This window comes from Terrapene carolina, unplaced genomic scaffold, assembly GCF_002925995.2.
Source record: "Terrapene carolina triunguis isolate 2854851 unplaced genomic scaffold, T_m_triunguis-2.0 Scaffold131, whole genome shotgun sequence".
Classification (NCBI taxonomy): Eukaryota; Metazoa; Chordata; order Testudines; family Emydidae; genus Terrapene; species Terrapene triunguis.
In genome coordinates, this window is record NW_020664482.1 from 12,445,187 (window position 1) to 12,588,958 (window position 143,772).

A 143,772-nucleotide genomic window follows, 5' to 3' on the forward strand; every position below is an offset into this window, starting at 1 on the left:
CAGGAAGGATTAAAAACAGTAACCAAACAAAACTTGTACTAGGTTAGATAAATTACTAAATAATAATTTGCTCTATATATTATGGCCATGTATAAATTAATCAATCTAAGAGCAATCTGACACAATTGCTGGATAGCCTGTTCTTAAATGGCCTTGTTTCCAATGGACAAGTTTTACCAGATTTGACTGAAATATGTTAGCAAGCACCTCAGCTAGGATTTTGCAATCTTTATTAGGGAAGTCCGGTGATTGTTCATCCATCATTCAGCATCCTTTTCAAACATCGGAATCAGTGAGATAAGATGAGTTCTTACACTCTGTGCTAATAAATTATCCTTCACTGCTGATTCATAAATGTATAATAACTGGTTGTTAACTGTTCTTGTAACCTTTGTGGAATTCCACTGAGATGCCATCAAGGCCGGGGTTCTGACATGTTTGTACGGACTAGTTTGTCTTCAGTTCTTTCCTTATCTAACTGGATCTTCTTCTCAAAAAGGGGAAAAAAATAGGTTAATTTACTGCTGGTTAAACCAACCGCTAAATCAGCCTAAAACTTTTTTTTAATCTATAATTTATCTTAAAAATAAAACTGGAAATGCTAATTATCTCTTTACAACTATATAAACATCCTGAAGCAAGAAGTGAAGAAAAGATATTGTTTGCCTAATGACTTATATCACAATGCTTGTACTAACACACAAACCTTATATTGGCTAAGAAATAATACCAGTGAAATGTGTGACTGGTTAAGGACTGAGAAGAAATGTCTAAAACCTGTACCATTAGAGGTAGCTCTCAGCTCAATACACTGTAATACAATCTATTCACACAGGGAAAATCGATCTCATATTGTCTAAATGCTTGCAATTTAGCTTGTATGAATATATAAAATCATCCATGTGGATGAATCCAGAAATCAATATTAACAGCACAAAATATGTTATCCTAATTGAATTCATGAGAGTATTCCGGAGACCGGACATTTATATACAGATGGATTTTTATAGAATATTCCTAAATTAGGAAATGTAATATTGATAGAACCTATCTATGACAAGAAAGAAATGCTGTTAGTCAAGCTCTAGATCTTAACCCAACCAAATTTACCAGATAAAGCACACAATCTTAGCCAGTTGGGAAGATTAGGCTTGAAGCAATGCAAAAGTACCCTTTAACAACAAAACACTGCCTGGAGTGAAGAGATTGGTGTAGAAATCATTAATACAGTGGGCTCAAGACTGGGGCCACTGTTGATAACCTCATTCTGAGATCCAAGGTTAATTTTTTAATACAAACAGGAAAGGTTGGATTGGACTCTGAGGAACGATATCTTAAGACGTCCATAAATGTAGCAAATGTGAAGAAATCATGCATCAATACCAAGGGACGTACTGGCCGCCGCTTCCAGCAGCTCCCATTGGCCTGGAGCAGTGAACCGCAGCCAGTGGGAGCCACAATCAGCCGGACCTGCGGATGGCAGGTAAACAAACCGGCCCGGCCCGCAAGGGGGCTTTTCCTACACAAGCGGCGTCCCAAGTTTGGGAAACACTGCCTTACAACAAATGCCAGCACCTGATCCCTGGATATACAGGTCCATAGGTCTTGCTGCAATTGGAAAACATTTTTTTTTTCTCAGCTATTATCTTATCAGAGATACAGCTCAAACCAAGAGAAAGATATACACACAGAGGGGCTCAAGAGACTGTACAGTTTAAACAATATTCAAAACACTCGAAAGAGAGCAGAGCACTTCCATACAGCCATTATTCTTGGAATGCCTCTTTGCCTCCAGTCAGTGTGTGTGTATTTTGAAGATGATGTGGACTTCAGTGCAAGAAACGGCCTAGTGAATCAGAGTACCAACAAGAAACAGGTCTTGCGTGCTCTCTTAGAGAAGACGTTAGCATGAGGGCCTGATCTTGCAGGTAAAAAGATCAGTATTCTCATGGAGCAGCAGCTAGAACAGAGGCTGGCGCACTGCATTGCTGCTATTGAGGAACTGCACCAGATCAGAACTGACCAAAGCTTTGTCAGGCAAAGCTGACTGTATTGGAATTCATCTCTGAAATTAAAAATGTATATAGTTTTGGTACATTATACGAGTAAGGGTGAATCCCATTCTTGTTAGAAGAGCCAAGGTATTTATTGCGTAAACCACAACTACCGCAAAAAGCAAACACTGCTGATGCTGTTCACAGCTATATTGGTCCAATGTTCTTTGAGATAAACTACTATTTTCTGTCGTTTTGCTACATCTCACCTTGGCACAAAATGTAAATTTCCACAAGACTGAGGTGTGGAGTGCAGCTGGCCATCTAATCTAGAACAGTCCAGTGCATAACCATGAGCTGTTTTCCCACAAATTGCAACAATATGGTCAATAAAACCTTAGAAAAGTAAGGCCATGTCTACACTAGAATCTTCTGACAGCATTTCAATGTCAATTAGAGGTGTTCCATGACATTTCTATACCGGCATAAAAGTGCTTTTGCAAGTACACCTTATTTTGTTCACTGAATTGCTATGAGCCAGGGGTGGCCAACCTGTGGCTCCGGAGCTGCATGTGGCTCTTCAGAGGTTAATATGCGGCTCCTTACCTAGGCACTGATTCCGGGGGCTGTAGCTATAGATGCTAACTTTCCAATGTGGTGGGGGGGTGTTCACTGCTCAACCCCCTTCTCTGCCCCAAGCCCTGCCCCCATTCCACCCCTTCCCCCAAGCCTTGCATGCCCTCACTCCCTCCCCCGCCCCCAGCCTCCTGCGCAAGTGAAACAGCTAATTGCGGTGGGTGGGGGGAGTAGGCGCTGATTGGTGAGAGCTGCCAGCAGATGGGAGGCGCTGGGGGTGAGGGCTGCTGACATATTACTGTGGCTCTTTGGCAAAGTACATTGGTAAATTCTGGCTCCTTCTCAGCCTCAGGTTGGCCACCCCTGCTATAAGCCGTACTATCAAAAGAACTTTTTTGATGGTATAAACTGCATTTTCACTAGAAGGGTATACTGATATAACTATACAAGCAAAACTTTTAAGTTTAGAATAGGCCTAATTGGCCTATTTTACTGGAAGTTGAGTTCTCAGTACCTCTGTAAATCAGGTCTAATACTATTTCTTTTAGGTAGTATAGAAAAACTATATCGCTTTTGGATAATCATCCAAATATACCGATGGACAAACAAGCCTGGCTCTTCCATCAGGGTCCTAGCCTGCACCAATACCAACTATAAAATACTGCTGCAGGAAGATAGTGTGGGCCAGAGGCTAGAGCACTACACTGAACCTCAGTTGACCTGGGTTCTACTCCTAGTTTTGCTGCAGGGTAAGTTGCTTCATCCATGGGGGAGGGGGGGAATAATGATACTTACTCACCTTTGTAAGGTACTTTGATGAAAAGTGCTAAGCAAGACCTAAGTGGTGTTATGTTGCCCTTTCTGACACTACACAAAATAAAGTTTTTATATATCTGGCTCCCACCTCTGAGTGGTCTAACCACTGAGCTATGAGATATTCTGATGCTTATTTGACTTAAACAGTCATTCGGACAGAGTGAAAATGAACTTGCAGTTTGGTGGTTAGGGCATCCATCTCGGAGGTGGGAGACGCAAGATCCATTTCCCCTGGCCTAGCCATGATTTCATTATTTAACCACAGTGGAATAGCTTCAACAGGAGAACGCCCACATCAGAATATCCCATAGACCAGTGGATCAAGCATTCTTCTGAGAGGTGGGAGACGCTGTTCAAGTTCTTTCTCCCTCTCCGGTAGAGAGGAGGGAATTGAACCTCAGTCTCCCACATCCCCAGTGAGTGCTCTAACCACTAGGCTCAAAGTAATAAGGTGGGTAGCAGCAGCACCACCTCCACTGAAGAGGATCTGGTTCAGTAGGAGGCCTCCGAGTACACCAACTGGATCAGGCCCTGCATGTGATTTAAGCATTTGGTCACCTATCTTCCCCTGGTTTGTGAATCACTGTGGGGTTTAGGCAGAAGACAGGAGTCTGGCTGCCTAGAGGGAGGCAGCAGAGTGGATCCCCAGAAGCAGAAACTTGGTGCCTAGGGAACTTTGTCCTTGACAATTTCAGCGCTGAGTGAGTTTAGGCGCCTACAGGGTTTGGCAGGAATTTTGTGGGTCACGCTGGAGCCAAAACAGGGATTTAGGTGCCTATACCTGATACTTAAACACCTAAGTATCTTCGTGGATCTTAAAGGACAAGAGGAAGAAGGCAGCCCTTGAGAGGGGGAGAAGCTGCCTCACCCACAGGCTGCCCTTGCAATAAGGAGAGGAAGGATGCACAGCCTAGAAATAGAAGTTCTTACATATTTCACTGTAGCAGCACAAATTGTACCTAGTGAGCTTAATTCTTGCTTTGTACAGGGCTAGATGTGTTACATGTGCTGTCTCCTTGGTTTTAGTTTGATTTATCTCTGAATTCTTAATGAGACTGTTTGAATTTCAGATTGTTGTGAAGCAAGGTCATTGTGGTGTGTCCATTCAGGAAAGAGCCTTCTGACCTCTTTTGAGAGATGATTGGGGAGAAATCAATACCTAGTCTGGAGCACGCCATTGAGAAAGCTGCTAAAAAGTGCAATCCTGAAGAGGAATGGGGAAAGCCAGTCGACCACAAGGAGTGGCAAAAATAGGGTCTCAAAGATTATGACTTCAACTTTCAATGTGTTTTTTTAGTATATACCTAAAGTGTTCCAGGTTGTTGCTAGTGCATATAGACTCCCAGCTGATGGGGTTGTTTTTAATAGTAAGTCATGTTTTTAGATATGGTTTAGATACTATGGAGATGGGTACTACAAGAAAACTACATTTAGTAAGTGGCAGTCATGGCACAAGTCAAAATAATTCCCTCCTCCAACAGCACAAGGAGTTCATCTAGGGCACTGGAGTTGCCAGGAGCATTCATTTGATGAACTGTTTTAGACAAGAGGTCTCAATGATGACAGAGTTTCAAGAAACAGGGACAGTCCATACAAGTTGCTCTAAGAAAAGTTAGATAACTGTAAACGGTACCAGTGGCTAAAATTACTTCTGTCCACATGACTGATGAGTATTCCACTAAAGGCACTTAATGGTGGACATTATTGGATAGGAAAAAAAGGAGGACTGTCGATTAATCACAGTTATCTCACACGATTAACTCAAAAATTAATTCCAATTAAAAAATTAATTGTGACTAATTGCAGTTTTAATTGCACTGTTAAACAATAGAATATCAATTGAAACTAAATATTTTTGATGTGTTTCTACATTTTCATATACACCTCTACCCCGATATAATGCGACCCGATATAACACAAATTCGGATATAACACGGTAAAGCAGCGCTCCGGGGGGGCGGGGCTGCACGCTCCGGCGGATGAAAGCAAGTTCGATATAACACGGTTTCACCTATAACGCGGTAAGATATTTTGGCTCCCGAGGACAGCATTATATCGGGGTAGAGATGTATGTTATATTCTGTGTTGTAATTGAAATCAAATATTACAAATATTTGCAGTGTAAAAATGATAAACAAAAGAAATAGTATTTTTCAATTCACCTCATACAACTACTGTGGTGCAATTTGTCTTTGTCGTGAAAGTGCAACTTAAAAAGCTACATTTGTTGTTGTTACATAACTACACTCAAAAAAAAATGTAAAACTTCAGAGGCTACAAGTCCAATCACTAAGACAAACAAGTGTGTTTACATTTACAGGAGATAATGCCGCCCTCTTCTTATTTACAATGTCACCAGAAAGTGAGAAGAGGCATTTACATGGCACTTTTGTAGCCGGCATTGCAAGGTATCTACATGCCAGATATGTTAAACATTTGTATGCCACTTCATGCTTCAGCCACCATTCCAGAGGACATGGCTCCATGCTGATGACACTCGTTAATAAATAATGCGTTAATTAAATTTGTGACTGAACTCCTTGAGGGAGAATTTTATGTCCCCTGCTCTGTTTTATCCACATTCTATCATATATTTCATGTTTAGCAGCCTCAGATGACGACCCAGCACATGTTGTTCATTTTAAGAACACTTTCACTGCAGATTTGACAAAACACAAAGAAGGTACCAATGTGAGATTTCTAAAGATAGCTACAGCACTCGGCCCAAGGTTTAAGAATCTGAAGTGCCTTCCAAAATCTGAGAGGGACAAGGTGTGGAGCATGCGTTCAGAAGTCTTAAAAGAGCAGCACACTGATGCAGAAACTACAGAACCCAAACCACCAAAAAAGAAAAATCAACCTTCTGCTGGTGGCATGTGACTCAGATAATGAAAATGAACATGCATCAGTCTGAACTGCTTTGGATTCTTATTGAGCAGAACCCGTCATCAGCATGGACGCATGTCCTCTGGAATGGTGGTTGAAGCATGAAGAGACATACGAATCTGTAGCGCATCTGGCATATAAATATCTTGTGACGCTGGCTACAACAGTGCCATGAGAACGCCTGTTCTCACTTTCAGGTGACACAGTAAGCAAGAAGCAGGCAGCATTATCTCCTGCAAAGGTAAACAAACTTGTTTGTCTGAGCAATTGGCTGAACAAGAAGTAGGACTGAGTAGACTTGCAGGCTCTAAAGTTTTACATTGTTTTATTTTTGAATGCAGTTTTTTTGTGTATAATTCTACATTTATAAGTTCAACTTTCGTGATAAAGAGATTGCACTGCAGTACTTGTATTAGGTGAATTGAAAAATACTATTTTTTTTTTTTACATTGCAAATACTTGTAATCAAAAATAAATATGAAGTGAGCACTGTACATTTTGTATTCTGTGTTGTAATTGAAATCAATATATTTGAAAGTGTAGAACAAAATTTTAAAAAATTAAAATAAATGGTATTCTATTATTGTTTAACAGAGCAATTAATTGCGATTAATTTTTTTTAATCACTTGACAGCCCTAGAAAAAATAGATCCCATTAACTGGAATTGTCACAAGATAACAACAATACTTTGATCCAACAGGACACTTGTTCAAATCCAGCTCGGGTTAGCAGGGAATAGAAGTCAGACTCCTGACCATTGGTAATATATGAAATTAATTAAATCGTCACAGTTACGAGCTGTTAGACAAGTGTCACAACAAATACCATAAACGGCACCCTAGAGGCAAGCTCAGCAGAGACATCAGGGATAGAATGGGTCATGGAGACTTAAGTCCCTTCTTGTCCCATAGGTGGTCCCCTCCTGGACAGGGAGATTGATAAGCAGCTTGCTCTACGTGGCCTGTGAGTAATTGTGGATTTCACAATCCAGTGCCATCAAACCAGAACATTTCACAAGCACTAAAATTCAATTCAATAAAAAAAAAAAAAGATACTAGGGCAAACAAGAATAAAAGGTTACTCATAAGGATAGCTCACAGACTATAGGGACTACCTCTGCTTTCACCACTAGACACCTACCCTCATTTTTCAGTTTATGAAGGCAAATGCATATCAAGAGATCATCACCAGAGCAGACACTGAGCTAGTGGCCAAAGGGCAGAGGAGGGAGATTAGCTGCTAGACTCAAACTACCATTGAAAGTTAAGTAGCATAGGGGATCATTTTCCAGCCATTTATGGGTCTATTATTACTCCACCTGAAGTCATGGGCAGGATTCTCACTGAGTCAGTGGGAGCAGGATCCAGCCCTATATTCCTTGGAGTTTTTACCTTAAATCTTGTCTAAACAAGGGACATTGTTGGCCTATTTCCCACCACTGCTAGCTCTGTTTTGAATGAACTGGTGCTAGCAGCACTGGAAGTGTTAGTAGCTATGGGCTGCTTGCGACAGAGATGGATTTCAGCACCACGTCCTCAAATGCTGCTGATCTAACCAAGCATGCCTGCACCACATGGAGTTGAAAACGGTGTCTGCAGCCAGGGGCCTGTCCACAGGAAGGCTCCCCAGCCAGTTCACTTAACCAGGCTGGGAAATGTGTCCTGCTCCAGACAGCTCAAAGCACACCTTTGACTCAGCAATTTCTGTCCTTAACCCTCCCAGAGTTAGTCCCTTTTCTCCATTAACGCCTGATGGGTGCGCCCCACACCCCCCCCCCCTCCTCCTACCACCCCCGGCCCCCCCCCCCAGCCAGCTCCCTGCCCCCTTCAACCCCCCCCGCCCCCAGCCAGCTCCCGGCCCCCCTTTCACTCTCAGCCCGCCCCCAGCCCCAGCCAGCTCCCTGCCCCCCTTCACCCCCAGCCCCCTTCACCCCAACCCGCCCCCAGCCAGCTCCCTGACCCCCTTTCACCCCCAGCCCGCCTTCACTCCCAGCCAGCCCACTGCCCCCCAGCCAGCTCCTTGACCCCCTTTTGCCCCCAACCCGCCCCCAGCCCCCAGTAGCTCCCAGCCCAGCGCTTGCCACAGTTGGCGGCCCCGCCCCACCGGGCCCAACCGCGCCGCGCCGCGCTCAGGTCGGGCGGGAAGCGGCGGTCCGGTGCCCCCGGAGCGGTCGCTCTTACCCCTCAGGCCGCCGCTCCGCCTGCCCCCATCGGCCACATGCACTTCCGGGTTCGCCCCCCGCTCGGGGCGGAGCGCGGCGCACGCCGGAGCCAGCCGCCGAGAGGGGCCGCGGGCCGGAGCGGGGAGCTCGCTCCTGCCCCCCCCCCCCCGTCCACCACTAACCTGGGGGCTCCGGTGTCCCCAGGGAAGGCGGCCCGCGCCGGGCCGGGCCGCCGCCAGTGAAACAAGGGGCCCAGGGTGGCCAGGCGCGAGAAGCAGCGGGAACCATGGAGACCCGCCGGGATCGGGCTTTGCCCAGCCCCCGTAGTGAGATGAAGCCACGGGGTTCTGCCCCGGGCGAGCTGGAACAAATTCCCTGGCCTGGGCTAATGGCCTTTCTGGCCTAGTCTGTGACTGTGCCCTAGGTTTCGTGGGGGGCCTTGGGCAAGTGAGGGAAGGCCCGATCCATCTCTCCAGTGATCTCAGTTATTGCCCATGGGTCACATTCTGGCCTGGTTTGTGTAGCCCAGAGGGATGCAAGTTAGGGTAAAAGTTGGAGCTGTGTGCCTTGATTTCCTCATCTCTAAAAGATCATCATTTCCTACCTCGCCGAGGCAGTGGGAGGCTAATTTCCTTTATGTTTTTTCAAATGTGTTGAGCTCTTCAACCAGAAGGTGCTGTAGAAGTGGAAAGGAGCAGTATAATCGTTCTTACCATTGTTACATTGTTCACAGGCTTACCCTGTTGTAAAAATAAAAGGAAATAATTGATTTTTCAGGTCTGATCACATCTACCCATTCTTCGTTTGTTGCTCTTCTCCTGCAATGTACTTCGCAGCTAAACAGTACCCGCCACCTCCTCTGTTCCTGTCCCATTCCTGCTCAGGTGATCTTCTTTCATTTGTTCTTCACTCTATGAATATCAAGTACATTTCTTATAAAGGACAAAAAAAAAATGTTCTTTGTGAATGCTCAGTTACAGGATTACAGGGTTTCACTGTGAAATCAATAATCTTTTTCCTTGTGACAAAGACATTTAATCACATCCCTCTCCTAAGAATACAGTGGTTTAGTCTAAACAATGTATATGCAAGGATTAATATATGCTTTCTTTATCTTATTTTTTAGGCACTAGTGAATGCAAGTTACAGATATACTCAGGTAAAACATGCTACCTATATGTACTCATACAGAAAGTACTATACAGTGAAACCTGCACAAAGGACCACCTCCAACAGATGCCTCCTTCTCTTAAATGAACAGTTTAAAATATTCCCCAAATATTCCAGTACTGTTTTGTTTATCTTTTAAAAGTCAATGAGGCAAGTAAGTTTAGTAGAGCTTTTGAATGGATGCTGAAGACTGTTTTCACTATATTTCTTCTGCTCTTCAAAACCCAATCACTAAAATATATGATATGGATAGTTAATAGTTGCAAACATTCTTGTTTTCCTCCCACCCCTAATGGGAGATACTATTTCTCTGTAGTCACAGGTCTCGCTATTATATGCAAGACTTCTTAGGGGAATGTATTGTGCAATGAAAAGTGCAAAAAAAGAATTATTTACATTTTGATGTTAAAACAGGTTAAATTTCAAGGCCAGAATTTCCAAGCTTCATGTTCAGAATTTTTCCTTCATATTTTATAGTATTCCAAAAACATTGGAAGGCTGGAACTTGATAATACGTTGCAGATGTATGGGCTTTTTTTCATTTAAATAAATTGGTTCAGAACCTGCTGCTTCTCTGGACACAGTGCAATAATCCAAGAAGTTCTGATGTTTTGACCAATGGAGAAAGAAAATGGTTTTTGCCACTCTGCAAAAATATTTCTTACAAACCCAGAGACTACAGTGTGAGAAGGAGATAAAGAGATAAGAAAATGATGCTAATATTAGCCTTTCAGACTCTGGGGGTTTCGTGTAGGGTGTAACAATTTTACTTTTTCTCTCACTACTACAGCAGTGATTCTGTAATAATTAATCAACCAATAGTAAATAGAGGTTTAAATCCCGATTATTTTGCCTTTAACACAACTGAACTCTTTGCCACTAATACCTGTACTTTTCTTATCTACGGATCAATGGGGTCCACCATTATAGGAGCATACTGTGGCTGAGAATATATTTTTCTAGAGTAGTGCTTGACATAAAAGTTCAGACTTGTTTAGCACAAAGAAATCCATGCCAAAAAAAAAGTGATATTAAAGATCACCTCTACCAGAGCTTGACAGGGCTGGGCACGTTCACACAGAGCCCCATGCAAACATCAGAACAGGCTCTCACACATGTAATTTCATGAAAACTACATCAATTTTAAGCCACATGTTCCACTGAGTAGGCTACTGGGAATTGCAGTCTCCTTGCAGTTGCAGGATGTACTTCCTCCCAGGGCCAGTCATATTGCAGAAGCAGGATGGCAAAGTTATTCTGATGATGGTGAATGAACTACCATAATTGGAAGACATAGCTACTCTGGCAAAGGTAGACATGGACCTACTGGAATGGCAGAGGGAGGTACTCTGGCAGCAGTCTCATGAGAACAAGGGGCCAATCAATGAAATTTAAAAGTGGCAAATTCAACACTGATAAAAGAAAATACTTTTTCACACAATGCATAATAGTGCAAAACTCTATGCCACAGGAAATTGTTGAGGTCGAGAATTTAGTAGGATTCAGAAAGGGATTGAACATATAACTCGATATTCTTGTTATCCCCATATAATCATTATTGCCAATCATTTTGAAAGGGATATTTAACTTCAGGGTTTAATCCATGTAGTCAATGGGTGGCCTGTGGGCCAAATCTCAACCGCCCTACGCTTTTGAACGGACCCTGACATCTTTTTATTTACTTATTATTTTATTATTTTCTCTGGAGTCTGGACCTTGATCAAGAAATTTGGACCTTGACAAAAAATAATTGACTACCTCTGGTTTAAGCCAATATCTGACTACTAGAGATCAGGATGAGACCTAATATGGGGGTCAGATTATTTTATATCTGCCTATTTCAGGGTTCTTACACTTTCCTCTTAAGTGTATAATATTGGGCACTGTTAGAGACAGGGCACTAGACTAGATGGACCTCAGAGCTGATCCAGTTTGATAATTCCTATGCTCCTAAAAATGTAAAAGATGAGATTCTACATGAGAAAATCACATCAGTTTAATTTAAGGTGTGATTTTAAATCAATTTAGTTAAGCTAGTGCAGAAGCCCATGTAGACACCCCTACTTCAGTTTAGGTCCAGTCTTCTTTTAGTTTAGCTTAAATCAATTAGGAACAGTTTAAAACCCAATAAACCACTGTTAAATGAAAATAAGAGTGTCTACACAGGGGTTTGCACCAGTTTAACTAAATTGGTTTAAAATCAATGTAAGTTGAAGAGATGCAACTTGTGCATGTACACAAGGCCTACGCCTTCTGTAGAAGGTTAGGGGAAAGGCAGCAGAGAAAGATGAAGAAGCAGAGGGACCAGATTTTTAAAAGCATTTAGGTGCCTAAAGATGTAGATAGGCAACTAGTAGAATTTTCAAAAGCACCTGAGCCCATAACTCCTCTTGATTTCAGTGAGTTCAGCCCCTGGGAGCTTTTGAAAATCCCATGAGGTACCTATCTGCATCCTTAGGTGCCTAAATGCCTTTAAAAATCTGGGCTGAAGCCTATGGTAGGAGCTTGGAGGAAGGACAAGGTTGTGGGTGAGAAAGGCTTCAATTCTGAGAGGCCGTGAATCTGGGACACGGATCTACATGCTCTGAAGTTGTAATGCGCTGTATATATGCTAAGAATTACTATCATTAAATTAAAAATGATCATTCTGAATTATGGGACTATCCTCCCATCTTGATGTTGTGCACACTACACAAAGCACTCAAGCTCCACCCTCCTGGTTTTTGATGTCAGAATGCCTCTTTCTTCTGTATTTCCTAACAATTTTGTTTAATTTTGAAAGCACAGTGAAACTTGTACTACCTGGCCACTCAGCAAAAATCCGTGGCCTAGTTAATGAAGGCCTATAAATAATGGCATTGGAGACCTTGCTTATTTGAGGTGATCCTGACTGTAAATTTGACTCTAGCGCTTTACATTCTACTGACTTCTGGATTGGCTTAAACTTCCTTGCCAAATAGATATTGATTTTAGTGATTATGAGTGGGAAGCAGGACACCTATAACAAATAGTTTTATTTCCAGAAGCAATTGAATGTTGAAATGAATACTGCCACCCTCTGGTTAGATGCACTGATAGATTTTCAGACAAACTATGAGTGCAATTAAAAATACTCCGTGTGGGAATCAGGAATCAGATACTGAATTTTAGTGATTAAAATATCCACTTGGGTGGGCTTTCTATGCTGATTGTACCACAAAGGATTCAGGTTGAATCTACAACAAGATCACCCTCAGAATTATTTTGGTATAAAGGTAGGTGAGTTTTGCTATGGGAAAATCCTTCTCTCTTGATCCAGCTCTATATTAAACATAGAAAGTAGAAAGGAAGTGGCTGTAGAAAGATTAGCCTTTACAAATCAAATCTGTCTAACACAGAGAAACATGATTATTTGCCCTTAAACTCCAGAATGCTACAATCATTCTTATTCTTCTTGATAACAACATAATTCCTGAGCTAAACAGAATTTGTATCGGTAATGTAAATTCTAGCATTAGTTGTTGTTATTAGAGACACCTGTCTAAGTAGATTCTTGTTTTTTTAAAAGTCTCTTTTGCAAATGACAGTGCCAGCAGGCTCTGTTAATAGCTCTTACTGAGGAAAGGTAGCTTGGTAAATAAGGCACAGAAGGCGGCGTTGGGAGACTGGGGTTCTGTTTCCTGCCCAGTGATAGATCCCTTGCATGAGCATAGGAAAGTCATTAAACTTTTCTATACCTCAGTAGGAATAATAATAGTGAGCCAAGATGCCAGAGGAGTGGGAATATTCAGGAGCATGTGGGTACCCTGAGCCAGCTGTGATGCCTCCCACTTCACAGCCTCTGATGCAGAGGTAGGAAGCATGATGCATTCCAGCTATCCTCAGCTAATGTATGGCTCCGAGGGGATCACAGCCCACTGAAAAGTTTAGGGCTGCTGTAAGTTTAGAGCTGTTCTATTCTGCACCTGGGGATGGGGCCAGACAGAGATTTGGGTTTCCTGTCGGCCCTGCCTCTACCCACTCACAGGCATCTTGTGAAACTTCACATGTAGGTCTCTTGAGCACCTCCTGTGGAAGGCAGCACCTAAATAGAAAGTATTTTTGTTTTCAAAGATTGCGTCTGATTTCACTGTCACCTAATGAAATCACAACATCACAGACTCCAGATTTAGGGCCTGATTCTGTCCTTAGCTACTATAACCCAGGAGTAAATCCACTGATTTTAATTCAGTTACTCCCAGACAAAATCTGTGTGATGTCAGAACTAAGCCTTTCACTTTTCCCTGAAGAGTAACATGTTGCAGATTTGTATAGTATTTACATACACTGATTGATTTAAACGGTGCTTATATAATGATGATGAGAGATTCTATGGGGTGCATCAAAAGCTATTCCAGAGATGTGATCCAGGAACCCGATAGACCAGCTGGCAAAGGTACAGATGGAGTGCATAAGAGTTACAGTGAACTTCTGGGTCTGGTATGTACATTCTAGTTCACCAAAGAGTGTCATGTCATGTGAAGTCTCAAATGAAAGCCAGCATCATGCTGGTCATCAATATCATTGCAAAATGCATGCCCAGATGTTGTGGAAGGAGTTATGCATATATATTGAAAATTATGTTTTAAAGTCTGCGTCTAGGGACTGAACACCAGAAATGGTGAAAAACAGGTTTTCTGTCAGGCAAGAAACATTTATCTGTCTGTCTGTTTACATGTACATTAAGTATTGTGTGGTTCAGAGTACGTCTCTACTAACAGTCTAAACCAAATGCTAATGAAGGATTGTAAAAACTTCAAAAGGAGAAAAGTAACAGGAAGAAGAAAACAGGAAATAGAGGGAGGCCCCTATCTTGAGGTGCATATCAAAGGTTTGCTGTAGTATATTTGGGGGACAAAGAAGACAACCTGGCTTCCTTCACCCAGGAAGAAAATGGACAGCAAGATTGCTCCATGAAAAAAGGTCTGAATCAGGCAAGCTGAAAACACTGGAAAGAACTTTGGGTGAGCTAATCTCCTGTCTAAAGAAGCTTAACTTGTTAGTTATGTTTAGTCTCTAGAAAGAGCGTTATGATTTTGTATTGGATGTAACCATTTGTTTCCAATATTCTTACTCACTATCTCTCTGTTCTTTGATGATGATGATGATGTGTGTGTGTGCGCACGTGCACTGTGTTAAGTACAGTGGTCGTTCTGAGTTGAATCTTACAAGCTGGTGTGTATTGTTCTTTTGGGAACAGCAGGCCTGGTTAATCTATGAGAGTTCAGTGGATAAAGGTCTGAATGGTACAGAGAACACTCGGATTGTGCCATTGGTGTGTGCCTGTGGCTAATCTGTACAAAAGGAGCAAGGCCTGCAGAGGCCTCAGAGATAGTGTTTGTGGTGCCAGAGGCTGGTGGTTTCAAGGAGCTGACCCACAGTAGGTACAGATAAGACTTCCTTATGCTAAGGGCAGGTGGTGATGTGCCTCACAACCCTGCATACCCTTAGAAGCGTCACAAGAGATACATTTAATAAATAACACACATGGTTCTATATAATACAAAACAAAGTAAAAAGAGAAATACAGGCTTTGGCTACGACATGGAAAAGCTATTGTCAATATAGTTTTTACTCAATGCTCAATTGAGTATTTCTAAAGTTTTTTTTGAAGATAACGTTATCAAGTAGTTTAGGCCCCCAAAATTATTTTTTTAGAGTTCTGATATGAATACTGATACTTCATAATGTTAGGAAATAGAAAGAAACCAGTCCTTTCTGATTGTAAAGATCACTGTAGTGTTGAAACCACAATCATCACGGTACTATGCTAGCCTGTGAAAGACAGAACGTCAAAATGGATATGAACTGAACATGAAATGGATGAGTGTCACTTCATTGTTCAAGCTGAAACTGCAGAATGGTGGAAATTCAATTCAATTTTTAAAATTCGCTCAGGTTCAATAACCTCAGATATTGTTAGTGACACACAGGTAAGTCCATTTTAAAAATATTACTTTTATTTCTACAGTCCCTTTATATGCATACAAGAGAAAAAAGACCAGCCAAATTCTCTTTAATCATATCTTCCCTACAAGGGTAGACTGAGCTGATTTGTGGCTCCTTTTTTCTCTTGGTGAGAGATCCCACTGGGTTGCATGAATAACTGCTCACCCACTGTTGTCACACCTGGGGCCACGCAAAGCTCTGATCAGTAGTTCTCTATATCAATGTGTATGTGCTAGTTCTAATGATACTCCACTCTACATTTTCCTCACTTCAGATCCAGATTTCATAGTTTCTCTAATTTCCCAGAGAATGGGTTAGATTCAGTTTTAGCTATTTGCTTTCAGACAATCTAGACAAGACTGAATTAATGCTAGTTGGGTTGGGATTACATTTGTATGGACGGATGGTGCTGCATCTCCCCTTTCCATATTCCCCTTTCCAACTACCTTCCTCTCTGATGTGGTCTTTGACAGTTATTCATACCTTTGCTGGATGCAGATCACATGTAACAGGTTGGCAGGTGCTAGCAAGCTGCATAAGAAGGCAGAGGTCTTCTGCTGACTCTCCCTTGCAGCCGGAACAGGTGTATAAAAGCCTCAAGACAAAAGGGTTTCAGTTCTCTCCCTGGCAGAAGGAACTTGGGATGGGGGACAGAATGGTTGGGGTTTTTTTGGTTGGTTGGTTGGGGTTTTTTTGTTTTTGTTTTTAATAGAAAGCCCCTAGGTTTTCAGGAAAAAACCCTATTTTCAGGAAAAATCTTAAACTGAAGTTTATGTTTCTTGGTGGACAAGTTAACAAGAAAGACAAAACCCAGGACAGGACATATTTGAACCAGATCCAACATGTGACTACATCACAGAAATGCCTCTTGGAAGTTCAGATTCCTACATAATGTTGCTGTTTGATTCTTACGCATTTGCAAGGAATGTACATCTGTGCTCAGAGCTCTGCATGGGGTAGCCATTCCCTTCTGAGTAACATCCAGGGTTCTGATTATGATATATAAAACATATTGTTGGAACCCAATTATTCAAGAAATAGCTTCTACTCCTATTTTTTTTTCTGTCAATTTCTGGATAATAGTCTCTAGGCCCAGCACCAAAGCTTTCTTAGAAGAGACCCTCCCATGTTGAGCTTGCATTTTCTCACAGTTCTCCCAGAGCCAGTGATTGGAAGGCTTCAGCATGCTCTGTAAGGTGTCTTTTCTTATGCAGGCTAATTGAACCTTTTAAAAGGTCTTTGAAGAGATATCATTTGGGCTAACAGTGTAGCCACTGGGTATTTGCCTACTGTATGTAGGAGGTATTGTTTAATTGTAGAGATATGTTTGAATAAGGTAAGATGTCCAGATGCCATGGAGATGAGTGCTAAACACAGCTATGAAAGTGAATAAACCAATTTAATAACAACTTGGAGACATTGTGAGGCTTAATTAACAAATCTTTGTAAAGTGTTATATAAATGCAAATACATTAACGTTACATAACATAACATTAAATACAAGCAATAGCAGACTATGGGCAGATTGAGTGGATAGGCTGATCCAGCCCAGTGTTCCAACCCCACTTCTGGAAGTACGTGGGTAAATTTGGGGCTGTGTTGTCTGGAGCAATCCAGTCCTCAGTTAGCCTGAATCTGTCCCTAAATACAATTTTCCACAGTTTATGCAAATGATTTTTATACAGTGGCAGATTTTCTAGATTCAGAATAATCTGATTTATATAACAAACTCCTGTGTCCCTGACTCATCAGATAAAGGACAAGGACATTTTGTTTTAAAAGGGACTAATCCAGGGATTAAATGGTGATGGAAACTCAGTTTCATCTGTGCTTCCTATCACAGTCACAGCAATGGCCATGCCTACTTCTATACTCCCTGCTATCCCATGCAAAATAAACCCAATGACAAGAAATAATCCTAAAGAGACAGAATGAAGCAACAGCAGGAAATCACTATGCTAAGGCGTAGGAGAGATCCAAAGCAGTGATCTATTGATCAGATAGAGGCAAACCTCATAAAGCTGCAGGATAAGGCAAACCCCAGAGCCAAAACCAGAGCAGGAGAGGGGACATCTCAACTGGGATGAGAAGTAATTGTATATTCATAGCGAAGATCATAGAAGTGGATCCCCCCTGGCTGTGCGCTACAGAGACCACTGAAGGAGGGATGTTTCTGCTAAAAGTAAAGGCTGTAGGGCAGAGCTAAGAATAGCTTTGCTAGAACTACCGTCTTCCTTCAGCAGTCCGGGTACCAGGGCATCCTCCCCCTCCATCCGGCCTGGACAGCATCACCTCCTATCCTGGCTGCAAACGAGATCCTTACCGGAGGGAGGCGGTATTTGACAGGCTGGATAAATACAGGCCCAGCATAAAGTGCCATTAATAATGGAGACGATAGGCTGGAGTTGAGCGAGTTCAGACACCAGCTAACTCTCCCCTAGGCCTGGCCTCAAACTCCAGATCTCCACGTGCTTGTCCCTTCCTAGCTCCTGCGTTACCAGGCCGGCCAGGGGCTTTCCAGCGGCAGTTCCAGCCCAGTGGGGACGGGGACTCCCTGCGTGGTGCGGGCAAGAGCCTCGGGGCCCCTCGGTAACACTAAAGGGCCCGGGGAAGGGCTCGGGGGCGGGACGATGCTGGCAGCTCCGGGGCCGGCCCAGCCCGGTGGAGGGACAGCCCCGCCCGGCAGTGGGGCGCCGCCTCCCGGGGCCCGCACAGAGGCCAGGCCGCCGCGCGCCGCTCTGGCTCCCAGTCCCCGGAGGAGGCGGAGGGAGCCGCAGCTGCCCGGCCTGGGCACCATGCAGCCGGGCAGGCGGTAGCGGCAGCCCGGGGCCATGGCCACCTGGAAGCGGGACGGCCGGGTGACCGGCTGCCAGCGGCTGGGCTGCGCCGGGCTGGCCGGGGCGCTGAGCCTCAGCCTGACCGCCCCGCTGGAGCTGCTCACCGTCCTGGCCCAGGTGGGCGCCTCCCCGCCCTGGCGGGGGCTCTGGCAGGCGGGCCGCAGCGTCTGCCAGGCCGAGGGCCTCGGGGCCCTGTGGAAGGGGAACCTCACCGCCTGCCTGCGCCTCTTCCCCTACAGCGCCCTGCAGCTCGCCTCCTACCGCAGGTAAGCGCGGGGCGCTGCCCGGCTCGGCCCGCCTGCTGCCCGGCTCGGCCCGCCTGCTGCCAAGGGGGTTCGGTCGGGGCAATTGGGATGGGCAGCCTGGTGCCCCAGCGGGGTGGGGGGCTGTGGGCGCTGCCAGGATCTGCTCTGCTCCTGCAAAGGGGTTTCCCAGCGCCCAGGGTACAGGCAGCAGAAGTTGCCCTGTTACGTCTCCGATTAACCATTTCGGAGGCTGAGGACGGGGACCTCCTGCCATGTTTACTCTGCTGACCGAGTTGAGATCCGGATTTAAATCATCTGGAGATTTACCCATCCAGACTGGCCCAGCCTTTACGATGAGTTTGATCATGGGTATTTGTCAAAGGAAACCTCACATCTCCCAAGTCAGCAAGTAGACTTTTTCCAGTTTGACTTAATATGAAACCTGTTTCCTTGCGTTTTTCTACAATTTAGCATGTGCTGACCTGGCAGATCTCATTTGGAAAGGAGATTTTTCTCGTTTTAGATTAACATCAGAGACCCCTCATATTAAAACTCCCACTTCTGCTTGAAAATATGTCCTCTCTCTTGGCTAAGTGCACTCAGTAACACCTACATTTCCTGTAATTGAAAGAGATTAGGAAAAAAGATGTGGCTCCACTTTATTTATTTTTTTTCAGTTTACTTGGCTGGACAGTGCTTGGTGTGTTGTCAGTTTCTCTGTTCCCTGTATACTCCCACTCTAGGCCTCAATGTTGTAGTCAGTTTCCCCTGTTTTGTGATTGTCTCTAGTACAGCAGCAGGGGAAGGATACACATTTTTTAAAAAGGGAAAACTATGACTGTAAAACTCAAACCAAACCATAGGCTGTTGTTTTTAACTTTTGTTTTTAATTGGCTAGATTGCAAAGTGACTGTATCCCTTTAAGGAAGTTCAAAGTTTCTCCTTCTTGTGATAATTTTGCTCTTTCAATTATTGCAGTAGCTTTTAGTGTTCCCATACAAACATGTACAAAGTCGTATATCTTTCAGATTATCACAGTTTGACACTCCTGTAAATGTTCCATTCACTATGTGATTTACTGGGACTTGTTTTTTAATTAAGGTCACAGTAGGTTGCAGTTAGCATCTGTTCCTTAAGCACTGTTAATTGTATTTTAGTTTTAGTTTTTCACAAATCTGTATTAAATGAGCCTATATACAAAAATGAATAAGAACATTTTTTAATTTTACCAGACTCATAACTAAGAGCCTTCATTTTTATAGTTGTAATGCTAGCCTAATGGTGATCATTAATCTTTATGCACAGAGTCTTTAAAACTACTGTACATTACATGTTAAAACTCCCTTTTTTAATAAGAAACAGCCACTAGAGGCAATAATGCTGCAGAGAGAGAGGAGTGTTTGCCAATATGAAGTAGTTCTGTCAACATTACTCAGCAGAAATGCATGATTTATTAGGATTTCCTTTTCTGTCAGGCAGTTTGCAGTCAGTTGTTTGTTGCAAAGCCTCCAGTTGTCTCTGAAGCAGTGGGCCTGTTTGTTTGAAGGTTGGGTGGATTTTTTTGCTTTTTGCCAGTTGGTTTATTGAGGTCAGCTGGGTGCAGGATGTATGCTTCTGCATGGTTGGGAGGATGGGGTTATTCCAGTTCATTGGCTTCCCAAACCCGATGGGAGGGGAAGGAAAAGGAGTGGGCTCACTTTCCTGCTGTCCAATCAGGCACGCTACAGGGGACTCGACCCACACTGACGCCATCCACTGTTTGTAATGGGCTTGTCCTGCACCTGGCAGTGAGTGAATCATCATTGCTCTGGATGTGCAGTTCATGATGAAGATGGGTTAGTGGAGCACCAAGATTTGGACTCAAGCAGCTTTATTTGGTCCTCCTGCTTTGTAACAATTCTGTGAATCTTAGATGGACTGACTGAATGTTACTTGAAACAATGCACCCACTATTTGCTGGGTCAGCAAGCTGCTCCGAGGAGAGGATGGACAGTTTTCTTTCTCTTCTCATTTGCCCAGCAGATCCCTGTCAATTCCTACAAGTGGAGAGGAGCTGCTAGGCAAAAACAAGTACAATTACTCACACACTCCCCCTCTAATGCATTAAGCTTGTGGTTTATTTGTGAGATTCCTAGGAGGGGAATACCATGCGCAGAGACAAAACAGCAGACAGAGATAAACACTAATAATATTTAGTCCAAAAAGGACATGGTCTGGCTAGAAAGTTATTGAATGTTTTGAGCCAGGGAATGGTAGCTTGATGGGAAAGGATGGAATTTAATTACACACACACACACACCCCTCCCTGCCCTTCTGAGCTGCTCCCTAGGCTCTGACTCCCCTCTGACTTCTCCTTTGCTCACTTCCTGCTGCTTGCATGATATCCATCATGCTCATTTCTAATTTGATTTGAGTAATGTGTGCACTGGAGTAAGTCCTTAGTCTGTCCTCTGAATCACAAATGCCAGAATCACAGACTACCCTTGAAGACTCCAGGACGCTATCAGTGAGTTGGGGAAAAATACAAAACATGCCAATGTTGATGTTTTAATAGCAAACTCAAACCTAGACTTAATCCTTGACACAATGTAGTGCCTGAGCGTGAGTCTTCCCCCTGAGCAAGAGAAGCCCTTCTAACCCTGAGACAATGAAACAAGGGATGTTCTGCTGCTCTCAGGATTGTAATGAAGATTTCTGCATATTTTTTCTATAACTTCTACTGGAGTAGCCCGTATATTGGAAACACTGGTAGAGAGAAGTAGTCACATCTCAGATCTCCTGTTGATAACTGAAACAGTGAGTCAACTCCTTTAGCATATTAAGTCTGTGCAGTAGTGTTTTGAGTTATAGTAACTTTCGTCTTGGTAGATGTAAATACAGAGTACTAGGATTTAAGGCCAGACGGGATCACCAGATTATCTGACCTCCAGGATATCACAGGCCACTAAACACCACCCTGCACCCGCATACTAAACCCAGCCACCAAAATTAAACCACAGTATTACAGCCCACAGGAGACCAGAGTATTATGTGCCACAGGCAGAGACTAGGAGGGACTGAGGTGCTGCTTCTCATTAGGGTTCTCATTTACTGACCTGTGTTTAAACCAGAATTCTTTTGAAAAGCAAACCAGCGGTCCTTTGAACTACTACAGTGTGACATCCCTTCACAGTTTTCATAGTTTTTCTTGAGCTGGTGCTTCCTAGCCAAGAAAATTGAAAGAGTATTGGTTAGTGGTTATATCTGGGGACTGAGAGTCAGTCACTGAATTGCTTTGTGACCATAGGGCAAGTCATTCTGACCTCTGTGCCCATGTTTACCCCCTGTTTACAATTGTTATTACCTGCTTCATGGAGGTTTTGAGGCTTGCTCAGGATTTGTAATGTGCTTTGAGACCCTTGGATGAAATACATCATTGAAATTCTAAGTATTATTTATTATCAAATAAGCTGATGGGCAGAAGAACAATTACATCAAGAACTATCTTCATTTTTATGCCTGATTTTTATTGAGTCATAATTAATAGTTCCTCTCTTATCTGTCTCTTCTAGGTTTGTCATGCTCTTTATGGATGACTTGGGCCACATTTCCCAGTGGAGTGCCATCATGGCCGGAAGCCTGGCTGGCACGGTTGCAACCATAGTGACTTACCCTACCGATGTGGTAAAAACGCGACTCATAGTGCAGAACCGGTTGGAGCCATCTTACAAAGGGATTCTTCATGCTTTTTACATCATTTATCATCAAGAAGGATTCCTTGCGCTTTATCGCGGTGTTTCGCTGACTGTATTAGGTAATCTAATAATGGGAAAGAGTCTTTTTTTTAGCTTTACTGTACATTATGTATTGAAACATCAATATGACGCACCTGTAAGTTTTCCCAGTTCATTTTAAATGTGCAAGCAGTAAAATGACTCTGTAGAGGACATTTAGATGTATAAAGCACTATAGCTCACAACTTGTTTCACAATTTTGTTATTTCTGCTGTAGCTGAGTTGTCTCTAAATTATGAGCAAGTGCTGCCATTATCTTTAATGGGTGTGGCTAAGAGAATTTGAGAAGATACACTTGCCTAGCTTTTCTGGATTACCTGGTTGCATTTAGAGGCAGCCTATTCCTCCTTTACTTTACTTAAGAAAAATGATGTGTACCCATAGTGCACTGTGGGTGTAATATGGTACTCCTGAAAGGTGAGTCAAAGCAGTGGCATTCCTCTTTACTTGAGGCAGATGTGGCATTTTTATTTATTTTGTAAAATATTTATTGACTCTCTACTCTGTAGCTTTGCAGAATACCACATTTTAATATACCGTAAATGTTTACATAAATTGATTCTGACAAAAAATAATGAGCACTAACAGCTTACAAGCAAAACTTAAAATTAGTGACAGCAGAAAACAGAAATTGTATGCCAGGCAAGAGAGAAGAATGTCACTCATCAATTTGGGCTAAAGTGCAACCCAGTTGTGTGAAGAGTGGAACAAAAGATTGACCTTTCTCGAGACCAGAACAGTAAGAGACACCAACACCATATACAAGCCCTGTTGTAAACGTAAATACCTAATGCCATATTTGGACCCTAAAACCTGAGCTTTAAATAAGCAAGAAGTCCCCTTGATAAATGAATATCTAACAAGTAAAGGTTTTCAGATATTTAAGTCTGATCTAAGTGAGGAAAGCAGGGTTTAAACTGGCTTACAGTCCCTGGCATTTAGACAAGGCTAGGAGGAAGCATGTAGTTCTCATTATACTGTGTTGTATGCTCACATGAATCTTTTCTGTCTGGTTTGCTTTATAGGCGCTATCCCATTTTCTGCTGGCTCGTTCTTTGTTTACATCAATCTGAATAAAATATGGCAAGAGCCCAGCTTTCGCTTCTCTCCTCTTCAGAACTTCATAAATGGCTGCCTAGCAGCTGGGGTAGCACAGACACTCTCCTTCCCCTTTGAGACCGTAAAGAGGAAAATGCAGGTACGGAGCATCGTTATTGTTACCATTTTGGTGGTGGTCATATTGTCAGTGTTAGTTTCAGGAGTTTGGGGCCAGACACTAGCCTGTTGATTGTGATTCTTTTTTACGAAGAGTGAATCCTTAGAGGGGTTTAATTATTCCTGGCAGTAATGGCCGAGAATTTTTTGGCTTAGGTTTTGTTAAGACCAGTTTAAGTGGTATCATGAGATCAACAATATTTCTTGATGTTACCTTATTTTCATTAAAACTTCATCACCATCATCAGAGTAGCAGACATGTCATCATCTGGTGGCTGCTTGGCCTATGTCAAATGAGCTGATATCCTGCTCTTGGTGTGCAGGTATCCACATCATAAATGCTCCCATCATAATTGGTAGCCTTATTGACAATCTCAGGATGGAAGCCAAACAAAAGGGATGGAGACTACCTGGGGAGGCCCCTTTGAGTCAGGGTTCAGGCCTATTGAAGTGGAAGTGTTCACTGCTTCTTTATTCAAAAAGTAAACATGGGGTTTCATTTCTAAGGCTCCCAGGGTACTTGTACATTGCAAAAAAGACCCACAGTGCCAAGTTTCGGAACCCACATCAGCTGACTCGGGTCCACGCTATGGAGCTAAAAATAGCACTGTAGACATTCCCTGGTCGGGCTGGAGCCCGGCTCTGAAACCCTATTTTTAGCCCCGTAGCGCAAGCCCCATAAGCCAAGTCAGTTAACCTGGGCTCTGAGACTCGCTGCTGCATGGTTTTTTTGCAGTGTAGATGCACCCTGTGTCTGATACCCTACATGAGCACAAACTTTGGGACTAGTATGATGAACATTCAGTAGTGGGAATAGCCCTTCCTTTTGGTTCTCTCCTCAGATCTACTAAACTCATGCTTCTGCCAAATAGTTTAATAAGGAAAACTAGTTCCCCCTCAGTTCAAACTGGGATTTAAATTCCCGTATTGTTTTTAGGACAGTTGTAACACAGTTCCCCAAAATAGTGTGAAATCTGATTTTTCCCTACCGTTCTGTCCTGAATCCAGACCTTTGCCTTCTTTTTTTTTTTCCCTCTCCATACTCATGTGAAATGGTTGGCTTGTTTCACCACTTGAGTTGCTTGTATTGTTCCCCGTGTTGGAGTTCCTACATACATTCCACATACGTTCATAGCTAGCACAGTCCATAGAGAATTAGGCAGGGACCAGGTCATATTCTCATGCTTTTCTCGTTAGCCATAACCACCTACATTTCAGTGCACCAGTAACTTGTGCATTAAGTTTTCATAGCTAGTGAGAAGGAAAATTCTCAGGCTTCTGGTCTTATGTTAAAAAGGTCCATTTATAGTTTGCTCCTCTGGAGCAGTATAGTTGGGGAAGCAAAAAAAGCATTTCTTTTCAGCCACTAGGTTGTGCTGTTTCACCAGTTTTTTTTATAGATAAATGCCAGCTGCTCTCTGTTGGGTACTTCTGTATAGAATGTTGAGAAACTCTGGGTTTATTGCCCTATCTAGGTGACCAGATGTCCCGATTTTATAAGGACAGTCCCGATTTTTGGGTCTTTTTCTTATTAGGCTCCTATTACCCCCCCACCCCCTGTCCCGATTTTTCACATTTGCTGTTTGGTCACCTAGCCCTATCTCTGTAGAGAACTGTCCTACACTTCCAGCAAATAAATGTATTAAAAAAAAAAAATGACCGGAAAGAAGAAATTGATCAAAAATATAAATATTTTCTCTGTTCTACAGTTATTTGTTTTCACTTTTGCTGCAATTTATATACTTGTCAAGTGCCTTACAGTTTTAAGGTGCGCTTTTTTTTTTTTTAAGCTTAAAGACCCCCAGCTCCCCATAACACTTTACTAACAAACTGGGGGGAAGGCAGGAGGATACATATAAATTCAACCAATCCTGATTTGTTATTTTAAGTAGGAGTGGTTGAACTTGCTCAAACTGCCAAGTAAAAAGCCTGGCTGACCCTGGGGGCTGGCTGAAGCTGGGTTGAAGCGGTCTACGAAGTTTTTTCTAAAAGTTAGCATAAGCATGTTGCCCAGCCTTGTGGGGGATCAGTTCCACTGATCTCGCCTGCTGAGGGCCTGAATCTCCTCTTGCTGAAGCAAATGGAAAGGCTCCCATTGCCTTCAATGGGACGTGGACTGGATCCTGGGAGCGCTCTGAAGGAGGAATGCTCTGTCCCCAATACAGAGGGGAGTCAGTGCATTAGGGAGTGCAGAGTAGCCACGATGATATCCGCATCAGAAGGGCAGTGACAAGGTGGGACCTAGAAAGGGGAGTGGGAAAATGGAACATCCCAGAGGTACTGTGGGGAAAACAATGGGGGGGCGGAGGGGAGGAGCTAATACCTTTCGTAACCATGATTCTGTCCCAACTGTCTCTTCTGATCTGTTTCCATCTGGTGAGCCTACTCACTGGGGAAAAGAAACATGTGATGTACTGAAATGTTTAGCTACCCCAGTAGGCTAGCATGCTCTGCAGCGGCACATAGGGAAACTCTGGTTCATTTCACAGACCTGGACTCTTGCTTGCTGGGTGAGGAGGAGCTGAGAGCTCTGGGGCGGACTTGGGGCCACAAGGAGTCCCTCTGATGGACTTAAGGAATGAAACTAGCAGGCTGCCAAAGGAGTCTCACCAGTCTTCCTGCCCAAGGGGAGATCCAGTGGCTCAATACTGGTGTTGGGCAGGGGAAATTGGGGAGTCTCAAGGCTCTCTCAGATCCCCCGAGAGAGATAACTGGACAACCATCAGGAAGATCCCCCACAAGGCCTAGACCCCACTAATACAGCAGTGGTCTGGAACTGCAGCACTGATCCAAGGAAGTGAGACTAGGACTGTGACCTAGGAACACTTGAGTTCTAATCCCAGCTCTGTAACTGTCTTACTAGACAGCCTTGGGCAAATCACTTGAACTCCATCTATTTCCATGTCTGAATAATACTTCCTCAGTTAGGAGTTGTATGCACAGTGCTTTGAAGAGACATACCACTATGTAAGGACTAAGTACTACTAACATTTATCAGTCATCTTTTGATCACAGTTGATCCATCCTTTCCAGTGTTACATATCTACAGCCAGATCCTGCTCCACTGATGTCAGTAGGAGTTTTGTCACTGACTTCAATGGAACAGGATCGGACTCTGCATTATTTTATATTTTGGTGGTGATTTACTCTGTCAAACTTGTTCCTGTAACCAGGGCTCTCCCCTTCCCCACTTCACCCTCAGTGTTATAGTTACCATGTTTAGCATTTTTTTTTTAAAGTTGCTATATTTGATCCTAAATATAGTCAAATGCTTTTTGATTTTTTTAATTAAAAACTAATTCTAATTAGTCATTTTGAATGTGTGAGCCCTCTCTCTCTCTATTGTGATTATCCTAATTTTATCCCTTTGTCTTCCTTTTTTTCATTTCGCTCCTGATTGGCATGTTAGAGAATTGAGAGGTACAGTATGCATGTTTTGGCATGGAACATATGGCTTATATTGTGAATCTAGAGGATGGGGTTAGTCAGAGGGGAATTTCTCAGTAACACTTTCTGTGCTATCAACTTTTAGAAGAAATAAGTAAATTATTGCTTAGGTGAAAGAGAACCTAAGACTAGATCCTTCCCTCCAGTATGAGATCGCCTTTATCATAGCCCATCATAGTGCACAAGGTATTGGAAGACAGGATACAAACCTAATGACTGAAAAAGGAAATAGCTGGATTACTTTTATTCGAAGTTTAGAAGAAAAACTTAGTGGGTGTTGAGTTGATATTTTTAACATGTACTGTGAAATCTTTGTTTGAATCCAAGTATTTGCTGAAAACCTCACTAAAATTTTCACATTAAAATGTAATGAAATTTTGCATAGCTGATTTGTGTTCCATTGGCATTATAGGGGTCACTTTAGGTTTAAAAATTGTATATATTAAATAAATTTGTGTTGCATATAACACCATAGATATTAAACCTCAAAATTATTTCTTACTTTTTCACTTACTTTTTGGATTTCGCTCAGTTTGAACAATGAAAATAGTCTAATCAGTTTCATTTTTATTTGTAGCCAATTTCTAATTAATGTCTTTATTAGGCTGTCATGCACTAGCACAATGATGCAATGTTTGTTTGCAAATATTAAAAGGAAATGTTAAAGGAGGAGAAGGGCTGTTGAGGTTTTTTTTTAATTGCTTCCTTAGGACTCTCTTAACATTTCTAAGCTAATTCAAATCCAAATAAAAATTGCCAATTACTGGTACTCTCATCTTCCATCAGTAGCATGAAAGATATTGAGGAGTTGTTTAAACCAAAATCCAATTTCCCAGATGAATATCTAATACTGCACCAGAGAACCTTGCACCTTTATTAAAATGAATTCAAGATGATCTCTTTCTGCTGTTACCTCCAGCCAGCTAGGAGGGTTTCCTGATTTAGCTAGACCAGCAAACCTTCTCTAGTGTAGAAGACTAAGCCTAACAGAGTCCATTCCTTACAGCTATTGTAGGATTCAGTTTTATATATATATATATATATATATATAACACATGGAATGGTGTGCAATCAATGCCATATATATATGTGTTATGAAGAAACCTCTCACAGGAATGTAGCATGTTGGAGTGCATCATGTGAAGATGCTTCCATACCATTTTAACACCAGGTTATGTATTCAGTGGACTGTAACTGTCCTTTTTGGAGCAATCAAAAACAAATGGATATGATGTTCTTCACTTCCTGTCCTAAACAGTTGTGCAGGGTTGCTATGGGCTGGAAGTGGCTGGTTTTCAGTGGGGAATTGCATTAATATTGGGTGTAGTTCTATGAGCTGGGAGGTGAAAACATTATATATATCAGTTCATAGGTGCTGGAACCAGGGGTAATGGGGGAGTGGCAGCACCCCCTGGTTTGAAGCAGTTTCCATCATATACAGGATTTACAGTTTGGATCAATGGCTCTCCGCACCCCCACTATACAAATTGTTCCAGCGCCCTGTATCAGTTTGTAAAGTGCTTTGGGATAAAAGGTGCTATGCAAATGTAATTTTTTTTTATTAATAGAAAGTGATTAACTACTGTGAATTTGCAGTAGCAGATTTTGAAACCTTTAGTAAGGGCCATACTGCATTATAGGATTGGCTGACCATTCATTAAACCCAGTTTAGAGCCCATGGAGCACAGTAATCTGAAGTCAATAAAGAACTTGCATATAATATTTTTGTTGTTTGTTAAAATAGCTCCCTAGTTAGGGCCTTGTGTGCTAAATGTCAGCCTAACACAACTCTTAGAGCTGGGTTATAAGCAAAGCCTGGACAAGGAAATGGGATCCAATAGTCTTTTATTATAAAAAGCATTCTCCGTGTGAGCCATTGAAATTAGGGTTTGTCAGATAGTTACATTCCAACACCGCCTAAGTGTGAGTAATTTTTGTACAGAGAGAGCTTAGGCAGTGGGATGTTTCCCAGTGCTTTAAGGCCAATCTCTGAGTCCTCTTGTACTATAGCATCCCTGCTATTTACAAGATTTGGTTTTCCTGCCAGCTGGGGATATGAAAGTTATTTGAATCATGAGCCAATTTATTTAAAAAACTTCTGGGTCATGTGATTCACATGACATCTAAAAAGCATACGTGCTTTAGGACCTTTTGCACAAAAGCTGTTTATTATTTAACTCCTTATGTGCCGGTGCCTTGGAACCTTTTAAAGATGAAACTATTTGAATGAGTAGAGTGGTATATTACACAGTGTAGATAATAAAGAGCAATACTGTTTTTTTTTTTTTTGTTTTGTTTTTTTTTAAATCATAAATACTGTACTTTGTATAATGGACATCCATTGTTAGTACACAATACATTTTAAATACTCTAGGTTTTATTGTGAAAGGGACCATGTCTCTATTTAATTCAACCCCAAAACTATTTATTTGTATAATCCACCCGAATCTGCATAGTTTAATCTGTTTACATATTTTTAATTGGCATCAAAGTGTGGTGTTCTGCTTCTGCATAGATGAAGAGAGAGATTCAAAAGTGCCCTGAGAACTTCCAGCATGCTCTGTCACTTCTGGACAAGCAGAAAGGATCTGTGCTTAAAAGGCCAAACTCATCCTGGGTGTAGATCAGATGATTTCAGTGCATCAGGAACATATTTGTTGTCTTATTTCATGAGAAGGACAATACCTCCATCAATGCAGCATTTCTCTTCTTCCCTACCTTGTATGTTTGCAAAGCAATGGGACTAATCAACTAATTTGTATTTTCTAACTTCTGATTCCTATCACCATCCCAAACTCCCTCTCTGGTACTGTAGTGTTAGTATTAGGTATGAGCCCAAGTGCTGGAGTGAGACCTGAACTCATGACTAGCCTGACTAGGAGGGGAGTGTTGCCAAATGGGTCACATCAGAGTCCATTTGTTTTCTATGGGCTTTTTCTTTGCAATCACTTCCAGCTACTGGCCATGTCAACTTTTTATTTATTTATTTGGCAATTAACATACTTAATACAGCTCAGTCTCTGAGGTTGTTAAAGAGCAAGATACATGAGCCCTATTGCCTTAGGAACTACAGTCCCTGGAACACTGTTGGCCAGTTGGGGCGCAATTCTTGCCTCAGTGAAATGTGAGACTTTCCTTCTGCCAAAGCTCTAGGCTTTTCTCTGGCCCAACCACTTAGAGGCATTTCTCTCAGAAACCCCAAAGCAGGGGAGAGACGCCTGGAGACGGACTATCCATATGGTTGTCATCATAAAACTGTGGTGTTAACATTTTGTAGTACAGTAGGTTTTGTTGTTGATTTGAGGGGTTTTTTTCCCCTTACATGAAAAGGCAATAAAAATAATTAGCAGCAGGACTGGTCATAGCTGACCCTTCCTCAGCCTTGTGAAGTCTCCCCTGGAACTGAACAGATTTAATAGTCCTGATCTGGTTGTTAATAACTACTACTACTTTACTCTTCTATAACCTCTTTTCTCCAAGGAGGCAGGATGCTAGGAGTAATAAATAAGGATCTCAAACTGCTTAGCGAATTAAGCTAAATAAACATCTCTCTGTGGAAGGTGAGGCATCTATAGGCCTCACTTACCCACCAGTGAAATGCAGCCACCTCTGAGGTGTACTGAGGCAGCTGTTTGTTTGTCATTCAGCAGCACTGCTCCATGTTTTTTTGGGAAAGGAAATTAAACTTATTGTATCTGATTGAAACTGCAGGAGGCAGACTGAATGGAATGTATTTACCCGTGCTGGAATTTAACCAAGAGAGGGACTGTTTGGAAACTGAAGTAATGAAATCAGTGCTGTGTGTGTGGACACTGTTAAATCAATTAAGAGAGCCTTATATCAATCATGGGTTTATGTATAGGCAGAGTTGCACTTCTTTAACCATGTGTAATTTTAAACTGATAACTGTGCTAAAGGCTGTGTGGACACTCTCTTCTATTGGTTTAAACCTTCTCTTTCACTTTAGCTTCAGTCTGTTGCTAATCACCATAAACTAAACTGCAATAGGCCCCTGCCCCGCTTAAACCAAAATAATGCCCCAGTCCTGCATACAGAGTGTAGCTCAACTGAAATCAATGGGACAAGTCACCATACATGAAGTTAACCATGCATGTTTGCAGGATTTGGGCCCAAGATTGTCTGCACAGGGGTTTGCACCAGTTTAAATAAACCAGTGCAACTTTGCATGCAAACAATGCTTTAGCTTGTGTCAATTTCTTACCCTTTGAGCTAAATCAATATAGGGCACTCCAAAACCAAAATGAGTGTGTATACAAGGGGATTGCACTGACTCTATAGGCAATGCCTCCATCCTCATTTCAAGGGTATCTTCATAATTATGAGCATAGAAGCAAAAGCAAACTTTTTCTTTTTAATGAAAACTTAGGCTCAGCAGCAAGGAATGCATTCCACTGCAAAGGCAGAAGCCACAGAATACAAAAGCCCTGATCCTAACCTATTTAATGCTGTGCTAGAGGCCAAATTCTGCTTGGTTTGCTCACTGGAGCTGTCCCGTTGATTTCAGCAAGAGAGGCAGAGTTTGACCCCCAAATCAGGGTTTTTTTTCCTCTACCTAAGGAGAAGAGGACAAAGTGTTTCTAGAGTGCAGGCAGCTGAAGGTCAGCTGTTCTCATCTATTGCTCTGGAGACAATTGACTGCTGTTACCTCACAGCAGATTACCTGTCCACATGTCTGAATGCCCTGTGTGGGCTTACTGTATGTTCTGGTCCACGGTTAATCTGTCCGCAATATTGTAGGTTGTAATTTGGTCCGTGCTGTGTAAAATTGCTCACACGTTCTTAATACTGGTTCTTTATTTGCATTTTGAAATGGTTTGCCATCTCTGGGTAACAAAATATTCTTTCAGGCCCAAATCCTTTAGTCCTCATTGAATGAAAATTTCCATTGACTTTGGTGGGAGTATTGCCTGAGTGGGGACTGCAGGATTTGGCCGTCCGTTTCCTTTCAACTATGATTACATCTTGCTGCTGCAAGTGTCCCTATTAACCCAGCCTTAAAAGACTTCACCGTTCTTATTTTAGATTCCAGATTAAGTGAAATGAACTGCTGAGCTTTATCATAAGTTGCTTTCCTTCACTGCTGAGTTGTTTTTTAGTTGTGATCTTTTGAATGTGTATACATTTGTATCAATAAGAGAGATTACTATATTTAGTGATCAAAATCCTAAATCCCCATTACTACAGGAGTATATTGTTAACTGATCTTTCACCCTCCCTGGGTCATTCATACCACACACCTAGAAGGTAAAGTACTGTATCTCCAAAACAGAGTTTCATACTAACATACATTTTATCCCATAGGAAAGTAAGAAGAGCCTGAATTTAGGGCCATATTTTCAAGCTGGCCTCCATTTTTGTGCCTGTAGTTGGTGGGTATAAAATTCATAGATGCAGTGTAGGTCACTTAAATATCTGATAACGCCAGCAAATCAGAGACATGGAAATCTACGTGTCCTAAATGGCTGGTGCAAAATTGTATGCAGTTGTGTGCCTGCAGGCACACAAACCAGAGGCCCTGCCACCTTGTCAGAAAATCTGGTCTAAAAGTTCTCATCTTTGTCCCTCGTGGGGTAACATGATTTACCCTTGAAAGGCTCAATTTGTTCATCCTTAAGCAGAATTCCCATTGAAATCAGTGTGTGAACCACAGGTCCTGGTCCCAGGGGATGAGAAATGCCAGGCTGGGGGAACAGAGAGAAGTAATTAAGCATTTTGTCCTGTAAGGTCTGCAAGATCACTCCCTAAAGTTGCCTTTTGACCTTAGCCTGGCATTACAGGCCATAGGTGGGATGGTGTTTGTAGGGTCTGCAAATTTACTGCACATTTACTGTACTCTGTTGGGGAAGAATTTTGCCATGATACTTCACCTTTTAAAAAATAAATCCTGCGGTCTCCTGGTCTTAGACTATCAAATTTAGGGTAGTCTGAGTTATATGAGTGACTCAAAGCCCACTGGAGACTAAAAGATAGGGAGTAGAACCAGTCTTGCATTTAATAGATTTAACACTGAAAGTACCCACTGCATCCATCACAAACCTAAGGAATGCAGATGAGCAACTTGAATTTCTTTCTTTATCATCAGCACAGCCCCTTCCATACAATACCTCTCTTCTTTCACAGAAACGTAAGGAACATACAAAGTAGAATAGACTTTAAAAAATGTATTAAAGCCAATGTTAAATAAATATAGTACAGATGTTAAGAAAAGAGTGTTTGTACGTCTGGGTATAGTGCTTAGGTTATCCACAAATATAGTTTGTTTTTAAACTCATAAGATACATATAGTGTATAAGCGGCAATAACCCAAATTTAGGTGAATAAGTTTAACAATACAGTTTAGAGATTTAGAATCCGAATACTCGGGTACATAACTCATGAAAAGTTGTACCGAGAGTTGGTTGTGGAAAGCAAAATATATCAATGAGTGAAGATTGTCCCTCAGTAATTGAGAATGTATGGTAGGTTGTCCATTTGGAAAATACAATCCATGAGGAAAGTGTGACAGGTTGGATCTCTTGCGAAGCCACCTGATCTGCTGAGATGCCACTGAGTCTACCTGTTCTGCCAGCATGGACCCCCTTTACCCTGTCTTGCTGAGCCAGGCTATTAAAACCACCTCTAATACACACACAGGCAGGGCCACACCCAGCTGCAGATCAGTTCGGGGAAGACTCAGCTTAAGGGACTTGCTCCAGCACTCAGATGTCCACCTCCCTTGGAGTGCAGACCAGAAGATATATTATGAAATTCGCCCCCTCCCTCAATGTGGAGAGAGGTGTTCACACTTCTTGCCCCTCTTCCCCCTCCCCATTAGAAATGACAGAAACTGGGTTTAATAATAAACAAAACAAATTTTATTAACTATAAAGGGCAGATTTTAAGTGGTAAAAGGGGTAAAAAACAGAACAAAGCTGATTACTAAGCAAATGAAATCAAACATGCAAGCTAAGCTAGTTTCACTAAAGAAATTGGTTACAAATAGTATTTCTCATCCTAGATATTGTTGCGGGCAGTTTGCAAAGCTTCTGTGGTTCAGAGTTCCAGTTGTATTCCTTTTCAAACTGGACCCCTGTCTCAGTCTGGACTCCCCCCTTGTCTTCCCTTTTTGCAGTCTTTCTTCTTGGACAAACAGGCCATGGAGAGGAGGAGTCCTGTTTGCCTTCTTCCCCACCCTTAAATAGGATTTACATAAGGCGGGATTCATTGTTTCCCAAACTTGACTCCCCATCCCCAGGGCCGGCTTTAGGAAGTGCGGGGCCCAATTCGAACATTTTCGTCGGGGCACCGGCAAGGATGACTAAAAAAACCCTTTCATTTCATTATTTACTTTCCATAACTATATAAATAATAACAAAATTATATATTACCTACACTGCTGGCTGGAGGCAGGGCAGGGGGTGCGGGACTGGCTGCAGGCAGAGCAGGGGGTGCAGGGCTGGCTGGAGACAGGCTGGTGCGGGCAGGGCGGGGGTGCAGGGCTGGAGGCAGGGCAGGGGGTGCAGCAGGGGCTGGCCGCGGGCAGGGGGTGCGGGGCTAGCTGGAGACGGGCTAGCTGCAGGCAGGGCAGAGGGTGTGGAACTGGCTGTGGGCAGGGGGTGCGGGGCTGGCTGTGGGCAGGGCAGGGGGTGTGGGGCTGGTGCGGGCAGGGGGTGCAGCAGGGGCTGGCTGCCGCTGCGGGCAGGGCACGGGGTGCGGGGCTGGTGCAGGCAGGGGGTGCAGCAGGGGCTGGCCGCGGGCAGGGCAGGGGCTCCCCTGCTTCGGCCCTTTAAATAGGTGCTGGAGCCCTGGGGAAGCAGCGGGGCTCCCGTGGCTATTTAAAAGACCGGGGCGGCAGAGGCAGCTGGAACCCTGGCCCTTTAAATAGCCCCCGCAGCCCTACCCCAGGGCTTCAGCAGTGGGGCTCTGGTGGCAATTTAAAGGACCTGGGGCTCCAGCCCCTGCTGGGAGCCCCAGGCCCTTTAAATTGCCCCCTGGGGAAGCCGGCAGCCCCGGTATGGTGTACCGCCGACGGCAAGGGCGCGGGGCCCGATTCAGGGGAATCGCCTGAATCGGTCTAAAGCCGGCCCTGCCCGTCCCACCCCCCTTCCCTTACAGTGGAAAGTTACAAGAAGTCCCAGGTAATGTTTTAGTATCAGTGTCCATGAGTCAGTGGCAGTATGAAGAGTTCACAGGAAGGCCAAGCTTTTCACAGTCCATTGTCCTCGCTGATGGGCTATCCACTCTGTCTGGCTTTTTCATTGTTGTACCTGAAGTGTTAGCAGTGGGCGTCACCCAAAGTAGCAGAGTTGAAATACAGATACATAAAAAGAACAGGAGTACTTGTGGCACCTTAGAGACTAACAAATTTATTAGAGCATAAGCTTTCGTGGGCTTGTAGTCTCTAAGGTGCCACAAGTACTCCTGTTCTTTTTGCGGATACAGACTAACACGGCTGCTACTCTGAAACAGATACATAGTCCATATTCCTAATTTCAGATACAGAAATGATACAGGCATACAAACTGGATAATCTCATTCAGTAAATCCTAACCTTTTCAATGATATATCACATGTATAAAGTATATCTCAGTTATGTCATATTCATATCATAAGCATATTTTCATAAAGAATATGGAATGACATGTCACAGAAAGTGTTTCAGTTACTTTCCCCACTGCGCTTCTCATCGGCTCACCAGTTCATCCCTCCTGGTATTGCTGATGTCTGGTGACGTGTTCTGTGTAGATGTCCCGCTGGCGTCCGACACCATGAGTTGCCGCATCAGCCGAGTGTAGCATTGACCGATTCCACATTCCCACAACATTCGCTCGTTACTGGGGTCCCATGCGCCCAGGGCTCTGATGATCAGCGCATCTATCTGTACCTGGTAACCCTTAGCTCTCAAGGTATCAGCCAGAGGGGCGTATTTCTCCACCGACACTTTGAGAGCTAAGGGTTACCAGGGGACAGGAAAGCCGGGGTCCTGTTCTTGAAGGGCACTGTGACATCCACCATGATGATCTTCTGGTCCTCATTGGTGATGCCGATGTCCGGTTGCAATTGGCTGTCGATTCAGCTAGTAGGAGAGTCTTGCCCCTTTGGTCTGTTCCAAATGGGTATCAGTTTAGCAACCTAAAGACCCAAGCTCTATCAAAAGAAAGGAGTAAAAGTTGCTTTGTGATGTGTTATGCTACCCATAAAAAGTATACTCTGTCGGTGTGTTCTTTTGAATAAGCAATTAACCACTTCTCCCCGTTACATAAACCAGGTTAGGTTTCTGCAGAGCTTGGCCAGTGAAACTAGTCTGAGCTGTTCAGTTAGTTTCATTTTTAGCTCTCCTGCTCTAGTGCAGTTGTAGGGATGTGTAAATCCTCCAGCATCACCTGATAACCAAACCAACGATTTCATTTAGGTTCATAGACTTTAAGGCCAGAGAGACTATCATGGTCATCTAGTCTGACCTCCTTCACATCGCAGTCCACAGAACCTCACCCACCCACTCCTGTAATAGACCCATAACCTCTGGCTGAGTTACTGAAGTCCTCAAACCCTGATTTAAAGACTTCAAGTTACAGAGAATCCACCATTTACACTAGTTCAAACCAGCAAGTGACCCGTGCCCCATGCTGCAGAGGAAGGCAAAAAAAAAAAAAAAACCCAGGGTCTCTGCCAATCTGATCTGGGAGAAAATTCCTTCTCGACCTCAAATATGCCGAACAATTAGACCCTAAGCATGTGGGAGAGACCCACCAGCCAGACATCTGGGAAAGAATTCTCTGTAGTAACTGAGAGCCCTCCCCATCTAGTGTCACGTCTCCAGCCATTGGAGATATCTGCTAATAGCAGTTGCTGATGGGCTATATGCCATTGTTGCCAATCTCACCATATCATCACCTCCATAAACTTGTCATGCTCAGGCTTGAACCAGGTTAGGTTTGTTTGCCCCCACTGCTCCCTTTGGAAGGCTGTTCCAGAACAACTCTCCTCTGATGGTTAGAAACCTTTGTCTAATTTCAAGCCTAACCTTACTGTTGGCCAGTTTATATCCATTTGTTCTTGTGCCACTATTGGCCCTTAACTTAAATAACTCCTCTCCCTCCCCATTGTTTATCCCTCTGATGTAGGGAGGGAGAGGAGTGATCATATCTCCCCTCATCCTTCATTTTATTAGGCTAAACAAGTCAAACTCCTTAAGTCTCCTCTTGTAAGGTAGGTTCTCCATTCCTGTGATTATCCTCCTAGCCCTTCTCTGCACCTGTTCCAGTTTGAATTCATCTTTTCTTAAACATGGGAGACCAGAATTGCACGCAATATTCCTGATGAGGTCTCACCAGTGCCTTGTATAATTGTAGTAACACTTCCCTATCTCTACTGGAAATACCTCGCCTGATGCATCCTAGGATTGCATTAGCCTTTTTCATGGCCACATCACACTGATGGCTCAGAGTCATCCTGTGATCAGCCAATACACCCAAATCTGTCTTCTCTTCCTGTTACTTCCAACTGATATGTCCCCAGCTTATAGCAAAAATTCTTGTTGTTAGTCCCTAAATGCATGACCTTGAACTTTGCACTATTAAATTTCATCCCATTTCTATTCCTCCAGTTTTCAACGTCATTCAAATCTTCTTGTATGATATTCCAGTCCTCCTGCGTATTGACAATACCTCCCAGCCTTTTGTCAGCTGCAGATTTTATTAGCATACCCCCACTTTTTGTGCCAAGGACATTAATGAAAATGTTAAATAAGATTGGTCCTAAGAGGGGTCACTGAGGAACTCTTTACCTCTGTCCTTAATTACTTTCTCTTTCAAAATTTGTTCTAAGACCTTGCATACAGTGAGGTCAAACTAACGGCCCAGTAGTTGCCCGGATCACTTTCTTTTCCTTTCTTAAAAACAGATACTATATTTGCAATTCTCCAGTCATAGGCTACAACCCCTGAGTTCACAGATTCATTTAAAATAGTGTTAAATAAAATGTGTTTTAATAATATTTTCTAGCTTTGTAAAATCCTTTTTCAAAACTTAATTTTTTAACTTGAACTACTGGATGAAATGACTTTGATTTAAGTTGTGCCATTGTTTTTAGTCTGATGCTTCCTTTGAGATTCTTTTGGTTCTCAAGTACTGTGTCTAAGGGCTTGAAAAACTGTTTTTATGGCTCCGATAAGCCAGAAAGGTGGGGGTATGAACCTTGCACCACAGTTAAAAATCTTTATAATGGTTTTTACAATGGTGAATGTTAATATAAATAATCTCTCAATAAATCATTTTAGAGATTAGAGGCTGTAGGAAAATTAGAAATCTGGTTCTTTGAGACATACCATTCTTTTTTAACATTCGCCAGAGTAGTTTTACTGCTTACCAAATCTTATTTAAATCTGAAGTACATCGTACCCTACATTTGTATTGTACACAAAAGTGCCACCCTTTGATATGTGCCTTTGCAGTGTACATAATGGCTAAAGCGATTAAGTTAAACTGATGCACTTAATTCTTGTAAGTCCTCCCCTGCATGTTGGGAAGGAAAGAAAGGAAAAGGATGCATATGTTTAGCAGCATTGTCATCTTCCTCAAGTATTTTAGCTAGTTGTCCCTTTTCCACTACTTGTCCACAGTTTCCTGGGCTTTTGGAATCTGTTTCAAAGTATCCCTGTCACTTTGGAAAGCAGAAGCATGTGTCAAATCTATCCTGGGTTTTTAGTGACTGGGGTGGGATTTTCAAAAGTGCCTGAATGACTTGTGTTCCTAACTCTCTTGGGTGCTTTCAAAAATCCCACCCAGTTACCATGCACTGATTGCACTTTGACCTAAGGAATCTGGGCCCAGAGCCACAAAGGGGTTTAGGCATTGCAATGCTGAGTGTCACAGTACCTAACTTTTTAGGTGCCCAGAAAATCACAGGATCACCACTGTGATTCCCCAAAGAGAAGTAGGTGCCTGTGCTCCTGTACAATGAATGGGGAGAGACTGGAGCCTTAGAATGTGACCCACAAAAGCCAGTGCACTAGGCAGGGAGCAACCGAAGCTAGCCAAGGAAGATCTCAACAACAAGGGGAGGGAGGTGCTAATCCCTGTCATGGAGCCAGGTGCCTCCCTGCACCCCAGACTTAGGCACCTAGCCACAAATGGGAATTAGCTGCCTGGAGTCACCTGGTTTAGGCACCTAAGGCATTTCTTGTGGGAATGAGTTAGGCACCTGCCTCGCTCCACACAAAACGTCCAGAGAGGAGCTGCTGCTGCCCCCGCCCACCGTATAACTTTTAGCCTAATGGTTAGATCACACGTGAGTTCTAGGAGACCAGAGTTTAATCCCCACCACCACCACCACCATCTGCTGGGAAGAGGGGGGCATATTAAGGATAAAAATATGCTAAGTATTTTTTGTGTCTTCTAAAACGTTAGGGTCAAATTCACCTATGGCATTAGGGGACACAACTCTGTTAAAACCAATTTAACCGCACCCACTTACACCAGGAATGATTTTAGTCTTCAGTATGTTTCCATTTTTTACCAGCTAGACCAGGGCTGCCAAACAATTGACATTCTAGAGCAGATGCATCTAGAAAACATCACCAGTTGTCAGTTTGATAGAAAAGGTTGTTACAGGCTTATCACCTTGAGGAAGCTGTGGGTTTTTCAGCCAAACTAAGAAGGAGTATTACACCACTTGCTGTTATAGATCACTGGGGAAATGTAAGAGAATTATATCAATATTCACCAATAAATTAACAGTTAAACTCCCCCTAATATAAGATCACTGCCACTAATATAAAATTACCGATCTTCAGTGATCAGACGGGCATGTGCAATCACATGCCTGAATCACTTGTCTGGAAAAGAGTCTGTCTTGTCATATGTATGAACAAATCCCTGATTTGCACATGCAAAGTAGACTTCCATCTGTGTCCATACAGATGGATGAGGATCAGATTACTGAAGATCAGGCCATCCTAACTGTTCTAACACAGTGAGAGATTAATGGTGAAAGGATTTTGCTGCTCAGAATGACCCATTGCACTTTTGTTCCATATGAACTAAGTGCACACTGGTCTGGTAGATTATGACATAATATCATGTTCTCATGTGACTTTGTATTTTGATGGTTTAAATCTTACTGTATTTGGAGGTGGCTTGGATGTGTTACTCAAGTGACACCATGTACAATGCAGCACAGAATTAATAGTAGACTTCTCCTACACTCTACATTTCAAATATTCCCCCCCCCCCCACTGGTTACCTTTCAATAAGACCTCAGGCAGAATTGTTAATTCTTTGAAATATAATTGACTAAAGCATGGTAAATAGACACAGGCCTCCTGCTTCAGCATTTAAGTGTTGAATACCTATAGAAGTGAAAGAATTAAACAAACAAATCAACTCAATTAAAAATAATTAACCTGTTGTGGTTTTTGTTTGAACAGGCTCAGAGTCCTTGCCTTCCCCATTATGGAGGGGTTGATGTCCATTTTACTGGCATGGTTGACTGTTTTAGGCAAACTGTAAAGACCAAGAGCGTGCTCGGACTCTGGTGTGGACTCACAGCCAATCTGCTCAAGGTGCGGATTTCCTCCATTCTGATCAGTCTGTATTTAAATACGATCTGAGACACATGACCAACAACTAATTGGTGGTTGGGACTGTAACACACATGATGTCCCTCTTCTCTCGCCTTATGAACAGCATGTTGATTAGACAGCTTGTGACAGCAACGGTAGAGGTTTGCCCGTACTTGGGTTACAATATACCGGTAGCTGTTTGAGCTATATTGGTTTGGTCTTAATGGCCATCTGCAAGTTGCTGACTTTCATATGACACCATCCTCATCAAAAGCATTCGAGGAAGTGGCAGAGCCTTTTGATGGAAGTTTATTCAAACACACTTGGGAAATAACAGAGAGAGAGAGAGAGAGAGAGCAGGGAAAATGGCTAAACATAAAGAGCCAGAATTTCAGCTATTGTAAGTCAGCATAGCTTCATTGACTCTGCTTGGGACAAAAGAAAGGACGCGTTTCTGCCACATACAAAATGCATCCCCAATTCACTGTTCAAACAAATCTTAACTGTTTTAAACATTGTGGTGTTTTAAAGTTCAGCACAAGCCCATTTCCTCACAATAATTTGCTATAATTGGGTTGTGCATATAATAAACCAAGTCTTAACTCAGTCTGGTACCTGTAGAATGACACAACTAATTTAGGGTCAAATTCTCAATTGGCCTGATGAGGCCAAATCAACAATGAAGTCCTATAAATCCTAGCTTTATAACTGAGTAGAGAATATTGATAGTGACTCTAAATTAATAACTGATTTCAATCTTTTTTTTGCCCCCCCCAGATTGTCCCATACTATGGTGTTATGTTTAGCACCTTTGAGTTCTGCAAGCGGGTCTGTCTCTACAGAAATGGTTATATTGAATCTCCCTTAAGCTACAAGCTAATTCCTGGAGTGGACCAGAGTTTACAACCACAAGAGTTGCAAGAATTAAAGTTTCTCCGAAGGGGAAATTTTGAGCCGCCGAAGCCAACTCTTGAAAATTGACATTGGAAAGTCCATTAAACAAATGTATGTTGCAGTCATTCTCAGCCAAGTCCACAACCTGAAGAAAGCGTAGCAAAAAGGAAGACGCATTGCACTAGAGGTAGCAACACCTCAGTTTACTGTACGGCCTTCCCTGGGATTGAAACCCCCATGTCAAACATGAATAAACCTTGTAACGCATGTAGTGAATTGATACAATCAATTCAAGCTTATCTGAAGGACACACACATTTTGAAACTACTACAATACTGGAACTTGAAATCTACTCATTTGGGGATTTTTCAATGCTGAATAGCTTTTTAATGCTAAAACCACTTGCAGAGAATAAGTGATGTGAGCCATGATCATGAATTATGATTTATTTAAAAATATTAGGGAAGTTTAAAAACTTTTTTTAACACTTGAGAGCACTGAACACAGAGAATTCAGAATAGATATATGGTTAAAAATAGAATAAAATATATACTATGTACGCATTTCTACTGAAATCTGTCTGTTACTGATACAGTATAGACTTGGCATTCCGGATATGCAATATTTGTCCCCACATAATTCACATTGTTGTCCTCCTAATTCTTGTTTTCAGCTTTTGTAAAACTTATTTGAGAACTGAATAATTTTCTGTGTCCCCAGTTGCAAAGAAAGATGAAAACACGCTGCAAAGATACTTTTGCCAAGAAAGAATAGTAATATGTGAAACAGCGCTGAAATGATGATCTCTTTGCCCACCCTAGTATATTTCTGCAAGTATCTGAATTATTTCCGCTTTGGGGAAAAAACAAGACTGTTTATATGCTGTGTTCATTTTGTTATGACTAACTCTACCTACTACTGTGTGAAAAATACAGATACCAAACGCGTTAGATATTTCAGTGTTAACACCCTTATATGTTTGTCAATATTTTTAAAGGTGTATTTTATATTAAATTAATTTTCAGAGATGACAGCTTTATGGTCAGAGCTTAGAACGCTACTTAACCTCACCATCTCTTTACAGACGCAAACGGGTGGTCCCCTTTACCTGCTGTGACCTATAAGTCAATGCATTGTCATGCTTTTCTGAGGAGGGGACCTCACAGATATAAAACACTATGGTATGCTACAGCATGAGGACTAGTTTATTCCCAGCTCCGATAAGTGTCATTCAGGTGCCAGCCCTCAGATCAGTAAGAAATGGTTGCTGGGATCCTGATTCTTCCAGGGAAAGTATAAAATTTCTCTGTGCAGCATTGTGACACCCAGTTGCATCTGCCACAGCATCCCTGATTCCAGGTGCCCTCATTGCAGTGTTTATCACTCAGGCTCTGTGAGGCAAAGGGTAGTCAGTGGCAATGAGCTATCCTCCCTGACAGAGAGAGAAACCTTTGCTCACCTGGGGAATTGTAAAGAAGCAATGGGTAGAAGGTGGTGGTTAAATTCAATCTTAGATGTAAGGAATAAAGCCCTTGAGAGCAGAACACTTTACAATGATGAGTAAAGTCTTACAGCAGCCCTGTATCAGCTAAGTATTAATGACCCCATTTAACAAATGGCTCTCCCTGTCTTCTTTGTCCAAGTTCAGCCCTGCTGTAAGCTAGTGTTTTCCACTGCAGTTGCTTCCAATTATACCAGAGCTGAATTTGATCCAGAAAGGTTCAGGGCTTTACTAAAGACCGCACACCAAGACACTGGAAGAGCTGGGATTGGAACTTGTCCTTTCTTGCTTCCCAATCCACTGATGAATCCAGCACACTGCATTCCCTTAGCTTAGAATGGTAATATTTTTAATAGATACTTTTATGCATGCAGTTGCTAATAAAGAGATGTATCAGAAGAAGCAGAGTAGACAGTCAGACTGTGTTAAGAAGAGCCGAGCCTAGAAAGGCTGCCCAAAGTTAACCGAGATAGCTTAGTCTATCTCATATTTTTGATGAAAAGCTGGTTGACCTGCTTGGCAGACTTGACTAGGCCCTAGGACTGTTCCATCCTAACTGTTGTTGATGGGTTCTGCTACCTTAGCACTTTCTACCAATTTCATTTTCCTAGAATAATCTTGATCTGATTCCTCCTACCTGAAGGGAAACACTTTCATAAATAATTATATTAATTTCAGCAAAACTCAAAGCTGTACACTGTGCAATACCTACAGGTTATTATTCACTTGTAGATGACAGGGGGAGCAACCAGATTCTTAATATCCTTATTTAGGTCACCAATAGGCTTGTCCTTTATTAATGTTCCATTTATAAACAAAATATAGAGGGTTAATAAATGATGAATTGTTTTCATAAATGATCAGTTGATAGTCTAGCAAGTCAATCAGTTACTTGTAACCATCTTTAACACCTTCTGATGTGCTTATAACCATCTATATTGTAACATAGTTATATTTGTTAATCATTTATAAAGTATGACCCCAAACACTAAGCCATACACCACCCCTAAAGACTATGCCAGGAGTATTTCACACAGCACTGAAATGAAGCACTGTTTGTATAGAATGCTAGACCTGTATAAGAGTGTCCAATAGCATATAAGAAGTGAAGAATATAATGAAAGTGGAGAGGAAACAGGTAGGCAGAATGTAACTGAGGTGAAATTTGGATAGAGGTCCAGGCTTAGCACCCTACACTAACAAAGATATTAGGGAACATCTAAAACTGAGATCTTGATCCCTTGTATTAACATCCCCGCTGATGACCATTCAGTTCCCCCATGCTGACTGCTCACTCCACTAACTGCATATTAGAATCACACACTCACACCCCACAGGCACAATTATCTTTGTTCTTCACCCCATCAGTTGTTCAGTTGAATTATAGTCCTAAGGCTGATACTTATTTTATTGTCTAGTCACTGGCAGGCTTTTGGGCATGGACCCCTTGTCTGAATAGTTAAACTGGCACTGTAACCTAAGCCTCTGTGACTCTGGGCAAAATCGGTTTTCCTAAGCTTTCTGTCAAGAAATTACGGTTTTATGAAAGACATGAAAGCTCACCTCATATATTCCCGTAATGCATATGTGTGGAATGAAGCCTTAAAGTTTCTCCTGATCAGCTGTGAGGGGAAGAACTGATGGTATTATTTGCTAGTCTTGTTCATTCATATCTTTGTATTATTTCCTGTTTATGAGGTGGGATTTTTTTTTTACAATTTTGTAGAAATTCTTAACCCTGGAGATTAAATTCATGTACCACGTTTGATGGCTTGAGTGTGATGTAACAAAAAGTGGACTGGACAAAGGCACTGAAAAAAATATGCAGGGAACAGACCTTCACTGGAAGGTCCCTGGATGAGATTAAGATTTAAAGTGGGCTGTTCTACCTCTGCCCTCCCCCCCCCAAAACTGGAGAACTCTGAGGTGGCCATGATTCTGGGAAGCATCCGCCACAACATGTGCACCTCGGGGCCCACCCATCTCTCTGCCCCCCAGGCGCCTGTGATCAGTGACTCAGGTCTGATGCTGGGTTTTGTGGGGGTGCTCCCAGGCCCAACCCTGTTTCCATGGTGATGGTGTCAGAGGCTGATCCAGCGTTGGCAGAGCTGTACTTCCCCGGGGGTTGCCTAGGAACAGTCTCTCGCTTGGCGTCACGCACTGAAACCCAGAGCCCAGCCTTGCCCTGCCAAGCCCCCCCCCACGCCCCGTGATGCTGGAGACCCCTCCGACCCACATAGCCATTGGCAGGCCCCACCGCGTCACGTGGGGGGAGGTGACACCCAAGGCCCCCCCACTCCCAGCCGGTCCCTCCCCGGCCCAGCCCTCCTGCTCCAAGCCAATCAGCGGGGTGGGAAGCTGCCGTGCGTCGCTCCGCCAGCCTCACCCCCGCTCGCTGGAGCCCGGGGGTTGTATATAAACCGGCCATTTCAGCAGCTCGGCCTCAGAGCCCGCGGGTCCCTCCAGCAGCTGCTTCTCGCTCCCTGGTTCTAATTTATTAACCTGCCCCCCCGTCGCCATGGCCGATGCCGCCCTGTCCTTCGCCAAGGATTTCCTGGCCGGGGGCGTGGCCGCTGCCATCTCCAAAACAGCCGTCGCCCCCATCGAGAGAGTGAAGCTGCTTCTGCAGGTGGGTTTGGGGGCGGCCCTGGGACGTGCCCCGGGGCGGCGGGCATGCGCGGGGCGCTGGGGGCTCGCCCCGGGGGGTGAATGGGCTCGTGCCCGGCGCCCGTGCAGGCGGGCGGGCCCCGAGTGCCCTGGGCTCGGGGAAATCCTGCGGCCGGGGTGTGTGTGGACGGGACGCCGCCGCGGCTTTGTCTGGAGCTGGGACGTGGCCGCGTGGTGCATCCGCGAGCCAAGGAGATGCCGGCGCGCTGATCCGCCGCCCAAGGTCGCTGCAAGGAGAGGGAGGGCCCGGGCATCCCGCCGCAGGGGCCGCCTCGGCTTGGGCGAGGGGGCCGGGCCGCTGCAGCCAGCACGACCCCCCCCCGCCACCCGGTCTGTGCCTGGGGCGAGGCTGCGCTGCCCCCCGGCCGGCCTCGTCCTGCCCAAGGAGACCGTCTCCTTGGCCCTGCGGGCGGCTGGGCCCCATCGGGCCCGGTGTGCGGGGCTCAGAGCGAGCTGGGGCCTCTCCCTCCCCAGCCCCTGTGGGGTCCCCAGGCGCAGAGAAGCCGGGCAGAGCCGGAAACCACCCGCCTGCCTCGATCGGCTGCTGGAGCCAGCTAGTTCCGCTTATGCAATCGGGGCCGGGGCCGGCTCCGCGCGGAGGGGGGGTTAGAGCAGCCTCCGCCCCGGCTCCTTCCCTCCGGGCTGGAGAAGGAGGCTGCATCGTCCTCGTGCTCTGGGCCCAGCCGTGGGGACTCGGACCCCCGAGTGAGCCTCCATTGACTCGCCGCTTCCAAGCATCATGCGGTAAAACCAGCGCGCAGAGCCAAGCCGGCACAATCCCCAGCCTCAGGACAGCATTGAAGCTGGTACATAGAGAAGCCCGGTGACCTTCCAGGCCACACGACCCCACTTCCCCAAAAAGATAAAGGCAGGCTACTAACTCCAAAGTAGACAGCCCATGCAACTCTGATCTGGGCTGGATCACGGTAGACTGCTGCCTTTTAGGTACTATGGAAGAATCCAACGTAGCAAAGCATATTTTGCTTTTGAAAAGAAATTCACGTGCAGTTCTGCTCTAAAGATGTTCTTTCTGACTGTCCCCCAGTAGGTAATCCTCCTTATTGTCACATCATTCTAATGAAAGTTTGACAAGTGTACGGAGGAGGGCTGCTCTAGAAAATCCTACCACTTCTAAATGGAGCCAGAAAGGTCATTATTACCACCCCACCCTAAGACAATAGCACTTCCTGTTTCTGGGTCAAGTGAATGGCAGGTGATAACCTTGGAATTCAGCTCTTACCATCTCCTCATTCCAGGAGTCTATTGCACTGACATCTGCTTAGAGGACAGTGACGTTTCTCACTGAAGCAGCCTGGGACTTTCATGACACTCTGGTGTAATTAGGCTTGGCAAACTTAATTTTTATTTGATTTTTGACCGATAATATTGATCGATCTTAAATTGATAAAAATGCTTTTTGCAGTTGTAGGGAAATTATGGGAGGTCAGACAATTATTTAATGACAGTAGCCAATGAGATTCAAAAAGTTAAAGCCTTATAACCATGAACACCAACTGTTAGGATATCCTTGAGTAAACATCCTTAACGCAAACTGAGGTCTCAAGCAGCATTTTTCTTATGTTGCCTTATTTGTAAGTTGTGATTGTTAGGGGTGGGTGGGTGTGTGTGTGTGCATGCAGTGAAATCATTGTTTACTGGTACAAATATAATCCTTCCACACCTAGTTATAACAAGCAAAGTTCAACAATAAACTCACTCTAGCTTGTCTCTTCACCAAATTTAAGAGAGCCACACTTAATCTTATCCTCATTCTAGTTTACTAGTAATTCATGTTTTCACTACCAAATCTGTCACACTTTCATTTATAATTCCTCTAGCTTCATAGGACCAGGCTTATTTCATTTCATAACAAGGTTTCAGCATTTTTAGTCTAAACGGATATCCTTCAAATTTACTTCCCCTCTGTAGGGGAAGACAGTCTATCCAGACCCTGGAATCAGATGCAAATTATTAAATGCAAATTAAAGCAAACATTTCTACCAAGTGAAAACCATGAAACGTCATAAATCCAGATATTCAGGCTTGTAAATTTTATCAGCACAATGATATTAATCCAGCTTGTTTTACTGTTTTACAGGTGCAGCATGCAAGCAAGCAGATTGCAGTAGACCAGCAATACAAGGGCATCATTGACTGTGTTGTCCGTATCCCCAAAGAGCAGGGTGCCCTGTCCTTCTGGCGTGGCAACCTGGCTAATGTGATCAGATACTTCCCTACTCAGGCCCTCAACTTCGCTTTCAAAGACAAATACAAGCAGATCTTTCTGGGTGGCGTTGATAAAAGAACCCAGTTCTGGCGTTACTTTGCTGGTAACCTGGCATCTGGTGGTGCTGCTGGTGCTACATCTCTGTGTTTTGTCTACCCTCTTGACTTTGCCCGTACCCGTCTGGCAGCTGATGTGGGTAAAGCTGGAGCCGACAGAGAATTCAAGGGTCTTGGTGACTGCCTGGTCAAGATCTTCAAGTCTGATGGTCTTAAGGGCCTGTACCAAGGCTTCAATGTATCCGTTCAGGGTATCATTATCTACAGAGCTGCCTATTTTGGCATCTATGACACTGCGAAGGGTAGGTCCTTTGAACTAACGTCTTAAAACGCATAAGAAGCTAGACAACAATATTATGGCTTTTAGAAGGAACTCTAGATTCTAATGCAAAAACAGATTTACTTTGGTGTTATAACATCTCCTCCCTCCCATAGGAATGCTTCCTGACCCAAAGAACACCCACATCTTTATCAGCTGGATGATTGCTCAGACAGTTACTGCTGTTGCTGGTTTGACCTCCTATCCATTTGATACTGTCCGTCGTCGTATGATGATGCAGTCAGGGCGTAAAGCAAGTATGTATCTAATTCCCATGTAGAACATAATGGGGGTGAGCATTCCCAAAGAAACATTTCTGTCCAGAGATGCAAGATGGGTGCAGAGAACTCTACAACTGTGTTCCAAGGCCCATGGGATCAGAAGGGTTTGGGCAGGCAGGACTTCATGGTTCAGAAGAGGGATCTTGTAAATGGATGTTGGTTTCCTTTGATGCCCTGGCTAGCCAGATTGTCTATTGCTTTAGCAGTTGTACCACTCAGAGTATAAGTCCTCTCAATGCTCTGGTGAGATGTATGCTCTCCATTTATAGGAGAAATAGTCCATCATTCCCAGAATGTGCTGCAAATCACTGGCTGGACCAGGATTAGAGCTAGAGTTCCTTGCTCCATGAGATCCTGCAGCCCTTTTGCTAGAATACATCCAGACACTCTATTTGTTGAATATAAACAAGCTGCAGAAGAACTCCTGGCAGATGGTGGTGCTTCTAGTATAAGCCATGAGGATGGGAGAGCAGCATATCTCCTGGGGTAATTTGCAGTGAAGACTTGCCTTTATGCAGCTGCTAAACCCAAGCACTTGAGATGTTAGTGCAGTTGTAATAGGCAAGAATTTGAGTTTTACTGTCTATAGCATCTCAGTATAGACCTGAGATGCTGTTGTAGTCATTCAAAGCTGGCAGCCTTTCTGAGCCACTACTGACCTGGACGAGGATCTTGGCCATGAGACTCCTCTCACTAACAATCTCTGTACTTTCCACAGCTGACATCATGTACTCTGGTACAATTGACTGCTGGCGAAAGATTGCCCGTGATGAAGGGTCCAAGGCGTTCTTCAAGGGTGCATGGTCCAATGTACTCAGAGGAATGGGTGGTGCTTTTGTCTTAGTATTGTACGATGAAATCAAGAAGTATACTTAAGTTACTTCCTCGTGTGAACTGGCATGTTGTATTATGTAACTTACTCTGACCATTCATGGACTGTCAAAACTGTATCAATTACAACTGGTATCCATACTGTTTGGCAAAGGACAGCTGTCATGCTCACCTGACCTCTGTCTTTATCAAGTCATTCCCCTGATGATGGGACTCAAATGTTTTTATTTCAGGCACTCCTGTTTAAATAACAAGTCTGAGGAAATAAAAAAAAAAAAAAAAATCCAGAACCAACTCTACTAGTGTTGTACTTGCTTTACCTCTTCTCAGTAAACTCTGTCTCAGCTGCACTGGGGGAAATGTTGGAAGAAGCATAGTAACTACCCAGTAGCACTTTGAGGGGGGTCTAAGGGGATGTCATCGTCCAGGTAAATCTAAATTTCTAATGCTTGTGCTACTAGGAAACAGGGCATATTTCTTGAAGTATCCTCTTGAGAGGGAGGGGAAGGGATGCTACCTAACTATGACTGTTTCCTTTAAAGCCACAATCTCCTTCGAAACCACAACTTTCTGAACAATCCCTAATGTGTACAGACCTTGTCTGCACTGGCATCTTAATTCAAATCTCTATGGAGCTCCAGTGCCGGTATAGATACGGTAGCTCTTAAGTGATAAGAGGCCAGCAGTACCTGCCTGTGCCCCCCTGCCCACTGGTGCTAGTGAAAGCTTGAGCTTTAAACTAGCCACTCTCTAGGCAGATAAGAGGAGCCAGAAATGGTTTAACCCATGTCTGATGTAGCCAGAACTCCCAGTGACAGGTATGCAATGGCATGAGGGAGTAACTCACTTGGAAAACTAGGCTCTCTGTAAAGAATTTCAAGGAAGTGGCTGAAAACTACTGACTCCATATTTAAGAAAAAAACAAAACAGTCAGGTGTGGGTATGTCCTCCCTGCAGAGTTAACTAGAGTGATTCACACCTGATTGTGAGCACCCAGGATGGTCGTCTTGCCCAGCTGTGAGCAGCCACTCAGCAAGGCTTTACCCAAGCGAGTCCACTGAAGTGTATCCAGGCTCAGGTGAGGCACTAGGACTTGTGGGGGGATGATCCTCTGCTTAGTGCTGCAGTAAACTGAGCCACTCTTATTCCCTGTGAATTGGGGGAGAACTTGGGCAACCAGGAGGAGTTATGGGAAGGCAATGGAGAGCTATGCCCACAGAAGGGAGTTGGTCTAGTGACCTCTTCCCCTCCCTCCCCCCCCCCCCAAAGTGTGAGCAGTGTGCTTAAGTAGAAAACACCACCCCACGTGAGGGAGAGGTTTTTGTGTGTGGAGGGGAGCTGGGTTAGGGGTCAGTCTAGATTAACTGCAATGAAGACCAGCCCTGTTAAACATGAGCTAGCTTTCTTTGGGTTACATAACCTACCTACAAATCAACAGCCATTGGACCTTGTTTGGTACTACATAACCTCTACCTCATCCTTTACAACCGCAAGGGAAATGCAGCTATGGTATTGCCCCACCTAGATGTGCAGGTGTAGCTTACATTAATATAGGGCAGTGGGATACTTGGTGCATCTATCCTGATCAAATGCAGGAAGGTGGTTCTCCCATCCCTAAATCTGACTTCAAGGAGGGAAGGTCACTCCAGGCCCGTTCCTAAACCACCCTTCTAAGCCTCTGTCTCTAACTCAATCAGTTGTTAGAGCCATTTGTCTCAATCATCAAACTGAAGTGGTGTGACTCAATCAAACAGCCCTACAGCTGCCTTGCAAAGTGCCAATAGTCATTTTTACTGTTGAAAATTAATTCTGGATTATAGAGGACACAGCCTCATTAATTATAGCTGTAATCAAAGGGCAGGCACTATTTGGCTATGCATGACTGGCACTCTGAATTCGCACTTGGCATATCGTCTCCTACCAGCCTGCTATTGCTTGCCAGGGCTTTCACCCTCAGGTAATGCTTCTGAGTGACCGTGCACAGCAGCCTTCCCGTGCTATGACGGTGCAGAGCATTTTGCTTCTTGTCCAGCAAGACCGGTTGAATGTCAAAGAAGTTGATGGAGAATGAACTTTGGGTAATTGATTATACAATGGCACCAGGGAACTAAATGAACCACCAGGGAGCAGGCACCTCTGCATTTCCCAGATTACCTACCCAAGAGCCTTTGCTGGGTTTTTTTTACGTAGCCTTTCCATTCTTTCACTGTGACCTCTCCCTCCCAACCTGTATATAATGGATGAAGGTCATTTACAAATCAATTCACCCACAGGAGCAGAGTCAGCAACTTGTGCTTATTGTGGCCTGGTATTTAAAAGTCAAGTGGCTGCTAGGGGTATGAGTTACACTGAGAGACAGCATTTCCCTTTCCCTCAACATACGGTAATGCTTCATCCCAATCAGGCAGCTCTAGGTCAGCTATTTGGGGAGAGAACCATTGTGCCACACATGGATTCAGTAATTACATAGTCCATGCCACTGGTACTTCTCTCCTCCCAATAGCCCCCTGTAGTGGGAGAGGTGGGAACGTGAGGCTGTGAAATCATAGCGGTGTAGGATGAGGGTGAGTACTGAATTTACTTTTGCAAGTGATGTTGCTGCAGGAGATTTGCTGATGGGCCTGTTTCTAGCAGGGCAGGATGGTGCCTAGACTGACTTGTGCTAGGCTCAAGAGCTGAGTCCTAAGAAATGCTGACTGTAAAAATGAGAATGTTGGTACATTTGCCCTGGAGTCCTCATCTAGTAGAGGTGAATGGGCCATCTGGTGGGGTTGAACCAGTGTAACGGAGAAGAGAATTTGATCCTTTTATATTTTTTTTTTGCAGTCACATTCCACTTTCACAAACCGCTCCAAGGTGGAGCAATCCATTCTATGCAATGAGTGTGGTCTGTGTGGTGGTGGGGGATTTAATCAAGCTAAGAAAACTCTGTCTCAAGAACACCAGTTAAAAGCATTGGGTACGTGATAGAAATCTTTGTGCATACTTCATGGCATTTCTGTAACATGCCTTTTTCAAGTGTTGGTGCCCAGTGGAACATGGCCCAGATTAGCAATGTAAATGTTCTCTTTACTCACCAACGGAAAGCATAAGCAGTAGTATCGCAAGTTTCCTTACATCATTCTCCCCATATACTTCAACCTGAACTGGGAGGGAGAATCCCTTCTGAGAGGGAATTCAGTCTCCAGTCATTGGCCTCTTTGCTGAAATTAATTAGGTATTAGTAATACTTAGCTCTAGGCAAGCACTTTCAGCACGAGATCTCAAGCATGCTACAGAGGAGGTCAGTGTCATTATGGGGAAAACAGACCCTTGGGAAAAGGAAAAGACTTGCCCAAAGTGACCAGCAACCTAGTGGTGGAGTCAGGATTTGAACCCAGGTTCCTGGGTCCCAGACTGATGCCCTAAGGCACATTACCTAAAGGGTGTCTGTTATGATGGTGGTTTTTACATTAAAACCTCCTCCTCCGGCATATTGACAATGTCTTATTTCCTCTCTCGTGTCCGTGGTGGCTCTGTCTGGTCCAGGCTCAGCTGCTGCTTGACGTTAAGGATTCCCTGTGCACATTGCCAACCAGTTACTGTACAAATGAGCTCTTAGGCAGAGCTACGGCTCCCAACGTCCTCCTCACTGGCACGGAGACAACCCCCTGGCAGCCCAGCCGCTGTAAATCCTCTGCTAAAGATGTGTTGACGCAGAAAGGCTACACACAGGATCATATTAAATATTTGCCCGTGGCTCTGGGTGGCTGATAGTGGTGCTAAATGCTTGGAATAGCTGTGAGCTAAAGGAGAGCCAGCCCTTCCTAAGAGTTCAGCCAGATCTCGCTTTCCTCCCATAAGAGCCCAGCTAGCACAGGCATCGTTACCTCCAGTGCTAGGTCAGTGTGGCTGGACTTTACTTTCTCATTTGACCAAGTGTTGCCAGCCCCACACCTGTGTCACGTCAGGCATGCTGGTCTGAAGTCCATCTAGCAGAAGGGTGTAGGAATGCAAGGGGCAATGCATTGCCAGCCTGCTTACGGGAGATGGGCCTTAGTCACAAAGTTCAGAGTCAGGGCCAAAGTCCCCCAGACGCCAGGAGATGGGCTGGATCTAGCGCTCGGGTTGGGGACCAGAGCCAGTGCTAGGCATAAGCAGACTAAGCAATTGCTTAGGGCCCTGAGCAGCTCAAGGGACGGTTGGGGGGGGGGGAAGATACTTGCTTTTTTAGTATGTTGGGGGAGGGGTCAAAAATATTCCTGTTTAGGGCCCCCAGTGGGCTAGCACTGCCTCTGTTTGGGACCTTTTCTAATCACAATAGCTATAGCACTTTACAAATATTAACCAATAGAGAGCAATGATTCAAGACCAAAACTGCAGCTGACCTCTGTGCAAATGGCCCCTCTTTCTATAACAGCCCGAACCGTGACTGTGGATCCAAACGTTCCCCAAAGAGTGGGAATGGACGGATCCAAACTTTGCCCCTGGCCTTAACTGTAGAACACTGGATTTGAACACTGGGGAAGTTTGAAAAACAATTCCAGTTTTGCAGCTCCATTCAGCACAACTCAGTGGGACGCACATCATCTCTGTGCGCTAGGTTGGGGGGTGTTATTCCCCCTCTACTAATGAGGGGAACTGAGTTGGCCAGTCTCAGTCCTAGCAACAGGCATGAATTTTGCTGATGAGGCCAGGTGCCACAGTAACTACAGAGACTCTCGTTTCAGGTTCGACAAGCAGGCCTCAGCTATAAAGAAATGAATGTAGTGGTCACAGTCTGGATCCCTGTGGATACTCTGGAAATTAGAGCGATCGGCAGTGTCTGCTTAGGGGCTCAGGAATGCAAGGTGGCTTGCGTAGTGCAATGTATCTAGTAGGTTCTGCCAGCTCCTCACTTTCCTGAGGACTAGAACGCTCCATCTCCAGGAAAGCCTGTTCTTGTCCTTTTGTAAAGGCTGAATGAATGAAGTGTAATTGTGAGTGCGCTTAGGCCACTAATTAAAGACACTAATTGGCAAAGGGAATCCAGCCCCATGTAACTGGACTGACAATACCATAACATGAATGAATTGTGTGGTAGCAGGTCCCTAATCTCAGTCCCCCATCCCCCTCTCTGCAGTTGGGTTGAGCTGCAACATTTAATAAGAGACCAGCCCACAGATTGAGGTCAGTTTTAAATCCCCCCCCCCCCCCCCCCACAAGTCACTGGCAGCTACTGCTACGTATGAGACATTGTCTGGGAAGCAGATAGGATTGAACTTTCCGGTTCTGTGAATTCACTGGCTTATTCTGAAAGCTGGAGAGTAGCCAACACGTGCGTGTGCATAGCAGGCCGCTCTTTAATGACGTGGTCCCTTACAAGGTCTTTACTTTTGCAGGTGGCCGGAAGGTTATTTATACTGGGATACAATCCCATTGGCAGAGAAGATAAAGCAGCCTCCTATCACAGGCAGCCTTGTAGCAGGAATGAGGCCCAAGCATAACGTTTCAATTGGTGATCGTCTTTGGAAGGATGCAGACCATTTCTCCAGGTTGCTAAAGCTAGAGTGATTAAAATGAATAACTAGTAGTACTATAGTCGTGCCTAAATGTAACACCCAAGATCAAGCGCCCATTGTGCTAGGGGCTGTACAAAAGCACGGTCCCTAAATTGAAGAGTTTCCTGCCTAAATAGACAAGTCAGAAAAAGAGTGGGAGAAAGGAAGGATTATTATCCCTGTTTTACAGAAGAGGAACTGAGTCACAGAGATTGTGTCTTGACCAAGGTCACCCAGGGAGTCTGCGGCAGAGCTGGGAATTGAACCAACATCTGCTAAATCCCAATCCACAAGAGCATTCGTCCTCTGGAAATAATCTACTGATCCGATTTTAGCTAAAATTGCTTGATCTTTGCACTGCCCCTAGGATCCCAAAGTGTTTCACTTTTATACTAGCCATATGCTTGAATTGCGACGTTCAAATTCAAAGTTTTCCAAAATGCAGGGTGTTTGGGCCCCGGTTTCGGTTTGGCCCATTATAGAGATTTGGGCCAGTTGCAAAGTGCTGATCCAACTCTCCGCTTTCCCAATATTCAAGAGTGTTCAGTCCAGGTCTAAGAGATGGATCATATCTACACTATACAGTGTACATCTTCAGCACTGAAACACAGCCTCTGGAGGAAATACTAGTAGGAAGCGCACTGCACAACAGTGCCACGGAAAGGGGAATTTCTTTAACAAAGACACTCAGGGTACGTCTACACTGCAATAAAAGACCTGCAGCATGGCCGTGGCAGACCCAGGTCAGCTGACTGGGGCCAGTGGGACTATAAAATTGCAGTGTGAACATTTGGGCTCAGGTTGGCGCTCTGGATCTGTCTGAGACCCCCTGGGAAGGGGAGGTTATCGCAGTGTAGATGTACCCTGGGAAAATCTTAACTCTTACAAGAAGAGTCCAAAGATCTTTAAAGTCCGTGCAGACAGGACTTTGGTTTTAAAAGTTTTTTTGAAAAGAGCCCTTCCACACAGCACACCTCCTGGCACAACATGTTCCCACCCTGGGAGGATGAAGTCCTGACTCAGCCTTCTTGGACTTTGAACCAGGGAGCTTATCTATGCCACACCGGCGGCGTAGCCCACTGAGGGCCTGATCCAAAGCCCATTGAACTCAATGAAAGGACTCCCATTGACCTCCTTGGGCTTTGGATCAGGCATCAAACCATCTGTCTCTCCTCAGTTAAAGGTGTTGCTGGCCAATGGGTTAGGAATTCTGCTCACTTTAGTATCTACGCCGGGACCCCATCTGCTGCCCTTATTTGTACAGTATTCACACAACTGATTTTATAAATGCAGCAAATTAGTATTTGAAACTGTCAGCATTTAGATACATCTTAGGTAAACTCAGGGCCGGCTCCAGGCACCAGCCTGGCAAGCAGGTGCTTGGGGCGGCCACTCGGGAGAGGGACGGCACGTCCAGCTATTCGGCGGCAATTCGGCGGATGGTCCCTCACTCCCGCTCGGAGCGAAGGACCTCCCGCCGAATTGCCGCCACAGATCGCGATCTGTATATTGTTGTTAGATTTACACTCTTATTCCACAACTGCCAGGTTTCATTACGCAACATTCTTGTTCATGTCAAACAGTTAAGGTCAGACTGTGGGCGCTCAGAACTTTCTCTTGTGAGTAATCTCATTGACATCACTAGGGCTGCACTGTGTCTCCCTTACTCTGGCTGAGTACTACCTTACTCTGCAAGTCATCCCATTGAAATGCCCTGGGATCATCCCAGCACAGGGAGAGGGGAACCTATCTTGAAGTGACCTGGGTCTAGTTCAGACCCAGTGCAGATCTGGTCACCCCTTCTCAAAAAGATATATTAGAATTGGAAAAGGTACAAAGAAGGGCAACAAAAATTATTAGGGGTATGGAACAGCTTCCATCTGAGAGAGATTAAAAAGATGGACTTTTCACCTTGGAGAAGAGATGACTAAGAGGGGATATAATAGAGGTCTATAAAATCTTGACTGGTATGCAGAAAGTGAATAAGAAAATGTTATTTACTCCTTCACATAACACACAAACTAGGGGTCACCCAATGAAATGAATAGGCAGCAGGTTTAAAACACACAAAAGGAAGTACTTTTTCACACAGTCAACCTGTGGAACTCATTGCGTGGGGATGTCGTGAAGGCCAAAACAGGATTCAAAAAAAGAACTAGATAAGTTCATGGAGGACAGTCCTATCAATGGCTATTAGCCAGGATGAGCAGGGATGCAACCCCATGCTCTAAGTGTCCCTAGCCTCTCTTTGCCAGAAGCTGGGCGTGGACTACATGGGATGGATCACTATTATTGCCTGTTCTGTTCATTCCCTCTGAAGCATTGGCCCCTGGCGGAAGAGAGGATACTGGGCTAGATGGGCCATTGGTCTGACCCAGTGTGGCCGTTCTTATGGCACACTTGGGGGCTATCCTAATGTGTGCTCCAGCTGCCATGGCCCTTTTGGACCTTGCAGCAGCTGGGAAATATTGGGCATAAGAATATTTGAACCATGGTTCCTCCTGCCCCTTGCTTAATATGCCTAGGGGCAGGGCAAGTTTTCTGTGCCGGGGGTATTCCTTGTCATTGCCACCAGTTCTACTCATGGAATGAGGTACAACTTGACATGAGTAAAGGTGGCAAAGTTGAACCCTCAGCTAGCCCCGGAGTTCTGGGTTGAAAATAAAACCCCATTGAACTGGGTGGCAGTGAAACACGGTTTGAGTGAATGTGTTTCATACACCATCTCAGGGGAGACTGTCACTCAGATTTGGCTCAAAATTTATTTTGTAAACACCCTGTTTTCACAAGGCCTAAACCCAGTATAAATGTGGTGCTTGCACCCCAAACATGGCCCCCTTGAGAGCCTGAACGTGCCACTTATGCTAAATAACTGAAACTGACTTGAATTGATTTCTGTGTCTGGAGCTGGTCTGATATTTGTTGACCTGGAATCCTTTCAGGAACCATGGGCCTGATCCAAAGCCTGCTGAGGTTGATGAAAAGTCTCCCTCTGAGTTCACTGGCCTCTGAATCAGGCCACACCTTTTCTAGGAAGGATAGAATGGCTCTGGGATGGAGCTTCGGTCTCTAAGGCCTTGTCTACACGCAGAAGTTGTACTGCTTTAACTATAGCCCTATGGTAAAAGGGGTACAGTCCCCCCAGTGTGGATGCAGTTATATTGGTATAAAAGCACTTGATACTAGCTGTAGGGAAGGAGAATGAAGTTCTGGAGATCCTGGCTGCTGGAGGCAGACCTTTGAAAGCATGATGTTTTCCTTTATTATATATTCACATTATATCCATATCAAGGGCTGAAAAATGAGACGATGTTTTGAAACAACATAGCTGAATATCCATTGCTCCTTTTATGCATTGGCCAAGGCCTAAGCTCATTCTGTGCTTCACCTGCTAAAGGTGGAGGCCTCACGAAGGGCTCTACATGGTGTCCAACGCCCTCAGCTCCCATGCTCAGCACCTCACAGTGGCAGACCTAATTCTGCAGTTGTTTGGTGCACGAAACTCCTATTCATCAAGCAATGCAAACACCGCAGCTCCCAGCTCTGCTTTAGGTGTTGGTGAGCTCCGCTGTTACTGGAGATATGCTAACCTTGAACTTATTCGTTGGCAGGTAGCTAGAGACAGAACAATGTTTGCTAGTTTGCGGCAAGTCAGCACACTCCTAGGAAAGACAGAAACTTGATAGAGACAAAATGGGAAAATAAGTTTTAAAAATTCGTGGCTGTGCCAGATATTCCCCTGACAAAGAAAGAGAGTGACTGAGTCCCCCTGCAAAACAAAAACCATCAGAGCTATTTAACGTGAAGTGCTTTGTGTGTGTGAACTGTCACAAGAGAATCAACAATCAAATCAAACAACCCACAATCAAATGTTGCCCTTTCAACAGGGGTGGCTCTATGTATTTTGCCGCCTCAAGCACGGCAGTCAGGCGGCTTTCGGCGGCGCGCCTGCGGGAGGTCCGCCGGTCCCACAGCTTCAGCGTACCCGCCGCCGAATGGCCGCCGAAGCCGCGGGACAGGCGGACCTCCCGCAGGCATGCCGCCGAAGGCTCCCTGACTGCCGCCCCCACAGCGACCGGCAGGCCGCCCCCCGCGGCTTGCTGCCCCAGGCACGCGCTTGGTGCGCTGGTGCCTGGAGCCGCCGCTGTCTTTCAAACAGGCTTGTAGTGTGCAACAAAGTGAAGAGCTGAGATATATGATTGAAGGGTTCTGTTCCTCTATTCAATCAAAGCCATTCTGTTTCGGCCTGCAAGAGGGTCAGAGAAATAAGTGAGATGTTTGCATCCAACTTCAGCAAGGCTTGTTATTATTATTACAGTAGCACTGAGAAACCCTCACTGAGATCAAAGATCCTTTGTGTTAGATGCTAGACAAGGAGAAACAGTCCTTGCCCAGAAAAGTTTACCGCCTAAACAGACCAGACAAATGGTGGGGAAAAGGAAGTATTATCATGCCTGTTTTACCAATGGGCAACTGGGGCACAGAGAGATTAAGGCCCAGATCTTCATTGCTATTTAGGTTCCTAATTTCCATTGAAACCAATGGAAGTTAGGAGTGTAAATATCACTTGGGCCTAAGGGTACGTCTACACAGCAGCTGTGAATGCGCCTCCCAGCCCACAAAGACAGACTCATGCTAGCTGGGCTCGCACTAGTGCACTAAAAAGAGTGGTGTGGACATTGAGGCACTGGCGGAGGCTTGGGCTAGGCCCCTGAGCTCAAGCCCAGCCTACCCCCTGTGTCTGAGCTCAGGTGGCTGGCCTGAGCCTGTCTGTACCGTAACAGCCACGCAGCTATTTTGAGCATGCTAGCAGGAGCCCCGCTACCAACAGTCTGTCTACCCAGGCAGGGAGCAGTGTTGTGTTGACCTACCTTAAGGGACTTAACCATGTTCACACAGAAAGTGTGTGGTAGAGCCAAGGCCTGACCGGAGATCTCCTGAGTCCCAGTCCGGTGCCTCAACTGCAAGACTCTCCTCACTGTGGACAATGGAAGATAAATATGGACAGTGTAAGCCGTCTAGTGCACTATCTAAGCACCCAGAGTAGGATCTGTCCGGTGAATAATCCACCCTTTGATTAATAGAAATTACATTCTTAAAGTTCTAAGTAAACACATAAGTACTTAAATCAGAGCTTCATTAACTCTCAATGAGCTATTCCACAAACCCAGTCATATCCACCAAAACACAAACAAAAAACCCAGCAACCTCCCCCCTACTTCTCAGTAAAGAGGAATACCCAAGTGCAGCAACCAGGCCTCATGTTACTAAGGCTCCTTCCTAGAGAACAAACTAGTCCCTGCTGTGTTGGGCATGTAAAACTAAAAGGAAATGACACTTTCCCCAATCAGTTAATGAGCCACAGCGAGTGGGGCTGGATCATTGAATTCCCGATCATGTTTCTCTAATTCAGAAATCCACATTGTGTCTTCTGGACTTTAGTGTGAGTGAGTGAATGAGTGAGGTCTTACTGCATTTAGAAAAAGAGAGAATTTTTAAAAAACAACCAAAGTCTGTCCTAACCTGTATTATTAAACCAAATCCACCGTGTTGGTTTATTTTGAGTGACATGGCTGGCCTCATTCCGTTTAGACCAATCCAGGCACTGAGACACCTGTACTTGCTAGAGCAATCTGCCTTGTAAAGCACCTAGTTTACAGGTTACACAGCAGGTTTCGACCAGAAAAAGCAGGTGTGTCACGTCCTTGAGCAGCCGGGAGTCCTGTACCCTGTCCCTGCTGCCTGTATGGTGTCGGCATATTTGCATAACATTGAGGATTCTTGTTGAAGTTTAAAGGGCTCATCAGGTCCTTGTGTTTGTAATTAGGTTCCCTTTGGGGGCCGAGGGGGTTGATTAATATATTAACAATGGTGCTTTTTTCCCCTTAGGTAGCCAATCTAAAATATGACACTATTAAGTCTAAGAGGAAGTGGTTACTGCACCGAATGTAGTCAGATTCTTTTAGATGCATTTTCCATGCTGCTGGGCAAAGATAGATCAGTCAACATCATGTTTCTCTGAAATCCATGAGAGAAATTAACACACACACACAAACATAATGCGACCCACTCCTCTCTTTGTGTTGTAATCAGATCCCCTCCCTATCAAACAGCTACAGTTGTTCCACATGTGACTCACACATAGGCCCTGACTGTGCAAAGACTTAAGCATACAATGTTACAATGTAACAAATGTAAAGAAGTGCTGCAAGCTAAGGGTTTGGCCAGTTAATTCACAGTAGGCTGGGGTGCAAATCTACAGCGCAGTAGCCTGTTGTGCACTAACTGGCCATGTGGACTCTGCTACTGCGCTCTAACAGTTCTGTGGTTTGTTTTGATTGACTCCTGTTTCAAAGCAGAGTTGATCACAGGGCACTATGGAACTTTTAGTGCATAGTAGCAGGGTCCACACGGCCAGACAGTGCATGCAGGCTATTGTGCTATAGATTTACACCCCAGTTTACCGTGCACTAACTGTTTGTATAGACCAGCCCTAAGACTCCAGGATTGTCTACCTTAGGAAATTGACTGGAATAGCAATTACAGAATAGCTCCCTGTGCAGACACCCCATTCTGCAATAAAAGTCACTTTTATTCCAGAATAATTAGTGCACTTCCAAAGTGGAGTAATTACTCTGGAATAGTGTCCACACTGGAAGCTATTCTGAAATAGCTATTTCGGTCAATTTTCCTATGTAGATAAGCCCTAAGACTGTGGAACTCATTGCCACAGGAAATTTGTGGCCAATAATTTTGCAAGATTCAGAAAGAGATTGGACATTTATAAGGATAAAAAAAGTCACTGGAGTTATAGTTAATGATGATAGAAATGTTGGCAGGGATATAAAATCTCATGCTTCAGACTTACGCCAATATCAGACTATTAGAGATCAGGGTGCGACCTAATGTGGACGGCAGATTACCCCACAACTGCTACTGTTGTTACTTACACTTTCCTCTGAAGCATCTGGTGCTGGTCACTGCCAAAGACCGTGTATTGGACTGGATGCACCTAGATAGATCCAGCAGGGCAATTCCTGTATTCCTAAACTGGAAACCAGGTTCAGCTTTATGATTTCCAGTGGTCAGAGCAGGGGATGGATGAAAGTGTGGGTGTTTGGGGTTGAGGATGGAATCTGGAGATGTCTATATTGTCAGAAAGAATTACTCCACAGGGATTTTGTTTAGGATCAGAGCTTTCCCCAGAATGACTGTTTGAGTTGGAGCAGGATGTGAACTTCCCAAAGATTTAGCAAACATTGCATATTTGTGCTATAGACAATGAAGAGTCCTTCCTGTGCAAGAGGATACTGGTGTATGTTTAAACATCTCAGTGAGTGAGGATAGCCCACCATGAAAAAGCTGGATCTTTTTTGTATAGATACACACAGTTCAAACCAAATACATTAAAACAATCTAAAGCCTTTCCTGATCTTATGTGATTGGTAGAAAGCTTCTGACCCTAATATTCAAATGTTATTGTAACCAAACCATAGCCATCAATTTTATCCCTGTGTTGCACATCACACCAGGGTGGATAAAAATCTTAGGTTTTTTTTAATTAAAATTGATTTTTTAAATTTAATTTAAATACAGGTTTATTTAAAATTAAAATTTTAAATTATGAAAAACCTAAAGTAAGTCCTACATTTACCATAATCTGTTTAAAATAATTACATTAATTAAAAAATAATATTAAGCAATACATGTTCACTGCGACGTTTTAAAGAAACTCAAACCACTGAACTGGTCGAAATCACTGGCTAAGCAACTGGAACCAGAGTTTGATGTGCTAAACTAGATTTTGACAGCAGTAGCCGCTCAGGCAGGCACAGAGAGAATATTTTCTTCTTTTCAGTTTATTCAACTAGTTCAGTGCAAAGGCTAGTTCATTCAGAGTTTAAAAATAAAAAACAATTGGGTGTTAAAAAAGCAGGAAAGCTTGTTTTCCTCTTCCAGTCTATAAACAAAAATGGGGTGTGAGAGGATGAGATCTACTAGTTCTGAAATCCTGACAGACGTGGTGAAACAGTCAATTCACAAGTGACTAACTACACATAATACTTCCTCTGTTTAATAAATCATTTTAAATGTAAAACATGTTTTGATAAACTTTTTGATAATTTTTTCTTATGTATTCAGCACATTCAAGGTAATTCTATTTAAATAAAACAAAATGTAAAATGCTCTTTTTAAATTTAATTTTAATTTCCATCCAGGTAGAACCTGACACATATCAATAGTAAATTACAAATATAAAAATTAAAAATCTTAATAAATGTAAGGTCAGTTATATAATAACTTAAATGTGTATTGATGTGTATTCTCCTGATTAGCAAAAGAAGTACCAAATTTAGTGTAGGAGGTATATTTAGTTTAAAGGCCAGGTTTTAATAGTTACGAACTAATGAGAGTCAACCTTTCTTTAAGAAAACAACTAAAAAGTACAAAGGCAAAACAAGTTTAAAATTGATTTAAAATAAGGTTTCCTGCTTGCTGATTAAAATCATGATAACATTGGTGACTGAAATTGCTTTGATTTAAATCAATCCACTCTGCTTGGAGCTTCACAACAAAACCAGGAAGGAACACTGACTTGTCTGTTCCTAAAACACAAGTCCCGAAGGGGAGTTCTTATCATCTGTTAGCAGAGAAGGGCCTATGACACATGGCAAAGTGGTTCTGATTCCATCCAGTTGATGGCAGTGGAATACATGCACCACCAGTTATTACAATACATTATTTTGTTTAAATCATGTGAATAGCCCATTATTACCTTGGAACAAACCTCAGAGCTTTGGTAGCCAATTCCATAGTACCTTATGTCCAAACAATCTTGATTTACAAGCAGTAATGTGCTGTCTATAGTGCATTAACTCTTACTTCAGTTAATGAGGCCACATACTTGTAAATAATATATTACCCGAAGTGCACTCCAGCTTTCCAGCAGAGAAGAAAGTGATCTCTGTCCAAATGCCTTGGTTCAGATATAATATTGAGGGAGCTAGACATTCTTTCTAAATAAATATTGCCTTCTCCTGGTAGCAGTGATACTCAGAAATACAAGATAAAATAAGTAACATCACCAGTTTATCCTCAATCCAACCCTGTTTGATATAAAGAAAGAAGTGATACTTTGTGTAACTACAAATGGGTACAATTAAAATAAATGATCAGGCAAGCACATAATCTCCTGGACTGTAATAATCTGGAATTTGGCTGACACACACACACTCCTTTTTGCATTCTGAGAAAAATTTAGGAACTCAGACATTTGTCAGAAGACAGATTTTTGGTTGCATCTCAATTAAAAGTATTAGGCTCATTCATAGCAGATAGAGAGTCAAAAGATCTATTCAATTATGTAATGTATTCCTTTTCCAGGGTAGGATGTAATCATATCCAGACGTTAAACAGAGGCTACACTTACATTCTTAATAGTGAATAATAGCTATTATCTGTCATTTACAACGTGAAAGTAGAGGCATAATGGGAAATTCCTTGTACAGTGACGTTAATATTTATTATTAAAGAGCTTTAAAAATCATATAAATTAATTAAAATTAATATTTTGGGGGAAAGTATTCTTTGAAATGTATATATTTTTAAAATAACTCTTAATTTTTTTTATCTAGGACTGATTTAACTTACCAGGAACAAGCTAATCACTAAAGATCACCTGAACAATACAGTGGAATTTTTAAGAGCTCAGCCTGGGCCTAACTGTGCTTCCATTGAAGTTAAGGTAAAATTTGTGTTGGCTTCAGGGAGAGCAGAGTTAAACCTAGGCTGAGCCCTTTTGAAAATCTCACCCTACCTTTCAACGGGCATGTAGGCCTTTCTTTAAGAACTACAGTTGGATAGGTCGGTCAAATAACAATCCAAACTCTCTAGCTTCAGGAATTAAACCAAACTGGAACTGGTATGGGTGTGAGCAGGGCCAGCGCTTCCATTTAGGCGACCGCCTAGGGTGCCAGGCTTGGGGGGGAGCGGCATTTTGCCGCCCTTGGCAGCAATTCGGCGGCGGGGGGTCCTTCCACGCTCCGGGTCTTCGGTGGCAATTCTGCAGCGGGTCCTTCACTCGCTCCGGGACCCGCTGCCGAAGTGCCCTGAAGACCGGGAGCGCAGAAGGACCCCCCTGCCGCAGAATTGCCGACGACGACCGGGAACGCGGAAGGACCCCCGCCTAGGGTGCCAAAAACCCTGGCGCCGCTCCTAGGTGTGGGTGTGGGTGTGTGTGTGTGGGGGGGGGGGGCGGAATAGAAGAAATTTGCACTATGGCAGATTATTCCATAATTGACGATTTTGAGGTTTCTTGCATCTTCATGTGGGGCATCTGCTACTGACCACTGTATTGGATTAAATGGACCACTGGTCTGATTTGATATGGCACTTCCCATGTTCCTATGGACAAGTTAAAATAGGGATCCGGAGGCATAAAGCCACATCATGACACAGTAAGCGGGTGTCTCTCTAGAGGAAAAAGTATTAAGTAACGTCTGATATGCTGATGGCTCCAGTTTGGTTTCAAAGCCTTTCACACTGGCATACACCAAGAGTTACTGTGCATTTATTATGTTGCGGAGCACACCTCTACCCCGATATAACGCAACCCGATATAACACAAATTCGGATATAACGCGGTAAAGCAGCGCTACGGGGGGTGGGACTGCGCACTCCGGCGGATCAAAGCAAGTTCGATAGAACGCGATAAGATTTTTTGGCTCCCGAGGACAGTGTTATATCGGGTTAGAGGTGTATTATTTTACCCTGGAGATTTAAATAAAAGTAGCAATATACTTAGGGCCCTACTAATTCACAGCCATGAAAAACGCATCATGGACTGTGAAATCTGGTCTCCCACCATGAAATCTGGTCTTTTGTGTGCTTTTACCCTATACTATATAGATTTAATGGAAGAGAAATTTCTCAAATTAGGGGTCCTGACCCAAAAGGGAGTTGCGGGGGAGGGGGGTCACAACGTTATGTTAGGGGGGTTGCGGTATTGCCACCCTTAGTTCTGTGCTGCCTTCAGAGCTGGGCGGCCAGAGAGCAGCGCCCCGCCAGCAGCAGTGCAGAAGTAAAGGTGGCAATACCATCCCATCTCATCCTTACTTCTGTGCTGCTGCTGGCAGCGGCTCTGCCTTCAGAGCTGGGAGACCGGCCAGCAGCCACTGCTCTCCAGCTGCCCAGCTCTGAATACAGCACCGCCACTGCCGGCAGCAGCGCAGAAGTAAGGGTATCAGTACCACAACCCTCCCCTACAATAACCCTGCAATCCCCCTTACAACTCCTGTTTGGGTCAGGACCCCTACAATTACAACACCGTGAAAATTCAGGTTTAAATAGCTGAAATCATGACATTTATGATTTTTTAAATCCTATGACCGTGAAATTGACCAAAATGGAATGTGAATTTGGTAGGGCCCTAAATATACTCTACCAATAGAAGGAGCTGATTATGTATCAAAGGTGCAGAGCAAGGAGAATGGAGCTATTTGTCTTGTATGTTCTGGGAATGACCTTCAGGAAAGGCAAAGTACAATCTTTACTAAGTCACCTGACTGAAGGTCACAGCTGGGAGCTAGCAGAGCTGGATTTCCTTTTAGGGATATATGTGAAGTCAGGAAGTGTTCACTATATTAGCTAGGGTTCCACCGTCAGTTGTGTGTCATTTCAGCCACTCCTCGCAGGCGCAGTGTTTGCAAGGCTTGCTGACCTCTTGTGGGAGTTGCAACATGTCACACACCTGGGGGCTCCTGAACATGCACAAAGAGACTAACAAGCATGAGAAGCGTTGATTTGCTCAGCCACAGTTTTCTCAGACACCTGTAGCTGTCCTGACTGAGCTCAGGGCTCCCTGTCGCTGTCCTGTGTCTGAGCTGAGGTTTATTGGCAGGCTTGTCAGCTGGAGACAACCAGGGAAGTTTCAAATGTCTCATTGAAACACCCATTGCAAAATCCTTCCTCTTAGGACATTAACAGAGCTGCATACGCAAGAGGAGGGAGTGGCCCCTCCTTCCGCCCAGCTGTGAATGCTGACTCCCCAGTGGGGAGTGGCTTCCCAACAGCATTACAACCTTAACCCCTCCACTGAAAGTCCCTGGATCAGCCAGGCAGGAGGAGGAGTTACACTGACATTGCCTAGCACATGCCTGACCTGAAATGTCCCCTGCGGCTCTGCTCATTGAGAGGGATTGTGCGGTTGTTTGGTGAGATGCAAATTAGTTTAGTTCTTCCCCCCACCCCCCTGCAGATTCTCCTTGGTCCATACACACATTTTGTACTAGTGTAGGGAACGTCACACATCAGCACAACCTCTAGTGGGGACACAGTGCTACTGATATAACTTCGCTTACACTCCTGTAGAGGTTATGCTATGAGCTATACCAGACAAATCCTAGTATAGACAAGGCCTTATTCCCTTCCTGTGTTGGTGTACAGCACCTTCCTACCAATATAACTGTCTCTATGCTAGGGGGGTATAGGTAAAACAGAACAACTTGTGTGTGCAGACAGCCCCTAAGGCAGAATGTAACACTAATAATTATACTCAGGCCATATATCGCACTAAAGCACTTGACAAAGGTGGGTAAGCGTTTTACAGATGAGGACATTGCAGCACAAAGCAGTGTAGAAAATTCCCAGCCAGCCACTCAGCAGTGGAACTGGGAACAGAATCTGCTTTTCCTGTCTTCCAGTTCTCTTCTTAATCAATGGACGCTGATTTCCAAGAGCAAAAGGTCAATGTACTATCCCCAATGTGTAAGCTCATTCCCGGGTCAGTTTTTTACAGCACCCTCCACAGAGCTTTACAGAGCTTTGTGTGTCAAATAAACAAAAATTGGCCTTTACAAGCGCTCTGAAAGAAAATAAATTCTTGTTTATTTGAATATCTTGGGATTGATGAGCATTAGAAAATTGTTATTGGAACTGAGAAGTTCCATGGAAACAGTCAGTAACTTTTTATTTCAGTGCTAGATTTGGGATTGGAACACAAGATTTCCTGCCCCTGGCACAGGGATCACATCACCATGATATCCTATTGCCTTTAGATTTGGGAAAAAATTAAGTAATTTAAATCCTTCTGGGGTGAGTAGACCTAATTAGACATGGGATTTGACCCAACAATGTGTAAGGGTGTATTATAACAGAGTGCCAGTTGCCTGTCTCCTTCATCCATACAACGTATTAGTGAACTGTACTGATGCAAGGCCCAGAATTTGTGATGCATACCCACCTCCCTTTTCTAGTGGCTGGCTGTGTCTAGGGTTAGAGCCCTGCGAATCTGCAGAGATTCACGGACCATGTTTGCAGATGGGATGCGGATACAAATTTTGTATCCAGGCAGAGCTCTATTGAGGTTGCAGAGCATGAACAGAGATTTTAATTATAGATATAATGGTCCATCACAGAACTATTAGACAGATCTTTATTCACAAGAGGAAATCAGACCTGCTACTGTGCACAGGCTAGTCCTCTCAAAGCCAAACCTAGGGAGAAAAGGCCATTTCCCTGTACTTGCTAATATTGCTGGAGAGTCTGAGAATGAAGAAGTTAATCACGGGTGTAAAAAATGTCACAAGTGACTATTAACAGCAGCTGATTTTTAACTCCACTATCTTTTCTCAAAACTTTATTTATTCTAACTGATTTAATGGAACTAGTGAAAACTTGTGTATACAACAGTGCATGCATATGCACACACAGAGAGAAGTAATAAGTGGTAATTGTATGTCCTTCCAGAGAAAGGTCCTGAAATGAGCTCTTTCTTTGTATTCACTCAGCAGGGCTTTGGCTACAGCTGACTTTAGTGGGAGCAGGATCAGGCTCCATGTTTAGTGCCAACCATAGACTAAATTAAATTCAGCATCCCAGCTGACATCATTGACCACACTGTAATCGTATTGAATAAGAATGATTTTTAGTTTTAAAAGCAATTTCCGATCCCTGGCTCCTACGCGGAAGAAACGTGCTCTGATTTTCAGCAGCCTAAGTCCAAACATGCAGTGGGACAGGCCTGCAGTGGAGAAATGTGATAAGACATCTTCAAATCTTCAAAGGACAAAGAGACTGAACTGTATGTTTCCTTATCTCAGTAGAACTCTTTTGAGTAAGTGACATTCTGATTCTGCACTCTTCTATCTTGCTGAGGTCAAGAAAGGACACTGACTCCAAAGCCAAAAGTCTAGGACAGTGACTCTCAATCTTTCCAGACTACCGTACCCCTTTCAGGAGTCTGATTTGTCTTGCATACCCCAAGTTTCACCTCATTTAAAAACTACTTGCTTACAAAATCTGACCTAAAAATACAGAAGTGTCACACCACACTGTTACTGAAAAATTGCTCACTTTCACCATATAATTATATAATAAATCAACAGGAATATAAATATTGTACTTACATTTCAGCCTATAGTCTATAGAGCAGTATAAACAAGTCATTGTCTGTATAAAATTTAGTTGGTACTGACTTCGCTAGTGCATTTTATGTAGCCTGTTGTAAAACGAGGCAAAGAGCTAGATGAGTTGATGTACCCCCAAAAGACCTCTGCGTACGCCCTGGGGTATGCAGACCTCTGGTTGAGAATCACTAGTCTAGGACACCCTTCTTTCAGTTTTATTGACTCTATCCAGTGAGGCCCTCTGCTGGTTGGACTGTGGTACCACAATCAGACAAGTTCTCTGACTCCTTTGTAAAACCAATGCCCTTTAGTACAGCTCCACCCAGTCACTACTTCTCTTGCCCTCTCCATCTATTATACACAACAACCCTGCTGTCTTCTAACTAATGAGCCTCTGAAACAGGCTTCAGATCAGGGGCGTGCACAGGAATAAAAATTTGAGTCCTTTTGGACAGGCATGTTCTGTGCCCCGGCTGCAGCCCCAGGGCCAGAGGAGCTGTCAGTTCCTGCTGCCGGGGCCGAAGGAGCTCGCTCTCCCCACTCCGGCCACTGGCCGGAGGAGTTCTGAGCCCCTGCAGATTATGGGGGGGCAGGCCCCTACTTGCCCCCACCTTGTGCATGCCGCTGGGGCTAATACAAATTTCTGCTACAAGCTGCGGGTTTCACAAGCTGGCTGAGCCCCAATGTGGTACAGCTGTGGGAAAAAGCAAATGCAATCCTGGGATGTATCAGGCAAGGCATTTCCAGAACGATGGAGAAGTATTAACACCATTGTTCAAGGCACTGGTAAGACCTCATCTGGGATAGTGTGTACAATTCTACTCACTCACGTTCAGCAAGATGAATTCAAACTGGAACAGGGGAAGAGGAGGAGCTACTGGGATGATAGGGGAAATGGAGGGCCTATCTAATGAGAGGAGACAGGAAGTGATCGGCTTGTTTAGCCTAGCAGAAAGAAGACTGAGAGGGGATATGATTGCTTTCTATAACTACATTGGGGATAAACAAGAGGGAGGGTGAAGAGCTATTTAAACTATAGGATAATGTTGGCACAAAAACTAGCCATGAACAAATTCAGGCTGAAAATTAGAAGGTTTCTAACCAGCAGAGGGGTTTTTGTTGGTCTCCTTCCTCTTAGCATCAGAGGGGGCCATGGCTGGAGATGGCACATTGGCTTGGGTGGCCAGGGCTCTGAGGCAGCATTGAGCATTCTCTGTTGCTTGGCTGGTTCTTGTTCAAATGCTCAGGGTCTAATTGATCGCCCTATTTGAGGTCAGGTGGTAATTCTTCCCTCAGGTCAGACTGGCAATGACCTTGGAGAGTTTTCATCTTCCTCGCAGCATATGGGTTCAGGTCACTTGCCAGGATTTTTGTGGCTATATCTCACCTAATCAATTCCCTGACATTACAGGGACCTTGACATTGGTGCACGTTGGTTCCTCCTATTCTCTCCCTGTGGCACATAATAGTTTAGTCTCCTGTGAACTTTGATACTTGGGTCTAATTCCAGTAGTTGGGTTTAGTGTGTAGGTGCTGGGTGGCTTTGGTGGCCTGTGGTATACAGGTGTTTAGACTAGATGATCCAGTGGTCCCTTCTAGCCTGAAACTCTGATTATATATGAATTCTTATTGTCTTTTCAGTGCATATTTAATAGTAATTACATTCTAAATTTCCTTCCTATCCATTTATTCTTCTTATAAGTCTAAGTACTAATGACATTTTGGGCAGGAGATGGCTTACACTTTAGAGACAGAAGTACTATTCAAGTTAAAGTGGTAGTCAATGGATTTCATTTATTAGTCCCAGGATATTTATATTTGCATTCCTTAGTTTAAAGAAGGCATTGTTGGTGGTGTAGATCCAATTTTTGTTTTCAGTCATCTAAGGTAGGTTTGGACTTCACCCTGCCACATTTGTACCACGGGCTTTGTTGTTACAATTGGATTTAAAAACTTTTTGATCACCACTGTTTTCCGATTTTCAAAAGTAGGGACTCTTAAGTACCTTTAGTCAGGCACTCAAATGGCCTAGTTTTCAAAAGTGCTGGGAACGCAGCAATTCCTATGATCTTAAAAGAATTCAACTGGGAGTTTATAAAGACACACTGCTTACCAATTGCGTTGCATCATGGGACTTTGTTTCAAGACTATTCAGTGAAGATTTTCAGTTAAGTAAACATGTTGAAGATTTGGGTAGATTATTACCATTCCAGCTTGTGTTAGGGTGAGAATTCCCTTTGTATATACTGCATGATTTGAAGAATTGTTTTTTAAATAAGAACATGGACAACTTACTTTATAAGGATTTATTTGCTGTACATAGATTATTGCTTTACCTACACATCTAAGGTATTTACTGGAATTTTATGTACATCTGAAAATAACACACTGATCTTTTGTAACAGTGTCTTAATCCCATGCACACACCTGGCAGAGGGGTTTCCTCTGGAATAGATATTACCCCAAAAAGACAGGCAAAACACTCGAGTGTGCACAGAAGTTGTAATTTTAAAAATTAAAAATTTGAAGTCCTTCAGTGTATTAAAATACCAGAGATCAAAGTACAGTCTGTAGCAGAGACAGTGTCACCTTCCAAGCTGGTTTCGATGCATAGCTCTTAAAAGTTGTACTTAAGGTCTGCAGGGTTGATTGAATTCTCTGTTGGAGTCTCAGGAGTTGCTGTTGGTTTTCCTCCCTCTCCAAATATTCAGCTGCCTGAGCATGATCTGATGTGGATTCCTCTTATTTGAACTGATTATCTATCAGGGTTCCTTTCATCTTGGCTTTCTTGGCTTCCAGCTCAGCCTGATTAGAAAAATTGGGACAGAATGAAAACTCTACACAAGAACATCATCATGAGTAACTTTATCTCCAGCACTCTGAGATATGATCTTCTGATCTGGGCATTACTAATGCAGCATGCAGCCGCCTGTCATCTAAGTGAAGAACAAAATGCTTCAAGTCTCTTCATTCACTACCCTCTTTGCTTCTGGGTGCAAATCAGAAGGTGGATTACAATCTTTGAAGCCCCAAATGGTCTGGTACTAGTTACAGAAGAGGCCATTTTACACTTTATATCCTGCACTGGCAGGAAGGTGAGCTAGATAATCTAGTAAATCTTTCCCATCTCCAACTTCTATAAGCCTGTCGCCATATTAAGATAACCGAGCATGTTCTTACTGTTGGTTTCTAAGTTGACCTTTACAGGACCAGCAGCAGAGATACTGCACTGGCAGGCCCTCCTTTCTGTAACTTACTCCCTGTTGTAGCCTATGCTAAAGCCTGAGCGTGGCAGGCTTGAGGACACAATGTAAGGCACATTCTGTTGCTCAAGTTCTGGGGTAATTTCCCCCAGCTCTGATCTGACCATTCATGGGCTAACTGGGTACAGAGGCTGCCCTGGTTGCACCAGTGTCTTATAAACTACCCTTTTTGAGTAGGTCTATATATAATTTTCTATGATCTTCAATTTTAGAGGACTAGAGAAAATCTCTGTATAGTCGTCACCATATTTTACCTCTCCTACCCGTCCTATGAGGAGATGTCTAACAACAGGAGCTTACATCACTGGGGGAAAACCTACAATAATTGTGTGAATTTTCTTTATATTATTATTTAATAAATTTTTCAATTCAAGTTAAAAATACAAAGCATAAATAATTTGGACTGTTAAGCTTAACAACCACCCACCCCCAAAGCGGCATGTGAACTCTGTAAACCCACTGTAGGGTATTAAGATATGCTGCTTATGTATACTGCCAACAGACCCAAGGGAATTGGACACCCCACAAAGATACAGTTGCAGCAACAATGCACTGAAAACAAAACAGACTTACCAGTTCCTGCAGCCTCCTTTTGCTCATGCCTTTGCGTTCCAGCTGCTTTTCAATCACTTTAGCATTCTGCGCATAGGAATCTGCAATCTCTCGCTGAAAAATATACAGCATCACTGTGTTATACTGTGGGCCAGAACTGCACTGCCTCACTGAGCTCGTAAGTGAGATGGGCAGGATCAATTTCCAGCTGAGTATAAAGTTAGTGACAATGTGAGCACTACCCATCTTTAGTGTGGGGCCTGCACCTGTGAAAAGATCTTCATTGTGCTGCTATATCTCTATACAGTGTTCTGTCCTCCCAACAGATCTCAAAATGCTTCAGGTTGACAGGCAAACTATAAAGTGATAATTTCTCCTGCCACTGAAATGCAGTCACCTCTAGGGTGCAGCATGCCTGCTGTTTAAAGTGCATGGTAACAACAGCTTAGAACAGGAAGTAAAGAATCAGGACCACAAGTCACTGGCCAATTTTAGTCATCACCATGATGTTCTGGCTGGTACACGCAAAATGCAATCAAGGTAGGTTGATATGTAATGTGTGCTCTGGACCAGGTCTCTTCATTAACATCATGGCAGAGGCAGTTCAGGGGAGATCAGACCGGCTAAAGGAGTCTGTGTTACCAGATGGAAGACTATTAATACTACCATACAAGGAGACTGTCACCTGCATGTTTAATATATTAATTACTTGCTTATCTATATGCAGTCTTAACCAATCTGAATACACCTAACTTGAGATCATCCATTTATTTCAACCAAGAGCATTGCAGAATGCAAAATAAACTGAGGAGAATGACAAGGAAGGAGAAGCAGGAATGAAGTCACAATTCCCCTCAAATTGCTGCACAGAGGGAAAAGTAAGTTAAGGAGCCCTCCTAGAATAGTGCTGAGAGGATGGCTACTGCATAGTAACTCACTAGCATTATTTGTTAGCTTGGCCTAGAAGATACCCATCTCACTAGTATTGGTAGGATGATCCATGCCTGTGGCATGAATCTTATTAGCCACAGAAACGTTCAGGTAGCCAGATACTATGGTGAAGAGCGTAACATAAATACTTAGATGGATAACTGAGCATTCTGTCTGACTGAACTTCCATGGGGAAATTCAAATCTTCTATGTGATGAATAATGGACTTCCCTTATGTATGGATCAGACTGAAAGGCTAAAATGGAATTAAACTGAAAATGTTGTCATTCAGACAAGAAACTTCTGGAGAACTTAGATTTGGTGTCCCAACAAAACCCCTGTGTAACTTGGTATCTTGCTGGCATTAGCAGGGCAAAGAAAACTCACTGCTTCAATCTCCTCCTCCTCTTCATCAATGGTGGAGACCGTGACTGAACTGAACTTGCCCATGTCTTTTGTCCGTTTGGTCATCATCACCTAGGAAATGAACAAGAGATTTTACTTTAGTTCAGTGTACATTAGTGTTACCAATAACTTTTCGCTACTCCATAGCCTTGAAGGCTTTTCCTGTAAATCCATACTGTTAAGTATTGCCTTTTATGGGAGGCACAGTAATATTAACCACATGGGTTTGCTGGTACCAAGCAGTGCCAGGTCTTGGAATTAATGTACTCAACCCCAAGAACTGGAGAGAAGATAATATTCAGGTGACGAGTCTGAGATGCTTTCAAATGGATCTTCTAGGTTACTTAGGCCAAAGATCTAACAGGTGCTGGGATCCCTTCCCACCCTTATTCCTCTGTCCTCCGGTTTCAAAAAACTTCATGTTGGTCTTCCTTGGCAGAAGTTGAATGCAGTCAACACCACTATTTCAGGTAAACTAGAAGGGATCATTAGAGTGATATGGCACAGGGGCCAGGCATTCTAGCAGAGACGACCAGACCTATTAGGTCATTTTGTCTATCCACACCCTTTCGAAAGGCAAAGATAGCTTTGTAACTCATCTAAGCCTATTTACCTTTTTGGGAGGCTCCTGTTTCTGAGTGTATATGTTTGTTTTCCCAAAGCCCTGGCCAAACTTGACCACAGCTCCATCGACAATGAAAGTAACTGGGGCATTCTTCTGCTGGTGCTGGTAGAAGAGCAGAAGTCCACACCTGGAAACAATAACACATCTACTGGTGAAAGAGTGCAGATCTCAGTCTCACACGCAGAGGCCTTGGTTGTAGTTTATTTACCAAACGAGCTTTAAAAACAGCCTGTACCACAAACTAGTCCAGTGACCATGTAGCTAATTAGCCTTTTTGTACAGGCTGGAACTTCTTTTCAGGTAACCGATTATCAAAGGAGACAGATCATAGACCAAACATTAGAATGTCAACAGGTGAAGAGCCACAGATTTTCTCAAAAGCCCATTTTATAATACTGTCTTGTCTTTCCTTCCATTATGTGATACGTACCCAACTCTCTCCCTGCTTTCCTGAGCTGCCAAATTGAGAAATGCAACAAAAATGAAAAGTGCAATCAAATTGTGACAAATGGGAGTGCTGGTAAAAGCCTGGTCTTTATATTCTGGCCCCAGCTACTTGACCAGGATCAGGATAACAAAATGTTAATACCCCCATCGCATCACACCAGTCAAAAATCTCCTGTCTCCAGCAGCTACTCTGACAAGAAGAAATGTTATTTCTAAGGGGGCATGACATACAATGAAAAGTAAAAAACAAGCATCTCTTATGCTGAAATGATTTGCTCTGCTGACACTTACTTCCCACACTTCTTCCTGTACTGCCGCTCAATACCTTCAGGTCTGGGGGAGAAAGAGAGAATTTACAGAAAAATGGAAAGGCATCAGCTACTGCTGTCTAGATACTAAGGAGGACAGTGCATTAGAAACACCTAAGAGTAAACAGAAATAATTCTGAATGAGCAATGAGATAGTGGCTTGGGTGTTGTGTATACCTAACAGATCTACAATTCATTAGGTGTCCATAAAGGTGTAATACATAGTCTCATTCTGGACACCAACTAAAAGAGACATGGGGGAAAGAGATCATGAATGGGGCATAAAACTAGAATTGCTGGAGGAGTAGAGAAGGCAGAAAGCCACATCACAGCAACAGACCGTAGTGGAAGGCCCAGGGCAAAGACACCTTTTCTTTTAAACCCCCTTTTAAAAGATTTTTCTTCAAGAAAGGCTTGCTACCTTGATTTTATCCCTAATGAAAAATCAACATCCTTCCTTACTTGAGCTGTTGTTCTGTTTTGTCTTGGGGCTTGTCTATATAAGCACTTAGTTCACAGCAAAGTGGGGTCTAAATCTACCCTACACTAACCTGCTGTGCACAAATTGACTCTGTGGACTCTGCTGCCCCATTTTGAAATGAGAGTAGAGCCAAGCACACTACAGAACTTTCAGTGCATGGCAGCAGGGTCCACATGGACAATTTGCAAACCTCTGACTACTGTGGATAGATTCACACACCAGCTTGCCACAACCTAACTGTCCATACAGACAAGTCTTTAGTCTTCTCTCTCAGACTGTACATGCTTTGGGTCAGAGAATGTGTCTCAGTCTATGGTATGTTGTAAAGGGCCATGTAAATGTGTACGAGATTTTTAATACTAATATTCCCAAACAGAGTTAAAAGTCACAGCAAGACTAGAAAACCGGAGTGCTGTAATTTACCTGAAATCCAAGAGAAGAGGAAAACAAAGCACAAGGTCCCCGTCCCCAAATAGGCTGCACTTTAACCTGTCAACTCTGTATTGCAGTGACCAATGTGTTTATAAAAGTGATTTACAATAGGCTCTCAATGGCCTCCTTTTATCAGAAATCCAACAGCAGGGGTGCTGGCAGTCCAAGCTTATTGGAAGCTGACCATGTCTCTTTAATACCAGCAAATGACCTGATGACAGTGTTAACGACTTCAGATTTAGCGGTACTCAGGTTACCAATTTTAGGAGTTATTTTCATCCAAAAATTTGGAGCACAAAGAGTGACAGTATCACAGCAACTTCAAGGAAGCCAATGGAGGAAGAGAAGGTTTCCTACCTTCTGAGATAAACATTTTCCTCCTCCTCTGTGTTACAGAATTTATGGGCATGTTTGGCTGCATCAATCACCCGAGCTCTGTCTCGAGGCCTCATAGGCAGCTTCTCCAGCTGACAGTCTGCAGAAGTGAAGAGAGAGAGGCTGTTATAGAATGCAGATTCAGATCCATCACTGGGGGGGGAGTTCTGATTGTCAGGAGTGTTCATCTGAGATCGAGAGACAAACTTTGAAGGGCCCTTTTTTGGGGGGGTGAACACCTAGTGACTTTCTTCAGTCACACATTTGCTTTAAACACCTCATTATCTACCCACCACCCACCCACACTGAAAAACAGCCACACAAAAGCATAGGTCCACTCTGTTAGACTTCTGCATGAACTCCTGGTGACATAAACGTTGAGTGGTTTAGCAACCTAACTGATCAAAGTCCAGGCACAGAAGAGTGCCCAACATTACAGTACCACATTTCTTCTCCTTCCATCGGGCTCCGGAATGAGCAAACTCTATCTCATCTCAGCTGGAGATTAATCACAACACAGCATCATTAAGGATGGAGGAAGACAGAAAAAAAAAAAAAAAAGATACCAACACAAGGATTTAAGAAACTTTGGACACCAAGAGATGCTGCAGAGTGGTGACAAAACTTAATAATGTTAGCAACTCTGTAGCACTTTACATATCCAAAGCACTGAACGAACATTAAGGCCCAGAAAACTGAAGTACCTGGTTTAAATTAGTACGAGATGGTCTGAGGACTCAGGCACTCCTAGTGCGGTGATCAGAGAACTCTACCATCCCTTTACACTCAAATCAATTAATTTAGTTTCTCAGCCTCCCCAGGGGATCTATGGAAGCTTTATCCCTCCCACTTTGCAGATGGGGAAACTGAAGTACAGGGAAAGTGACTTGTCCAAGGCCGTGAAGGGAGAGAATGGCAGGGCCAGGAATAAAGGCCCGAAGGCAGAGCTACTTCCCACTCAGAATTTCTCAGGGACCCCACTGTCATAAGGTGGTGGGAGGCCATTGGGTCAGCTGGTGCATCACAGGCACATTCTGAAGTGCAAGGGAGGTGTCCATGTCATCTGAAAATCTTCCCAGTCCCCAGGGATGCCCAACATCCCCTCCCACCTGTGACCCACAAACTGACCCACGCAACAAGACCCCACACCCAGCTGTCATCCCAGCCTCTGGCCTTCAGGGATCTATAGGGACTCAGCCAAGACTAAGGTCCCTTCCCTTGGTCCCTCCCCCCCAGCTGCCCCCTCCCCACGGGTCCCTGCCTCCAGGCCTCAGCTGCCCCCTCCCCACGGGTCCCTGTCCCCTCCCCCCAGGCCTCCTCCCCCCAGGCCCTAGCTGTCCCCTCCCCACGGGTCCCAGCCCCTCTCCCCAGGCCCCAGCTGCCCCCTCCCGACGGATCCCAGGCCCCAGCTGCCCCCTCCCCACGGGTCCCTGTCCCCTTCCCCCAGGCCCCGGCTGCCCCCTCCCGACGGATCCCAGGCCCCAGCTGCCCCCTCCCCGCGGGTCCCTGCCCCAGGGCCCAGCCGCTCCGCGGCGGGCGGCCCGCCCGGCTCACCCAGCACCAGCACCATCTGGCCGCACAGACAGTAGTAAACGTGCAGCGGCTTCTCGCCATCATCGTACTCCTCGCGGTCCCGGGTGTCGGAGCAGACCACGGAGCGGGACACCACCTTGGGCATGGCGGCGCCGAGTGAGAGCAGCCGGCCCAGGCCCTGCCCCTCGGCCTGCGTCGGGGTCGGGCCGCCCCTTCAGGGGCTGGGCCTAGGGCGGGGGCCTCGGCCGGCCTCCCCTCAGGGCCGCCCCCGGGGTGGGGCTGAGCGCTGCGGGGGGTGCGCTGGGGCAGGAGTTGCCATGGGGGGGGGAACACGGGTGGAGTTGGCCTGGTGTGGTTACACTGGGGGAGCTTCTCGAGCGGGGGGGTCACGGTGTACGGGGGGGGGGGGGGGGGGGGGCGCTGGGGGGGGGGTAGGGGGGGGGGGGGGGGGGGGGGGGGGGGAAGTAAGGGGGGGGGGGGGGGGGGCGGAGTGCTGTCCTGGTATATATGTGGGGACTGCAGTAGCATAGATTATATACTGAACTGGCATGACATAATGGGGTGTTTATATGTAGTGACATGCACCCAGGAAGGGGCACTACCTGATGTGTATTAGAGGGGGGGCATATACATATATTGGCAGTAGCTCACTGGTATAACACACCGTATATTAAAGGGGTTGCTTGCTCTGACTTGTGGTAGCACAGCATGAGTATTTTGGATTTCTCTGGCCTGCATTAGCATAGCCAAGGTAGGGAAGGATGCTGCGGTTCTCTGTTCTACACTTGTAGAAAAGGAGATTTTTAAAGGCACTAATGGGAATTAGGCAACCAGCTCCAGTTACTTTCAATGGGAAATGGGCATGTGACTCCTTAGGGTGCTTTTGAAAAATCCCAGGACTGCCTTGCATTTTGCATATGAGCAGTTTAACCCAGATTGTAATGTTTGTGTACTACAAGCAGTGTATATTTTAGTGCTGAAAATCATTTTCTCATCTAATACCTCCCCCTCTGTCAGTTTCCTCATCTGTAAAATGGGAATTAGACTACTTGCCTGTTTTCTTCACAGGGACATTGTGAAGTTAATTAATATTAATAAAGCACCTTGGGAGCCAAATAATTTAAGATTAAAAAAGAGCTAGCCATATGAATAGCCAATCAAAAAAATCCAGAGTTATAAATATTGACAATAAAAGTTTTGGAAGCCATATTAAGCCTTGTATTGCAGGTCTTAAACCAATCTCTATTAGAGATCAGGATGAGATGTAGGTGGGGAGGCCAGAACAGATTATCCTATATATGCTTACTGCAGGCTTATGCCATCCTCTGAAGCATCTGGTTCTGGCCACTGTCAGAGATAAGATCTTGGGCCAGATGGACTGCTGATCTGATCCAGTATGACAATTTCTACATTTCCTATGAGCCTCAGGTAACAGGCTCTATATACTGCAAGTGCAAAATGTTCGAGAATCAAAGAGAAACAAGTATTTAATTAAAAATGTTAGAGATTCTTATGGTGGCTCAGAATACTATGAAATAAAGATACTGAAACTGCAAACTAAGAATACTGAAGCCTGTTTTCGCTAAGGACTGTCCTTTGATTCCAATGTTAACAGAATCTATTTTGGATCCAGAAAATATATCCAGCCCAAGCAAAATGAAAATACATGCAGGAAAGTAAGGTCCTGATCCTGCAAAGAGCTCCACTTAATTTAATGCAAGCCAACGAGAGGTCTTAGCATTAAATTAAGTTTGGTTCATATGTTTCCTTTGCATATGGTAGTTACATAATGTCTATCTTTTGTCACAGGTCGGCAATATACACCATGTTATATACAAGTGATTTGAAAGTGGCTTTTGCTTATAAAGACATACATTATAAATCCCTGTGAATGTTATTCATATTTCCAAGCTTGATGTTAGAAAATTTAATCTCCTGTTTTATTGTCAATAACTCTTGTTGAGTTTTAAAAGCAAACGGTATATAAAAATGTACAAATAAACCCAGAAAAAAATTGTAACTACTCACCAATTTATTCCAGATAGACAAACCTGCTGTGTGCAATAGAAATCCTGTACACACAGAATAGAACAAGCAGTTCTTGGCACTGCAAGTTCAACATATTCTCCAAGATATAAATGCAGTGCAAACTTCTGTGTAGTAATGTATGAACAAAACCTACAGTAGTACAGTGCAGAGAAAGTAAGTCTGAGTTGTCAGGTGAAACCATTTAATCTAGTGTCTGGCTGGAAAAGTCAAGGTATGAAAAAAGCTTTATACTTTGTAAGTTTCAAACATATTTTATCCTCCTCGATTGTGGAAATGTTTTCCCATAAGTACTACCTATTGTATAAACTCCTAACTGACATTCTAAGTATGGAGCTATTGTACAACTTAATAATAATCCTCCATGTGGACTCAAGCAAAAGTTAAATATCTAAGAATCTGGAAATACTAATGGACCAGATCCTGGGAAGAACACTGAAATCAAATGCGAGTTGAGGGGACTCAGCACCTGGGAGTGGTTGAGCCCAAACTGGGTGTCAGGGAATGTAACCTATTAAAATTATCTAATAGTTTAGCCTAGCAGTTTTTACACTTTTTAGTGTTATAGAATGAGATTACTCCAGAGGGACTGATAGACTACTTTTCATACATTGTCTCTAGTGCTGCAGCTGTTTATTTTTATTGATTGTGGTACACCTCTACCTCGATATAACGCTGTCCTCGGGAGCCAAAAAATCTTACCGCGTTATAGGTGAAACCGCGTTATATTGAACTTGCTTTGATACACCAGAGTGCGCAGCCTCGCCCCCCCCGGAGCACTGCTTTACCACATTATATCCGAATTCGTGTTATATCGGGTCGCGTTATATCAAGGTAGCGGTGTACTTGCTATTGTTATAAACTCAGATACTATAGTGATGGGGGTGTATAAGTAACTATATAAACAGATCCTATTTCTAACATCAAGAGGACATAATACAATTACATAGATTTTATGTCAAAATGGATTCATAAAAGACCAGATTCATACCTTGTGTTACTAGATGCAAATGCACTACAATCAGTGGAGAAGCACTTTGTTTATTCTGGGTCAGAATTTGACCCAAAGTGCCAAATCTGGTCCAATTGAAAAAAAATTGGAGCCAAAACCATTTCCCTCTAGACTTAATGACGAATAGTTCCATTCAGCTCAGTCTAGGGCTTTTCCCACATCCAGAGAGAGACATTGATTTCTTGCAGTTGAACTGAGCATATGATATGGAGTGGAGTCCCTTTCTTTTGTCTGGCAAAAAACATTTCCCTGGAACCTAACCTCCCTATTTACATTAATTCTTATGGGGAAATTGGATTCACTTAACATCGTTTCGCTTAAAGTAGCATTTTTCAGTAACATAACTACAACGTTAAGTGAGGAGTTACTTTACCAGTATATGTACTATATCACTGAACACCATAGCAGTAAACATGATCACAAAACACCCAGCAGTAAACATGCTAACACAACCCACAATGTATTTGTGAACAGGAAATTATATACAGCGGCAGTAAAGCCACATAGGTGGTATTTTGGGGCTTTTGTTTCCATGCACTGTGTTGTAGCGAGCAATATTGCTGTTTGTACATATTCCCCAAAGTTTATGCACAGAGCTGCCCCCTTGCTGAAGGCACAATCCCCCCTTTGTTATCCCGCATAGCTGTTGTTCCTGTCTCTTCTGATCAACTGTTACAAGTCGCATGCAAACTGCCACAGAACCTTTGGACTACAACAGTCCATCTGATTCTCAAAGGGTCTAGTGATGATTGAACCTGGTGATATGCTAAGCAAAAAGAGCTCTCAACCATGCATATAGCTGTTTCCATCACTTCATACTGACTCAACAGACATTCCAGGTGTCCGAATGACACACAGATCAAGTGATAATCCTGGGAGATTTGTGCGGGTGGCAAACGAGGGGTATTTGCTGCATGATGGGCTATGCATATTTGGGGTGATTGTGTGTGCTGGTTGTGTTATGGTGTGGGTGGTTTTGAAGAACTGTAGCAGCTGGGCTAAGTAATCAACCATCTGTGCAGTCTCCCTCATACGACCAATGAAACTGTTGCATACAAATTGGCTGCAGAGTAAGGTGATTGGTTGAGTCACCTCTGCTATCACAATGGTCTAAGGCTCTGGCATGGCATAGATGCATGCCCTACTGTAGCTGCTGTACATTGCACAGGTATAATTTACTAAGTCAAAATGGCTGAGAATTTAAAAGTTAGACTGTAACAGACTGCAAAATCCAGTGATGATTTAACCTGGTGATATTCTGGACAAAAAGAGCCTCAGCTATGCTTGTAACTGCTTCTGTTGCTTCACACTGACTGTATAGAGATAATAGGCTTCAAGCGATACACAGAGTGAGATTCCTGGACTCTTATTATATAGATGATACAAAACACTTCCAAATACCCTGTACAAGCTACAAAATGATGGTGAAGGTGGTGTTGTTTTTTTAAATATGAGGCAGGCACAGCATATACTTTTGCCCAGTCAAGCGTCACCTTGGCAATTTGCTAGAGCCCAAGGGACTCACCACATTTATATAAATTGACCAGATTGCAGCCACACTCATCTGGCAGTGCATATAATAGGCCCAACATACAATACACTGCTCTGATGCAAACAGAGGCCATTCAGATCAAAATAGAACATGGCACATTGAGGCCTGCAGTCTCCCTAGACTGCACCCTTATTACAAAGATAAGGGAAGCTATATGCCATATTGTAGAAGTGAAGGGGCTGCACTTCTGCCTCTAGTTAGAAGAAGTTCAGCAAATAGCCCTTATAATTCTATTTACTCTTCTCTTTTCTCCCCCTACAGAAGTAACAAACCTGCAATTTGTTTTCAATACTGGTTTCCTATTCATCTCTACCATGCATGACCGCAGAGGGGCACTTTATCAATACAGTTGTTATTATTCTATCTCGTGTATTTTCAGTGAGCATGGGTCAGCTCATCCCACTAATATAGAAGTATTTGTAAAGTCAGACATCAGTGTAGGGAGCAGATGTTCTAGGTTCCTTCTCACACCCTAAAGGCAAGTAAGAAATTCACTGCTCGATCACAAAATGGGCTTAATCTGCAGCGAGGAAGAGTTAGGTTAGATATTAGGAAAAACTTTGTAACTATAAGGGTAGTTAAGCTCTGCAATGGTCTTCCAAGGGAGGTTGTGGAGTCCCTATCATTGGAAGCTTTTAAAAACAAGTTGGACAAACACCTGTCAGGGAGGGTCTAAGTTTACTTGGTCCTCCCACAGTGTAGGAGACTGGACTTGATGACTTTTCAAGGTCTTTCCCAGCCCTACATTTCTATGGTTCAATGAAAATTACAAGAAACCACTCGCCATTTTGGAAGATTAAGAAGCAACCTGGACACCTATAACCAGGTGTAAAAACTCCGATGAACAGTTAAGAAGCCCACTGGTGCTCATATAAGCAGATAAGAAACCTCTTGCATCCCATAAATGAAGACGCCACCTTAGCTATAAGGACTGCCTTTCTGTAAGCAAGTAAGAAGCCGCCCATTCCCTTTATAAGCAGTCAAGAAGTCTGATACCCCATTAGCAGGATAAAACCTCCTTCTGTCTCATAAGTAAGAAAGAACTCCCTCATTACCTTCCCCCTTAAGCAGATGTAATGCCCCCTTAACAGACGAAATGGAATGTTGGGGTCAGAAAGTGCCCTTGCAGTTGGAAAGGTATTTAATAACAGTAGAGGGGGAATGTTGGGATCAGAAGGTTCAGTGACTGTTGGAACCTGGCAGATGGACTGTCCTCAGAATGTTGTGCTCCTGAAGTCCTGTCCTAAGAGATAGGAGGAATCTGATTGTCTTGGACAATATTAGGAAATTCCACTCAGCCAATGTGATTGTAGATGGGCCAAGAGGAAATTTTAAGAGGCTCCTGTTTCTGTTGGGAAACAATAGTCGTGGTGGAGGCTCCATCACAGACAACTTTTAACTCACAATTGGATGTTTTTCTAAGAGATCTGCTCTAGGAGTTATTTTGGGGAAGTTCTATGGCCTGTATTATACAGGAGGTCCGACTAGATTATTTCAGTGTCCTTTCTGGCCTGGGAATCTATCAATGGCATGCCAGATAGTTTCCCCCCATATGGAGCACTCTTCTCTGATGAGAAAGAACATATATTAGTGATGGCAAATGGCAGACAAGTGACCACTAAGCATGAGGGACCAACACAGAGAAATGAGGCTTTTCCAGATGCAAATCATTCTGCCAAAAACCACAGGGAGACAAGAATGTATAATTAATTTAATGTCAAAACATGTATAGAGAGCAATTTATCGGTGGCAAAGGGAATTAATGGGATGCTGGTTTCAAAGAAATACAAGCAATAGAAAACAACCTCACCTCACATACAAAAGTGGCAATATGTTCCCAAGAACATCCCAAGTAGCATGGGCTTTCCTTTCAGCTGTTCAGCACTACTGCACAGCTACTTTGAATCAATCAGTGTAACTATCTAGTGTGATTTATTTACAGCAACTCAGCTCCCCAGTAAGAGTAAAATGACTGCCCCACTGGGTAACTGATTTTTAAGGTGGAGTATAAGGAAATAAGGGGAACAATGAGACAAGCAAATCATTATACAGACAGAAAATCGTTTAGTGACTCCTACAATATGTTGTTATGCATAAGGATCAGATTCTCTTATGACATGCTTACCAGACACATACAAATGGAACAAAAGGCAGGGAACACTCATGTCTATGCAATGATTACCTCTGCCTCTCTGAGCCAGCAAAGGTTAGCATTTATTCAAGTAACCAGTGCCTGGGGTTCCTAGTGGGGCCAACCCAGGAGTGATATTTAGCAGTATACCCCCACCCAGGAGGAAGGGCGGCTTTAGATGCATTGTGGCACTTCACAAAGCTAGGAAGCCTAGCCCGCCCTAGAAACCAGCTAAGACCTCTCCTTGCTCCTAATGACCAGGCCGTGCCCCTTGCCCCCTTTCTTGTTATCCCCATAAGTGCTTGAAGATTTCCCCCTAATCAAATTAGGATCCCTAAGCGGTGTTTCTGCCCCGCCCCCGGCAAGTGGAAATCCCGCTTTGCTTCTCGCCCCCCATAAGCAAATGACCCCGCTACCCTGTTCCCCGCCCGGCTTCTCTCCCCACCCACATATGCAGGGTCCAGGGGAGGATCCGGGGTGGGGGAGCCTCACACAGTACCGGTCTGACAGACACAGAAACTATAGAGGGGAAGGAGATTCCCCCCCCGCGTCAGCACTTCCTGCTCCCCTGTCAGTGGTACAGTCCCCTGGTTCCTTAGACACCGCCTCGCTCCCACCTCTCCGCCACCCGTGGTGGTAGAGTCTGATTTGGCTCAGCTGCATCCGGCTCCTTCCCCTTCCGCGGCAGTGGTATCGCCCGGCAGCAGGCGCAGACGCAGGAATAGGTAGTAGCTGCCGCCCAAGCCTCCCCCGCGTCTCCGGCCCAGTGGTAGAGGCCGGTTTCGCTTGTCGGCAGCCCCCGCCGCCTCAGTCGGATCCAGCCGCTGTTGCCGTGGGCGCCTCGACCCTATCTCCCTCTTCGGGCTAGTGTATGAGTGATTTATAATCCTGAGCCCGCCATGTCAACTCCGGCCCGGAGGCGCCTCATGCGGGACTTCAAGAGGTAACGAGCCCGCTGGCTAAGGGGCCCGCGCCTCTACCGGGAAAGGAGGGGGCAGGCTAACATGGCGGCGGGATAGGGAGCGCTACGCTGATTGTGTAACGCAGGGCCACGCTGTCTGGCTGCGGTTTACGCGGCTTGCTCATGACAGTGGAGCTGCCCGCCGGGTTACGGTAATTGCGCAGCTCACCGGGGAGGGGGAGGGGAGTTGCTCGCTAGCTACGCTACTTCCGTCCTTCGCGGAGGGGAGGGCTACGCCGAGGGCGGGGGGGAAGCCGTGGGCGGGGTTAGTGACGAGGCGTCCCACGGATGGTCTGTGTCTCTGCCCCGCAGGTTGCAGGAGGATCCCCCGGCCGGGGTGAGCGGGGCCCCTTCCGAGAACAACATCATGGTGTGGAACGCGGTCATCTTCGGGTGAGGCAGGGGAGCTGGGCGGGGGTGTGTGGGGGTTTGTGTGTATGGGGCGGGGGGGGACTCGCACACTCGGGGAGGAAGCCTGGGGCTAGGGCCGAACCCGCGTCGGGGAGGCGGGACCCGCATGCCCCACAGCTTCCCAGATTTTCACCATAGCCCCGCATGTGGCCGCCAAAAGGGAGTTTTGTGTCTGTGCCCCTCTGTCCCCTGCGAATGTCAGGACAGTCTCCGTGCATAGCCATGGGATCTGCTATCCGGAGGAGCTCCCCCCACTTTGTGACTGTTAAGTGGGGGCCTCTGATCCCCTCCCCAATAGCCTTAGGAAAAGGGGGACCTCTTCCTACACACATGTGCGCCACCCCTCCCCCAATTCGCGGCTATGCACTCTTTGGGAATACAAATTGGGAGGGTCCAGATCCGCTTCTCTCCCTATGATTGAAATGCCTTGCACCCATGCACATCATTTCCCCCCTCCCCTGTTACAGATTTAGAAGCAGGGCACCCACTAGGGCACTTTTGTCTGTAAGTTTGTAAAACACTTTAAAGCCTGTTTCTGTGGTGGGGAGGGACCAAAGTAAAGGGCGGGTGTGGTGTAATGACTGTTTTTATTTATTTTCCAGGCCTGAGGGGACCCCTTTCGAAGATGGTAAGTTTAGTTAAAATCCTGCCCTTGTCTGTTCTTATCTCTGTGTGTGTAAAGGATTAAACTATGAAAGTTTGACACAGTCTCAAAATGTTACTCTCCTGGGTCCTTGCAACATGTTTAGACTAGATATTTTGCTCTCCTAATGAGAATTCTGTACAAGTCAGGAGAACATAGGATTAGTTGAGATTCACCTGGCAGATTTGAAAGCAGAACTTTGCCTTTAAAATTGATATTTCGCTTTGTTCCATCCCTGACCCTTGGAATGTTTCCTCCTTCCCTTCCCTTTTCCAAAAAAGTCTTAACTTTTTTGAAAATTTATAATCCGGTTACCATCTCATTGCACAAAAACACATGCAGATCAGCATGCAGTCTTTAGCTGTGTTTTGTCCTTAGTCTAGTCAAAGCACTTCTAGAATTTGTTAGCATTTCTATCATAACCCTGGGTTATTTTTTTCAGGTGATTTTCATGCTTGAAATGTAAATGGGCAACCTAGGTATTTGCATTAAACAAGGGTACATATTGGATGTCCTTCTAAGCTTATAGGGTGTTAAGAAAATTCAAACTTGTTTATGTCAGGACAATGCTTCACTGGATCTTCTATCACAATGCCTTTAATACAGGAAGTGATCTTTAACATGCCATGATATGCAAAAGCTAGGCTCTATTCATAAATGGCTACTCTGCCCTTTGCTTTAAATTTCCTTGGTTTAGTCAACTTAAAAGGACACCAACTTGAAATTTAGTCAGTTTTAAGAATTAAAGGTAGGTTCAAATAATAAACTTACCCCAAGAACCTATGCCAATTTCTGTGGCTTTATTATCTCTGAAAATGTTTTCGCTTCACTGATGCTGTATGAAAGACCAGCACACATAGTGGAAACTCAGTAGACATGAAATGCTGTCAAATAAGCAAAGCAAATGAACTGAAAACAGTGGTACACTCTAACAGTACCATCAGTGCAGGACTCCAATTATTCTTGGTTCTCATGCTGAAAGCCTATGGCAAACTCTAGCTCTTAATGCTTCTGACCCTCTGAGGACACCTTGCAGGCTGGGTTGAGGCTTTGCCTTACTGAGCATGCTTTAACTTTCCGGTACCTCAGACCCCAACAGTATTTCAGCCACTTCCTTTTTATCCTTGATTTGTCAAGAAGCCCATCACAGGAGCTGCCTCAGTTTTAATTAATGCAGCTCCAACTTATATTGTGCCTTAGTTTGGAGGCTGGATATCCTTTTTTCTCTTCTTTTTCTGCAGTGCTTGTTGCTCCTCTCAATTTATGAAACTGTTTAAGGCAGATAAACTCCCTTTTGCCTCCTTGGCCTTGGCACGCTAATGTTACCAGAACTGCTCAGAGGCCCAGGTTCTTGGTGCACTGCCTCTAATGGAATGGGTTAATACCTGGGGGGTTCTCTCTTCTGTATCTCCTGCAGCTTGAGACATTGGAGTCTCCGTCTCCTATCTCTATGGCTCAGTGTTAGAGTAACTGATAAGTTTAGTTACTAAGGACTTTTGGCATCAGTACTCCCGCTGGCATGTTGAAGGTGGTGAACAGCTTTTTGGAAGTATTGTGCTTGGATCTAGACCTGGGGCTGAGTGGGTTCTGGCATTACTTGGGACTGGTGCTCATTCACTGTGTGTGCTTTTAAGTGTCATGCTGATATCCTAGCACTTTGGGAGCTTTAGCAGCACATATAGTCTTGGCACCTTCTCTTCACCTTGGTGCCTGCTGGATTGTTCCTTGGAAGGTACTCTGGCACTGGTGCCCACTGGGATTCCCATCTCATACTTGAGTGAGGAGTAACAGCATCTTTGCTAATTTTTCCTGACCGCAGCCTATGGGAAATACTCTTTTTAACTATCTTGGACAGACCAGAATATATTTACTTCCTACAGCACAGCATCTCACCACCTAGAAGTGTTGGTGCTGATATCTCCAGGTACTACTAGGGAGCTTCGTGGTGCCTTTACCTTGTGCTCTGCCTCTCACTAAGGTTAGTGTAGTGGTGTTTAGTTTCTTACACCCATTCTGGCTTAGTAAGACTTGACTCTAAGAATGCTTTCTTCAGCAATACTGGACTATTAGTGGTCTGGCAGCTCATTGCAGCACCTCTTGTACCAGCAGCAGACGGCAACACTTCTTTAGGCATCAAACCAGTCCGAATGTTTTTGTCTTGGTTGGAGTACGTGATACCTCATTAGGAATGCATTTTTCCCAGAGGACAGCTGTCTCTCGCTTGCTATTATCTAGAATGCTGTGCTTAATACATTAAAGTGCCACAGGAGACCCAGGGTGAAATACTACTTCCACTGAAGTCAGTGGCAGTTTTGCTGTTGACTTCAGTGAAAGCAGGATTTTACTATCCACAAGGAGGAAAAAGGTGGGGGCATAGTTTGTGTTCTCAGCACAAGCTATAATCATTGGCAAAGAGACCCTGGTCTGGGTCTCCTGTTTCCAGGACTGTGCCTACTCCCACACCTACAGACATTTCTGTTCTCTTTTCTGACAAGCAAAGGAAGATTAATAAGGAGGCTCTTCTTGTGATAGACTCTCACAATTGGTCTCTGGGTCATGGAGTACATGTAGATTAGAACCATCTCCAGTGGGGGACACTAATGGTGGATTTTTTTTTTTTTTTTTTTTTCCACCTAAACTACAGACTCTGGTAATGGTAGAAAAAAAACTGCTTGAGCCAGAGACATCTCAGTTTGCTAGGGAGGGAAGTGTTTAACTTTGTGCTGGAACCTTACAGCAAAAATCTTGGCCATGCTAAGGAGAGACAAATGGTTCATCTTGTACTGGTTCAGATGGGTACAGTTCTTAACTGTACTACAGATACCATCAGTCTGAGTCTGGCCAGGAGTGATCACTCAGAACCAGCCCACCTCACTCTGTTCAGACTTAAGCTGCTCCCCCTGAATTTTTGGGTCCTGTCTAGAGGAAGCTTTATAGGCATGTGGTCTCCAATTAAATGGCCTTCAGGAAGCCAGGATGGCCTATTTGTACATTGACAAGATTTCAAGTGTGGAAGCAGGCCCATGTAGACTAGTTTACTTCACATAAGTACCTGACTCTCTTCTTTGCCTGTCCTGAGTAATTTAATAACTCTTCAGGTTTGTCTGGCAGCTGTTCAGCTATTCATGAACTAGTCAAAGGTATATCAGTGTCTCCACTGCCTTTTTCTCTGAGCTCATGCAGGGGTTGGTACTTTTAAATCCCATATTAAAAACCTGAGTGTCTGGGACTAATGTGGTTGTGACAAAGTTGATGCATTTCTTTTGGTTCACTCACTGTTTGTAAGACCAAGATTTTTGGTGTCAGATCACTTCCTGGTGACAGTGTTAGCTGGCAGAGTAAGAGATTTGGGGTTTAGTGACTAATTCTGTAGAATTTGGTACATGGTGGAATTAAATTGGTGCTGCAAGAATCTCAGAAGATCTCATCCAACATGGTGAGAATTCCGTTTACGGGATCTGTTGTCCTGCCTGCATCCTTTCTGTGTTTATATACCTCTGGTGAGGCCCTTCTCTGGATGCCCGACTTCAAAGGTCCTTGGTGGCTTACGTGAGGTGCACTGAACCTTATAGGTCCATCCAGTTTTTTGTTCCGTTGCCATGTGGGGTAATGCTTCTAATAAGAAAACCATGTTTTAGTGATGGTCTGCACTGCTCATTATTGTAGCTGACTTAGCCACCCTGAACTTGGAAGTCATATCAAGGTAGTCTCATCCTAGGCAATGCAACGTCCATTGCTTGCCTCAGAAGATTAAGTTGTTGGCCCTTGAAAGAGGACCATGCATCTGCCTTACCATATGTTTATAAGACTGTTGCATGAGTTACCATCTTACTCTTTTTTTTCTTATTTTTCTTCCCCTTATCATTCAGAGTATGGTCTGCAGAACCCCACTTATTTTGTTCATGTAGCCTTTAAATATGAGTGACTTGCAGTTTGATTACCACTCCGAAGTTTTAATGAATGTGTCTTTAGTGAGGCCAAACAATGACACTTCTGTGAGAGGCTATGAAAATCTTTTCAAGTAGAACCATGGATAAATGAGTGCACGGAGAAAGGCCCACAATAACTAAATAAATGCATTTTTGATTTACAACAGGGTTGTTTGGGTAACTAAACTCACTATGTTAAGCAGGACATCAGGGTGCCTTTTTTCCTCAACAGCCTGGCAGTAGGATCTGTTTAAAATGGGTTTTGATATTGTTTCTTCTTGTCTGATTGGCTTCTCCACTCTCTCCTCTTTACATTCTAGCCACTGTTCTAGAATAATTCTAGTCATGTCTTACAGATGTATTTTGAGAACCCCTTGATGTTCGTCATAGGCACACCATTTGTGGTAGCTTGTGCTCAGTTTTCAGCCAGATGCTTATCCATTTTGTGATCTGTTTGCTGCCCAGACAGTCTATAAGAAGCGTTGCTTGTGGTAGAGTTGGCAATTCAGCTTGATTCTCCTTCCTAAACCTCAAATCAATAGCATGAGGAATGGAACATTACTAAAAAGCATTATGTGTTGATGTTGCCATTTAACAAGGTCTATCTTCTGCTTGTGGACACAAATGAGACTTCATTACTTTCCTTTCCTTGGATGAGCAATCTATCTATACAGCTAGACATGGTTATGTTGGAATTGATTCCCTAATGGCATGTCAGTTTTGTGTAGTATAGCCTAGATTCCCAGTAATTGTAAAAATGTATATGTAATTCCATAAATTAAAAATACATAATACAATATAAAAGATTAACAGGCATGTCATGCTAACGTCTGAGCTTCAGTGTCTTCATAAATGGCATTGGAATCATAATGATGCTGCTTTTCATAGCCAGCTTGTGTACAGAAAGTGCAATATTAGGAAATTACTCTCTCTAGCACTGCACTTCAAGGCTTTTCATCTGCATATTAGAAACACAACTAATACTGCTGTTTTGGACTTGCTGTTTTATGGGAACAAACTACAGGCATCCTACCATGCTAGTCCTGCTGACCTCTGACAGAAGGGAAAGGAACTGACAAATAAATACTCCTTGGCTCTCCCTTGATGCTTTCCGCTAGGGAAGGCTTGAAGATTTCTAGAATAGCTAATGTTGGGCTAAAAACACTCTTCCCACTTAGCAAATACCATTTAAATGCATACAATTAATACTAATAACTAGTATAATGTATACTCACAGTAGACATGAATTCTTATATTCAAGGTATCTTTTTTTTTTTTTTTTTTTTTGTTAAGCTCTCTGGGCCTAAACTAGGTTGTCATTGGTCTGGGAAGAAGGTTCATTACAAGAAAAGTAAAATTCAATGTTTCCCTTAATCATGGCAACTGGTTGTATATACTAACATGACACTGATAGATGGTGCAAGGATATATCTCAGTTACAGGAGACTTTGGTTGTAAAGAGGGTATTTTTTAGCTTCATACGTTGTTTTTGGCTGTTAACCTCTTTGTGTATACTACACAATGTCTGGCTTTTTTGATTTGGTGGATCAAGGACAGTACTGTAAAAAAGGCTCAGTGTATTTACTTCCAAGTGATTGGCATTTCTAGAGTTCATCACTCACTCAGTCCTATTTGAATTTTTGCAAGCACTCACAATACGTGGGACTCTGCTTGTCTGCCGCTTAGTTGACTGACTTATTTTCCCAGGTCATCATAGCTTTAGGAGAAGGACAAAAATAGCCTGTATCAGCAGAAGCTATGTTAAGGTTGTTGGGCTCAAAGGATTTAACCATCTCAATTCTTGTGGCTCGTGTTAACACGTTTCTTAAGGGGCACAAGTTTGGTAGTCTCAAGCCATACAGAGTTGCTCTGATAGCACCAAATGGCTGGCAGAAAATTGACTCTCCAAAACTTCTTCATATTGGCTCCTCAAGGCAGATTGTCCATTTGCAGAATCCATGGTAATGTTGCAGAAAGGTTCCACACAACTTGATGTACAAGGGAAGTCACAAGTGCATTAGGCTCCTAGAAATATGATCTCTTAAATAGTATTACAAGAATCAAGCTAAAAAAAAAAAGTCCAATTATGTATTGTTGGGAACAATGGAACATTGCTCTTCCCTGCAAAGCAGATTCCTAATCTTCTGAACGTGCAGAACAACCGTTTTCTATGCATCTGGATATTTAAGAGGTATTATAAAGAGAACTAGATCTTTGGAAGGATACTGAGGACAGACTTATTTCCTCACCTAAAATTTCTGAATAGGACAGTTCTGCATAAGAGAATAATGGTGAATATTATTCTCTTATTGGGAGAGGCTGCTCAAAATACGAGGCATTGTCTAGGATTTAGAGCAGAGGAATGGTGGAGTTGAACAGCTTGAATTCTATTTCCAACTTTGTATGTGACGTTGGGATAACACATTGGACCTCTCTATAAATGGAGGATACTTGCCCATCCCTTGTGAAGCATATGGATGTCCTTGAACAAAAAGTTATTTATAATTTTCTCTTTCAACTCCAGGAACTTTCAAACTTACAATAGAATTTACAGAGGAATATCCAAATAAGCCACCTACCGTTAGATTTGTCTCTAAAATGTTTCATCCAAATGGTAAGTACCCATATAAGATGCAATCATTCTGTGGTTTATGGCTTATTACAGCACTTACAGTAAAGCATAATGCTTGCTGATTAGACAGTGTAGTCTTTTTATAAACATACCTGTTTTTATGTAACAAGTGAACTAGCTCTCATTCTGATACAGGAGGGAGCAGGGATTGGACATGTCCCAAGTAGCACTCAGACTCCTGTGTGTGTTTGAACTCCCTTGATTCACAACTCTTATGGAGCAGTGTTTATGTGAATCCCTTAGGCTCCCATCTTATTTGGCTACTGTATTTCTGGTTAAACATCTTTTGCTCAGAGAATTCCTCTGGCTCTGAGGACAAAGAGGCCTTCCACACTGAGAGGTGGGGAGGGAAGGGAATCGTGTTCATTTACACAGTCTGGTTAATTCAGTTAACCAGAACGAGTGGAATCTTACGTGAACATTGTCCTTGCTTTAAAAACACAAATGCTTGAGGTCACAGCATTCCATTTTATGACTTTGCTACATAGATTTCCCTTTAAAAAAAAAAATCTCACAGTGGGATCTTCTTTGTCCTTATGTGGCCTCATGCAAAATAATCTTTGTAAATACATGTTAACATTTACAGTCATAACTGTGCTCTTAAAGTTTACATTTGTCACTTTTAAGCTGAATTTGACCTTTTCTGTGAAACATGTCTCTCTCAACAGTTCTGTCTGTGCTTCAGTTCCATGGTGGTTTATAATATCAGATGCATTCAGAAATGTGGCTTGTACAATCAAAGCTAGCTAGATCGTTTTCTCTGTTTCAGTGGCTGCCTTCAGGAGTGGATATTTCAATTCAATGTCAGATTGCATTCCTTAATCTATGCTTGCTTCCAGCTGTAGCTGCTGACGAACAATATGGCGTTGTGGCCTGCATAACTCTTTTAATTCCAAAGGCTTTTCATTAAACACTTGCTGGGTACATGAATAAAAATAGAACCACCATAAAACTTCCATGTTTAGTTGCTAACAAGGTATGGATCAAATGCACTATTAGTGGGGGAGGGTTCCTTAAATTAGTGAGTGGAAAGACCACCTTAAACAATTTCTTCTCTGTTCCTTGTTTAGTTACTAGAGACACCTGCATGAAAACAGTTGTTGCTTCAAAGTAAACTTGTTTCTGTTACTTAATCCTTGCTTGAAGTAGCATGGTAGAGACCTCTTCATAGCCCCTTGTGAGGTCACAATGGAGCAAGTTGGAGGTGGATGGTTTTTTTTGAATAAGCGGTCTAAAAATTACATAATTTCTAGGCAACTCTCCTTAGCAACAAATCTGACTTTTTTTTCTCTCTCTCAAGAGATCGGGGGTCATTTTTCTGTTAACAGATATCAACTCTGTAAGGCTTGTGATGGTCATTAACTTGTTTAATGTATGTTTCACTATTTAGGCTTCTGAAGATTGAGTAATGCTGGCAAAAATTTGGTGTGGCACTTCTGTGTTTGTTTTTTAAACCCTATCCTCAATGTTATCACATCTTATATTGTTACACAACAATTCTTTTTAACCCCTCTTCTAGTCTACGCAGATGGTAGTATATGTCTGGATATTCTTCAGAATCGTTGGAGTCCTACCTATGATGTGTCCTCTATCTTAACATCCATACAGGTAAAATGACTTCCCAGCATTTATTGTAATCCTATACTTGCATGTAAAGTTGCTGTGACAAATTTCAGTTAATGGCGAAAATCTGGTTGAGTGAAGTTTAAAGTTTTCACCACAAATTACCGTTCTTCTTTGTTTATGTTAAGAACAAGCAACAAATGTAAACAGTCTAATGCAGGGGTAGGCAATAGGCGGAGTGTGGGCCAAATCCAGACCATCAGATGCTTTTGAATCTGGTGTATGTCAGATTCTTATTTACTTATCAGTGTTATATTTTCCCTGGAGTCTGGACCTTGACACACACAATTGATTACCCCTGCTAATGAGTCTAATCAATTACAGGAGTCTTTTGGTAGAGGGCTGGTGGGGAGAGAGTTAAGTACCCGCTGACAAAGTTATGTTCATCAGATCTTAATACTAGGTGCTTGATTATTTTGATTTAATTGGGGAAGGTAAAACCAGGAAAGATTTTTAGAACCTATAATGGTTACATATTTCAAACTTCTCATGTGAAAGATGAGGATTTAATACACCTCTACCCCGCTATAACGCTGTCCTCGTGAGCCAAAAAAATCTTACCGCATTATAGGTGAAACCGTGTTATATTGAACTTGCTTTGATCTGCTGGAGTGCGCAGTTGTCCGTTCTCTCTCCCCCCCCCCAGCGCTGCTTTACCACCTTATATCCGAATTCGTGTTATATCGGGGTAGAGGTGTATCTGTAATAGCAAATAACCCAGAATACACTGCAATATCTTGTGGTTACACTGCTTGAGTACAGTGAGCAGGAGGAACACTTGACACAATTTTTTTTGAACTAAGTACTGGAAATAAGTTTTCAACTGTTATACCTACAAAACTGACAGGATTTTTTTTGTTGTCTTTTTTAATAGTCTCTGTTGGATGAGCCGAATCCCAACAGTCCAGCAAACAGTCAGGCAGCTCAACTATACCAAGAGAATAAGCGGGAATATGAAAAACGGGTTTCTGCAATAGTAGAACAGAGTTGGCGTGATTGTTGACCCTGGATGATGCAAATGAACATTCTGGTGATGAGGAAAATATATATGAAGTGTCTGAGTCATCTTCCTCCTAGCATCATTGCATTTACTTTGAACGCAAACTAGCTGTTGTGCTGTTGCCACTCTCCCTTGCTGAAGCTTCCCTTCCTTGGACATCAGAAAGCACCCATTTTGAAGTCAAATGTACTGTACTTGGGTTACTTGCAAAAGAATTACTGATGCTGAATTCATTTTCTGTGGTCCCTCTTCTCCAGTCTTAGGGCAGTATTGTGCATTTCTGTAGTGTACACTAAGCTTTTAATTGTAATTGTGTTATACACAGTGATGCTTATGTGTAGCTTGATAAAAGGGATGTTTATATACGTATATACATTTTTAACTGATATTACTAGAGTGCTGATCTGTCCAGGCTGGTCACTTACCTCTACTGTTGGTTTTAGACCCCACTGCATTTGTAAGTACTGCAGGAAGAATTAACTTTTCTTTTCCCTGGTCTTACTGGGTTGTCAACTGTTTAGAAATACAAAACAACTGATTCCGATCCGACTAATCAGATAGTGAAAATGGGGGATAGTGGCTACTTCTGCACTTCAGGTGCAAGATAAGGTATGATTACTGTTATGGTACTTGGGGTGATATGCAAAGTACCTCCTTTTTATTTACAAAAATAGGGTTTTAAAGGATATACCTATGAGGATACTGATGAAATAGGTTACTTTAGTCCTCTCAGTGAGGCACTGACTGGACATACCCATGTTGAGCTGTTGTACTTAAGTTCAAAATCTTGTTAACTTTGCTATTTTGAGTTTAAAAAAAAAAAGTGTGAGGTAGGAAAAAACAAAATGCTTCGAAGCTGGGATATCGCATTCATTAGTACTTGATTCCCTTGCAACACTTAAAACATCTCTGTTGTGGAAAGTGAGTTAAGAATTGTGAGAGGGGGCACCTGAGGCTGTGCAGTTCCTGCTCTTTGTAAATTACTAGTGGGGTGCGTGTCTGTGAGCAACAGCTATGTGCTTGTTAGTTTCCACCCACTTTAATGAAAATATCTTTCAAGTTTCAAAAGGTGGAGTGAGTTTGGATTTACAATCTTTTGCAAGGCTAAGTTTGTACACTTTGGAGGCAGTACCTTTTAAACAGCAGTGTGGGATGAGACCTATAACTCTGTTGTCCACTATCCCCCTGTCTTATGTGCACATTGGTCTGTTGAGAAGTATAACTTTGCATAAGTAACCCATGTAAGAAACTGTACATTTTTCAAAACTTGTAAATAAAAGTGTAACCTTATATCCTTATTGTATAAAGAGGCAAGAGATCTATTTTACAAGGGTAGTGGAAGCTAATATTTATTGGTTTGGATCCCAAGAGGTAGATGCTGTTTTGTTGTTCAAAGGGCTAAGTATACATCTGTGGTTCATGCACCATAATTCAAGTAGTATTTGAAAAGTAACTATTTGTGTTTGTGCTATTGTTAGCATGGGGGAGGGTCATGCGATATTATCTCTGGGTAAAAGAGTCCTGGATAACTTAACAGCCCTGGAGAGTTCTCTGAAAGATTCTATCTGTTCACAAAAATGATGAACCTCAACTTGCAGAAGTGTTCAAGTTTTGCTTACTTGATTACACATGCTGGAAGAGTAGGTAAGAGTGGCATCATCATCTACACTTCAAGGAAGAGTATTGAAAATACAGTTTCAAGCTTTCAGTTGGATAGTCCTAAAATAAACCAATGTACACACCACTAGCTAGAGCCCTGTGCACATACAAAATTTGTATCTACAGCTGATTGATCCATGGATCTAAAGCAGCTGGCTGTAGATTTGCAGGGCTTTAGCTATAAAATTTGGATCCACATCCATCCATGACCCCCCCGCCCAAAATGTGGCTATCTGGATTTGCAGGGCTCTACCTACAGCAGAAGTTGCAGTGGTTTAAACTATACAGCCACTTACTATATTTAAATAGACCAGCATCACCAAGTACTTGAGGCACTGGGTACACTAACAGTCAAGCAAGATTAGGATGAGTATATCATGCCACAAATACACTAAATATCTACATTTATTGTGGTGCTTTCTGCATCAGGCAAAGCATGTCTATTTTGTAACAGCACCAGATCAAAACCCAAGCCTCTTGGCAAATGCATTTTTAATTCTTGGGAGAGTATCACGGAAACTAAGCTGGGTAGAAACAGTCAGTTTATATATAATTGGTCTATATAGCTACATTATTTAACGGTGTGAAAAATCCACACAACTAAGCTATGCAGTTAAACTGACCTAACCCCCAGTGTAGACAGCACAATTCTCAGTCCACCTAGTTAGCACCTGTTGAGGAGGTGGAATACCTATGCCACCAGAAGCCCCTCAGTATTTTTAGTGCAGAAGCCCCCACATCATTGAAAATAAATGAAAGGTGATCCAGACATTTAAACCAGACAAGCCTACAGCATCATCACAGCTTAAAACAGGAGTTTAAATTAGAAAGGAGTGAGCTTCCCCATAAATTACTAGGTGAACAGGGATAGGAAGGAAAAGTGTCCAGTAGTTTCCACAATGTCATAGATTCTGGGCAAATATAAGATGTATAGTCCCTGCCCTCCAAAAAAGTTTACAATCTATATAGCTATGCAAAAGCTGGGGGCTCTCAATTCCTTAGTTCAAGGATGTGACTGGCTACTTAAACAGGAATATATGACTGGTGAGCAGCTCTCTCTCGAAGTTTCAACTGAAATCCCAGCAACTGCCCTGTTCACTAAGCTCATACTTGAGAAAGAGTTTAGGGATAAAATATTTCCAGCACATTATACCAAATGCATACTTTGTGAAAACGCCATTATATTTAGCCAGCTTCCTCTACCCCTACCACAACCTTCCAGGAAAAGGGCTGCTCACTAGGAACTGTGGTTCTGCAAGTGTTGCCTCTGCCATACTCCCCAGAGTTACTGTGCCTTGGGAACCTGCTGGAAAAGCAGTGACTGTTAGGGGAGCGAGACACCAATAGTGGAGACCTTATAAAATGCCATGCAGACCCCAACCCCCTTAGTACCATTTCCCAAAACCCTGAGTCCTTGAGAGTAGAATTCAGAGGGAGAGGAGAAAGTGGCATGAATCTGAAGAGAGAACATGCTTGCAGAACCACTGCCAAGTTAGGGGACCTAGCTAGCAGAACAAGCCCGAGGAAGATGGGCTGAGACGTGCTAATGAAAACAAGGATGGCACGGGGGCATTTGTTCATTCCTAAGTGAATGCTACTCACCTGTAACGAGTTCTTCAAGATGAGCCTCTATTTTCACACCTGTGAGATTCAAACCGCCTGTGCCATGAGCCACCAGGATCTTCTGCAGTGCCAGTTGGGGTCACTCCCCCTCTCCTCAAAGCCAAGGGTATAAAAGGCAACACAGGAGGATGGACTGACCTAGAGGGCAATGTAAACAGATGGAGAGGCAGATATGGGAGGCAGGAATGATAAACTGAAGCACAGGGACAAACAGGAGAGTGGCTACTGAGGAATATCTATCATAGCTGGCTGAGTGAATCAGATATTCAAGCTGGAAAAGACACAGTAGGTCCCATCTGAACAAGCAGCACCTAAAGAGAATTAACACTTGCCTCACCCAGAGGTTGATTTTTAATCTGTTTTACAAGGCATGGCTCAGGGACTGGTTTTTGGAAGGTTTCCAAAAGTTCAGCAATGGTGGAAGAACACATCCCAAAAATGGTGACTTGCAGCAGCCAACTATTTGTTCTTCAGGCAGAGGGCTCTTCTAGCCCAGGTGGGCCAGTCCTGGAGACACTCCACACTCAAACCACGTATTGGAGCAGCACAAGACTTTTACTTGTGAATCTCTCCTTGACATACACAAGCACAGATACATTAATGTAGTGGATAGAAATAATGAAGCACAATTTGATTTTGCTCAGGGTTAAGAGCTCAGAGTCAAAGTAAAAATAGGTTTTTACGTGCCACATGGCATTTGCACATGTCAAGCAGTACTTCTAGGTAAAAATCCTTCTGGCAATAACTCAGTTTAGTACAAAGTTGATTAGGGTGCATTCATTAATTCTCAGCATAGCAGAAATTTATGAATAAACTGGAACACTAGTTATAAAGAAAGTTGAATTGTTAAGCTGGTTAAAGACTTTTCCCCACATAAACACACACACACACGGTAGAGACATTTTACTTTGCTAACTCTTCTAGAATTGAGGTTTCACACAAAATTTAAGATACATACAAAATGTGGCAAATCCTGTTTTTTTCTGGAAATAAAACTGTATTTTTATTGTAGTTAATACCAACTTTACATATTTTTTCTCTGAACTGCATTTCCTCTGCTTTTAAAAGGCAAAATTTCTTTCCTGGGGCAAAAAGAATAAGGGAACTATCATTTTAAATGGTGTCAATTTTTTTGTGGTTGGACATGTGTTTTTGCTATTACAAAACTATTAAAATGTGAAGGAACAAGTAATATCAAAGACACATACAGTAACTGCACTATTGGCTGCTGGGTTGTGCTAATACAATTGGACAGAACTTTGTAAGTTCTTTTTCTAATAAAGTTTTAGAAATTAAATGAGCAAAGTAAAACATAATATTAATATATCCCACAACAAGAAAATGCAGCATCTGTTTCTTTAATTAGGGATCTAGGAAACTCCATCTCCTTATGCATTCACCAATGAAATTGGACACCATGAAGCTCAATTAGCTTGAGGCATAATAAGTTCATAATGTCCAACATGGCCTTCTTGCTTCAGTTGGTCTAATAAGTCTTCCTTACGTCTCTTTCTGCTTACCACCAAGAATCTATCATGGCCCTGCCCATGGGATTTACTTTTAAGACCATATTTTTGGGCAATTTGATGTATCTGCTTCCGCTCGTCATTGGTAAGTTCTGTAGAAAAAGTCAAGTCAACATGACTATCTGAGCGCGCATAATTTCGAATGATTTGCTCAATATCTCTTTTAGCAATTTTGTTCACCCTTTCCACATCAAGCCCGAGTCCTTCCCTTTTAAATTGCTCCTTTACTGCAATAGGCTCTCGTATCCCTTCGCCATCTTTCCCTAACCCACCACCTGTCCAGCCCATTTTTCTTAAAATCTGATTCCCTATGTTGTCTTCTTTAATCTTCTGTTTGAAAGCCTCTTCTGCTGAGCGGCCCCGAATCTCATTTCTTGAGATGACGTCTTCGATGGTGCCCTTCTTCAGGTTATTGACGACAGTCGGCTGTGTCTTTTTGAGGATTTTCACAGCTTCCTCCGCCGCCTCGTGCTTCACAGATTTCTTAACCCCAACTGCTTCAGCAATGAACTCGTTTTCTAGCATCACCTTACACTTCCACCGCATGCCCGTCATCCTTTCGAAGACATATTCCACTGTCATCTTGTTGAACTGAGCAGTGTCGTTCAGTGTGCACACGGGATTCTCAGAGTTCTCATAGATAACAAGATCCTTCAGGTCTTTCTTTTTGCCAGAACTCCGGGATGAACAGCCCACTTTCTGAACCTGGGTTGTTTTGATGGGTGCCACATTGGACTGCATCTTTTGAAGAATTTTCAAAGCCTCATCTGCAGCTGCATGTTTGCTAGTTTTCTTACTGCCGTATCCCTCGGCTAAGCAGTGGTCTTGTAAAAACACTCTACAGCGCCATGAGCGGTTTGACATTAAGTCATATTTGTATTCAACTGACATTTTGTTAAATGAAGCCGAGTTGTTAAGTATCCCTATAGCATCGCTAGCATTTTCCGTGAGGACAAAATTAGTCCAGTGTTTGGTTGAATTACTAGAACCTTGCAAGGGATCAGAACCAGACTGCCCAGATGAAAAATCTTTGTTGGCAGCTAGAAAGTCGTCAAGCTGTTTGAGAGCAGGAGGCAATTCCTGCGGGCATGTGCCGGACTCACACACTATTAAGTCCTCTCGATAGGTATGTTTGAACTTCCGCTGAGCAACTTTAACTTCCACAGACTTTTGCAACAGCTTGACTGCTAATTCTGTGGCTCGATCCCTGGATCCATTTTTGCTGCCAGCATAACCAGTAGTTAAGTAGACATTTTGGCATCTCACTTCACAAGCAAAGCCATCTGTTGGAAGCTTCTTATTTTTTGGGAGGTCGGCAGGGGCAATTTCTTTTAGAGGAGCATAAATATATTCAGGATTTGTCTTACATGCCTGAATTGACCGAGTCAACAAATATGTATAGTTAATTTTATCAGTCCCAGTGTTAGCATCTGGGTTAGCAAGATTCTTCCAGATTGCTGCTGAGAGTCTGTCAATAAAATACTGCTTTGCTGTGATAACTGACTGGGAGAACGTATCTGATGAAGACTGGAGAACTGAAGAGGAAGTGGAAAGTTGTGGAGCACCACTCTGGGTAGTGTCCATGCTGTTCAAAACCACACTGGTGGCGGTTGTCTGGCTACTTGCATAACCAAAACCCACCGAGTTGGAGAACTGGGGATCTGCTTCCTGGGTATTGAAACTGTTAAAAACAAAATCCACATAGTTTTCGACAGACTGGGCAGTGCTGTTTGTGTTTGCATCCTTGTTTGACTCCTGTGTTTGGTTGTCTGAAGGATCTTCTTTTCTTTCATCTTTTTCACTACTGGCTACAAAGTGTACAGGCTCAAAACGAGGTCTCACGCGGAACCTGGGGAGGACTTTTTTGGGAGGCTCTGGATCTACGGAATGAGTGAAATTTACAGCATTAAAAAAATAAGTTCTACAACACGGAGGGAATATGTACAGTACGATCACCAGCAGTAACTAGTAAGTTTTTGAGTACAGAATTCCCGCTCCCCACATCACAGATACCAAGATTTTCTATATGAAGATGTACGCAATAGATAAGTGGAATTTTCATTCCTAGGCAAGATATTGCAGAAGTATTTCCACTTCACCTACTACTCAGGTTCATAGATTTTAAGACCATCAGATCATTTAGTCTGATCTCCTATATAACACTGGTTAAACAATTCCAGTTACTCCTATACTGAGCACAGTAACTTACATAAGAACGGCCATACTGGGTCAGACCAAAGGTCCATCTAGTCCAGTATCCTCTCTTCCGACAGTGGCCAATGCCAGGTGCTTCAGAGGGAATGAACAGAACAGGTAATCTAATCATCAAGTGATTAATCCCGTCACCCATTCCCGGCTGCTGGCAAACAGAGGCTAGGGACACCATCCCTGCCCATCCTAGCTAATAGCCATTGATGGACCTATCCTCCATTAATTTATCTTTTTTGAATCATGTTATAGTCTTGGCCTTCACAACATCCTCTGGCAGAGTTCCACAGACTGCCTTGTGTGAAGAAATACTTCCTTTTGTTTGTTTTAAACCTGCTGCCTATTAATTTCATTTGGTGACCCCTAGTTCTTGTGTTACAAGGAGTAAATAACACTTCCTTATTTAAATTCTCCACACCAGTCATGATTTTATAGACCTCTATCATATCCCCCCCTTTGCGATCTCTTTTCCAAGCTGAAAAGACCCAATCTTATTAATCTCTCCTCATACAGCAGCCATTCCATACCCCTAATAATTTTTGTTGCCCTTTTCTGAACCTTTTCCAATTCCAATATATCTTTTTTGAGATGGGGTGACTACATCTGCACACAATATTCAATATGTGGGCTTACCATGGATTTATATAGAGGCAATATGATATTTTATATCTTATTATCTATCCCTTTCTTAATGATTCCCAACGTTCTGTATGCTTTTTTGACTGCCACTGCACATTGAGTGGATGTTTTCAGAGAACTATCCACAATGACTCCAAGATCTTTCTTGAGTGGTAACAGCTAATTTAGACCCCATCATCTTATATGTATAGTTGGGATTATGTTTTCCAATGTGCATTACTTTGTATTTATCGACACTGAATTTCATCTGCCATTTTGTTGCCCAGTCACTCTTGTGAGACTAAATTTGGGGACGCAGTGTTTCCTATTGGATAGAGCACTGCACTGGGACACAGAAGACCTGGATGCTATCCCCAGCTCTGTCAGTGACTGTGGCAACTCACTTCACTTCTCTGTGCTTCAGTTTCCCTGTCTGCAAAATGGGGACAATGGTACTGACCCTCCTTTGTAAAGATCTGGTGAAAAGTGGTCTATAATTGATATTGAAGCATATCCTCCAAAAAGTCTTGATCTGAAGACTTCAAGAGAGGGAGAATCCACCACTTCACCCTCACTTTAAAAGTTTGTGCCTCGTTTCTAATTTGAATTTGTCTGGATTAGAAACAAGACACAAATTTTACATAAACAAATACTGTGAAGACAATCGCTGTATAACTAATCTGAAGAATTAAATAGCTGATGCATAAATACAGTAAGTATAAGAGCACCCTTTCTCCACACCAGTAGTAGTATTCTGTTCAAATGACTGTAAAAGATTTAATTCCCATGCCCCAAATGCCAGGCACGTGACTTCATCAGTGAAGCAAAAGGCCATCTCAAGCACTTAGAAAGAACAATCTGATCCAATGCTAACCTGTCATGCTAATATGGGTCAGGCTGCCATGTACATCTAGACACCTCTGTTGCAGCATATTTATCATAACTCAGTTCATTTGAGATCAGTGGAAAAAAACCCTGACATCTAAATCAGATCCTTAAGCTTTTAAACTTTTGCAAGCTCCCCAACCACCCCAACTCTGATTACTTCTACCATAAGCCAGCCACCAGCTGCGGTGAAGGAGAGATCCAGCCTGCTTGTGGTGTAACTCTGTGCACTAAGTTGTCCACTGCTTATTTGGCCTGCTGCCATTTCCCCCCTGAAGCATCCACTATTGGCTACAGTCAGAGGCAGACATTGGTCTGTTCTGCAGTTGCAGTTCCCGTGATCCGAAAATCATATCTGAAGCAGCAACAGAGAATGATGTCCCCTTTGATATGCAAGCAAATATACTCACTGGCATAGGGAGAGCAAGGTGGAGAGCAGGGTCTTTTTGGTGGCTTAGCAGGAGGTACCAGCTCGAACGATGGCATCTCCCCAATATCGATACCTTCAGCCATCTTGAAGACTTTCTCCATAACTTGCGAGCCATACCTGTGTTTAATTCAAGGACACATCGCATTAGAACATGCTACACTAAAGCTCCATGCTGCCAGGTTTTTACCAGACCTCTCCCACTTCCAGTACCAAACTCCTGGTGTCTTTACAACCAAGATTTCAGTATTTGCAACCATGCAGACAGCAAGACCTCACCACCTCACACAAGGAAAAATATGCCCGTGTGAAATATGTTGTACAATATAGCGTAGCTTGTGGATACTTCCTACTTAAGTTAAATTAGGACTAGAAAGCTGCCTGTGACATTACAAGCAAAACTCTGGTCAAATCTGGCCTGATCCAATACCCACTAAAGTCAACGGGTGTCTTGACAATGACTTTACTGGCACTGGATCAGGCTCTAATAAATGGTGGTGAAAGTTTATGTTGAACCTGTCATCAATTCCATACAGGCAGATTTATGTCACTGTGTGGAACCCCAAAGAAGTCGGGAGACTCTGTGTGTGGCTTCCTTGCAGAACTGGGGCCCTACAGAAGAAATCTGTAATAAGGCAACAAGTCACTACTTTTCACACAGATTCTGAACAAACTCACGTATCTTAGCATCAAATATTCTGCCAATCATTCATCGCAAGTCATTAAATGAATGGAGTTTTGAATTGGTAAACTGAAGCTCCCTTTAAAGTATTTGCTATTGAAATGTACCACTTAATACAGCAACGAGGAAAATTTAAATGGCAGCAGAAAAGAAACATCAGAAAACTTGTTGGGTTTTAGTTTAACAGAGTCAGAACAGTATTGAAACAGTGACTCATTGCCGCTTGCCTAGACAAAAAGCTTAGTGACAATCTGTGACATGTCACCAGACGTTTGCCATCACTGATGTCAGACAGCAGCCAAGGAACGGTTCAGTTTTTACTGTAGGAACTCAGCTGCTTTTTACCAACAACAGTTTTATTTTTAAATTAGCATTGATGTCACTGCAACATTTTAAATCCCACCGCCACAGAAGTGATGGTATGATAGTGTTCTTTCATAAGGAGTCCTGCATTAACTGAAGTCTGGTTACTGCTGCAAAAGAATGTTGCATTAGAACTGCCAAGATCATTGGCAGTTCTAATCTAGCAGAATTCATCAGTTTACAGAATTCCAGCTCCTGTAACTTACTAAATCTTTTCAGTGTATTTAGATGGAAAAAGCTGAACTGAAAAATCTCTAACAAAGGATGGCCTGAAAACACTGCATAAAGCTATGGGCTGTAGATTTTCCATCATTGTACAGAAAGAATACACTGTTCTACCACAGGGCTGATATTTAAATTAAGCTGAGGATCAGGTCAGCATCTTATGTCTACCAAGGCAGACAAAAACTAAGGTCATCATTAGGTTCTGAGCACAAAAGCCAGAGATACTCTTTTTTAAGCAAATGGCCTTTGATTAGCTTTTCAAAACTGGTGCTACACGAGTACGGAAAGTCTACTCACCGGTGGTATGTGAGAAGCTTTCCTTGTATTGATGGAGACCCAACCAGAATTTAAGCTTGCGTTTAAGTATAAGGTAACAAATATTAAGAGCAAGCTCTCTGAATGCAAACCGAGGCAGTATCTTCTCCTGAGTCTGCAGACACTGCCATACCTACACTGCTGCTCATCCCTCTTCCAAGCAGCTACTATTCAGAACCCTGTGAGCAGCAATTAAAACGGCCAAGAAACAGGTCGATTTCACGCTGCTGCTTGAGAAAATTAGAAGCAGCCTCAGCAGCAATGGCAGGCGCTAGTTATTCGTGGAAGAGAGGGGCCTAAAAATGGCAGCGGGGGGAGACGCAGAGTAGTGGATGCCATCCCCCCACAACAGCCAGGAGGTGAAAAAATGGAAGCCCTTTCTCTCTACCATCAACCAAAGGGAGGGTTGGAACTTAAACTTTATCCCCTTTCAGCTAGAAGACGATACGAAAGATGGCACCCAACCACTAGGTCCAAGAACTACTTCTGGCTACTGGGTCAATCCTTCCACTAGCAGGTGTCTGGGAAACATGAACAACCAGGGCTTGAACAAATTATTAGTTAATATAATTTAAACAGCAAACTTCCCTCTCCACTTCGCCTGGCAGCAAAGACCATGTTAGATTAGAATTTTTTTTTCAGAACACAGAAATACAGCTATATTTCATAACAGAGTCACATGTCATTCTCCTCCTCTGTCCATTCCACCACTGTATGGCATGTTAATTTTGCACCTCACTACAGTATCTTTCGGGAAGTCTTTCTGCACAAATCTCTTGACTGACAGTGTCTGCACCATCTCATATCTGAACTATTCCCTTGTGCATCATCTGTGAGTTTGTAAGTTCTTCAGGGAAAGTAATCCTATTTTTTGGTGGGTTCTGTGCAGCACTGCTTACACATTTAGAGCGTTCAGTAACATCATTATTCAAGATCTGACAGCCTTCCTAATTCCTGTGTCGGGCCAGGGTAGAAGAGATGAATAAAGAAATCTCCAGTGCAGACAGGGGACATTTTAGTCTCTTGTAACCAATTTAAAGATGCCTACTCTGCTTTGTAAGACGGCAGTAAAAATGCAGAAGAAATAATAAGGGTTGCCCATTCTGTAATCCACAAGTAATTCCTCAGTAACTGGGTCTTCCTTGGCACCAGTCACATGACAGATAGTGCCCTGCATTGAGATGCACGCAGGCAGCACCCTGCATCTGCGCGCAGCAGCATCACAGCAGGGTTCCATACTAGTGCAGGAGACAGTCTGCATGCATTTCATTAATAAAGATAATCAGTACCCTAGCTCCATAAGCAACTTTGGGCTTGGATTTTTAGGCCTAGCAGTTTTTAAAGTGATGGTGAACACGCAACCATGGTTGAAAATGGGTTAATGGGACATCATCAGACTAAATACAATGGTTTTTTTAATATACTATAAAGTGCTTCCTTATATCTGCTGTCAACACCACGTGAGGATATGGTTATTTGTGCTGTGGTAGGGTCCCCGGTCAAGGATCAGGACCCCATTTATGTTAGGTGCTGTATAAACATAGAACAAAAAGTCTCTGCCCCAAAGAGCTTACAGTCTAAGTGTTAAATATTGAAACAATGGCCCATTCATGTTATTTGCATATGGATTAAATGATAAAAACCGTAACCAGTTTCACTTTCTGGCTCTCTCACAACTAGCACAATGAAACGTTTGGATTGTGAACACTGCAGGGGGATGTTTAGATCCAAACCAAGACAGTTAATTAAAATTCAGACAAATTATGAGAAGGGTCTATTAGAGACAGGCCTCATAAGAAGACTAACAAATCTTAAATTTTAAAGTCTAAATGATCTTTCAGTATTTCAGAGCTTTGCTTAAGTATTACCTGCCTCGCTGAAGTTAGTCACTGTACTTTTTAAGTCATCAGCAAGTACTTATTTTTCTTTAGTTTCTTTATCCTCCCCCACCCCAAAAAATCATTACCTTTAGAAATTTCAGTCAAAGTACACAGGGAAAGCAGCCCTTTCATTCTGACTAGCAGCGATATGGAAATCTAAAACAGTATCCTAGTTACTATATTGTGGTTTCCACAAGTTAATGATTGCTATGTCTAGGGATAGCAACTACATAGCTCTTCCATTATTGAAGTCTGTTTTAACATAGCCAGAAAATTCAGTTTTAAGGTACTTACTTTTCACTATTTATATAGCTTACTTTCTGCCTTTTTCTCATCTTGAACAAGGGAAATTGACCAGTTTCACTTTTGTTTTCAGGTCAGTTTCAGGTTCTCCCTATACTAATGTTTCTTAACCATCCCTCCATGGACCGGGGCCAGTCCCTGAGATTGACCTGATACAGATTAGGAAGTCAACAAGCTGGTACTTGGTATCAAAAAGGCTGAGAAACACTGTCCTACACTGAGTTCCTACATGGTGGGAGATGATGTGTTAAAAACTGATTCTGTTTAGTATTCAATAAAAAATCATCAAGGAAACATTCAGTTTGCTCTTAGCATTTACATCTCAAGTATGCAGCATTATGCTAGGGCCCAGAAAGTGCGATGCACCAAAAGGAATAACTAAAAAAGAAAGCATCTGTAAATTAATAGTCAAGAGAGGAATATTCAGACTTCGGAATCAACTGGTATTCCCTCCCTATTATGTTCTATTTAAATTTCTCTTCTCTGCTTTCAAGGCCTTTCATTACGCAGGCCCCACCTACTTTTCTGCTGTGATTTCCTTTTGCATTCCCCCACATCCTTTCTACTCTTCATATGATGCTCATCTTGATGACACTTTCACAAATCTCTCCATGCCTTCTTCTGCGCTGCCCCTTATGGCTTTGCCCCTTCCAAAATCTATTCCTGAGGGCTCCACACTCATTCAAAGTCACTCCTAAAAATGCAGTTCTGCAGCATCACTTACAGAAAATGAATGTGTTTACACTAATTATATAACCCACCAAGGAACCACCAAGTCTGCCCAAAGAGAGTAACTGCATAACTATCTATAACCCATGCCGTTGCCTCAGGTGTACGTTATATCCCCACTATCAAGTCCACCATTTCAGCCCTCATCCTCCTATGACGGGGTGGCCAAACTTATTGGCCCTCTGAGCCGCACACGACAATCTTCAGAAGTTCAAGAGCCAAGGCACACTTGCTGGGGATCAGGGCTTCAACCCCACGGGAGGCACCTGACAGGGCTTGGGGCTTCAGCCCCGCTCCTGCTGAAGCCCCAAGCCCCAGCAGGTGCGCCCCGCAGGGCAGAAGTCCCAAGTCCCCCCTCCCGCTGGGCAGAAGCCCCTACCGCACCATCCTGCTGCAAGGCAGAGGTCTTGTGCTCCAACCCCACAGTCTGCTAGGTGGACAATGGGAGGGGAGCAGCTTGGAGGGCTCTGCGAGCTGCACTTTAACCGTAAAAGAGCCACATGTGGCTCATGACCCACAGTTTGGCCACCCCTGTGCTATGAGTTCTGTCCAGGTGGAGATCTGGACCCATGCAGTGCTCATAGTAAGAAAAAGGCTTTAGATGATGAGAGCTCTTTCTGTCCGAGTGCCTCATTCTTTTATTTTTCTTTATTCTCTCGCACCCTCAAGTATATAGAGCATCCATCAGTTTCCATCATTAATTTCAGTCTTGGGCTGGTCTGTTCGGGCTTCTGGGTGTCATGCTGATGGGTTTCACTTTATTTTTCTGTGTAACATTTCTCTAGGTCACTCTCTTTTTCTCTTTCCAGGTGGTGTCCATATTATCACTTGCTGTAGAAGTCGTGTTGGTGGCATCCTTAAAGCGTGTCCTAAATGTGTCCACCGTCATCTTCTTATATTTGATGCTTAGCTTGGTTTGCTCCACTCAGAATTGCTGATGTTGCAGGAAACTCTTTCTGATGGACTCTGAAGAACTTCCAGAGGGTAGTTACTTTGGAAGGGTGCTATAAAATAATAATATAGCCACACACACCCCTCTTTTTCCATTCAGATCTAGAGGGATACATGTCTCCATTGTCTGAGAGGGGGTTTAAGGAGCAGTCTGAGTGCAGCGAATGAGAGCCTTCAGGACTAGATTATGGAAGGGGGTTTCCAAGCAACCGGGGGGGGGGGGGGGCATGGAAGGCACTGAGAGGAAAGGTGGGGTCTGGAGGGGAGCAGAAAGGATGAGGAGGAACACAACGGGAAATGAGATGCAGGCGGGAGCCGGGGACCGAGGCTAATGAGCACGGGCTGGAGGGGAGCGAAGGAAGGAACCCGCTGACTCGGCCGCTTCCTCCTGTCACTTCCCTACGCTTCTGTCAACGCGACAAAGTTACTGGGAAGGGAAAAACCGGCCCCGATGCCCCACCCAGGCAGCCCCAAGGCCACCCCCCCATCACCGGGAAGGAAACGTCCCTCCCCCGGGGAAGCCGGATCCCCACCGCGGGCCCCCCCCCGCTAGGCCGGCCCCCGCTAGGCCCGGCCCCTCACCTGCAGCCCATGAAGACGTGGTTGGTCCAGAGCACGGAGAGCGACAGCAGCTGGTCGATCGCGGCGCCCGGGTAACTGGCCAGGTGGCGGAGGATGAACTGGCGGCGCAGCCCCCAGTGCCAGTCGCTCTCCTGGTACTGGCGCCACTGCTCCAGCACCGGCTCGGGCACCGCCTCGGGCTCCGGGGGCGGCGGCGGCTGCTCCGGAGGCGGCACCGGGGGCAGCGGCGGCGGCGGCTGCGGGGTCAGGAAATCCCCGCCCAGCAGCATCCAGCCGCCAGCCATCGGCTCGGCCAGCCTGTCCGCCCGAGCCGGCGCGAGCCCGGCTCCCGGCCTGCGGGGAGAGGGAGGGCCAGGCCCCACGTGCGGCCCGAGCCGGGCGGAGGAGAGGCCGGCCCGAGCCGGGGATCCCGGGGCGGGCCCCGCGCGCAAGCTCCGCTCCGCTCCCCCCCCCTCCACGTGCGGCCGCGACCCCCGCGCCGGGCCCCTCACGCGCCGCCCGCACCCCGTTACACTGTAGCCTTTTTTTTTGTTACACGCTCGTCACGTGGGCGTGACATCAAGAGACCGCGAGACCCCGCGGGAGGGGCCGGGCTCCGCTCACAGCGCCGCCTAGCGGCGCCACGAGGCGGGGGCGGTAGGCGGGGGCGGCCCCGCGCTGGGAGCTGGGGTCCGCAGCACGAGGGGAGGGGGCTGCACATGGCGGTCGGGCTGTCGGGGGCCCTGCGCCGCGGCTTGGGGCAGCGCTGGGCTGGCCGCCAGCCGCCCCGGGAGGGAGCCTCAGGCGGCGCCTCGCCAGGTGCGGAACCCGCTGCCGCCCAACGCGCACCGCCGCAGGCTCAGCCCGGCTGCACCCGCACTAACGTGCCCTTAAGCGTAAAGCAAATGCTGCGCTCCCGCCCTGGGCCCGAGCCAACGTCGCCCCGCAGCACAGCGGGGGGCGGCTTCGGCTCACAAGGGAAAGCACGTTTGGCGGCCCAGCCTCCGGCTGCGGGGGGAGCGCGGGGCCGGGCAGCCTGGAGCCTGATGGCTAACACGATTTCCCGCCCACGTGCCGTCTCTGGGCTCAGACCACGCCTGCAAAGACAGGAGTGAGCGACTCACGTTGCAGCCTCAGCTAATGCCAGGGGCTGCCGGCTAAGGGGGCTGAAGAACTTTCACCTCAATAAACCCAGTGCCCACTGAGCCAGATTTCAAAAGTCCCTCTAACAAAAACAGGCTGGGCCCCCCTCTCAGCAGCCCCAAGCCCTGGGGACTCCAGGGCGGGGGGAGGGGGGGAGAGATGTGTACACACACTGACAGTGTATTTTTAAATTATTGGACAGTATATTTTTAAAATGTAAAATCTACATCAGGGGAAATGATTTTCCTAACTCAAACATTTCTCATTGACATTTCAATGTAAACATCCCCCCCCCACCACCTCCCATTTGCAGGCCAAACATTGCAGTGTTGTGCTAGTGCATGAGAACCAAAAAGGGATGCAGAAAAATTAACCCTGGAGAGAAGAGAGTGGACAGCAAGAAGTGAAGAGTTCTGGCTGCTTTGGGGAAAAACCCTACTTTTACATTTGGAGACCAGCAGCCATTTGTTTCTGCACTTACCTCTGATGGGTGCTGGATGGTTGTGGGACACTAAACCACGATAATAATGGCAGACAGAGAAAGCACAGAGGCAAGGACGGTTCCTTCATGCCTCAGGCACAGATCTAATGACCAGCACTCCGAGCACCACCTTGCAACTCCTGTACCTTCTGCCTCTCGGTTGTCACGTCTCAGCGAGATCATGTCTATGCAATGAGCAACTGTCATCTCTGAAAAAGATAAAATACAAAGCATCCCAAGAGCCTGGGGAGGGATGGTGGTAGCAGAAACTGCATCTCTGTCGAGATGTGGGTTGACGACGGTGATGGACGTTGACATACTGGAGTGGGGGTCAGACTTCTTGGCCCAAATACCTTGATTAAACACCAACTTGTAGGGAGACAAAAGACCTGAAAACTTAAGAGTCTCAAATTTGCCATAGGAGCAAACTTCTGGGGTTTCAGAGAATAGGCAGGTGGCTAATGTTCCCTGTATATGAAAGAGCCAATGCCTACACTGTTATTACTATACATAGCCATCAAACTGGATCCCATACATATAGGAAAGGGAACAGTACCTCCATAAGAGATACAGGCAACTGATAATACAGCGAGTAAGGACCATGCACCCCTCCTGCAATAAATCCCATTGATATAAATGGGAATAGGTGCCTAAATAATGCCCACGTGCTAATATGGCTGATCACAGGATCAGGCCAGGGCTGGTGCAACCACTAGGCGGTCACCTAGGGCGCCAAGTGGTTGAGGGCACCAAAAAGCGGTGCCCTGGCTCGGCAGGGAGGAGCCACCTTCCGGAGGCACCGGAGAGCCAGAGCGTTGGCTTGTGGGGGCGGGGAGCCCCAGCCATGGAGGAGCCAGTGCAGCACAGGGGGGCAGCAGCCCTGCAAAGGTGGCGGCACCGCTAGCGGGGAACAGCAGCACCCCCCGCCCCTCCTGCCCAGGCTGTGGCCCGGTGCCCCCCCGGGGGGCTCCTGCAGGCTGCAGCAGATGCATGTGGGCGCCAGCCCCCATGCGCCTCCCGGTTCACCCCTCGCCACGCTTGGGCTCTGCAGCTCCTGGGCATGTGAGCCGCTGCCAGGGCACAGGGCCCTGAGCCTGCTCCGGGCGGGGCAGCAGCGGCTCACACGCCCAGCAGCTGCAGAGCCCGAGCGTGGCGAGCGGGAAGCCGGGGGGCGCATGGGGGCCGGCGCCCACATGCATCTGCTGCAGGAGCCCCCAGGGGGGCAATGGGCCACAACCCGGGCAGGAGGGGCGGTGGGTGCGGCTGCTCCCCGCTAGCAGCGCCACCGCCTTTGCAGGGCTGCTGTCCCCCTGCGCACTTATAAGACTGATTTAGTTTGGCTGCCAGTGTGAGTCAGAAGAAGAGCTCTGCCTCTATATTTAGGGTTCTTCAATAACTTGATATCCCATCACATTGCATTTTTGGCCTTTTGTGTTTGAAAAGCAGATTCTGTGTTCACCACTGAAAATCTTGGTAACATTCCAGAACAATGGTACAGAATTCAGAAGAAGCCCTAGATTATAGCTTATGCGCAGGGGTCTCAAAATGGGAATATTCTTCAGATTTCAGATAAAAAAAGACCAATTACATGGTTGAGAAGTAAATATAAAGTATTTTAATGTGTTTATACAAAGTGAGTTTGTTTATACTTGGATCATCACATCTTAAAAAAAGTCTTGTTTTACTAACTTTAATATTGTTAAAAATTCATAAAGAAAGAAAATGACTTTGAAAGTTGAGTATGGAAAAACAACCCCCCTCCCTTTTCTGCCTTTTGAGGTACTGTTTGAGGTACTCAAATATTTGCACAGCATATTTTGAAAGTCAAATGAAAATCAATGAACTCATATCAACTAAGCCACCAAGTAGTTCGGTTTCCAGAGGATGGGGAGACAGAAATACATTTTTTATCTGAGATAAAGAGCCTAGATTTTCATTAAAGTTGCTGAAAGTTAGATGAGCAATCAACTGAGTGGGATTTGTCAACTGCAAAGTTGATTCTTGGTAGCCTATGCCAAGTGACTTTATTTATTAATTTGGATTTCATTCTAAAAGAAACATCCCACAGCCATGCGCACCACTGACAACCTGCTCAGCTGTTCGTCTGTGCACCTGTTATATCATGTCTTTAGACTATAAACACCTGGGGACTATCATTTACTATGTATCAATTTAGTTGCTAGCACAATGGGGCCCCAACTTGGTTGACGCCTCTGGCAATATAAATCTTTATATTTTTAAAACACAGTACCATAGGAATTGTAATACATAACTCCATCCAGAGTAGCAGCATTTCTCCAGCCCCCATGCTACACGCACTGAAGCATGTGAGTAACTTTAAACATAGCAGTTGTTTTGCTACCCGATGGCCGGAAGCAGTAGCTTTAAGCAACATCAGGGCTAAAAGTGTAAGCCAGGCACTAACAGACATTTTTGCCCAGGTAGGTTGGCCCTCTGATATCCTTATGGATTCGGGAACTAATTTCCTGGCAGGGACCATGAAAAGCCTGTGGGAAGCTCATGGGGTGAACCACTTGGTGGCCACCCCTGACCATCATCAAACAAATGGCCTGGTGGAGAAGTTTAATGGAACTTTGGGGGCCATGATACGTAAATGAGCACTCCAGTGCTTCAGTGCTGTATTGTCTAATCATCAGTTAGTAGATGCAATGGCATTTGAAGTGCTCTTTAACCATAAACTGGCAGATTAGTGTTGTCTTGCACCCTAGGACACATAGTACATGGTTGCAAGTAGTCCTGCTTAAGGGACTCACTCTGGGTACCCTTGGGGCACAAATTCCCTCAAAAGGTGCTGGGCTGCAGACTTGGTCATGTTCCCCTTACACCTTTCTTCACATTGGTTGCAAATATGGTAGCATGTCCTCTAGGGATGGTGTACCAAGCACACTCCCTATCCCTGCTCTCTGGAGTTCTTGGGAGGCAATGTGCCTATTCAATTGAAAATGAGGCATGTGGGTGTCATGTTGGCCCAAGGATATGTCTATGTAAGAGCCAGCTCTTCTATAGATGTTCCTCTGAGTTGCTTTGCAAGGGAGAAGTGTGTGTGTGTGTTGCAGGAATTCTGAGGAAAACCTGGGAATAGAACATGGATCTGCTCACTCCCAGGCATGTGACACACACACAAGACCTTCTTTCTTAGCAGCATGTATGATTTATATTATAAGAGAAAAAGATTTATAACCCAATAATAAAATATCCCCTCTGCCCTTGTATTGTACGACTGTATTCATTACTGATCATTAAGAAATATCTTTTTCATAATCAAGAGGTAACAGGTGCTGTTAGAGCTATAAAGGCTTGTTGGGATTTGCCCCTCAATGAACCGATGTGCAAGGGGGGAGGGGAGCACAAGGTGGAAGTTTCACCTAGGGCACAAAATATCCTTATACCAGCCCTGGATCAGGCACCTGTGTGTGATACTCAAGAGTTATTATAGACTATACAGAGCAATTAAAGAATGCATGAGGCATCCATGGTCCCTTTCATCTGTGACCCCAATTCCAGCTCCTCAAGACAGGAGGCCTGAATCTAGTTCAATAAAGCAGTATCAAGTCCTTCGCAATAAAGCTATACAACCACTGAGGCCCTCCTGCAGCAGAGCAATTCCCAAGGCAGGTGAAATCAATCAGGGAGCAACAATCAAGGGAAATGGACATTTTAGGTTGATTGGAAACATAGAACTGCCCTGCTACATGCTGCAGATTTGAAAATAAACCGCTAATTGCAATGGTATGTCTATCCTGCAATAAAACACCCCTGGCTGGCCCATGTCAGCTGACTCAGGGTCGCACAGCTCAGAGTGTGGGGCTATAAAACTGCAGTGCAGATGCCTGAGCTCGGGGTGCAACCTGGGCTCTGGGACCCCACCAAAATTGTAGAGCATTGAGTACAATTCTGCTCCAACTGTATCTAAAGCCACCTCTTAAGCAACCAGTTTGTTAGCCCCCGGAGGAGTCACTTAGGAGAGATTTCACTGCACTTTTACTCTCTAGTTTAGAGAGCTCACGTACAGTTTCATAACTGACAGAAACAGTCTTCCCTCAACCAACTGAGCATCTCCTAGTTGAAGCTGTTTTTTTTTCTCACCATTTGAGAGTACTACTGTAGTTAGCTGTATATAAAAGCAGACAAATATAAACTGTGTTATAAAGATGAAATACATAGCAAGTATATGACAGGTTGTTCTGGATACTTTAAATACAGTATTTCATTGCTCATTTTGGCAACGATTCTATCCATTTGAGGTTTCACACAAACCCAAAAACATTTTTAAGGTTCAGACCAGTCTAGTTTAATCAGCCAACCTCAAAGTGCAAAAAGCTAACACATCCCATAAAAGGCAAAGAGCAAATTCAATATTTACATTTTCAGTTTTAATAATTGGCAGTGTCAGTAACACACAAGGAAATGTAACTACCAGCCTGACACTGCCTTCTGAAAAAAGGCAGCTAAACAATTCTTTATTGTAAAGTGCAACAGGCTAAGAGTAAATCCATGTTGAATTTATAGAGCTTTTATGCACAATACATTTTGGCATCTAAGGTAGTTCTGTATTTTCACCTGCAGTTATAATATCTCAGACTCTGATCTCCTAAATTAAGCAGACAGAGACCTGGGAAAGAATCGTATGCAAGATCTCCAAGGACAACCCAGAGTGTGCTGCAGGAAGTGGTGCTGGCAATTTAGCAGGAGGCACTTTCCATCCAGTCAGGACTGCTCTAAAGCTTCAGCACAGAGTTATGGGTGTTGTGCTAGAGATGAAGTATTTGGGATGAGATGTAAAAACTCCACAACCTCCCCCGCATCACCATTACCCCCTCCCCATCTTCTCGGTGTGTTTTCCATATTAAAGAACCTGTGATACTTCTGACAAACGTTAATCCCAGTATCCTGGGGCTACATTGCAAAATGGCTCATCTACTGAGCTGCATACATTTCCTTCGAAGAGAACACATGACTGGCAGGTTGACTGACTTAGGGGAAACCCTCAGCACAAACAACAGCAGGACACGGCTGGGTTTTTGCATTTTTTTTTAATTGAAAATTTACATTAAAGTTAGAAAGGTATCACGCTTAACAGTGCTGGTTCTTTAATGTTTGTCATGTAAATATATATGCAGTGCAGTTATTCACATTTCCATTTGTAAAAAGGAAACAAAAAAAATAAAGGAGAGAGACAGTAGAATGCAGTTTGGAAAAACATGCAGTGAATGTTCCAAGGGAGAACGAGACAAGCAAAAAGTTCTAGGACAGGCGTCAAATGCATTTTAAGGACACTGCACTCTACTCACATGGTATTTGGATGGAGTATCACCAGCCACTGACAGCTCCGCCCCTCCCCTTTCAATAACTCTAAGTTAAGATCATTCTCTAACTCAAGCGCACAGGGAGAGGTTAGACTATTTGGAGCGTTTTACACAATACATGATTTCACGTTAAAAAAACTCACTCAACCTGTGGTCAATCAGGTGATGCAGTTTAATAAGGTGGTGGAGGCACAAATAACACCAATGGAAACATTTCGTTTTGCTTTACTTCCTTGTTAATAATTAAGTATTTTGTGGCTGTCAATATGGCAAATCACCCCTTGTTTATATCTCCTTTGACATCGAATGTAACAGTTTTCAGAACAAACCAACAAATTCACATACTGAAAACACCCCATTGGGCTTCCACGGATCCTTAGGGGAGTCCATGACCCTTCTATTAGGCCAAATTAGAGGGAAAAACATGGTTGTAACCCAACGTTTTGAAAATTTGGCTACTCGTTAATCTAATCACCACATTTCTGTGGCTCCTCCATGTTTTTTGTACATGATCAACTTTCCCCAATATTGTGCGGTCTTGTCACACAAAATACAAGACACTTCAATTTTAAATACCATGCAAGTCAGAAAAGAGCTTCTTTCCAAGACACTAACACTGAAGATTTTTCCCCCCCGACATTATAGGATCCCTAAACTCTTCTACAAGTGGCAGTCTTCTCCCTCAGACACAGTGCAGCTGGCGAGGACAGATTTAAAAAAAGCTACAGAAAGAGAGAAAAACAGGAGATTATCAAAAAGGAGAAGGACATTCAAAAAAGCAAGAAATAGAGACTCAACATGAAAACAATAGAAGAGAGATGGGCACATGCATCATTTCTAGGCAATTACGGATCCCGCAGGGGGCTGCTCAAAGTGCTTGAAGAAAACCAGACAAGTTAAAACTTGTTTAAAAAATACTTTTAATAGCATTATAAAAAAAGTAAAATGATGTAAAACAACCCGCAATGCAGCAAGTGAAAGCAAGATGAAAAGCCCCTTTCAGCTAATCCCTGGAACCCCTGACAAAGTGAAACTGACCGATTTCGGAAAACATGCTTACATTCCACAGAGCAGAAAGAAGCAAAAGCTTAAAATATTTCAACTTCTAAAAAAAAAACCAACGCTTTTTTGGGGGGGGGGGGGGGGGGGGGATTGTCTTTACAGTGAAACAGGATACCTGAGACGAATATAAATAAATTGCAATCAAGAGTTTTAATAGTCCTGATTTCTAAAACGAGGCCACACCTTAGTTTCAGTTATGGATTACTGCACGAGGTTAACTGAGCACTTGACTTGAGCGACTATATGGATGGAGAGGAGACTAAATACACACACCACTCTAGTGCTTTAAACTCAACTCCCCCTTAACATCAATGCACATCACAGAGAACAGATTATATGCCAACCTTAGAATGATACTATTTGGAACGCCTTGTATCAGTGTATGCTTAACTACTTCAGAATGTAGGACTACACCTCTACCTCGATATAACGCTGTCCTAGGGAACCAAAAAAATCTTACCGTGTTATAGGTGAAACTGCGTGTTATCGAACTTGCTTTGATCCGCCGGAGTGCGCAGCCTCGCCCCCACGGAGCACTGCTTTACCGCTTTATATCCGAATTTGTGTAATATCGGGTTGCATTATATCGGGGTAGAGGTGTATGTACAGCCCTAGGGCCAGGAGTTTGCCAGAAGATTTGGGGCAGTATGTTGCCCCAAAAGCTTGTCCCTGAATATAAAAATCATGGTATTGAGTAGAAACAATGAAAAGTTTACCTGAGTGGTATCTACCAATGTCAATCAGTACTTAGCTTTAAAATGAGCATGTGCAGACAACTGATTTAATCTTCTGGCAACAGCAAAACTGTCACACACGCATTGAAGTAACCAGCTCCCATTTAACCAGAAGGGTATTTGGGTGGGAAAGGGGGCTGAGGGGTAGGAGGGAAGAGGGATGTTTGTTTCAAACTTTGTAAGATGTGCAAACTTCAGATCTTTCTATGTAAAATTCTCTCTCAGCATATAACTCTGCATAGAAAGATCATTTTTCACCCAGAATGACAATGTAAGTGTGCTTATCTTACACAGAGTTTTAAAAAGTTTAAATGTGTTATAAAGGCGATATTTGCCAACACGGACCCTGATCCTGCAATGGGATCTGTGCCTGCAGACCCCTGCAACCAGGCAGAGCCCAGCGCACACAGATCCGACTGCAGGATCAGGGCCAGTAGGAATTTCAAATGAGGATTAAAATGTCCATTTTTAGGCACTGTGACTTGGGAAATCAATTAAATGAGAAAGACAATTAATATTTTACAGCTATTATACAAAGCATCCAAGATACAAGGAAAGTTCTTAACCTCTCAGTCATGCCATAATCAAACCTAGGTGCTGTTGTCTTCTTAAACTCACCAATAAATATATTTTAATCTGTACTGTTATTTTGACAGCACAAAAAATAAGCACAGAATTTATTTCCATATCCCTTAATATGGAGGGGAGGGAGTGTCCATTAAATGTAGGGAAAAAAATAGAGATTTAAAATTACAATGTCCAAAAACCTCATTACTGACTTATGTTACATGATTTAATAAAAGCAATAACCATCAGTACACAGTAAAGACAGACTCATGATGAAGATATCTAAGAGAGCAGTTTTGCATAGGAAGGCCAGGACTGAAATATTATGAGAAGCTGTCAGTTTATATTAGAACCTCCAATTTAACAAGTAAATGAAGGTCCATTCCAGCCCATTGTATTCAGGGATTACTATTCAGTACAGAGCCATGGATTACTGTAAAAGAAGGGCAAAAAATGTAACGTTAACCAGAATTCACTGTCTGAGGAAGACTATTTTAAACATTTCCCCATCAAGAAATATACAAGACACTTACATGCAGACTGTGGTAAAATGTGTATTTAGTGGTCAAAGTGTACCTGGCCATGGGGTGAAATACTGGCCCCACTGAAGTCAGTGGCAAGAGTCCCACCCTTTCCGTGCAAATCGCGCATTAAAAAAATATTTTGCTGAATAGAAAACGTAAGCAACTTGGCAGCATCTGCTTAGGAACACACATGCTGATCTTTTCTAGGCAATACTTTGTGTATTAAAAATAAAAAAATTGACAGGTCCTGAAGAACAAATCACATGGAAACATTGCAACATATCTTTCTTCATAAACACCAGTTTGTTCTAGCAAGTAAATATGGGCCCTAGCCATCAATGTTCCCTGAGTTCGGATCCAGAGTTTGTTTCAACCCATCGCAGTCATAGGGCAATAAAATTAAGAGGACAGCCTAGACTGAATCAGATCTGAACCTCCCAGAAAGGGGGGCAGGGCAGCTGTTTGGATCTGGCATTTTGGTTCAGTCCACCATTGGGAAAGGGAATAAATCACAGGGATTTTGCTGCAAAGATTGGATCCTGATTTGAGTTTTCCCAAAGTTTGGGGCGGAGGGTTGTTCCATCCTCTGGGTTTTGGCGCAGGCCCATCCCTGCTAGCACGGCAAGTTTTGTAACAGTCACTTAAATTACTCAAATTAACCAAAGCACATCTAAATAATGATGGATTAGATGTTTATACATGAAATGAAAACAAAAAGAAAAAAGCCTCTATCTATAGGCAGCCACATTTCACCAAGATGCAGGACTACAGCATTCACAGGCAATCTGTGATAGGGCTTAGGAGTCATGGCACTAAATGCAACCAACAAGCAGCCGTGCTCTCTTACCATGCAGCCATGAAACAAACATGAGAAATAATCGTAACAATTTAGGACAGAGAACGCTAGTTCTGAAAGCGCTTGGCAAACGTGCTACTGATCCAGGGAACAGATAGCAGCGTTTAGCATCTCTTGTCAGTTCCACACAGGTTATTGCTGGGTTCTTCACCAAAAGACAGCCAAGGATGCAGACTCTTTTGCTTTTTTAAGAGTGATGAGAAGAGGAAGGGAGTGGGGGGGGGGGGTAAAGATGGGCAAATAGGCACAGTGGCGTAACTGCATGTTAACTGAATGTGGGAGCATTCGGTTCTGGTGCGAAGGGAAAGGTTCTACAGGAAACCCGAACTGAAAATGAAAGAAAAAGGCAGATTAATGTTTTTATGGATTAATTAAAAAATAAAAAATAATATGGTTCCTAACATACAAAACAAATGAAAATGTTACTACGTGTTAATAAAGTTTAATTTGACTGATTACAAGACATGCTTTTCACACAGGCACACAAAGCAGTGGGATAAACCAGGCTTCTTTTTAAAACAATCCTTTTGGATCTCTGCAGATTGCAGAATCTATCATCGGTGGATCATTTATACCCTTGCAAAACAGTGACACCCTGTAGTACTCTAGGGATCAGTAAGTATTGCGAGTAGTTTTTGAATGGCTGAAAAAGTACCAGATATACATATTAAGCTCAGCAAGGACAAATACCCATTCAAAAGGCACTGTCTTGCAATTGTGTATTTTGAACAAAAGAACTTTATTGGATTCAGATCCCAGCGCACAACAGCGACCAGTTACGAGGACTGCCAAAAGCAATCCAAAACCAACAAGAATCAGTAATGTTCACTCCAACTGCATTTTAGCACTGGGGGCTTTGTACTCTGCACTAGAATGAACATAGCTGTTCTCTGAGCTTATTTTTCATGTTCAGATCCTGAAAAGCAAAGAATTGTTCTTTTCTTTGTTTTACACTATTATCATCAGCAAGAACACTCATCTGGTCAGACAGCTCGAGAGATTTCTTTGGTGTATTTCAATCAGTAAAGGACACTTCTGGAGATCTTACCATTAAGTGGAGCTTGGTAAACACGTTAACTTCAATTCAAATGCCTCGCTTACAAACAAACATTTACTTCCTATTCTAATTAGGATGGTTTCCTCCCTTTCTGAATAAAATTAGAACTGGCTTTTATTTCCCTGTTTAAGAACAGACTGTGGGTTTGTTAATAGCTAGATCCTAAAGACAGAACTTATTTTAAATAGGTTTTAGTAAGTGTGTGTGTGATGGTCCAAATGGATACGATTCTGATTCTCTTTATAAAAAGTGGGTAAATATTATGATTTTAAGGGCATGTTCTTACAGCAGTGCATGCAGCCTCTATTAATGTTGACAGGGCTGATGCTCCACCATTTATCTAGTAGGAAATTGAAAAACTTACATGTACGCTTATTCATTCCAGCTCTAAGAAAAGTAAGTAGACAGCAGTAAACATCAGATTATTCTTCATCCAGCCCAGAGAGATGTGGGTGGCTTTCCCTGTCTCCTTCAGCCAGACGAGTGCGTTTCTCAAAAGTTGTCATTATATAAGTTATCCTCCCCTTTACAACACAGAGCCTGAATGCTGAAAGCACTTGCTGAGTGCAAGTTACATTAACCCTGTTTGGCGTTGGAGGACATACATCCTCATGTAGACAATGAAGCCTCCCTAACGCTATGCAGCCCACAACATTTCCATGCTACGCATGTGGTAAGAATAATCGTTAGAGACGGAAGAGACCAATGATCCAATGACCAATGATACTGCAGTCAAGACAAACCTACTTATGCAGGGTGAATAGTTTTGCAAGGCTGGTTAAAATTCCTTGAGGACTAACGTACTGACCCATGTGAGGAAGAAGCACTTTTGTAGCCTCTCTTCAGGAGCATCCAACTACCTTAATCCTGAGTGTGCACGGCATGGCCCAGAGAGGCATGTGTCAGTGCATATTTACAGGGGAGGGTTTTAGAAGATTGACTGTATCTGGGGTGCTAATCTTTTTTGCCAAAAATCCCATGTTTAATATTAAAGACTACTAGCACCTCTTGCTCGATATACGAAGCATAAATAAGGTTTCTGACCTCTTAATCTGACTTATGGAAGCCTGCAACTTGTGATCCTGGATCGCTTTAGATAATCAACCTGAACTGGATTTTATCTTATTTGACAATAGCTGATTTAAAAAATAATTAATGCTTTGTGATTATATGGTGGCTAGAGGTGAATGGAGGCTCAGAGAAGTTCAGTGACTTGCCCCAGGTCACAGGTAAACCGGTGGCAGAATCAAGAATAAAACTCAGTTTTGAAACCAAGTCCTGCACTCTAACCACGAGATAATACTACATCCTAGATTAAAACAAAGCCAATTTTCACCAGCTAGCTTGAGTCTATTATCACCATATGCATTTCTATAGCAACTGTTACCATAGTATCTGAGAGGCCTACAAGCTTAAAGAATATAATTTATAACTCTACAGGGCTAAAAGAAAAGAACACAACTTTTAAATTAGCAACACAAGCTAAATGGCTGTGAAGCTCAAAAGGAAATGTCCTGACTTTTAGTATTACAAATCAAAACAGTTCTATAGGAATAATCATGCACATTACTTTGCAGCATCTTCAAAGAACATACACACTTCACCTATGCACTGTCATTTTGTAACAGGGTATGCACAACAACAGACTGGTAATAATCCACAGTGCCGAGAGAGGGTGAGAAAATTTACTGGCTTTAGGTTTGTTTGTTTTTTGTTGTTTTTAAGAACTGTAATTGACCCCACTGCAAGGTCTATTTTAGTTAATAAAGCTTACCAGGACAATGTACCTCATGCACCATGCAGCAAACAGCAGTTAACTGTAAAACAGCACACAAGTAAGAACTACTGATGATGGAATGACAATTAAAAAAGAAATCAAGTCATGAATTAGCGCAATTAATGAAGTCTGAACTAAACAAAGAAGTGAGAAGTGCTGGGAAAGAGAAGGGCTAGTTTATGTTCAGCCATTATGAAATGAAAGAGTTAAAGTACTGTGTATATAATCCATGGCTTGTTAGAGAGATTTCCGATCTAAATACTGTAACTGAACATATAGGACAATATCAACTGTAGGATTTAGGTAGACAGCAAAGTACAATATCACATTTTAAAGACAGCTATTGTATTTGAGAGCCAAGAACCCTCTTACTCAATCACTCTGATCCCAATGTTGGCTTCAGTGCTCAATATCAACTCTTGATCGTGTTTTTCTGGGCCCCTAAACTTTTCAGTGAAGATAGTACTAACCCTTTCTGGCCTGATCAAGCTGAATTCTATGAATGATACATGGGCGGGGCGGGAGTGTCTGAACTCAGATACACAAAGCACACTTGGGTGCTTCTGGAGCGGTTTATACTGTAGACACACATCATGTCATGGAATAAGATAATCTCTCTTTCTATACAGCTCTGGCAAGATCAATTTTAGGGCAAAAGGTCTTCAATCCACAGTGCAGATCACTGTTCCTGTTCTGCAAGTAACATTTCTATGGATGTCAGCGAGTTCTAAATGTGGAACACATGCAGAACATGCAGCAAGGTGAGATTCAGGTTGGAGGATGGACTTTTGCCCTCTAGATCACTGAATTTAGTCCTGGTCACCTCAGTAACAAAGTTGTTGAGGAACTGAAGGGAACATAAAACAGAAATAAAAATGACTAGGAGGCTGAAGGAACCAACAAAGGAGGAAAGGACAGAAAAGCTAATTAGTCGGCAGCCACAGCTTTACAAGACTTGTGCAGCCTAGAGAAATACTGAGATTGTAGCAGATTAGAAGAATTAAACTGAAACCTAAAATGGTATCTTAAATGCTGGACCTGGTTCTTAACTGCTGAACTAGTGATGAAACAGCTACAAAAATAAAATCCAAACAAAGAGGGGCCATTCTGTTGTGACAAGCATTCTCATCCGGCTCCTCAGGCATCTCCTGCACTCTTCATATTAATAGGACTAATTGGTTTATTTAGGACTGCTGACTGCATGCAAGATTTACTCTGCATTTGCACAGATGGTCTAGACAGGTGTCAATCATGGAAGCTATAAAAATATATCACATTAGTTATATGCACAATGCTACTAGTACACACACAAGATGGCAGTGGAACTCGGTTTCAGGTAATATACCATCACAGAGAAATAATAGCTGCTCACTTCTGGGTGGAATGACAGGCTGTTGAAGTATGCACGACTATGTTGCTCTCTAGTGGTTGCAGACTAAAGGTTATGGACCCAATTCTCCACTCTGTTACACTAGTTTTCCCACCAAAGTAATACCACTGGAATCTTCCTTTCAACTTAGTCTCTTCACCTAGTTTGAGTCAGACACCAGGTTCTTACATTTTCCCATGAAAAAATATTACTTGGCTTGTGTTGTTCTGAAGCAGCTAGAATTTATTAAGTAACAACTACAAGTCCTAGGATCTGCATGTATGTATCGAAGGTGATTAGCTTCAATGGAAAATGTCCACGGTGTAACCAGGAGCTATAGGAAGAGCTCCAGACAAGGGAAAACTCAGCTCTCCCTTCACTTAAATCAGTGATCCTCAGACCTCAGTGGTTCAGGAGCTAAATTAGCGATCAACATTACCCAAAAGAGCCACAGTAGTGTGAATTCATTGTTTCATTTACTATCTATTATTCTACCAGTAAGGTGACTGACCAAGTATTCTACAATTGGTCAACAACATAGTAACTTAGAGTGGTTAATAATTAAATCACACAGTGTTTTAATATCATGTGCTGCAAAGAGCCGCAGGAGACATTAAAGAGCCATTTGCGGCTCCCCAGCCTCAGTCTGAGTATCACGGAGTTAAATAAACAGGTTAATGAGAGAAGAGAAGCTCCTCTGTTCATCTTTCGATACATCCACCGCTCAAACTCTGCTCTAGATGCATAATACCTCCAAGTGGCTACAGGGCTCTCCTTGCTTTTATACCTAACTACAGCAAACTGAGCTCTGTATGAGACCCATCATCGTGCACCTCTCTAGACCACATGAGATCATTCCCGTCATGGTGCTCACATGTTGTCCACAGGCCAACATGGGAGGTCCCTGAACAAGCATCACATCAGGTTGGATTTTTTTGAATGACATGGCATAGATAGAGGGAAAGACAGCTGAATCCTACCCCAAAAAAAGAAAGACCCGACTAGGCCTGGTTTAAGGCACCCATTGGCTAGTGGCAATCACAACATTACCTCGCCTAGTTAGCACTGGGTTCTTTGCTCTTCAAGATGAAAGGTGATGGTCAACAGCTTCAAGCTATTTTTCAGCCATATTAGGGGCTGAAGGTTTGTCTCACTGAAAAGTCGGCCCTTAGGGATGCCGGGTTCTACTGAGTGAGAAATGGGACTGAGAGAGGTTTAAATGAAGAGAACCCAGTTCACCTCTAGAAACTAATAAAGGAAAATCATTGCCAGGAAGCAAACACCAGGTTAACCACTTACTTTTTTCTCTCCTTTTCCCTTTTAAGAGTCTGTGATCCTCCAGCCTGCTGGGCCTGAGACTGGAGCAATTCAGCTGCCGTCTTCCTCTGTTTAAACGCATTGACTTCATCGTCCAGAGATTTCTTCTTGTCCTCCAGCTTCTTTTTTTCATCCTGATGCAGCTTCTTGAGACGATCAAACTTTTCGTGCAGCTAGAGTGACGAAAAGGGGCAGATCATCAAAGGAAAACAAGGCATTAGCAGCCATTCTATTCCAGAGAACACTGAAGTACAGTATTGATTCTTCCTTCATCTGACTCTCCCTGCGGGAACGGATTAGGATCCTATGAGACTGTCATCATAGGTTCATAACAACATGCTATACAGCCCATGGAAATCACATGCTTATTACAGTAATGCCTAGGGCCCCCATTCTGCTACACAAACAGAGTGGTAAACAGTCCTTACCCCAAAATGTTTACAGTCTAGACAATATTTTATTAATATGTCACTGAGAAAGGTATGGATGGGATGGGATAAGTGGTAGGCATTGTTTAGTTACAAAAAGTAGCAGTCAACTTTTGTTTTTTAATTTATTTTAATCCATTTATTTTACTTTCTAATGGGATCGCTTAGTTATTTCTTAAATTCGTCTTAAGTACCTAATTAACTAATTAGAGGCTTTAGGCTCTAACAGCGAGAAATGGATTACAGCGATTTCATGCCATAAACTTTATTCTCACAAGCCATCACACTACAGCATTTATTCCCCTTATGAGGCTCAGGGAATTGTGTATTTAAATTCCTGCACATGGAGAAAACAGACTGAGGATTCAGCTTCTTTCAAGGCCTCAGTTTCACCCCTTGCATCTTGGCACACACTCACGCAGTGTGGAGGGGAGTTCAGTAAAGCAAATGGGAGAACGGACCAGGGATCACAACTGAACTAGGGGGTCTGAGTTCTCCCTAGGCCAGACACGCAGACATAGCACAGTGAAAGTGGTGCACTTATTTATGGTACTGTGATATTGTCTGGTAGCCATCACAATGGAAGAATGTTGCATTTTCCTATGGCATGCAAATGTAACGACCTGATTTCTTCCCCCATAAAACAGACACAACACACTCCATTCCTGAGCCAAATCTGGACCCTTCTCTCTTTACTGAGAGTCACCATGAAGCAAGGCCATGTTCTCTACACATAATGGCAATTTCAGCACCAACTTTTCTGAGGTAAATTTAATGCTCCCAACAGCGGATGAGATTGGAGCCAGACAGAGCTGCCTTTACCTCTTTTTCGGCCTCTTTAAGTTCACCTTCTTTCTCCTTGACTCTCTGGACAAACATTTGCCTCATCTCCTCTTCCTTTTTCTGCAGTTCCCCCAGAAACTCATTCCTCTTGGCCTCATAAGTCTCTTGTAAGCTAAGGAGGGGGAAAAAAAACCAACCAATAATCAGTGGTCTAAATTCTGCTCTCATTTTGTGCATCTCCATTAAAATCCATGAGGGTGATGGCTGGGGTGAATGCACATGACAGTGCAGAATTTGACCATGCTGCTCTAATGCCATCAATCATCTTAAGAGAAGGGGCCAACTCAAAACCCACATCCCAACACCCGCAGGACTTTGGGGAAGTTTGACTCCGGATTCAAATTCGGCAGATTAGGTCTGCCTCATTTTGCAATTTGAGTGAGTGTTAAAGAACCATCGGTCATCTCCCAGTGAATGCCCCAGTACCACACGCTCCTCAGGCCTCCTGCTGGGAGCAAAAGCACTGACTTTGCTTCAGAGAAGATGGAGTGCTTCAAACATTCCAATTCTAGGAGATTCTCACATCCCCATTATAAGTCAAGCACTTTTCTTATGCTGCTTTTCCCCCCATCCCTGCCCCACCTTCCTCCTCACCCAGTCCTATTTTCCTTCTCCCACTTCTCCATTCAGGTCTACGTCCATAGCCCTTTGAGGTCAATGGAAGGCTTTCAATTGGCTTTGGCTCAGACCTTCACCATCAAATCCTTCACACGCTGCTCGCTAATCCATACGTCTCCAAGGGCCTTTCCTTCCATGTCATTATTAGCTCTGCGCATTATTGTACTACTGCCATATATTAAAAGGGCTTGAATGGATGGGCTCTCCAGCCTCATGGTTTAATTAACAAGGCACAGTGATCCTGTCTGATGCAGCAGTTGGCTAGCCCTCTACCTCCAAGGACCACCACCTGATTGTTCTAGTCCAGGGGTAGGCAACCTATGGTACGTGTACCAAAGGCAGCACGCAAACTGATTTTCAGTGGCACTCACACTGCCCGGGTCCTGGCCACCGGTCCAGGGGGCTCTGCATTTTAATTTAATTTTAAATGAAGCTTCTTAATCATTTTAAAAACCTTATTTACTTTACATACAACAATAGTTTAGTTATATATTATAGACTTATAGAAAGAGACCTTCTAAAAACATTAAAATGTATTACTGGCACGCAAAACCTTAAATTAGAGTGAATAAATGAAGACTCGGCACACCGCTTCTGAAAGGTTGCTGACCCCTGTTCTAGCTTCTCCCCAGGTCTCTGCTGTTCCTGTAGGAGAGGTCTAGCTTAGCCGTGACTGGGTGGAAAAGAACAGCAGAGACCACCTCTGGACACTGGCGCGAGCAGACTGGCAAATCAGTCAGCCAAAGGGTTTACAGATGGACATTTGTTCAAAGGGAAACCACCACATCATGCCTAGCAGGGGCTCCCATGGGGCAAAAGACTCCTCAGTTTCATAAAGAGATTATTTCCCATAGTTCTCTCTGCTTCTAGCATTCTCCTCCCCTCATTTCACTCACACCCCATCTGCATCCTCCCTTCATTTGTTTACTTCCCCCACTTCTCTCTCACTTCGGCTGGGCCCACACCTAGGGGTTAACTAGCTGTGGTGGTTGCTCTCCCACTCATTACTGACCAGGAGGGAGGGGAAATCAGCCGGGCTGCACGGAGCCCAATTAAGATTCCAAAGATCAAACACTTCAGGAGGTTGGAGTTTTCTGAAGAACCAGGTCACAGAGCACTAACATGGTGCTATCCAGTAGCCAGCCTCCTGCCAGGGCCCACCGTGTCTCTCTCCAGCTCCTTTCTCTCCTACAACCAGTGCTCCAGAGATTGTACCTGAATGGTTTGCTGTCTGGGTCCGTGTCTTTAAATCCCATTTCCTCCAGTTTGCATCGCCGATACAGCTCGTAGTGGCGCGTGTGGGTCTGCTCGCGAAGATCCTCCATGTTCACGCGGATCAGCATCTCTCTCAGCTTCACAAAGTCGCAGTGAGTTTCATTTTCAACTGCACAGAGTTGTGAGAAGGAGTTACGCAGCGAGAGAGACACACAGGTCTTCTCCATATACCCCTCAGCCTTACACAACCCCATGAAGGGACTTCAATAACCCTTTGTCACTAAAAGCAACTTCTCTTAAGAGGAGCCCCACAAAGCTATAACAATGGAAGATATGGACGGTAATCCCTAACAGGAAACTAAGGCACGGAGATGCCCAAGTCAGCAGCAGAGCTATAGCAGGGGACTGACAGGGACTCAGTCGTGCTTCCACCGACGAGATCACACTGACTCTGGGGAGAATGGTCCCAGCACACCCAGGAAACACCAGCGAGCAGCACTCACCCTGCACCGTGCCCCACGGATACTGACGGGCTTTCATCATTTTGTTTCCTATTTTCAGCTCCTCTGTGCTGCCAATCACTGCGAACGGCAGGTGGGCCTGAAACATTTCAACAGGTCTGTATTAGTCACCTTTTACTATGGCTACTTAAACCGCCTGGATTACCCACAGCTACCAAGCGAGACGTTGTTGAACACAGGCCCCAAGACACCAGATCAGTCTCCCCTCCATCCCATAAGCCCAGTCACTAAAGTGGGGTGGGGCAGTGGCCCCAGGGCCAAGACAAAGAAGGGCTTTTGGGACCCCTGTTGCTAAGGTTTACTCACTGCCTGGCTCCTCCTGCCAGACATACACCCCCCAAGTCTCAAGTGAGCTGAACTAGCTGCATTGTGACCAATTCTGCTTTTGTCCTAACAGGCTTGCTCTGCCTGAGGAGTTAGTGCTGTGGGGGTGCGGAAGCAGCAAGAGACCTCTCAGAGCCTCCTTTGCTTTTTTCAGCTCTCACACGTTTCCCCTCTTTAAGACAACTCGGTACTCAGTGAACTCAGTGAACGTGACCATCTTAAAAGTCCCGGAGGCTGTTCTGTGGCGCATTAGCCATAGAACAGAAGCAGCCTTCTCTGCTGACACGTCTCAATCCTGACCAGAAGGGACCCTCACGTCTATGGGGGGTAGGTCAGTCTCCATTCCCATTCGTACCTCAGCCTCTGCACCAAGCCTGCCAGCCAAGATGCCAGTTGTGGTGGTTTGTCTCGATGTGGGTAAGTAGCTATTGGGAGCGGACATAAAACCAGCAAGATGGCAACTACCTGCAGTTATTGTGGCCTGCATGGCATTTGAATCTGCAACCTAGAAATAAAAGGCTCTGCCCATCACCAATCCTCAGAGCGGTCCAGTCTCGCACGAGAGCTTTCTGATCAAACTAGATTCTCTAACAGCTTTTGCTCTGTTCACTCAGCCGTTGACTGCTTCAGAAACACACCTCATGAACTCAATGGCAGCAACTGACTCACTCCACACTAGAGGGAAGGAGAGATTCCCAGATCAAGTTAGGGGGACAAACCGAGGAGACACATTTTGAAATAGCACAAAGGTGGGAGAACCCAAGTGGTGCTCTGATTAGCTGGAATGTATTAACTCAATTTTCCTATAAGCACATGGGACTCTGGGACTTGGCTTGGAAAAATACAGGGATTAATCCAGCTAAAGCAATCCTAAACTGCATCCATCTTGCCTGCTAATCCTTCAAAGAATGCACATTTTCCCCTGCACTTGCACATTTTGTAAGCGTCAGAGTGATCCTCTCTACATGGCCATTTGTCTTTGCTGTGCCGGTTTTCAGGCTCTGGAGCATGGTTTTTCCCTCACTGCCCAGGTGTCCAAAAAGGTTAATGGAGGCTGCTTTCCACCCCAAGGCAGCAAGCCTGAGAGATCTGAGTATTTCACCCATCTTTTCGTTCTGGGATATTGGCATCCCACGAGTAATAGAACACAGCATGGCCTAGTAGACTGAGCGTAGGGTTCGAAGCCAGGCACTTCCAGGGTCTATCCCCAGCTCTGCTACCAATTTCTTCGGTGAACCTGCGCAAGCCACATCATCTCTCAGTCTCAGCTTCCCATTGTAAAATAGGGACCAAACTTCGCAACCTCAAAGGGTCACCGTGCGGATGAAAGGTTGAAAAATGTAAAGAGCTCTATCAACATTAAGAATCAGCAGTCTGGGGCTTGTGGATACCCTCCATCCCTCTCTCTAAAGCCTTCCAGAAAAACTTCTGCAGCTGAACTAAAAATGCTGCTCTCTTAGTACATTATTCTGTCTGCTGTGTGACAAACTAGATCTGAAGGGTGGGTGGACGGGGGGTGGGCAGAGGATAATAGCGCATTCTGCACAGCAGTGAACAAATCACACTCTGGATTTCATCGTTTAAAATAAGCAGCCAGCTCCGCTGCTCCTCCCCCTCCCCAGCCCCATATGCTAGTAAAAGCCATTAAGCTGCACTGAATTCTGAGTAATTAATGTAGCCTTGGGATACCAATTACACCAGTAAGATCAATGACCTTGGCTTTGCTCACGGGAATAAGAATAAGGATTTAAGCTCACAAGTAGGTTGAAAATTTGTTGGATTAGTGACAAGAGTCAAGGCAGGGGAATGTGGAGAGATTTGGTTTTAAATTGACAGGGTTATATTACAGCCAGCTCATCCCGCTCACTGACACACAGAGCCTGAGACCAGAGATCTGCCCCTCAATACTCGACGTGACACGAGCATCGTGGGGGAGCAGACTAGAGAAGGGGAGGGAGCACCAGCCCCCCATTCTCTGGCACCATTCTTGAGTCAAGCATCAGTTCCAAAGGGAACCAGACTCCAGAGCCAGCCCCAGTCGACCTGAAGGATGGTCAGACATGACGCAGGGTTTTGAAAGTGAGCAGGTAAGAAGGGGAGGATCTCTGCACCTTGAGGATCCCCCACAGTGGTGCATGGAGATCAGCTAGTAGGTTAGTGACTGATCCTGCCATGGGAGTTCGCCTGTTGACTTGAATGGAGCAGGACTGAGTTCCTAGTCATTTTAATGCTGTGAGCTTCAAACAAAGGATTAGAAGCTATTTTCCACCGGCACATGTCAGTGACATAGGAAATACAACCCTTGGGTTTAAACCAGGCTACTAACTAAACTAACAAACACTAACTCCCTCTCCATGAGGGTACAGAGCGCTTTAGGAAGCAAAGTGGCCCAAGGGAAGGATCCAGCCTCTCAGCTGGAAAGCAGACATCTGCTGGAAATCAGCTAATTATGAAGGGCTGAAAATACAGTGCTGTACATTTAAAGAAAACAATTAAACAGTTACTCCTTTGTGTCCTCATTTGAAATGTATTTGGCTTTTCAGACAGAAAAATTACAAACACTCCCCCCCCCCCCCCCCCCCCACACACATACACAGTCCAGAGACCTAAAGGGGAAACATCTACACACGGAAGTGGAATGAATTCATATTAGCAACTGCCCAGAAAAACAGGATATTACCACCTACAAGGTTATGAATGGGAAATTTGTTTCCCACAGCATGGTGTAGGAAGAGCCAAACAGCTTCCAAAAAAAATATTTGAAAGAAAAGATAAAACTGTAACCGGACTAAAAGAGACTAATAAGGTAGATCAAGGGCCAAACTCTGCCCTCCGTTACACTAGCATAAATGAAGAATAACTTTGACGATGTTGCTGCAGGTATGTAAATGGCGTAACTAAGAACAGAATGTGGCATTCAGCCTATCTAGGCATTTACACTGTGTTTGTCGACGTGGTACGGGTCATCGTCAGTCCACGTTGAAGTACAACTGTTAGAAATTGTCAAAGAAAATTCTGTACTTAAAGTGCAGAGACTACAGGTGTCTTTCCAGGACTAGAAAATACTCCTTCCAGAGACTGTGACACCATCTCTTAGGCAGTTAAGAGCCTTCCACTGGACAGCCAGCCTGAGTTTAGCCCTGAAGACAAGGTGGATTCTCATGTTGGTGTCATTCTTTTGGTTACTGTCTATTTCTGAGCGTGAGAGAGAGAGTGTGTATGTGTATATAATAAATTACAGTTGGCGTGCTTCCTGCTGCTGACCCTTTCCCTTCAATAACCCACTAGTTATTTTAGGTTGTGACTGTCTATCGGCTCCCATCTTGAGTTCTTTCTTCCATTTCTGTTGTTCCCAGCCTGGTGGATGCTACACAAGAATTCCTGGACCTGTGCTTTTGGCTTTTTAGGATCTTCATAACCACCACTCACTTGGCCTATTTTCACCCCTTTGTTTTTACCGTTAATTTGCTTGACGTTCAGGTATCAAGCAGGTCTGGCTGGGCACCACGCAGGACATGTTTACAGTCCAGGCGTTGCATTGCTGGATATTGATCACCCTTTCTGAAGCAGGTTCAATCTTCTGATGACGAATTGGGTTGGCTGTTTTTAGAATCGTTTCCTGATGATTTTGAGAACCTTACTTGGGAGCGCCAGCATACCGAGTTTCTGTCTGAATTCCTGTGCTTCTGTGGCATAGTATGTGTGAAGCTGCATTAGATCCATAGCTTCCAATTCAATAGCTGATCGAAAACTTAAGTACTGCGACATCCAGCTTAGAGAAACTTGGATAACTGAAGGAGACCAGTTTGGCTAAACAATACTTCTTAAATGTCTGCCAATTAAAAGTTCTTCACCGGGGTAGCGCAGGCTACGGTGATTATTTTTGCTCTGACATGACTTTGACCTCTATTAATTCCCCAAGTCCTGTTTAAAACTTGCTATTCACGTAAGCAGTGGCACATGGTTCTTACGAGTTCCCCAGCATGCTGTACAGCACCAGGCTTAGGATCAAGTGCCATCAGCCACCTGAGAAGTGTGGTTCTCAAGCTGCAAATGCTCGAGGTACATTACTGACTAGAGGAAGTGTTCTGGGTGCCAGTTTGTGCAATTATGCTGGAAACACACAGACTCTCGAGCCACCAGTCAGAGTTGTTCTTTCCCAATGCCTGGTTTATAAACTGCAATTACTGCACAGTGCTAGTAGTTTACGAGCCTGTGAAGTCTCAGAGCTGGCTCCCAGCTTTTCACGGAGCTTCCTGGAAAGAGTCAATTCAGAAAGATTTTAATATTCATCCAATGAGCCTTCAGATTTGTTTTACAAGGACATTCTTATGAATGTCTTTCAGATCTAATATTCTCTCATCAGAGTAGTGCTTTACATTTAACTTCTTGCCTCTTTGCTTTCTGATAACAACCCCGGAGGCTTTATAAGTTTGCCTACTACCAAATCTGGATGCTCATACCCTTAACTAAAATCCTTTGAACTTCTCTCTCGTCTGAGTAACACAAAGCACTTTACAAACAATCAAGCCTCAGAACATCCCTAGGAAGTACACAAGTGTTATCCCCATTCCACACATGAGTAAACTAAAGTAGCTTTTCTAAAATCATCAAAGTAATGTGTGATGGAAGGAGGGATACAACCCAAGAGTTCTGGCTCAAAATCCTGTGCTCTGCCCACCAAGATAGAACACCATCTGTTTGAACTATTTTATCATCTGGCTGTTATTTTAATCTTAAGAGCAAAGTAGCTTCCTTCGCTATTCTAATTTTAGTTTATTTGGACTTTTACAAACTATCATAACAGAGTGGCCCATGCCATGCTCCTGGCACTCTTGACACAATCTTTTAAAAATACACTAAACAAGCACACAGCCCTGTCAATTCCTCCAGATCAAATCAAGTAACCCAGCAACAGCATTGATAGAAGGATTAATTGAGTCTCCCAGTTCAGGAGGGTTTTGATTCGCACAAATATGAATGATCTGATAGTTAAAGAGAAACTTAATTCTGCCCTTGGTATGTAGGTCTGGGAAGAAATGAGAAAAGGAATAGAAAGCCTCCCCTTCTTTTAGAGAAGTCTTTCAAATAGGCTCATCTTCTTCTGTTCTAAGAGTAAAGAATCTCTCTGCTTTTGCCTTATTATGGGTTTCAATCACTCTGCCAAGTTATCTCCAGCACCTGAAGTCTAAGCAGATTCGTTTTACGCAATTAATAAAATAGATTATTAGAATGCATCTTCCCCAGGTTTGATAAAATACCTGAATCAAATTTGGATTCTTTCCTGTATAATCATTAGTCTTCATACACCTGGAAATTCTGATTTCTATCAGTTTAATGTGAGGATTTAAATGGGATTCTCTCTCTCTGTTCAGCCACTGGCAATTTCCAGTGTATTTAAAATCTGTAATGGCAATTCCAATTCAAGAGAAACATAAATGACCAAGGGACCGATGGATGGATATTTACCATGGACCTTAGCATTACCAAGAAAGTGGTGGCTATTCCTCTGTCAATCACCAGATTCTCAGAGTCTACCTTTTCCCAACATTATTTCAAATCTTACATAGCAAGAGGATCAGTGCATGGAGTGAGATCCAACAGCAAAACCATTCAAATGGCAAGATCAAACCACAACAGAAAATACAGAAAGCAGTCACAGTAGGTAGCATACCCATCTAATAAAGATTCTTAGCACTTCACATCACATTTTTCCAGGAAGACATTATCCAGATGGGAAAGTGAGGCAGAGGTTAAGTGACACACCCAACATAATGAAGCAGCCAGTGTCAGAGCCTGGGCCACAATCCAGGTTTCCCCAACGTCCTGTCCTGTGTTCCAACCCTTTGAAGTGCTGGCTCCCTTTTACACGCTCTCCTTAGATAAAGCCAGAGAAAATATTGTCAAAATACCTTTAGAGAGAAAATGCCTTTTCCATCAAAAGTCTTCAGAAAATGACTGAGATGTGACGAGACGAGAACATGAGGGTGTCAGTTTTCAAGAAGGCCAAGGTATTTACAGGGATAGTTTGCCCTGCGTTCAGACAGAGTGGCACGGATTCTCGTGTCTGAGCCACAATTCAACCGCAAGCACAAAAACTGCTAACACAAGTTTTGTGGGTACAGGAGGTGCCCATGAGAGGCAGTGTAGGGCTGCCTTTTTGAAAGTTTGGCCCCTCTCTGCATTATGGTGTTTTACACTGGAAATCCAGAGCTGCACAGGAGAATCTCTCTGAACCACAGGGAAAGAGCTGTTACTTGGACAAAGCTAATGTGCCGCACGCCTTTCTGGGGAGGGGAACCGTTGTGACTGTTAGTCCCAGCAACAGTCCCTCTGTCTTCTTGTTATGGCCAAAAACATGCCACCTTCATCAAAGCACCTCCACTGCAGGGCAGTTAGACCACCCAGCCAGACGAGCTTCTGGTTGTGAAAGCATCAAGGCATAGCACAGAGCGATCAGAGCCAGCAAGGGGAGTTATTGCTGTGCAAAGACGTGGCTACATGAGGAGGAAGACCCAAAGGAATATACGACTCTGCAAGAAACAAGAATACAAAAGTACCAACCACTTGGGCAAAAGACCCAGGAGATGGGGTGGGGGTGGAGAACAGCAGAGGGGTATGAATGCATCACTGTGTCTAACATAGACAACACTGATCTGAATAAAGCGTATCCCAGAACTCCACTCATGTAGTAGGGCCAGACTTACCCATCTGCCCTGACCTTCCATTTATTTGTCAGCAGCTGCAGCACATGCACGTCAAGACAGCCGCGAAGGGGCTAAAAGGATGCATTATTTCCAACTGTGACCGGCAAGTCAGAGAGATGGTAAATAAAGCATGGGATTCTGCTGGCCTGGGATGAGTTTACGTAACTCGAGAGAGGAGTTGTTTTGAAAAGACAGAGGATGGACCCCTCTGGTCTTCCCCTAACATCCAGTGACACACACTTCACACGCCTCGCTCCATTCCTGCAGAGGCGCCCGCCCTCAGGGAACCAACTGCCTGAAACCAACAAAGCCCCTGACCCCACATCTACGGGGAGCATCTACCAATCCAGCCATGTTAGCAGAGTGCAGGGACAGCTGACTAGAGTCAGAGGGGCAGGGCGGAGGGGTAGATTTTAATACCCCCCATGCCAGAATGTATAGGAGAGACTTTCAGCCCATCACATGCTGAATCTGGAGCAACCAGACTACTGAGCCTGGGCGGGAGGGGAGGGGGAAGAGGAGGACAGACAGACAGACAGACACAGACACACACTAAATTGATCCCTGGTGAAATTACACTGAGACAATGGAATTCCCCCCCACAAATGAATTTGGCCCAAACTGTCACTTTAAGAACAAAACCAACCCCTTTCCCCACCTTCAAAAGAGTGCATCTCTTAAAATAACACGCAGTATCAGCACATTTTAAACTAACATAAGACATTAAAGGGAAGTATGAAATTGGCCTTAAAGGATATTTTGAGGGAAGAGAGGATTCTGCTTGTTTTGTTAATATCAGAAATTCAAGCTGTATCTACCTTGCAACTCCAGGGACAACTGGGAGAACGAGTGGATTAGAACAGCACAAGAGACTGGCCGTAGAGTTGGCTGTTCAACACACTTTGGATTGAACTGAACTATAAATATAAAATTGCAGCAACATCTTCTTATTGCTCTTTAGAGTGGAATAAAACAGAAAGTGGAGATCAAAATCAGCCCTGTGTTGAACAAATCACAGCTGCTCTGTTACTTACATTCATCGTCCCGTTGATCTCAGCCACCGATTCGTCGTCTGTCGGGAACTGGTAGATCTGCACCCCGTTACTGACCAGCTCACTCGTGATTTTAATTTTGAATTTTGTCAACTCACTCTTGGAGATGGCATCAGATTTGGCAATGATAGGAATGATATTGACCTGAAAGGAACGCAGGGATAAAAGGGATTGGTCTTCACTCAGTCACAATCACAAAAGGAGCAATTTCCATGTCTGGCAACAAAACTTAGGTACACGTGAAGAATTCAAGTGTGTACTAGGCAGCCTTCTCAGTAACGCTGCAAGATATTACATGGGACCCCACTAATCTGCACTAGCATGAGTGATGGAGAGGTGGCGAAGATCCCCGTGACAGATTAGTGAGGTTTCACATCGTTTAGAAGAGTAACCAGATGAAAAGGAATAGATGATTGTGGTGATCTGCCCCCTACCTTACTGTCGAGCTTCTTCATCGTTACCAAGTCCAGGGATTTCAGGGAATGGCCTGTGGGTGCAATGAAGTACAAGCAGGCGTGGATACGGGAGTCATGGAAGTTGTGCAAGACTCTCTTTATCTTCAGTTCCTCTTGCAAGTAGGCTTCAAACTGGGCATCAATGAACTCAACGATGGGCTTATAGCTTTATGGGGGGGGGAGAAAAGAACTGTACACGTTGCAATACAGAGCACTGTCCATTTATTACGCTCCATTATTAAAAAAGTTATCCACTGGTTACTAACCCACAGTGCAGCACCTAATCTCCTGTGAAACTTGCTCGTTTGTAAGCAGTTTGCATTGTGCTAGGCCATTGGAACTCCCATACCAAATGGTCCTCTCAGTCCAGTACCCTGTCTGACAGAGACCAGTACCAGATGCTTCAGAGGAAGGTGCAAGAAACCTCATGAAAGGATGGTTACGGAGTAACCTGCCTACAGGAAAGCTCCTTTCTTACCCATGGCACTTAGTGGTCTGTCAACTTATGCCTTGAAGCATGAGGGTTTATATCCTTATCTCACATAACTATGGATATTATTCTTATTCATATAAATGTCTAATCCTTTTTGGAATCCCAATAAGGTCTTGGCCTCCTTACTGTCATGTGGCCTTGAGTTCCGTGGGTTTAACTGCACTTCTACTCTTTTGGGATGGCTTTCAACACCACCACTCATTCAGTCCTCCTACAGCAAGAAGTCCATTTCCCGCAACATGCTCTCCTTTAGTGTCCTTGTAAAGCGATTTGGAATACTGAGTGCCGGACACACTCATAAAGAGAGTGACTATCACTTAACGGCCAAGATGGGGAAAGGGTGTGCTTATTTTAACAAAACCATGTCAAAGTAAAACCATCCAGAGAGCCTCTGTACAAAGCTACAATTTAGGAGGAGGGTATTTCTGTGATCAGCACACTGCTCTAGTGCTCTTAAATCCTAAGAATGGATGTACACTTGTACCACTCTGTTTATGGGCATTGGGAAGCTAGCTGCCACAGACCAGTTCTCACAGAGCATTTAATTAGGGGCACATCACATAACCTTGTTTGAAAAAACCACTGCCAGCAACCAACGAAGACAAGCAGACACTGGACTGTAATTGTGGTTTGCATCGCTGGAGCACAAGACAGCAAGTGAGGAAATGCCTCAGCACTCTCTGCTCTTTAGACAGGTGGAGCTCAGGCATCCAATGGACGGGATGCAGCGGGGGGGGAGGGTACTGAGTCGGGTAGACACAGCTTGCAGTAAATGAGCACAGTCTCTTGGCCAATGCTCCGTGCAGCATGGACATTCTGTAGGCTTCTGACAAGGCCAACTGCCTGCCCTCCACGATTCCGAACAACCCACAAGCAGCAGGGCACAGATGGGTTTTAAAATGTGATTCCTAAGATGTGAGAAGGCAACTCCATTTCAAAGCCACCTGGACCAGCCTGGGTGGAGCCAGGCTAGGGAGCAGATGGGGAACCTCTGTCTGGTTAAGTCAGAGAATAAAACACCCACTTACAAACAAAGCTCATCCCCTTTTCTTTACCTGTCTTCTTTGTTGATCTGGTCCCCAAAGCCTACGGTGCCCACAACGGTCAGTTTCAGACCAACATTGCTCTCCTGAAGGTCATAGGTACTGGATTTCAGCTGAACTCCGGGCTGTGAGTGAGATGCTGGCTCACCTTCAAATTTAGTATTGAAAAGGGTGTCCATCAGCGTGGACTTACCAAGGCCAGTTTCCCCTTAAAAAAAAAAAAAAAAGAGAGAGAGAGAGAGAGAGAGAGAGACAAGTGGTAAAACATTTTACCAGAGTTGATAGTTCAGCCCATCAGTGTCAGAAAAGTTAGTGGAGTGAAATTTCAACAAATGGAAGCAGAACCCATGCTCCAAGTGAACTGTCCAGTGAGCAGAAAGTCACGTACAACGGGAGGCCTGTATTCGCTGGCCACTGGACTGCAGAGTGTCATTTAGATCATTAAAACCTGGACATGAAAGAGGTGAAAAGGCAAAGGGGAAGCAGCATTCAGACCCTGCACAAGTCCCGGCACGGTGCCTTGAACTGAGCTCTTCTGTAGCATAGAGGAGACTGTCACTGTCAAACACAGAGCTCATTAGAAACTTCATTTCCAAAACAGAGGAAGAATATTCTCCAGTCGGGGGCATCCTCTCCAGCATGCAGCTGCTCTGGTCACGTCAATTGTAGATTCTGCAGAGACCTCTACAGGGAAGTATGGAAACCCACCCCTTGTAGAATTAAAGTCCACATGTGATCTACATACTTAGACTCATGCATTTACCCAGATCCAGTGGCAGGATCAGGGTGCTTGCTGGCCAGGGACCTTGCCTGCTGTACCTGGGTCCTAACACACTGGTGGCAGTACAAGTTACAAAAATAATACTTTGAAACCTGCTTCCATGCTTCTTGGAACAATACTGAAAAGCAACTTGGATCCAGTCTACCAATACCTGAGCACACTACCTTACCTGGAAAGCACAGACAACTCCCAGTACATAGGTTGGCTGTAGTGCAGAGTTTAACCCAAACTTATCTACCACACATTCTAGCAAGAGAACTGTGCATTCAATTCCAAGGGTAGCCTACACTTCTATTATAGCCTCTTCTGATGGTAAAACTGCTTCCATTATTACCCCACTCCCACTGGTTTTTAGATGCACACAGCTTTCTGGCCAAAGTGGTTTCCCTCCCCGCTCCATCCCCCCAAATTCCTTATAGTTCGCATCTATCCAACAGTAGAATGGAAGCTAAATTCAGGTGTTCCAGAATTAGAGGAGAGAGAAAAAAAATACGCATTACTTCCAACTCTGACTACATTTTTGCAATGCAGTTAGCTTTCAAAGTTAGTGAAATGCCAGAGTTGATGCTAAAACCTGTGAACATTTCTTCCTGAGGACCGGTGACTTGGCTAGATTTTAGGGCAAGAAAGCTGAAAAGTTGTGCCTGCCAACTGGCATCTGCTGACATGTCAGCAGCTTACCTGACCCTGCCCACTTTGTGGCACCGTGGCAAAGGCTCACTGCTGAGCCGGACAGGCTGAGGTTCTGCTGCTGGGGCATTTCCGATGAGAGAGGGAGGCAGGCACGCGCATACACGCCCCACAGCCAAAAACCAAACTCACTTCAGGAGAAGGAGATGCTTCCTAATTTCTGCATGTTCACTTTTAAAAAGCCATGACGTTTTTGGAAGTAAGTGTGCTGGAGCCCTGTTACCAGACTTGCATTTAATGTTACTTGTCTGTTTTTTCCTCCTTAAAGAACCTCTGTATGCCACCCCCTACTAAGGGCCTGCAATTACCTTCGCAGCCCTGAAGGCGACTCCTCCAGATCAGAGTTGAAGTACCGTATATTAGCAAGGCAGCGCAGGAAAATCAGACAGAGTGGCCTTTGATCTCCAGGGTTATAGCTCTAACACCCGAATTCACTACAACTTTAAAATTGAAAGAGTGTGTGTATAAATATTACTGGAGAGAGAGAAAGAGAGGTAACAACAGCTTCCCTCATATACCTACCTACCAGTACATGCAAAGATAAGTATCAGGATTGCTCATGAATTTGATTGTTGGTCACACTCTAACCTTAGACAAGAATTAGCGCAAAAATCAAAAGGAAAATGGGCTAAAACACAACATCCCAGTTGTAGCCATCCACATTTTTATTAGTACTCTCTTTTGTGCTACATTAATGCACTGACACAGTTTGCAGTATTGCAGACCAAAGACCATTTGCCCTAAAGGAATAGGGCGCCGGGCAACCAAAGCACTACAACTGAGTGTGCAGCTG

At 43.9% G+C, this 143,772-nt stretch overlaps 6 protein-coding genes across 9 annotated transcripts in view; 3 read left to right on the forward strand and 3 right to left on the reverse strand.

Moving 5' to 3' along the window:
* Positions 1-18,304: 18,304 nt before the first annotated feature.
* SLC25A43 (solute carrier family 25 member 43) lies at positions 18,305-42,569 on the forward strand. Of its 2 annotated transcripts, XR_003369848.1 has the most exons (6): positions 18,305-18,674; positions 22,205-22,446; positions 23,452-23,624; positions 40,515-40,649; positions 41,427-41,730; positions 42,264-42,569. XR_003369848.1 is itself a non-coding variant. In XM_026653003.1 (5 exons), exons 1-5 carry the CDS (start codon positions 18,403-18,405, stop codon positions 41,628-41,630), a joined length of 1,026 nt encoding a protein of 341 aa, XP_026508788.1. In that variant the 5' UTR covers positions 18,305-18,402; the 3' UTR covers positions 41,631-42,569. The 2 variants fall into 2 exon arrangements, 1 of the variants encoding a protein (XP_026508788.1); XM_026653003.1 differs by having other exon boundaries at positions 41,427-42,569.
* A 2,902-nt stretch (positions 42,570-45,471) lies between these two features.
* On the forward strand, positions 45,472-49,719 carry SLC25A5 (solute carrier family 25 member 5). Its single transcript, XM_024195118.3, has 4 exons — positions 45,472-45,673; positions 47,810-48,296; positions 48,430-48,570; positions 49,313-49,719. The coding sequence occupies exons 1-4, from the start codon at positions 45,563-45,565 to the stop codon at positions 49,468-49,470; spliced, it is 897 nt and encodes a 298-aa protein (XP_024050886.2). The 5' UTR covers positions 45,472-45,562; the 3' UTR covers positions 49,471-49,719.
* A 22,153-nt stretch (positions 49,720-71,872) lies between these two features.
* CUNHXorf56 (chromosome unknown CXorf56 homolog) lies at positions 71,873-78,881 on the reverse strand. The gene is made up of 7 exons (XM_024195202.3): positions 78,722-78,881; positions 77,150-77,267; positions 75,863-75,904; positions 75,113-75,251; positions 74,482-74,571; positions 73,186-73,278; positions 71,873-72,154 (listed from the first exon to the last, which is right to left on the reverse strand). The coding sequence occupies exons 1-7, from the start codon at positions 78,843-78,845 to the stop codon at positions 72,092-72,094; spliced, it is 669 nt and encodes a 222-aa protein (XP_024050970.1). The 5' UTR covers positions 78,846-78,881; the 3' UTR covers positions 71,873-72,091.
* Positions 78,882-86,115: 7,234 nt separating this feature from the next.
* On the forward strand, positions 86,116-97,930 carry UBE2A (ubiquitin conjugating enzyme E2 A). Its single transcript, XM_024195227.2, has 6 exons — positions 86,116-86,384; positions 86,715-86,795; positions 87,416-87,441; positions 93,910-93,999; positions 95,537-95,625; positions 96,515-97,930. The coding sequence occupies exons 1-6, from the start codon at positions 86,341-86,343 to the stop codon at positions 96,641-96,643; spliced, it is 459 nt and encodes a 152-aa protein (XP_024050995.1). The 5' UTR covers positions 86,116-86,340; the 3' UTR covers positions 96,644-97,930.
* A 2,526-nt stretch (positions 97,931-100,456) lies between these two features.
* Positions 100,457-112,019, reverse strand: NKRF (NFKB repressing factor). The gene is made up of 3 exons (XM_024195212.3): positions 111,617-112,019; positions 105,570-105,706; positions 100,457-103,328 (listed from the first exon to the last, which is right to left on the reverse strand). Exons 1-3 carry the CDS (start codon positions 111,898-111,900, stop codon positions 101,347-101,349), a joined length of 2,403 nt encoding a protein of 800 aa, XP_024050980.2. The 5' UTR covers positions 111,901-112,019; the 3' UTR covers positions 100,457-101,346.
* A 6,238-nt stretch (positions 112,020-118,257) lies between these two features.
* SEPTIN6 (septin 6) overlaps positions 118,258-143,772 on the reverse strand; it is a 32,088-nt gene continuing 6,573 nt past the window's right edge. The window contains exons 2-9 of one of the 3 annotated variants that reach the window (XM_024195251.2): positions 141,521-141,716; positions 139,952-140,138; positions 139,500-139,661; positions 131,417-131,513; positions 130,914-131,082; positions 129,060-129,192; positions 127,792-127,982; positions 118,258-119,268 (exon numbers count right to left, since the gene is read on the reverse strand). In XM_024195251.2, the coding sequence (XP_024051019.1) occupies positions 119,259-119,268; positions 127,792-127,982; positions 129,060-129,192; positions 130,914-131,082; positions 131,417-131,513; positions 139,500-139,661; positions 139,952-140,138; positions 141,521-141,687 (1,116 nt within the window). In that variant the 5' untranslated portion in view covers positions 141,688-141,716 and the 3' untranslated portion in view covers positions 118,258-119,258. The other 2 variants (XM_024195267.2, XM_024195240.2) reach the window with 2 other exon arrangements.

Coding starts and splice junctions, on each gene's coding strand:
- CUNHXorf56 (XM_024195202.3), bottom strand. CDS start 78,845: ATGCCCAAGGTGGTGTCCCGCTCCGTGGTCTGCTCCGACACCCGGGAC. Junction 75,252..75,862: donor TACAGGAAGAAGTGTGGGAA/GTAAGTGTCAGC, acceptor TATTGTTTCCAG/GTGTGGACTTCTGCTCTTCT. Junction 74,572..75,112: donor AACAGGAGCCTCCCAAAAAG/GTAAATAGGCTT, acceptor TTCATTTCCTAG/GTGATGATGACCAAACGGAC.
- UBE2A (XM_024195227.2), top strand. CDS start 86,341: ATGTCAACTCCGGCCCGGAGGCGCCTCATGCGGGACTTCAAGAG. Junction 87,442..93,909: donor GGGGACCCCTTTCGAAGATG/GTAAGTTTAGTT, acceptor TTTCAACTCCAG/GAACTTTCAAACTTACAATA. Junction 94,000..95,536: donor TAAAATGTTTCATCCAAATG/GTAAGTACCCAT, acceptor CCCCTCTTCTAG/TCTACGCAGATGGTAGTATA.
- SLC25A43 (XM_026653003.1), top strand. CDS start 18,403: ATGGCCACCTGGAAGCGGGACGGCCGGGTGACCGGCTGCCAGCGGCTG. Junction 18,675..22,204: donor CAGCTCGCCTCCTACCGCAG/GTAAGCGCGGGG, acceptor TGTCTCTTCTAG/GTTTGTCATGCTCTTTATGG. Junction 40,650..41,426: donor TCACAGCCAATCTGCTCAAG/GTGCGGATTTCC, acceptor TGCCCCCCCCAG/ATTGTCCCATACTATGGTGT.
- SLC25A5 (XM_024195118.3), top strand. CDS start 45,563: ATGGCCGATGCCGCCCTGTCCTTCGCCAAGGATTTCCTGGCCGGGGGC. Junction 45,674..47,809: donor GAGTGAAGCTGCTTCTGCAG/GTGGGTTTGGGG, acceptor ACTGTTTTACAG/GTGCAGCATGCAAGCAAGCA. Junction 48,297..48,429: donor CATCTATGACACTGCGAAGG/GTAGGTCCTTTG, acceptor TCCCTCCCATAG/GAATGCTTCCTGACCCAAAG.
- NKRF (XM_024195212.3), bottom strand. CDS start 111,900: ATGGCTGGCGGCTGGATGCTGCTGGGCGGGGATTTCCTGACCCCGCAG. Junction 105,707..111,616: donor CACGTCTTCATGGGCTGCAG/GTGAGGGGCCGG, acceptor AATTAAACACAG/GTATGGCTCGCAAGTTATGG. Junction 103,329..105,569: donor ACCTTGCTCTCCCTATGCCA/GTGAGTATATTT, acceptor CTCATTCCGTAG/ATCCAGAGCCTCCCAAAAAA.